At 42.1% G+C, this 115,561-nt stretch overlaps 2 protein-coding genes and 1 long non-coding RNA gene across 6 annotated transcripts; 1 reads left to right on the forward strand and 2 right to left on the reverse strand.

Moving 5' to 3' along the window:
* The first annotated feature begins 3,194 nt into the window (after nucleotides 1–3,194).
* Nucleotides 3,195–13,437, forward strand: LOC130181008 (uncharacterized). Of its 3 annotated transcripts, none has more exons than XR_008829504.1 (4): nucleotides 3,195–3,320; nucleotides 9,138–9,316; nucleotides 11,490–11,596; nucleotides 11,692–13,437. It is a non-coding gene; the product is annotated as an uncharacterized LOC130181008 (long non-coding RNA). The 3 variants fall into 3 exon arrangements; XR_008829502.1 differs by having other exon boundaries at nucleotides 3,196–3,356; XR_008829503.1 differs by lacking the exon at nucleotides 9,138–9,316 and having other exon boundaries at nucleotides 3,225–3,356.
* Nucleotides 13,438–18,563: 5,126 nt separating this feature from the next.
* On the reverse strand, nucleotides 18,564–66,924 carry fbxw4 (F-box and WD repeat domain containing 4). Its single transcript, XM_056396352.1, has 9 exons — nucleotides 66,574–66,924; nucleotides 64,660–64,755; nucleotides 64,268–64,453; nucleotides 63,184–63,316; nucleotides 62,871–62,956; nucleotides 38,154–38,219; nucleotides 23,039–23,179; nucleotides 20,174–20,315; nucleotides 18,564–20,068 (listed from the first exon to the last, which is right to left on the reverse strand). Exons 1-9 carry the CDS (start codon nucleotides 66,756–66,758, stop codon nucleotides 19,934–19,936), a joined length of 1,170 nt encoding a protein of 389 aa, XP_056252327.1. The 5' UTR covers nucleotides 66,759–66,924; the 3' UTR covers nucleotides 18,564–19,933.
* An 11,644-nt stretch (nucleotides 66,925–78,568) lies between these two features.
* On the reverse strand, nucleotides 78,569–85,661 carry fgf8a (fibroblast growth factor 8a). 2 transcript variants are annotated; one of them, XM_056396379.1, is made up of 5 exons: nucleotides 84,912–85,661; nucleotides 84,781–84,817; nucleotides 83,801–83,948; nucleotides 81,552–81,658; nucleotides 78,569–79,762 (listed from the first exon to the last, which is right to left on the reverse strand). In XM_056396379.1, exons 1-5 carry the CDS (start codon nucleotides 84,941–84,943, stop codon nucleotides 79,478–79,480), a joined length of 609 nt encoding a protein of 202 aa, XP_056252354.1. In that variant the 5' UTR covers nucleotides 84,944–85,661; the 3' UTR covers nucleotides 78,569–79,477. The 2 variants fall into 2 exon arrangements, with proteins under 2 accessions (XP_056252354.1, XP_056252353.1); XM_056396378.1 differs by having other exon boundaries at nucleotides 83,801–83,981; nucleotides 84,912–85,659.
* Nucleotides 85,662–115,561: the final 29,900 nt, after the last annotated feature.

Below are 115,561 nucleotides of genomic sequence, written 5' to 3' on the forward strand. Positions count from 1 at the left end.
TAGGAACATGTGAACAGCAAACTAATGTAATTAGAAATTATGGTCAATGTTCATTTTATCTCATTACATTGCTATATATTGCGTTATTTGGCCTTCTTATTTTCACATAATCTTCCTAACACATGAGCTCCAATGAAGTTTTGCTAGAAGGTCAGAACCAGTAACCAGGGGTACCTCAAAGACTGTATGTATCTGCACCCTGTAATAATCACTAATTACCTTGATCTGCACAGATCACATATTTACAATGTTAAAAAATAACATTACCAGACCTCCCCAGTAATTCTATTCTCCAGAGTGACCTTAACTTAAATCCGGCATCTTCTCATACAGCTGACCTTCATGGAAAAGTTAGACACAGGCTTTGATGTATCGTACCCATTTGACCTTCACTTCCCCTTTTCCCTGAAAAACAACCAATGGCTAAAATGAAGAAAACTGAAAAAATGATGAATGAAAATGATTGAGAAAAATTACCATAATTAATTATAACATCTTTTAGGACAAATGTAAACAAATTGTAACAAATGTGACAAATTATATGTTATGATAGAAGTAGGAAAACAGTGATTATAGAAAATTCCTGGTAAATCTGTACATTCACTTCATGCTGAATATGTATATTAGAGGGTTAAAGTGTATATCCCCAGAAAGAAACGCGCCTTTTAAGATCTGCACATTACCTGCCAAGATCTGCCAACTGACGAATATAAAACATTACATTGATATACTGTTTATTGTATATACTGTTTTCCCACATTTACCACATTTATATTTAAAATATAGAGTATATTGTAGACATAAAACATGTGGGTCTGCTGCTAAACAAACGTGTGCAGTACTGAACTGACAACAACAGCAACCAGAAAAACAACTTACATTTCGGGTCCTGCCACAATTTTTGAGTATAGGAAGGAATCCCTGTTCTTGTGGAACTCACAGTCTGAAAATAAGAGTCGGTCCATTTCAGTTACGCAAATAAGGCAAGTAGTAAATTCAATAAAACAATTGAATGAGTAAATAATATCATGAACATAAAAAAAATGATTGAAACACCATGTCACAATCAAACACAATCAAGCCAAAATGTCAGAGGTCTATATTGGGAATGGGGAATGATAATGTGAATGTGAATCAAGTAAAAAAAAAATCCTTGTTAGATTGGTAACTGTGTGATTACAGAAATTGGAACTATAACATGTTACATGAATCAGTTACACTAGAAAGTAATGTGAAAATCAAGGCAACAAGTGTTTGGCTGAGTTTCCAACACTAGTTTATCATTAGCTAGTCAGAGGGATTGACATGTTAGTAGTTAATCAGTATAGGGCCAGATACTACATCAATATCTAATTCGTCATGGTGTTTTTGTATTTTGAAGTTTGTTTAAAATGATTCAAATCAGAATTGATGTTATCACTTTTAATTAACTTTCAATTTTGTTTCCTATAGGCAAGTGACACCATACTTTCAAAGAAAAGCCGTGAGTCGACAGTCCTATAAGTTCAAAAAGATTTTTTTTGTAGCACTACACACAAAACAAAGCAAGGTTCTTATAGGCATAATTAAATATGAAATTTAATATGAACAAATAAGCCAGGGCCCTATCTCTGTGAATGAAGATGGACACTCACAGGCTCAGGCTTTACTGCGCTACAATTAGAATCTAGACATGGTCTGAGCATGCAGAGGTGCAGGCTCCAGTTTGTACTGCACCAGCAGATTTTTTTAGACACACCTTGCAGGTGATATTCATTATCATGAGGTCTTACCTGTGTGTTTTTTTTGGACAGTGCAGCTTGGTGAGGGGCAGTGGGGGGGTTGATGTAGAGGGTCCAAGAGGATTTTGCCATGACAGCTGCTGGGTCTAGTTTACACTTGTGCAAAACAGAATAAACAATGGATAAACTGGTTAGGAAATTGTGACAACCCCACCTCACTTGTGCCATGTGGGAGAGACAAAAGGGAAACTCTGCTCCCGGCGCTCCATGCACTTTCTCTTTGATTTTACTTTTACCATCCAACACTTCACTTGACATTTCATCATTCGTGCCTGCACTCTTGCACTACTGATTTACTGACTGGCACACTTTTTAATGACTGTGACATTTATATTTGTCTGTGTCGTCACTTGTCTTTTTTTGTGTGTCCCCTTTCCATTACTTGTCATGATTTCTGTGTTGGTCATGACAACATTGTTCTATATTATTTAAAGGTGACAAGCTTTTTTTTTTAAAGATGGTAGGAAAAAGGACAGTTAAGGGCTCTATCTTACACCCGGTGCAAAGCGGCACAAAGCAGCACAAAGTGCAACACAGTTGTCATTTTCCCATCCAATGCCCACGTTGTTTAAATATCAAATACATTTGCGCCCATCTGTGCACCCATGGGCGTGATGGTCTTAAAATGAGGTGTGGTCAGGCACATTGTTGGCTTGAGACAGTGGAAAGTGACTGCTCTGAAGTCAATGGCGCAGTATTTCACTGTTATTTAAAGGGTGCATTGTCAAGAGAGTAATATGCACCTCCATAGGCGGGCTCACAACACGCCTATACTCTGCCTGTTACGCAAAATGCTAAAAAGGATACGATGCAGCACACCGGAGGTTGGAGCATTATTTGTGACATATTGTGTGTTGCACAACATTGCCATGACGCACGAGGCTCTGCAGAGAAGCTTCTCTCTTACTACCTGGTAAATCCTCCACAGTGTTTCCCAATCATCACCGAAATGTTGCCCCAACACAAGTACAGATCCACACTTCTCATCATATAGATATAAATATTTCTAACGTTGTGATTTGTGCCGTTACTTCACTGTAGATCTGTGAGCAGCACATTGATTCGCTCAGAAATGCAGATGGAGCTCTGATTGGTTTATTGTATGTTACACATGGTTAAAAAAAAACCAATGTGACATGGACAGGGCCTGAATATATTTGCCCCATGTGCTTCGGACCATCTGCTTTGGATCATTGAAAGAGAGACCTGAATGTCTTGCAGTGTCATGGCCAAAATATTCACAAAGTAAAATAATTTTAATGCCCTTTTCACAATGCATTCAAACTCGCATGAACCTTGTATGAACCATGGTAAAGGGCCCCTTGATTATTCTCTGTTCTATGTTCAGGCTGCACCATCCACATGGAAAGGGCAAGTACAAAAGGCCGTATATAAGCGATGTTTAACGAGAGCGCGCGCCGGAGATTTAGAGCGGGCGCGTGCTGGACACCTGCAGCGGGCACGCGCAGGAACGAAGCGACCGGAGAGTGGAGAGTGGGCAGGGGAGAGACTGATGTCTGCCGTCCAGAGACTACATTAGTGAGTTACTATTGTGTGCGTGCGTCCTTCAGACCTGTAAGTCGTATCATTTATGTTATCTGTTAATTTAATACTGTTGTTGTTGTTGTAGTTGATAATTCATGCAACTTGATGGCAGCGTTGGTGATTTAGCTTTAGTTAGCATACTTTGCTAGACTCTGCACCTGCTAGCTAGAATGCTCATGGTTGTTGATTTACATACTAGTGGTTGTCTAAATGCTCCGTGTTTGTATTATTGAGTGCATTGTTCACATGCCAAGTAGTTACACTGCATTAAGATTATGGAATTAATAGTGGTTTAAGATGTAGTGTGTATATATGTAGGCTATATATGATGCTCTATGCATTGTGTATGATAGCTTGAACAATGTTATTGCTTTCTCAGAACCATACACACAAAACACGCTCATGTTTCTTACTGTTGCTCAAGCTCATTAAAAGTCTTGAAAGGAGAGAAGTCTTCTGTCCCTGTTCTAACAGACACACCTGGGCGAAGTTTAGAATCAGAACCAAACTCTGCAATATCGTTCATCTTTAGGGTGTCACAGATGAAGATATGGTAAAATTGATTTGGCTTATACAATGTTTGGTCATCATATGTATGCAATGGTATCTGATACAAAACATTTGGAAAAAAAAAATTCTCACAGTACTGTTCCAATGCAACTAAAGACCCAGTTCAGTCTTGTGCATGCAACATGGACTTTATAGCAAAATTTGCAGACTCCCATTTCATTATCCTCAGCAATAAGAGGCTCAAAATAAGAGGCAGGGGTTTTCCCTCCAAAAAGAAGTTTGTCTTGAGATACTCACACTTGCAACTTAGGTTCATTTTGGCTGCGTCCTTATGGAATACAATTATAATATAACTGTGATGCAGTTGAAAAATAAAAACTTTTATTTACTTTGGAAATGCTATTTAAACTCTGCCCTCACCAGCTTTCTGGTGACCTTTCAATTCCAATGGCAGTTTAAGTTGCTGCTACTGACTCATCCAGAGAGGTGAGCTGCAGAGGAGGGCTGGAAACACGCGTGTAAATGTCCAACCGAGGCACTGATCATAGTCACCTGGCCAAAACCCCTTTTTATTTTCTGATCGTTTTGACCCGTATTTTTTCAGTCTATCATCAAAGCGATTATGAGCTGCTCATTTCTGGCAGAATGGAAGATGATAATGAAAATATTTGCGGTGAAATTATCAGAATATTGCAAAATATATATTTTTTTATTCTTCTATAGTTGAAATACACACACACAAGTGAATGAAAGAATATTGTTACCCTGACACAACAAATTACACCCCCCCTACAAAAAACATCCGACGTTATCGGTTCCGAGAGAATAGATTTCGTATTCGTTATTGCAACATGAAAGTTTTCTTTCGCATTCACCAACTCCGTTTCTGATTAAGACATTTGTCTATGATGCATTTTCGCTTTTCTCTACGCAGAAGTTCATCTGCATCTCTCTCCCTCACGGGGCAGCGCTCTCACACACCTTGGAGCACCCTGCAGCGCGCGCGCGCACACACACACACACGCACGCCCTGCTCTTAGTGTATGGAGATAACTCAACGTTTTGAAGTGTGGTTCAGTCTTTTTCATTTAAGGACAGAAACACGAGCGACCTCTGAAAACATCCAACATCACATAGGGACGGAGAAATGCACAGCTGTCGACCGACGAGCTCGCAGCTCATCCGTCGTTGCGTCAGGTGTGGGTTGCGTGCTGCAGCCTGGAGCCCGAGTTAACAGTCAACTAGATTAGCCTATACCAAAATGGGTTAATGATGATAATCGGAACTGTCGTTCAATTTCAGGTCGGTGGTGGTGTTGGGGGGTTTCGTGTATAACGGAAATAACATAGACACAACGCTTTTGTTTTGAAATAACTTTTTTTATATCCAGTTTTTTTCCAAAGTCAATGAAAAAATCGTGTTGAATAATCGGGATCTCAATATCGATCAAAATTATCGAGACGATTATTTTTGCCATAATCGAGCAGGTCTAGAAGTAAGTGAAATGAGCGCAGACCTCCAAGCGAGTGATCATTGTGAACGGACAGAAGAAATCCTCAGAGCTAACGTCAGACTGACACATATTTGTATGATGTTTGTGGTTATTAAACTAACATGAAGACATGTCATGTGCACAAAACAGATGATTTGGAGGAGTTGCCGGTAGTAATGATAATAATAATAATAATAATAATAATAATAATAATAATGAAAACTTTGTTTTTTACTTTAATATAAATATTGTACCTCAATATTTGTACCTCAATATTTTAAGCTGTATAAAGGTTTCATGTTTCATTTGTACTAAAATAATTACTGTAGATTGTCTACAGTTTTGTACATGAGGCCCAAGGGGTTGTAGATGTTACTCTAATTTGATTTCTCATCTTTAAAGCATTAGAAAGTCATTCCAGTAGGGCTAAGATTATTGTACAGTGTCTAAAATATAATAATAATTGTAAATTAAACTAAAAAAGAAGAAATAAACAAGCACACATAAACATTCTGTAGACTAACCTTTTAAGAGGCTCTCATATAAATTTTGCATTGCCTTGAGTGTGGCACTTCTGCTTCCACGCCACTGAGAAACTCACAGGACACGCCCTGCTTTTTTCCATGGCTAAACAAAAAGAAATGGTTGTAAACTCGCCATCTTGAATTTTTTCTTTTAAATTTTTTTCGTCAATAGACGAAAAACAAACCTTTTTATTGAGAATCAAAGCTTAGAAGGAGGAGGAAAATACATGTTTTTGAATAGTCTATTTTTGTCAGAATAGCGCCACCAAGAAGCCAAAGGACTTCACAGACCTCCTTGATATTGTACATACATTACAATATGTATGAACGGAAATTGTACTAGACATGTGTTGTACATTGTACATTGTACAACACATGTCTAGTTTGGTGCAAATCATAGAGTTCACAAACAAATCACTTACAGTTTCCCATGTGTTTTTCTTCTTCCTTTTCTTCTTCTTCTTCTTCTTCTTCCTCAGTTTGGCTTATGAATGATAAAAATCAGATATTAGAAGATGTTGGTCCCTATTTTGCCACACAGTAAATCTTGTGAGAATCATGTATGTGATATGTAGCTGGGTTGTAATGTGTGCAAGTTGACAGGTCCAACAGTATTGCGGTAGAGAAGATCTGCAGCTTACCAGAATGCGGGCAGCATCCACCAACTTCGATGTGTTCCCTCCTTTTTTGAGTTTTCAACCCATTCTTTTTTGGCCTTTTCCTTTTCCTTCTCTATTTTCTTTTTCATGGGTTGTTGGGCCCCACAGAGTTTGCATATCTTGCATTGCTTCCAGCATCCCAGCTGAAAGGGAAAAACTACATGAATAGATTGAAGAAAAAGCTAAATTAGTGTTTCAATTATTACAATTATTAACCATTTCCTTTTTTTGGAATGTACAGTGGGCTAATTAAATGCGCTGTTAGGAACAGAGGTGTACCATAACACTTTTTGCTGACTAGGACTGGCCCTCTCATGGTCATAGTTGGTCTTGATCGTAATTGATCAACAGTTTGTTAGTTGATTACTTGCTCTTTATGTTTGTTTTTCCATATTCAATTCATTCTTTCCTAAAAAAAAAAAACTATGGGCATAATGTATTTGTGGTGAGCACTAGATTCAAAGATGTATTCCGACATGAATGCCTGATTGCTTGGTTCTGTTCGAGGTTTCTTCTTGTTAAAAAGGGGTGTTTCATCCCACTGTTGCCAAGTGTTGCTCATTGTGGGAACTGTCTGGTTTCTCTCTATAGCGTTTTCAGGTCTTGACCTCAGTCTTGAGATAATGTATGATATGATTTGGCATTATACAAATACAACTGAATTGAATTGAACCACATCAGGACCGTTGGGGGACTAACATTGTCTTGTTGGTATCCAGAGTTTTTATGTTGTAAAAATGTGGCAGAAACAACTGTATTCACACATCCAATGAAATGTTTAAGGCTACAAATGGAAGCTTTGGCTATACTACATTAGCTACATGTATGCTAATGTAAACTTATGACTATGGTTGATGCCTTTATTAGGGGTGTTGCAATATACGGTTACTCTTATACTATTGACTAATATTTAATAATACACATACGATAATATGGTGATGGCTTGTAGATCTTTTGCTTATCAGTTCATCATGTTGCCTTTTCACTGTCCATTAAGTGTAACTGGTCTTTTTGTACAGTTATGGTCACAGACTCTCTCCACCTCCCTACACTTGTATCTGAGTCTTATTAGTTGGCCAATAAAGGGACTAAATTGTCAAACAGCATTATTATGATGATGATGATGATTATTATCACTCTTTTTCAAATTTTTTACACCCATCATTATAATGTCATTATGTGAAGTCTTTTAGACACAATAATCACGTTGTAAAATCTGACAGCGCTAGCCACAAGTTACATTAAATCAACTCCACAATCCCACGACCAGACAGACGCAGCCACTACAAACTGGGTCAATGGTCTTCTCCGTAGATTGTATATATGGTCTTGTGTGGTTCACTTCCCTCCACTCTTGGGGCGGTTGCACCATCCGCTGGGGTATTTGGTCCGGCGCTCTGGCTTGGTGGCAGAAGATGTTGTGTGCGTGGACACGGATCATCTCAATGTCCTTTTTAAAAATGTATTTAAATTCACAAAATCAATTTACAAGAAAAGATAGGGAATGAATTTACAGAAAAGAATAACATTCAATAAACGATGGTGGAAATGACAGTAGACTTTAGTAGAGTAAAAAACAAACATTTTGAAAAAAATTTAAAAACAAAAGAAATATTGGAATGTAAATAAAAAACAAGGCGAGGAGACACAAAGCAAATGGAAACAAATATTAAAAAAGCAAGGATCGAGAAATAGACTTATACATTTTAGTGGCTTTTCTATTCATTTTCTCCATGAACTTTATGATTTCAAAAAATTGGTAAAATTGTAAATAAAAACATTATAAGAGGGAGTACTGCCATTCCACTTGCAAGAATGAATATATAATAGCTTATTTACCCAAAAGATCACCTCAATGTCCGCTGCTCAACATCCAAACCCCCACGCTTCCTTTCCCAGAGAGTTATTTCCCTCATAACGTATGTCAGTAAGGAAGCAGAACCATAACAATAAGAGTAAAACATAAGAGTTGCCTAAATGGACATTTAAAGAAAACCTAAACAAACACGGAGACAGTGAAGAAAAAATTACTTCCTGGCAGAAGCTACTTGAGTGACATGACAGAGTCCATATCATCCACCGGCAACAGTAGAAACCTCCTGGCTCACCAGTTACATGGGTTATATACGTAATATAGTGTATTACTTTTTGTAGGTATAAGTACGAGCGGTGAGTGAGAACAGCCTGTACAGTGGCTAGAGAGATACCAAGTGGAGACAACAAGAGCTGTGATTGGTCAGCTTGGGCTGCTTGTGTTTTATCCTACAAGTCTCTGATGATGGTGGAGATCAGGCTGAAGAAACACTGCTCTCTGTCAGTGTGAACAGAAACCCTTTGTACAGCAGTAGACTGACATACATGACAGAGTTGACTGCCACGACCTTGTCTGTAGTGATATGAAATCAGTTTGCCAAACATCAAGTTAAGTTCCCTCCACCCCTCCTCCACTTTCCCTCCACCTCTCTTGGCTTGACGTTCTCCTCTCCTCAGGGCCGGCCCTTTGAACCTTTCAGCCCAGTTTGAGGGAACAAAAGCAAACAAATCACATTGTCCTTCCAGGAATTTTGGCTTGTTCATGCCTTTCATGACCTCTTCTTTAGGCACCTCTCTGCCTCTCCTCATTCAGGGTTCCCAAGAAAGTCAATGGTTCCTTACATCCCAGTTTGACAAGTCAGGAGGATACACGCTAATCCCCTTAATCTGGCCTTTCTCCCGCACGCAGCCACAGGGAGAGGGGGACCACAGAGAGTAATCCTGTCGGAGAAACAATAGGATTAAGGGCCCAACCCTGTGAGTGACAATCAGGTAGGCTATCCACTGACTGATCTGCAAAGCAGGAGTCCCGACCACTCTCTCTTCAGTGTGACTTTATTTTTGTTTGGCAGGCCCGAGAGGGATGGGGGTGAGGCAGGGGAGGAACGGGTGGGTTGTGATGGGAGGGAGGATATTTCTTTGAGGGGCTGCTGGAGGTCTGACAGGCCTGTGGTCCCCTGAGCACCAGGGTCCCAGGAATGACTGACAGGTGAGGGGTAAGAGCTAGGAGGGTTTGTTGTGGAGGGCTATGGGGGTGGGGGTGGCACTGATACAGTTGATTTTTATTCGCATTTCTCTAGAGATATTTTGAGGAATATGAGTGTGTGTATGTCTTCATGGGACAAAAGGTGCTGGGACACCCTTTTTCCACCATGGCAGTGGTAGAACGGATAAATGTATTTTCCTACTTAAGTCGGCTTTAAAGGATAAGACTGGTGTTACATGTACATTATATAGCTATCGCAATCGGACACACACACACACACATAGTCATTTAATCCCATGTTTAAATAAAAACTACTGATGAGCACAGCATTATAAACACAACACAAATATATAGTTTCATGTTTAAAAAGGGCGCAGTTAGCTGCAGGTATGCTACTCAAACAGGAGGATATAGTGCATTTGTGCTCTTTCACAACATATATATATATATATATATATATATATATATATATATATATATATATATATATATATATGAAAATGTAACTTCAAGACATCTGAAAACATCTATTTCAACTATTTTAAGTATTTACACGTGCTTTCAAAAGAACAAAAATTCCATAAGCAATACAAAGTGAAAAAATTAACTACATGTGCATAAGAAGTCTTTTTAGACATCTTACATGCAAAGTCCTCAGCTCCATGGAGTCAGAGTACAGATCCTCCGGGTCAAATATTCCTCCAATGCAAGTGAAAGTTCTTCAGTCACATTTTTACTTAAAGGAGTACTTGATTTTAAAATATTTCAGTATTCAAAAGTACATTTTTATGTCAACACATTGTTGTATTGTTCCACATTTACAGAACCATATGACTCTGAAACAACCTGCTGACTGACTGACTGACTGACTGACTGACTGACTGGAGAACCTGTAGAATAAAAAGAATAGAATAGAATATGTAGACTATGATATGAATAGAAATTGACATAAAAGCACAATTGAATCAACAAAAGGAGCCGTTGTTGTCTACATATTTCTTTTTCAAAAAATTATTATTATTATTTAGCAAACATTTGAGACTTAATGAATCTTTATTTCTAAACCTTCAAACACAGACCTCAGATCAGACCATGGTCTCTGCTGAAGAATCTTCTGCCTCATCTTTATCTAATGTTGCCGCTGACACTGACAGGTTCACACATGACTGACAGTGGTGGAGTTGGTTGTGATTGGTTTTTCTCCTGTAATGAACACAGTGTATGGTCTATCACATTTTTCAAGATTAAAGAAAATGAATTCACTGACTAAAAGCTGTGCTTCAAAGTAAGAGTTCTTCAAACGAATGTAGTGGAGTCAAAAGAACAATGTTTGTCTTTTAAGTGTAGTGGAGTAAAAGTCAGGGGTTTCCAAAAATAGAAAGAAAATATATTACAGTTTAAGTACAGTACTCAAGTTAATGTACTTTGTTACTGTTCACCCCTATAAACTAATGAATTATCAGAATTATCATTGCTTTCATTTTTGTCTTCCGACTAAACCATCCACTGATATAATCTCAGCACTAATACACAAAAGCCTGGGCAAAGTTACAGGGGAAATAAACACCTTGCTCAGACACACACCTGAACTAAACCAAGTTTAATTCAAAGGTGTATATTGGTCATCAAATCTAAGCATTGTTTTATTGTCTCCTGTTTTTAGACCCTAAACTGTTACGTCTGAATCATTTTACTACAGTGAAGTACAGATACTGGAAGAATATACTTCAGTACAGTACTCAAGTAAATGTACTTTGTTACTGTCCACCCCTGCTTGCATGAGATAGAAAAATCTATCTATCTATCTATCTATCTGGTTATTGTGGCAGCAAAAAATAATATACAGCAAAAGAAACATTAACTAGAAATGAAAATGGAGAAAATAGTTTGTATCTAAATGATACAACTGATGTTGCAATACTGAAGTATAAATGTATCTGTGGCTGTTCCTTTCAACAGTGAAGCCTCTGCTGCTGTGATCAATATCTGAACTTCACCTTATGAACACCAGATGGCCCCATTGGCACAAATATGTGTTGAGCAGGACTCAGCAGGTCTGTTCTCAGGTCAGAGAAAAGACAGGCTGCTCATTGCACCAACACTTCTGTTCAGAAACCATGCAAACCCTCTGATATCCAGTCGTCTGTCTCTGCCACTGCAGCAGGCCGGAGCCAGCCCCAGGCCTCAGAGCTAAAGGAAACAAGCCTCACATCCAGTGAAAAGAGAAGCTGCCCACTCCATTCAGCTCCAGTGAACGTGGCCAAAGAAAACAGCGCTTGATTCTTTACATCTCCTCACGTTACCATGATGGTCTTGTTAAGTGCTGGGGGTAAATTACAGGTTAGCCATTGTGTGAAAGGGAATGAGTCACAGGATGGTGGATTTCCATGTGTGACAGGTGCCTGCAGTGGTTACTCTGTGTTTGTTCAGACTACAACTCTGAGCTGACACTGGAAATTCCCACTGCGGGCTCACCTTCAGAGGTGAGGGTCAACCAAGTGCTGGCTAAAGGGGTTCCTTACACTCACCCTCCTGAATGTTTTCAACTTTTTTTGTAGGGCAGAAGAAGATGGAGAATATCTTCTACTCATTACTCATTCAGAGTGAGATGAGAAGATGATTACTTAGTTTAGCATACAGACTGGAAGCATTGGGAAACAGCTTGCCTGTGTCCACAGTTCAATATACAGTACACCTACCAACACCTCACCGCTCACTGATGAACATGTAAAACATACAAATGATCATTTGTAGTTTAAGGGAAATTCAGCTTTGTTATAGCTGCAGTGAGGTTGCCATATTTGGTTCCACTGGCTGTACAGAGACCAAAACCAGACTTTGCTCACTCACCATTTCTTACAACCTGTACTGCAGCCAGTGACGAACTGCTGTTCATCAAGAAACTGTTAGTAAGTTGCAAGTACACCAAAAACCACAAACTGTGATTTTTAAAAAAAGATTACATTTCTATCTGTTTGTGTACAGATTAAATGAGGGAAACATCAGTGAGCTTTAGCGGTGTTGGTAGCGTGCAAACGACGTCTGCAGGTCTTTGTCCAAAACACAGTTGTTAATACACAATGTTAGCCAATCTATACCGGTTACCTATAGACTGCAGAATTGATTTTGGGCCCACGTTATATTTCTGAATTACAGTGTCCACTGACCATGGTGAAATCATTGAGGTCTACTGACCAAGGCCTTCTGGCTGTTCCGAGATCTCGGCTTAAACCAAAGGGGACCATGCTTTTGCAGTTGTGGACCCATCTTCCCCTGGTTACAAGGAACGCTGAGTCAGTCGACAGTTTTAAGAAGCTGTTATACTCAGCTGTATTATATGCACTTAATCCTCTAATGTGATTGTCCTCTGTGTAGCTTTTATTGTTTTTAGATTATAACCTGTTTCTTTCTTTTTTCTTCAGTGTTTTCACTATACAGCACCTTGTACCTCTGATTTCCATATTAAGGTTTTGAAGTTTTATTAAGGTTTTCTAACAGTTTTGAAGACATAGATCAGATGATGTGATCCTGCTGATAGAGACACCAGATCAAACACTTTTCTGTGTTGCTCTAGAGGACAAACCAGATATTTTCTCGTCCAATTTGGAAGATCTGTTATAACCTGATGTTATCATCTGCTGTAGCCTAGATTATTATAATATCATATTATTGTTGCAAATAGTATTCCATTTGGGTTCAGTTGTTGTGAAGTGGCCCATCAAACTATTAAAAACAAGAACCAACAAAAAATATGAGTAGTCTTGTAATGTTGTTAGTTTAATGTTACCTGCCCAGGGACTACGGATGTAAATAGGCATTTTTGCTACAATCTGGCATGTTTGTATTATGTACTTTGTGCTGATGTTCATTCACTTGCTTTGTCCCTATCAATAAATAAATAAATACATTTGTATCCCCTCCTGTTTTATTTGTGGCGAGGCTGAAGCATATAAGACTCCTGTCACCCATTAAATATTTGTTGTTTGGGGCTAATTCAGGTTCTTACTTAGGTGAGGGATGACATCATTACCACGATATTTAGGGTATTCTACTCTATACTATTATACTACTACTATTTTTTATTAAAAGGTGCTGAATTACCTGGATGGCAAAGTGTGTGTGTTCTCTCCAGCATCTGGGGACTGGGGACTGGTAACTTCTTTGAAGAACTCAGGAACTTGACCTCCATTTCAACCTTAGGAGCCAGGGGCTTGTTCTTGGGCCACAGTTCCTGAACAGCCAAAAGCTCCCGGCTTTGTGGGTACTATTTTCTAATTGCCTATGAAAAACAAACTTACAGAAAGTCGAGGACAGCGGCTCCAGAGTTCATGTTTAATCACAGACCTGCAGTTAACACTTGTTAACACTGTTTACCTTACCCTCACTATGGTTGTCAAACATTAAGAGTTGGTGCTACATGCAATGATATATTTGTGATGCTTGTTCATGTACCTAATAAAGATGTATGTAGTCCAACATGTCATAAATGAAAAAAACCTGAGTTTCATTTATTTGAGCTTGTAAAGGTTCAAGAATAAAAGCCAACTTGAAACTGACACATTAGATGTGTGTTTTGTATTTCAAAGTTCAAAGGTTAGGTAATATGCTGAACGATGTTCCAGTGAACATAAAATAATCAACATGGAAAAGAGAGGAGCAGCACCAGCATCGGTCTTTTAAAAGCCAGACTTGTTTGAAGTGTGTGGATGAACAGTGGCATTTTTCACAGGCCTGACACTCGACAGCGGCTTTGTGCCTCATGATGTAGCACCCTCTGAAATGGATGATGTCACCCAAGACGTGGGTATCGGGGATAAGAGGGCAAGGCAGGAGGCTTTTTTCTCCTACAATGGTCTAAGCTCCCAAACCCTGAGTGACACTACAGAGGAGGAAGGACATGTGCAGACAAGAACACACATCGCTCACGACCACTGACTGATACTGATACCCAGACGTCTACTATCAGCCACCCACTGTCATCCACCTCCGACTACAGTTCACCTGATCACAGGTTCATTTTAAAAGTGATACCTTTGGTTTCCTACAGAGGAGTAGCCTATAGAAAAACTCACCTGTAGGACTACAGTCTATAGAGCTATTAGGTATTTCAAAACCAAAATATTTCTCTCCTGCGTTTCGGCACGTTTTAGTGTCGTATAAAAGAACAACATTTGTGTGTGTGTGTGTGTGTGTGTGTGTGTGTGCAGGTTCAATCCGGTGATTCTGTAAAATGCATCGTGTGTGTGGATGAGGAGCAGTGTGTGCAGGAGTGCACTTCATTTTGTTACAAGAACCTTTGACTAAGATAAGACTAATAAGATCAAATAGGGCAAATCATCAACATGGCTAAAGTAATGATATCAGCAGCTTGATGTTTTGAAGTTTAAAGGAATACAGCTGTCACCTGTTATCATCATACCACTGTAACCTTAGCTATTGTACACATTTGGGTTATTTCAATTCTAAGTTTAACGTATGAATTTATGTTGTTTATAAGGTGGTGCAATATTATTTGAGTTTATTATAAAATAATAAATATTACTTAATATATTCTATTTTATAATAATTTCATTATCAGTCGTGGCACTTTATTATGTATATCTATATTTTGTAGGTGTAACATTTAAGTTACCTTTAGTGCGGAGCCCTTTCGTTCCCACCTGCCATCGTTTACAGTGGGACAGGTGTGACGGTCTTTTAGGTTGCAGAATACTGCTGAGCAAGAAATCTCTGGTTACACCATCAATAGATCATATTTTGCTCTTGTATCACCTCCTGCAAGCGTTACACCCTGCAACTTGTTTTCTGTTCATGAAATTTGTTAAGAAAATAGAAGGAAATCTTCCTGTTGACTCTAGTTTTTGTAACTAATGCAATCTTCTCCTTCAGTATGAGAAACCGAGAGTGTTTCTGGGGTCTACTGTCCCTCCCATGAAAACAAAATCAAACGTTTATTTTTCAGTAACAAAAAAATACAGCTCCCATCAAAATTGAGTGAGCGTGAGTACTTACATCATCATAAGTGAGTTTCACATTCATGATATTCACTAACACTTTCTGCTAAAGTCAAATTTCCAGCTTTGGGGCTGTCCGCAGTCTGAAAACATATATTATCCTGCTGTTATTACAGAGATGTTTAAATGGCAGAGGCGCCTCCACTTGTGCAGGGACTGACCTCCGCTGTTAAGTCGTGACATTTAGCCCACAACGGTCTAGAACTAAAAGGGATATACACAGAAATATTGAATAAACAAGAAAGTTAGTATCTTTAAATGAGACAGGAAAGCTCTTCCTCGTTCTTTGCGTCGTTCCAAATGTCGATGGGATTCTAAATGAGGTTTTTCTTACTTTTGGAACAGAACCCAGAAGTTCTGGTTTTACTTTGGCCTTTTGTTGCCAGTCAGTGAGTGAGAAAGAAGTCAACTTAGATTTTAAACAATAGATATCCTCTTTAAGCATTTTACCTCACACCAGTGTGCGAACTATATCATGGTGTCCGGGGGAGCTCCCTGTTCCTTTTCTGTTGCTGTAAATGCTAATGTTGTTCAGGCAGTACACTGACAGGCTTTATGTTTCCTTCCTGAGGCTGGACTCAAACCACATTCATAATTTTTTACTGAAATTTTGTCTTCAAATTATTCTAACTACTGATTGTATTTAACAAAATCCTCCACCCAGAAAAACTGGTGTGAGGTCTTCTTGTTGTGGAGACCGCCCCCATCCCCAGACTCTATGATTAATTCAACCGTAAGGGGTCCCTGGGGGCCACATCTCCTGCATGGGTGTGCAATGTCTGTACGCACCCTGGCCATTCCTCTTATGAGGCTCTGGCATATTAGTTAATGGACAGCATATGATCTAATATATGCAGGGAGGGCCATGGCTTGGACTCAGAGTGGACACCCAGGGACATGTGTGGCTGGTAGACCAGCACACAAACACAAATTCACACGCAGCCTTACTACTGCATGTCTCTGTATGCTTCTCCTGCTTAAGTTGTAAATGTGATTTATACTCTGTGTGAACTGCTCGCTGTGTCTGTTCAGATTAACCTTGTTCACTTATACGTTCAGATATGTTATTGTTATGTTTCTGATCAGCCTGGATCCAGATCTCTACTGCTGCTACCTGTAGCTTGTTCCAGGCAGCTTAAACTACCTGGAAGAGGTCAAGTCAACTTGCAGGGTGGATTTTTTTCATCAGAATGTGATCTCGGTGTTCGGACAGGCTGAGATCCAATCACAATGTGGGCCTGACCACCTCCAATCGCATTCCAGTTCAAATGCATTCTGCTATAGAACGTGGATTGGACCAATACATCCATTTTGCGCGTCTTTAGCTGTTTAAAATTGGGTGCTAGCGCTTCATCAGTTTCTGTTGGGAAACCCTACATAGGCCTAGGCAAAACAATTCCCCACTTAAAGTACCTTGTATGATTTAGGCTGAAGAAAAAAGCTTTTATACACCATAGTTCAAAAATACCAGCACAAACTGATCCACCCTGCACAAATACTAAATCACAGTTGCGTGTTGGACACATAGTCGGTACGTAGCCCAAACGTACCCACTAGAAGGGTGTTTTCTCTCATCTTAAGTCGTACAAATGCCATGTATTAATGCAGAAACTGAACGAGACGTATTGGTCAAATATGTGTTTTACCTTATCCACATAACGTACGTTTTGCTATTGCTACGTAGCCAGCGTTAGCATTAACAGCTGTTTGCTTACCAGTCTTGGCAAAAGGTTCAGCCATCGTTGTGTTTACAGTGCAAGAGGATATAATACATCCTCTGAGCAGGGCTACTTCTTGAGGGCAGCCTTCTTGGTATCAGGAAGTGACGAGAAGGGCTGACCTGGACTGGAGCTAGCTGGTTAGCATGCTAACTTAGGTAGAGGAAAAGAAGTAATAGAAATAGAAGAAAAACAAGAGGGTTGCTTTTCACCTCTGGAGACAGCTGTTGGTGAGTAAAGGAATGAAGTTTGATGCTGAACTCACAGTGTTTCTTCTAAGCTGGTAAGTAAACAGCTGTTGATACTAATGTTAGCGATATAGCATTAGCAAAACTCACAAACAGCTCCTTTAATGCCAAGTATAAATGCCATACAATTGACCACCCAACCACACACACCTACAGCATTCACACTGCATACTTCACACACCACTGGTCCTGTTCTTGTGTGTGAAACACCAGGTGCACTGTATGTGTGGTTTGATAATCCAGATGTGTGATCATGTAGACGTGCTCTCTGTCCATCAAGTGGATCCTCACATTGTACGGAGTGGATTTGGGGGGTCAAACACTTCAATCCCCTCTGTTGTGTGATCTCAGGTGCAAGGGTCAAATGTATGTAAACCCAAACAGTGTGTTTCCACAGCAATGAGATGGGTTTGTCAAGAGGCTAATGTGCCTTAATCCCTTCAAAGGCTTCGGCTGGATCTAGAGACCCACTCCACAGCGCTGTGGACGGAGGAGCTGCGAGTTCCTCACTGGGACTTATTCACTGCAGAGAGTGTGTGCACATGATTCTTACGCGTTGAGCATTTGTGCTCACAGTGCCTCAAGCTAATGGATTAGCCCTTTACCTGCAGGCTTCGGCATGCTTCTCATGTCCGGCTCACTTTCACAGGGTGTTAACAGTTTCTCTCTGTTTATAGTCAACATCATTACAGGTGAAAATGCTGCTCAGAATCACATTGATATTTGTAATAAAACAATCTCAAACTATAGTTTTTGAAGGGAATAAAAGGTCGGAATTTATCGGGAATATTGCGAATAAACACCAGGATGAGAAAAACAGATGAATGTAACTCTTACTGAGAGGTCGACTGAAGTCACACAAGCCAGTGGAGCAGCAGTATCATGGATGTGACAGTTGAACTCGGGGGCTGCGGTTGAAAAGGCAAAATAATCTTCTTCTCTAACCACTTTCCCTTCGCTTCGATAGAAAACGCCATGAGGTCAAGGAAAGATGTGAAGGACTTAGGAAAAGACAACCATGGTGCGGTGAATCCCACTGCACTTACACTAGGATCTTTTCAAATTAATTTTATTTAGAACACACGGACGATAAATACTCATTTCCTAACCACAAAAACAAAGCAAACAGGATTGAAATGTTGAAATTAGATAGCATGAAAGAAAAATACAAATAGAGAAAGTTGAGACAATAAAGACGCCAGAATAAATTATATTCAGACATAGGTATATAGAGATTCCTGGCATAGGCTTTTGACATTTTTTTTTACATTTGTTTAGATGAGAAAATTCATTTTTAGTGCTTTACAAATTGGGATGAGACTTAGTGAAACAACATTTATGTATAGACTGTAGTATTTTGTTATCATGATGATATTGTTAAATATAAATTAAATCTGCTTGTTCCTCATGACGACTCCTGACTGGATTTAAAGAGAATAAATCTATATTTATGGATTTGGGTTTCAGTGGATCAGACAAGGATTTCCATCAGTTCTGGACTGAGTGGGGAAGATAAGATAAGATAAACCTTTATTTATCCCACACTGGGGAAATTCACTTCAAACGAGGTAGAAGAAAAACAAGTTATAATAGTATAAAGTAGAAAAATAACAAATCAACCATAAATAAGAAGGTATGTACATTATAAGTACTTGCATTTGTAAAGATATTTACATAATGTGCAAACAGAAAAATAAGTAATAGCATTCACACTAAAACAAAAAAGAAGTATTGAAAATAATGAAATATATTGCACAGAGCTTTTGCATCCTCACATTGTACAACAAACTCGATCCTACATCGTTTTTGTGGGACAGCATTTCTCCTTTCCTTTCCTAAAGGAAGGTCCAGTGTTTCCTCTGCTAAAGGAGATAAGATAGGAAGCATTGAAGCTCCTTTCCTCCTCATGTAGAGAAGTGGAGCAGCTGTGATCATGGTGCTGCTCAGAGACTTCAGCTCATTTCATCAGTTTCAACCTTCATAAGAAAAAGAAAAACCTTTTTCAACCGCAGCCCTGAATCTTCATATTTTGCTGCTGCTGATGTCATAGTGATGTCATCAGGGTTACAAATTTATAACAGGAAGTCTGTGTTACAAAAAGTATTTCAAAAGACATGGGCCACTGCTATCCAAGATGCTATCCAGTTGCACATGGGAAATGTCGGATCCAGACACCAGGGACCAGAAATCAGGATCTCTCTGCCTCTGCTGCTTTGATTTAGATTGTTCTCCTTTCTCTCATGTGTCCTACAACTTTATGGTACTGCCCCTTTAAACACAAAGCTTCAGTTCTTCCAAACCCAGAGCAGCGAACAAAACGAAGCAACATCAGTTCATTTTAAAATGTGAAAACTTTTATTGTGAAAATAGACACCTTTATTAAACTGATAAATTTGAGCTGTGTGTGTGTGTGTGTGTGTGTATCATCTGATATAGACGGGGTTCTGTCTGAAGTCCAGTGAGTGCAGGGCGGTGGCCAGGGCTGCGTACAGGCGAGTGCTGCTGAACCTCAGGCAGTACACCGGGCTGCTCACTGGGTCTGTGCTCAGCTGGAAGAACTGCACAACAAACAAAACATAAAATCACATTATAACGTCGTTACATTATTGCTCCACATGTGAAGCACTCTACCCGACTCTCACTGTACATATCACAGTGTGTACCTGCAGGCATTCAGTCTGCCGTTTGTCCCAGAGTCGTACGACACCGTAGTACGAGGAGCCGCTGGCGATCATGTGATTTCCGTCCGTCTGGATGCAGTACAGAGCGCTGTCATGAGGCTCCTCCCACTCCATCGCACACTTCCTGTTGGGAGAGTTTACACACGTGCCCAGATAAACATGATGTTGGTTTTGTTTGTTTTTTGCTGCAGCAGGAACAATAATGTCTGACTGCTGGATGTTGAATCTGAAGTGAAACAGTTCAGGAGAGATTACACCTGTGTGTGTTTGGAGACAACGCTGAAACTCTATCTCTTTTTCACAGGAAAACCCTTTAACAAGGGTGAACAAGGAGATGTCTGTGTGTGTGTGTGTGTGTGTGTGTAAATTGGTGAACTGTATAGCAAGGACTTTTGGGGCTTTGTACTGTGTTTGTATTTTTCACTTCCAGGATACAATGACAATAACTGACCTCCCCCATAAAAGCTTGCTAAATTTAGAGTGTACATTTGTATGTATTATTTGTGTGTGTATGTGTGGGAGAGAGAGAGAGTGAGAGGGAGAGAGAGAGCCTCCAGACATCTCTGCTGCCCCACTGTCTGCCCCTGGTGTCTCTCCATCACTTATTGATGAGGCTGCTCTAATGGAGGATCGATGTCTATTGGCAGAAAATACTTATCCCCAAAATACTTCCCCTCACCCTTAACCACAGCCACCTCCACCCAGCCTCCTAGAGACACACATACACACACACACACACACACACACACGCACATGCATATGCACATGCTCACGATTCATGATATTAATGAGGATATTGTCTGATATAACTATGATAATTAAACTGTGTGGCACTGCAATGCAATACATGAGGCGAAGCTCAGTTGGAAGCATTTGTTCAGACATAACTTCATAGAGTCACAGTGCAATTCAGCTGAAATCAATAAATGAGAATATTGAATCAATAATTCTAACATTTTCTCAATAGAGTTTTCATTAGCTCTATCACAACCACATAGTAAATTAGACTAAAATCCTGATATAAAATGACGTATATTAAGAAAGCGGATTTCACTATATCACCCCCTCCAACTGTTCATATTGAAAAGACAAAGACTTCATAATCAAACTGATCATTAGATCTGTTCAGCACCATGGGACCACACAGAATCCGCATTTCTTTTTTGTCTATTACAGTGCATTTGTCTTTGGCGGTGAGCCCCACCTCCAGACAACCTGAACCTCCTGGATGACCCTGGGAGCCTTTTGAGGTTGGTTAGGTTTGACCATATGAATTATTGATATCTAAAGAGGGACCCCCCTCTGCCAACCTTCACCCCAACCCAACCCTTTTCAAAGTCCCAAGAGCGATCTGCCAATCACATCTGATTTGTCTTACTTGACTGATCCCCCTGAAATCCAGCCCAAAACCCCACCAACCCCTGCTGTCCTAAATAAATGCTGCCCTCCCCAATCATGTTGGGGACCCTGTCGGCATATACTGGAGTGAGGGCTGCTGCATTAATATGGACACCACAGAGAGCTGCTGGTTAGGTCACACTGCTGGAGAGAAAAGAGTTTACACCACAAAGACAATACTGAGGGAACTACAGACAGGGTTCATACACTTTACACACTGCACATAACAGCAGAACATGGTACACTTCAACTGAAACAACTAAAACACAGCTGTAAAATACTACGCAGCATGATACTATCTGCTGCTATCCGTGCTTCCTCTTTGGATTCAGCGTCTGACATGAACATTGTTCCGGTGGCAGAGCAGAGGTGCACTGAAGCAGGTGTCCTGGCTGTGGTGAGAGAGGGCTGGAAGATGTTTTGGACACCGCAGCATCATGGTCATGTGACAGTATGGAGGTGCTCAGGAGGCATTCTCATCAGATGCCCAAACCACCTCAGCAGGCCATATTTCACAATTTGGAGCCTCAAATCACTGCCACTTCTCAAACTACATGAATTACTAGACAGAGATTACTTTTAAAAGATAAGAGAAGCCAATATGAGTATGTGCTTTATGTGTATTCTGTGAGTTGGACTCAGGTGGAGGAACTTTGCAGCTGTAGGTTCACGGTCTGACCCTTTCTTCATGATTTCTGTGATCATTATTTAGTCAGATTCAGTTCAGACTTGTCAGATGCTTCAACTCCATGTGTCGTTTCACATTCATTACTGACGTCTCCGTTTATTCAGACCCGGTGGTGAGATTTTTATTGTTGTAACCTGCACTGATTTGTTCATAAGTCATCTGATTGGCTGACTGTTTTCAGGTAAAACACTCAGAAGAGAAACCAAATCCTGAAAGGTTGGATGGTGGGTCCAGGTGGGCGGGGCTTGGTGACTGCTTTGTTGTGACATCACAAGGTGACAGAAGTCCTGACAGCTGGTTTTAAGGCTCAGTTTCTGAATACAGGCTGTGTGCATTTCTCTGTGGACTGAGGCTTTGATACTTTCACAGTATTAATATAAAACCTAGACCTAATCTATAATCAAAGAACATAAGAATATCTACCATCACACTTTATGGACTTTTATGATATTTATACCTGTTTACATTGTTCTTCAGAAAATCTGAAAAGAACACAGTGTGTAAGTCTCTATCGGTCTGATGTAAACCCCAGGGGGAAGACTGTGTCCTCAAAGGTGACTACAGCTGGTCTCAAGAAGTGGTAAAACTCTGAAGCACTCTAGGTGTCACTATTTAACCAAAAGATCCAACATTAACTGACAGAGTATTTGGAGCAATGGTTAAAATAGATTAATTGCTGCACACTTACAGAAAGTAATGTGTACTAATGGCCGCATGTTAAAATCCTACAGAGCACTGACTGTAGGGAGGCGGTGGCGTACCGTGGGCTGAGTCGGAGGTCCCACAGTCGAATGAAGGTATCGTAGCCGCAGGTGAAGAGCTGGAATGGAGACTCAAACACCATGTCCAACACACCGGCCCCGCGGCGAAACTCTGAACCCAGACTGCTCACACACTCCGACCTGATGAGAACATGAGAAGAGACGTTTGTGTTATCATTGTCCGACAAACACCTGAACTCATCACATATGAAATGTTGAGAACAAAAGAATAAATGTGACTAAATTATTTTCAGAAATGAACAGTTTTCTCGATGAAGATATTTGCACATCCAAATGTCTTTGGTCCAGATGTTTTGGAAAGTGTCACTTCAGTCTTGAAAAGAAGAGGATCCTTCACCCTGCTCTTGTTCAGCATCACAATTTATTGATCATCCTAACGTTTCGATCGCTCTAGACCTTCATCAGAAGTATTTTAAACACGTCTTACAACCACGATCTTAAACAGATAATGCTCCACGCATCTTGTGCGCCCAGGTGTGTGACAATTAATCTCTCATGGGACTGTCTTGGACAGTGAACTAAATAAGTGGGGAAATATATATCTATAGAAATCAACCATTCAAATTCAATCACATAAAGCAAAATGTTTATTATTTCTAAATTGTATTTCATTCCAACTTATTATTCGGGCTTTATTTAAAATTCATTTCCCTTAGTCTTCAGTATATTTGCCCCACCTGTTGAATATCTCTAAGCTAAACCTAAACATCGTAACAGTTTAATTGGTGAGGCTGGTTGTGGGTGATAGAACAAACAAACATGAGGTAAAATGATGGACTGCTGAGGGTTATACGGCCCTGACCTGATGACTGGCAGCCTCCCTGTGTGTCCTGCTCTCTGTCACAGTCAATGAAAAAAACATGAGTATGGCAACTGAACAGAACAGTCCCATAATGACATATGGCTGACCTTGCTCTTTTTGTTACACTAACTACAAAGAATGCCTACATGTTAATTTGGGTTATACAATTAAATTGTGATATGAAACCAGTCCCACGTCAACCCGGCGTTGGGTTCCAGTGGCAGCAGACTGAGCAAGGTCGCTCAGACGTCCCTCGCCCCAGCAGTGTTCTCCAGCTCCTGCTGCACGACCCCCAGGTCCATGTCAGATAAGATACAGTATATAATCTCTCCTGTGTGTTCTGGGTCTACCCTGGGGTCTCCTAGCACTTGGACATGCCTGGAAAACCTCAGAACGGAGGTGCCCAGGAAGCTTCCTGATCAGGTGCCCAAACTACCTCAACTGGTTCCTTTCCCCTTGAAAGAGCGGCGACTGAGCTCCTCGGCCCGTTTACAAGGGTGAATCCAGCCACCTTACGAAGGAAACTCATTTCCTCCACTCATTCACTCGTCACTACCCAAAGCTCGTGACCACCAAAACTGATAAACCAATTTACCGTTCTTCACCACGATGGTCCGGTACAACACCCAGATCACAGGGTTGTTCCTGGCCGAAAATTAGGCGGTGGTGGTATTAACTACGCCTACATTCAGTCCTGACACATTAACCGTATCTCGTCAGTAACATGAATTAACATCTTTTCCCATATTAGAAGAACTAATGATGTCTGCACTGTTTCACCTGTCCTCGAGATTCTTCTCCTCACGAACTCTCTTTTTAAAATAATCTGTGATTTGAGACATTTCTGCAAAAAAAATAAAACATACACGATGGGAAGTTACATTAATTTAGGGAAACTTTTCAAGAAGCTGGGTGTGCTTGGGTGTAAAAGGGATAATATTTAACTTGTTTGAACAGCCGTTTTGTTGCTAGGCAACATCTAGTGGTTGTAGTAATGATGACAGGAGCAAAGGGAAAAGTGCGGTGACGTAGTATAAAGAGAGACAGAGTCCACGTCAGGAGGAGGTTGTGGTGGATGGATGAATGTGACACAGGAGAGCGCTGCTCCATTCCCATGTGAAAGTAGCAGTTTATGTTGTTTCTATTATCCATGACCGTTCAACAAAGTTAACCATGTTGTTATTAATGATATGACAACAAACATTGTCTAATGTTGAGGAAGTAGTTATTTTACCCCACACCACGGTCAATTCCTAAACCTAACCAAGTCGTTTTTGAGCCTGAACCTAACAACTCTCCAAGGTCTCCAAACTGGACACTCTCCAACCCCCAGCATCGACTTGAGGCCTGTGCATTAAAAACATAAAGAGAACCAGAGACAAACACAACCCTGACAGAAGACAACACCCAGTGAAAACCTGCATCTGATCAGCCTTCCAGTATTGTGGTAAATGAAGGTTGCTACTGTGGAACTTGTGTGAAGTATAAACACAACTCATGTTATAGTTTGACTGAAAATTACTACTTTGTCACTTAATCAAGTGAATTAATCAGCACATATTAATTAGAACAAATATTCATGTGGGACTGACCAATATGGATTTAATTCTCTATCACGCTGCTGTTTTATACCCTGCTATCTATTCAGTGTTATATTGCACCTTTTCTGGAAAATCAAATGGGAATCTGTTTTCGGATAAAATGGAAATGTTTGTTTTTGTCTAATAATTCACAAGTAACTACCACATTGATACAAATTCACATCATGTCACAGTAATCATATACTAACCCACACCTGTTATCATCACATGCTTCCACCTGTTCCAGCGCACAAATATATGAAAATACAAATGAAACTATCATATACATATCATTTAACATGCCAACAGAAGTATCATTTTGTCATGTATGATTGTTTTTTTAGTTACAGCATCTCAATTTATATTTTCCATCTTCAACAAAGATTTGTTCACTTGAAATCGACACTGGAGTTTCGTCTGTGTCACTGAGTCTGGATTGTGTGGGACTCTGGACACATGAATTGTGCGCATGGACAAGTGATAAATAAAGTTCGTCTGGGTTGAAGTGGTGCGCCCTGTGTGTGTGTGTGTGTGTGTGTGTGTGTGTGTGCAGCTGCATGCAGCACCATGCTCTTGTGATCACAGCTCTGTGCCGCTTGCTCCTCGCCTCTTGATTATTGGAGAATAACTTGCACTCAGCAGGGCGGATTATTGCAGAATAACTGTCTCTTTGTTGCCATTTAATACCCTCCATGACCGTGACTCTGTGCGACTCTCGCACGTTTGATACCTGCCCCGTAGCAACCATTTAAAGGAGTCCGCTGGCCTTGGCGACAGAGCAGCCCTGTGCTTCGACTCGTGCCCCCTCCCTCGCCCTGGAGCTCAATCCGCAGACTCGGGCTGGTAATCCCCAAGCCTTACCCCAGGGGTCCTTCTTATTGGACCAGGGCTTTCCCCACAGGACGCCTTATTGGGTGAGAGCTCTCTCATTGCCAGGATCTCATGACTAAGCCCGGGCCAATGGGGAGTCTGTGATGAGGCTGAGTTTGTGTCTGTGTGGGGTAGTGACCCCTCATTTTCCCCTTACCACTAAAACCAAGGAGCTTAGCACATGCCACACAAAAAGAAACTCATTCAAGCCAAAGGGATGCGAGCCTGTTCATTCATAACTAAATAATGATGTCTCCATCACAGCACTACCACTCCAACTGAAAAGAGATCATCAATTCATAACCCCGGCCCCTGAAATCCTTCAAACAACAAGATTACAATCTAACACTGTTTTTTTTCTTGCTTTAAAAAAAATGTAACAAACAACCAAATGTGAGAGGAAAATAAAAGCTGGGCTTCCATAAAATGGACCTGACATCTGTGCAGGGATCTTAAAGCCAGTAATAGCACCATGCGATGAGCTGGTGCACAGTGCAAAACAGCAGGGATTCTCAAATTGGTAGGTCACTGGCTTTTATGGGCCGCGTGTGATTACAGGATGGAGGTGTAAGCGTATAATCTGTCAGAATGACTGTATCTGTTAGTGAGCCGCGGCACAATGTTCTGATCTGACCATCCTTCCCAGAGCACCTCTGGGTCCATTATGTTAAATACCTAAGTCTGGCCTGGAGAATGCCTGACTGAAAGGTGTCACATGGGAAAGACATAGCTGACTGGCTGAGTCATAACCATCAGGATACACCGTCATAGACTGTGAGCTTCAAAAAAATCACAGGGTGTCAGACACCGTTGATCATCAATCTCAAATCAGTGGAATTGTAGTAATGACATGCTGCAAGTGGATGACATCATAAGAAGGGCTGTGTATCTCATTAACAATAATTCTTGCTGTAAAGTTATTAACCTCAAACATCAACATGGTCAATAAGAAAAAAAGATGCCAGTGTGCTTGTAATGTTCCATCTGTATTAAAAGACTAAACTACTCATTGTCTTAAGTGGTCTGTTTTAATGAAATGATATAGAACATGAGCGGCTTCTGTTTATACTCAAAACTGTATTTGGAATAAATCAGGTGTTGTTCTATGTTGTTGAAATTGTCATCAACTCTCATTATAAAGACTAAAACGATACATTTGTCCATCTCTCAGCTCCATGCACATTGATTTTTACTGAAGATGTTTATCTTATCTATAGTCAGTTCACCGCCAAGATGGTGACGGTGGAGCAGCTCACTCCGAGCTTCAAAACCTCTCTTTAGAAACGTGCGGGTGACGTCACAGTGGCTACATCTATCTTTATTTACGGTGTAGGGTCAAAACTTTGCACTTTACATTTTTATTTTGCACATGCTAAGATGTACATTAATGAGAGCGTATCAGGCTTATTTATCAGGGCGTAGCATAGCATACGGAGCTAACGTCCTGGACAGAACAGTCTGGGATGAAAACACATGTACTGCTACATCTCTAGTTATTAGGTATAGTTGTTCATATTCTGTACATTAAGCATCATAAAGTTAAACTATGAACTTCAGACATTAACCAAATGTGTTTCCTTTCACGTGCATCATCTGTGTTCTGTGGACAGAAGCAGTTGTTATCCTGATCCATCACAGCGAATAAATGAATATATTCTTTCTAATAGAGACATCTGACACAACAAACTTGAGTCCACTGACATGTTTATCCAGTTCATTACAATTCTTATTTTTTAACAATTCTGGCCATCATTTCCACCAGTGATAAGAATATTGTACCCACCAAGTTCACTGGTGAGATGAGGAAACACAGCACGTTGATAAAATGGAGTCTGAAGGGGCAAGAAACACGAGCGGCCAGACGATCTTATAAGTTGGAAACTTTTAGTCAACTTATTTGGAAGAGACGACAACGCATTCACACAGTAAAGCCTTTTGTCCAAAGAGACATACAAGTGAGGGACATCACAGTAGGAGACGTTGGTGTAAGTACTAAGTACTACATCTATTCAATAAGTGTAAGGAAACCAGGTAAAGAAGTGGGGTGAGTGCTAGTGAGGCAGCTGTTTTTTTTATTAGAAGAGTAATCCACACACTGTTAAATATTTCCCATGATAATAAATGCAACATTTCTGTGAGACAGCTCATCAGACCTGAACTGCTTGTCTCCTCTCTCCAGCCTCATGATACAGGACGGCTGATGTGAGGCTCAGTGAAGACAGGGAGCCAGTCAAGTGACCAGAGGAGAGGAGTGGTGTGAGAGACCATCCTGGACCAGCTGCAGAAGTCAGGTGCAGCAGGACGCTGGTCCAGGTGGGAGATGACACGCACCTGGGCGAGGACCTGGACTGCCTCTCTAGTGAGGAGAGAGTGTCTACAGCCAAACTGTCCATAAACGTCCCTCACAGTTTACAGACCGGCTTCATGCCTCAACTTTGACCTACTGCCTTTACTGTAGATGTGTGCACCGTTGAGCAATGAGGGATTCTTAGTTACATTTCAGACGCTCTCATTTAACCTATGAACTGCTGGTTTCTAACCAATGTTGAGTAATTTCAATTCCTGTCCACTCAACATAATTTTGTTTTTAACAAAAGTCAAATAACAATGAAGATAATTCATTGAAAAACAGAAAAGTTTGACTGATTAAACTATAATAAAAGGTTCATAATAAAGAACCTACTGCAGCAGAAGTCAGTTCACCCTTCATTAGTGAGATTCCATATTTTTATTTTGTTAATATTCTGTGTGTCTGCTTTTATTTTGTTCTGTCATTCTTCACAGATGTTTCTTTCCAGCTGCTCTTTGATGGAGGGCTGTTGTTGCTCGACCTTCTGCTTTGAATACTCCAGAGGTGTTCTATTGATTCAATTCAGCATCTGGGTAAAGAGACTTGCATTCATAGAGTCATCTTCCTCACACCTTTTGCTCTAATGCAGCCGTACATCAGTGAGCTCCCACTTCCATGTTTCACCGTCGGCACCATGCAGTCACTGTGGTGGTCCTGAGCAGGTCCACACCCAACATGCTGGACTCTATCTGATCCAAACAATGTGCTTCAAACATTCATCAGGCTTCTTTTCATGCTCTTTATCAAAGTCTAATCTTGCGGTTTGTGAGCAGTGGTTTTCTTCTTGGCCGTCGTCCATAGAGTTGGGCTTCATGCGCTGTCCTTCTCACTGTCCCCTCAGTCACTGAAACACCAGCTTCCAAAGATAATCCTTGTGCAAGATCAGAAACACTTGCATGTTTGTTTTTCAATGCAAGATTGTGTAAATAGTAAATTGTGCATGGCGTAACTTTTCGAGGCCGCCACTGCGCCTTGTGTTGCTGGCAGCACGGCTCCTCCTATAACCTCCTGACCGCTGCTGCAGCTGTGTTTCACTTTATATCCAGTAGCCAACAGATGCTGTTGTACACCTTCATCAAGTCTCACAGTGTGCTTTCTTTCTTGTTATGACCTGGTTCATGCTGATGGCCTTATGGCCTTTTGTTGCATTGAGGTTGGACTTTGAGGTTTGCACCTGTTTGTTTTTAATTAAACATAAGATCTAACACTCACACTTAAACATAAAATAATATAAAAATTATAATATGGTTCAACTTTGAATCATGTAATTTTAGTGATGTTGCACAGGGATAAACAGAAATAACTTAACTACAAAAGCAGGTTCCAGGTTGTAACACTGACCCCACCCTAATGACAATGACTCTTTGAGCCTCGTGGAAAAATGGAAATCGTTGTTTTTGCAGAGAAATATTTTTACTTCTTGAGAATGAAGCAGTTTGAGGTGCAGTGTGGCAGCTACTTTGTGAGATGGGTAGACTGGTGGTCCTAGGGGGCACAGACTTAGTGATTGTTATGAGGGGGCCACTGGCTGTGTGACACACAGGGTCTAAGTCCTAATTTAAGCCTGTCTGGTCTCACTGCAGGAGTCAGGTTGGCTTTAGGGGCCACACACACACAAATTGTGAAAGGAATCATTAATGAATTGACAATGTTGAAAAAAAAAATAGAAGAAGCTAAGGGCATTATCCTTTAGTGTGGGGACAGCTAAAGAAAAGCAGTGTGTGTGTGTTTTTGTGACAGAAGTGGTTGGAGGCTCTTGTAAAGTTAAGTCTAAGCTCTAAACAGGAGCCTGGGGACGCACTGGGAAACGGGCCCTCTCGTCAAAAGCCATCAGACAGGTAGAGAAAAGGAACCCTGCTGAGGTTTTTACTGGCTAAAACAAACAGAGGGGAGCCACGCAACCTGCTGCACGTCCACCCGCTTTCACCCCACACCTCTGAGCTCGCTGCAGCGCTACTGCAGCAGGAATGTGAGCCTTCCTGGCAGACACAGTTAGAGAGGAGGGGGAGCTGGCTGCTGGGACCCATCAACAATGACCACCTTCAAAATGTCACATACACGTGTGCACTGCAAAGACAATACAGCTGCAATTTGTATAACAGAGCGTCCAGCCCAATGCAGACATTTAACCCCGCTCCTTTCAGTGTCAGGAATGTCAGGAATTCTCGCCTGGCCATTTGATTGTAAAAAAAAAAAAAAAAAAGGAGGGCTCCCTTTCTGAAGGAACAGAGGGGAATCTTGGGAGTTGGGAGTGATGGTCAGGGTCCTTTCTCTTTGATGCTTTTTTCCCCCCTCTGTGTTTAGCCATGAGCGGAGACAGTGTGAAAAGTTGGGGTGCTGGTCTGATGGCGCCACTTGTGTGGGATCCCCCTCTATATGGCTGATCATAAGATGCCTTTGTGCCACCGAGAGGGGGGAAAAAAAAAGACAGAATTAATCGCAACGGAGGGAAAAAGAGAAAGTGTTAAATGAAATTAAAATCAAACCCCCAAGACCTCAGTGGGAGCTGCCCCCCTCCCCTCCCCTCCCCCCTCCCATTCTTTTTAGGTGTTACCATATGAGGTTTTTAACCTGCAGTTCGCCTGTTGGTGCCGAGGGGAAGGAAATGATTCTACAAATGCAGAATAATCACAGATGCTATTTTATGAACCAATATTGTGATTTTGATCTACACTGTGATTATTTGGAAAAGGCCTGCGCTGGTTGTCCACATAGTGATTTGAGGAACAGCATTCAAATTTCTTAAAGAAGGTTAAGTACAATGACCCTGATAGCCAAATAGTGTGTCCCTGTGTGTTTCCCATAGTGCCGTTCTGCACAGTTGGGGCGTTGCAGAGATAACTTCTGGGGGTTAGGGCGTGAGGTGAGAGGGAACACATCATTTTTCAATAATAATGAACCCACACTGTTCTCTCTCTTGCAGACTGTTTCTGATACAGTGACAATAGAAAATCATCATTAACCTTTTAAATAGTCACCTTTGTGGAAAAATGAAAACAAATGAAATCAAAACTTTTTTATATAAATATCCAGCTTTAGTTTCTCTTTTTGCTTCATGACAAGTAACATTTTCAGTTCTCCTTCTGCCTTTTTTGTGCAATTGTATAAAATGTATTTACAGCATGTTTGTACTATGATATGATTAGATTATTCTATGTAGAGCCCGACCGATTTAATCGGTCGATATCGATATCGGCCTATCACAGATTATCGGTATCGGTGCATATATTCTCTGATATGCACTGATATGAATACTTTTATTAATAAGCAATAATGCAGTGGAAATGCTCGATTCAAGTCAAGTTATATAGGCAGCATTTTATGTATATTTGAGCCTTTGTTTTCATTCAAGTTAAAAAAAAAAAAAAAGTATATATATAAAATATATATATATACATATTTGTTCTTATGTGTTTTATTTATAGTTATTTATTTCTATAGTTATTTTATTTAATTCCCAGTTAAATTTACCGCTTCAGTGCAATGATGTCATTTTGGTAAATAAAGTTTATTGTTAAACTGTAAAATATCCTGCTTTCATTACGTCTTTTTCACAAGTGTTATTTATATATATATATATATATATATATATATATATATATATATATATGTATGTATACATATAAATATATATATATATATATATATACATATATATATATATATAATATATATATATATATATATATATATATATATATATATATATGTATGTATATATACATATATTGGCCAATATATCGATATCAGAATTATTGTACAACCTAATATCAGCATTGGCCCTAAAAATCCAATATGGGTCGGGTTAGATGATTTTATGGTTTTCTCTTCATGGAATAAAGAAGGAATCAGTGACGTAAAAAAAGCTCCAGAGCTGTCTGCTGTACTATAGATACTGCTCTTCTAAAAGAAACTTATATACTACAGCAGGATATAAACAAATCAGACGATGCTGACTTTAAGGTAGAATCACACTCTTCAGCCAACAACAGAACAAAAGGAGAGATTATTTTGTTTTGTTAATGTTACCAGAAAAGGCAGCCAGTGACTGTTATATGGACGTGGACAGACTATAGCATACTATGTTTAGTATAGATGTATGCAGAGATTGATGATTTGCACGAGGATAAAAGAATACTTCTGATGTATCATATCCACCCTAGAAAATGTATCTTAAAAAAAAAAAAAAAAAAAAAAAAAGTTAATTAAAAACAAAAAAGAAAAACTAGAATAACATTGTTGGAAAACTTTGTACTTCTACACTGGGGAACATTTGCTCACTCTTCTCTGCAGAATTGTTGCTCTCTACTGTTCATCCACAGATTTTCGATCAGATTTAGCTCAAAGCTCTGACTCGGCCACTCAAGGACTTTACCTTCTTATCCTTAAGCCACGTGCAGAAAGCTGAACCACCTTCCCACCTCCTGCTGTCGAGCAGAGGCAGCGTGTTTTCCTCTAGAATCATGGCCGTATTCATTCTCTCGTCAATGAAGAGAAACACCCCCACAACATAATGTCGTCACCACCAGGCTTCACAGTAGGTGTGTTAGTAAATGGGCCTCTGAGTCAGGATTATTTTGCCACACTCACACTTTGTTGTTTTTGATTCTAGATATGATGATACAGAGTCGAGTCTCTTACTCGAGGGGTGTAAATAGAACAGACTTAAGAGTTAGTGTTTCTAACTACAACTAAATATGTTTTAAAACTAAAGTTGATCTTACAGCTGGTGGAGTCCATGGTTGTTAGCAGTTAACAGCTGATCTGAAAACTGCGCCTACTTTGAAAATGTGCTCAAATTCAAACATGTCAAAAATAACATTTCTCCTTTGATCTGATTTGAGAACAGTGACCTCTGTCTGTCCCTCCAGCTGTGAACATCTCTGACAGTGCCGCCACTATTTTCCTCAGACAGGAAGTGACTGCTGGAACCCTTCCTGGAAGCCTGCGGTCTCCTCCCTGTGATCTACCTGTTGTTTGGTGCTGCAGGTGTAACAGTGTCTTGTTGTTGATGATGATGATGTTTTGGCTCAGATGGGGCTCGAATCAAAGGGACGTGCGGTTGTGCTAATGCACAGGGTGTGAAGATGATGCTGGTGACTGGGGGCAGACAGTGTGTGTGTGTGTGTGTGGGAGGAGAAGCTCTATGCAGTGTGTGAAGGGATTACTGGAACTGAGGGTGTGTTTACAAGTCGTACATACAAGTTATTTTTCCTTTCATATATTTGAAATATTCATTTCAAATGAAAGGACGTTAGCAGAGCTGGATGTGTTTTTCCATTTTAGACACCAGTGTTCATCCGACTTCCTGTCAACAGCTTGTAACCCCTTGTTTGACCCCAAACACAAAGCAGCTCCATAAAGAAATGCTTTTCTCACTGTCTGTGGAGATTGTCAGTCATCCAACAGACAGGAGCACTAACGAACCAAGTGACATCAACGGCCTTGATAACGAAAGAGGAATAAATACCTGGGTCTCCTCACCGGTCTGTGAGACCTGAGGAAGCCTCTTCAAGTATCTACAACTAAAAAACAAGTAATGGGAAAGACGAGAATTTCAAAGAAACTTGAATGTGGCAAACACACTGAGGTGGTTTGTAGCGACTTCCGGACACAAGCTAAAAGTCGCTGGGAGGCTGAGGTCAGGTCTGGTTTCATTCGTCTGACACGCTACCAAAAAGATTCGCTGCCAGTCCAAAATGATGTCAGCAAAAGGATCAAATTATTATATCGTGCACAAAGTTATCATCAAAATATCCACAGCGGTCAAAAGAAAGTGGCGGTCAACAAAAAATACAAGGACACCCCCCCCCCCCCCCCCCAATCACCACGACCGCACAAAAATAAATGACATTAATAACTGATATCAAAAAACACTAATGAATAACATTATATAAACCACAGAATCCATTCCTTTCTGAAAATCATTCCTCACCACCAGGCTTCACCGTAGGTGTGTTAGTAAATGGGCGCTCACACTTGTCTATGTACGTACTGTGTTCAGGTGTCTGTATACTTTAGCCGTGCAGTCTATATACCATAATGCTGAAAACGGCCAGACAGACACCTCCCTCTGGTAAACCTCTCACCTCCTTCAGTGTTTAGTAGAAAAGATGGAGGAGAGATAGTGTCTGGATGTGACAGCAGGCTGTACACAGATCAGCCACAACATTAAAAGCCAGCAACTGTTTTTATTCTTGTGGCTGTATATACACACACACACACACACACACACACACACACACACACAGGTTTTAATGTTACAGTAACAGTAAACAAGAACAATGTGCCCTGATCACCCTCAGCCTCACCCTGCACCCACCTGCCTGTACAGCCATGCTCAGCCTGGTATGCTGCTCTCAGCTGTTTATCAGATGGAAAATCACAGCAGGGGACTGTGTGTGTGTGCGTGTGTGTGTGTGTGTGTGTGTGAGACACTCTGAAGGTGCCTGTATTTATCGACCTGTGTGAGGATGATAACAGCAGACACTCCACCCTCAGCCTCTGAGGCTGGACCTGAGACCAAACATCAGCTGACATTGCTCTTCCTGACTCGTAATGATGCAGGACGGCTGATGTGATGGATGATCAGGCCTCAGCTGATTCAGAGCTCGGCTGCCGGACTGTCAACATGAGTCCTTTCAGACATCTGGAATCTGTGATAGTGTCTGTTACTGAAATGTCTTTCTGGCATTCAGACAGAGGTGTGTGTGTGTTTTCATTTTATGTCTACTCAGATGTGACAGGGGTGCTACAGAAACAGGCAGCTTATTAGTCAGCTGGTCCATAGAGGGAGGGCAGTCACAGCTGAGTATGAAGGAGGAAGAGTGTCCTCACTTCTCTCTCAGGATTGTGGATTTTAGACATTTTTAAAAACGCCCACCGAAACAATCCAATATCTGTTTAAATGTGCGCTTCATGTAGAATACTTTCAGCAGGTTGTCTTCCCGTGAAAACAGCACTACATTTTTTAAAACTGCTGAACTTCTGTTTTCTTTACGCACAAGCGCACCTATGGAGTACACTGTATCACGCCGCATCCGCAGGTCAGCTGAGTGAATTTAAAAGTTGTGTGCACCAGCTTCAACAACTGAGCATTTGTATATGTGTGTTTGTGTGTGTGTGTGTGTGTGTGTGTGTGTATTGTTGATACACGTAACCCAGACTCTTGTAGCTATGAACTAGCTAACAACAACTTGTATGAAAGATATCTGCATAGACACAATAAACCTGATTTAAGTTGGAAGACTTTGACCACCATGCAGGCTGCTGTCACAAAAATAAATGAAGTAAAAAAAAAAAAAGCTCTCTCACCTCAAACTTCTCAAACTTTCCGTGTCTGTCACAGGGAGCTACTTCCTCTCATGTGGAAAAAGGACGACACTGAGCACAGAGTGAAGCAGGTGATTCGTACCTTGTCCCTGAATGGAACAAGGCCTCCCCTACATTTTTTGAATCATTGTGTTTAAGCTACTATTATTGCTAGTATTTGAAAAAGAGGGTAAATATGAGAAAGTCTCAGGTGGAAGATGTTTACTTTTCCAATATTTAATGCAGCTCTCTTTAAAAAAATTTACTGTGAGATGTTTGAGGCAAATATTTAAAGTCAGCTCTGTTGAACTCTCTTCAGCTGATCTTAAGGTATTTTTGCTCTGGTCACAACAGCACAACATATTCTTCACTTTATAAATACATTTCCATGTGAGGGAGGGGCAGGTTTCCACGTCTGCCCAGGGAGAAAATGAAATCACTCGGGCTTTAGAGGACACATGCATTCTCTAGGTAACCACGTCAATTTCCCTCCACACCTGCAAACTGCAGAATAACCTGCCCACTCATCCCGTCCCTCTCTCTCCCTGCGTGTCTCCTGTCGTCTCCCCTCCTCAGATTTCCAGGCCTTTTGGAAGCAGGAAGCAGCTTTGTGTTGTGTCGTGTCGGCCTGTTTTAATTGGCTCAGGTAAAGCTGGGAATTACAGCAGCCTTGTCAAAGATGTATCAGGTTTAAGCCTCGCCTTTCAAAGACAGGAATTTTCAGAGGCCCCTCATTCTGAGCTGCTCCCAGCTCAGGACTGGTGTGTTGTGTGCTTGGTTTGCTTTTTGGACAGATAAAGGGCCACACTGTTGCTGTCTTCATGCACTGATGCAGAACAAAAGCCATGTGGGAACATTAATCTAGTAAATTAGGTTTACAAGAGGACATTGTTTGGAAGTGGAACTTGTCCATAACTGATAATCACAGTGTGTTTAACCCATAATGCACTGCACTCAGTAGAAGTGGAGCACAGTATATAGAATAAATAAATGCACATGCACCCAAAAGGATTTTCTAACACCATGAGCACTCACTCAAAATTCTGTGTGACCCAGAGTCACCTCACATCGTCTCAATTCAAACACACTGTTCACCCATGTCCCGTCAGCACAGAGCTAATCTGACTACTGTGACCTGTGGAAAACCTGTGGACCCACAGCGGCTGTGTGGTATATGCAGTGAGTATCAGTCAGTCAGTCAGTCAGTCAGTCAGTCAGTCCAGCTGCAGCACAGGAGCAAACTGCGTGAGGACAGGGTTACTAAAGGTCACAGAGCAGAGATAAAGTACAACCCTTCAGCTCAGCAGAATGTCCATGGTTTAGGTTTGATCGTTAATGACTGTGGTTCAGATCCTGTAGATCAGTGTCAGTGACAGACTTGTCTGGTAATTGGTCAATAACTCACAATTAAAATTACCACACAGTGAGGGTAATACTACAGCTACAATACTTGCCCCACAGATATGGCTGATGCTTTATAAAACACTGGATCCTTGATGAGTGCTGATGTTGGCTGATTTCAGAGTTGTTTCAAGTAATGAAACAACTTGTGGCCACAGTTCACTTCTTCTAATGGCGACCTCCAGCAGGATAATGCAGATGTGATGCAGTCATGTCGACATGGAGCAGAGTCTCAGAGGAAAGTTTCCAACCAAAGGGGGGAACTACCCACTACTTGCTGGGGTTCCTAATAAAGTGCTTGTTGAGTCTACTTGCTAGTAATACACATGAATGGGATTAAATGTAAATTTACACATGAAATCTTCTAGCATTTTTCATTCATGCCCGTCCAGACCATCAGCTAGCATCTCATGCCATGAGCAACCTGCGCTCCTGTCATGTGGATTAACCAGGTCAGCGCTCAAGCAGCAACAGGGAGGAGCTGCATCTCTGTTCACTGTAGATTAGATGCTGAGCACAGCTCGCAGCCAGGTAAACACATTTAGAAACAGAAACAGTGGTGAGTGTTTGTTTTTAAAACGCTGACTTTTTCATCTTTCAGTAAGGATGTTGTTCAGTGTGGCAAACTATCTCTTTAATGTTATTCGAAGAAAGCTCTGCTGAACCTCGTCTTTGTGTGCATGCACTGCGCCGAACCTCTAACCAAGAAGCATGTCCAGCAAACAATATTCTGTTCAGGTGTTACAACAGACAGTGATGCAGAGCAGCTTTCTCACTCACCGCTCAACATCCCAGATGCGAAGAGGGGAGAAGTTCTCGCAGCACGCCGTCCCTGTTACAAAGGAGCTGCAGAGAGAGAGAGAGAGAGAGAGAGAGAGAGAGAGAGAGATGGTGAAACGTCTCACAAGAACTAATTAAACCATCTGAAATAAGATTCTCCAATGAAACCTAAAGCAGCGGAATAAACATGTTATCAACCAGACCTTATCATTTATATCTCAGATAGATGATATCGACCAAAAAGGATTCATCGATCACACAAACCCAGTCCTGTGTATGTACGAATAAAATCAGATATATGTTCATGCAGGCAGAACAGACACATACAGAGGTGTCACTTTTGGTTTTAACTGCCACATTTAGCACCAGTCAGTCAACCATCACCACCGACATGACCTGACCCGGCCGACTCTTAACTTCACGTCTTCTTTCCAGAAGTTTGTTGGTAACATCTGATTGGACCGCTGCACACTGGGGCTCCAAGAAGTAATCATGCGCAATTAATCGAAATCTCAGCATGGCCCAGTGCAATATCCAAATCACACGAGATGTGATTGTTTTGATGAAAGTAAAATCTGTCAGATTGTTGAGCATCGTTAGCACCATTAGCGCTGTGGTGCTACGGAGAGGCCCAGACTACAAATCATATTCTCCAGAGGTTATATACAGTATGATTTTATTTGCATTATCTTGCAGTCCTTGTATTTAGTAATTATATGATTATTTTCTCAATTATTTGGGGATTTTTTTTCCAAACAGATTTGTCCATATGACGGACAGAATCACTGCCCTACATTCAAAACATTGCTCCAACACTTCATAGATCTGCTGAATTGAAATATTTATTCAGGATTACTGTGACCAGTAAAACTTCTTTTTTTTTTTTTAAATATTCCCTCTGACAGTTTTTGATTTATCAAGTCCCACCAAGTATTCAGTGTTCTGACTTCATAAACAAAGATGAGTATAAAGATAGATAGAGACAGTAGATCCACAGCAGCCTGTCGGTCTCTGTGCAAACTGTTGTTAATGACAAATAAGTGTTGTCAGAAAAGACCGATCCAGCAGGGATCCTCTGCTGTCACTCAGCTTCACTCACAAACCCTCGTCCCTGCCTCCATCCACCACACATTGTTTCCCAGCAGAAGAAAAGAGTAGAGAACTACAACACTCATGATCCTTTGATTGGAGTGGCAGATTGGAATTAGCAGCCTAGGTATGCACAGTGAATGCCACGCATGTGGAGAGGTGTGGGAGTGGTGAAAGGAGAGGGGAGGAGCGCTGTGGGAGAGGGCTGACGGGGTGTGTTTGCCTGTTAGAAGCTATGTAGAGGGTTGGGTGGTGACCAGGGGTGCTGGTGGTAGGGGGCTTCTGTTGGGTAGGGCCGGAGTCTCAGGGCTTAGTGCTCTCCTACAGGGTTGATGGACAGGGGGGAGGGCCCACCTTTTACAAACAGAGAGGTAGTTACTGACAAATGCTGCTGGCTGGATGAGAGTGCTGGAGATGGAGACACAGAAACTGATGCATTATCACGAGGGAGGAGGGAAAAGGTCCCCTTCAAAGATACACACTGAAATGCAGTTTGACGATGAAAAAAACTCCAGTATGATTCCCCACACTGATCTCCCTCATCACTTCACATCATCTATACGTCAAGCCATATGGGTAGAATTCCTGCAGGTCGGGTTTTACACACTGACACCTCTGAAGACACTGAACATGGTTGCGGAGGGGCCTCGGTGGCTCACCTGGTAGAGTGCATACCACTTAGGCTTAGTCATCCCCTCGCTCTCCAAAACCTTCCTGTCACTCTCTCACTTGTCCCAACCAGATTAAAGGCAAAAATCTGCCCAGAAAATAACTAAAAGAACAAAACAAAAAATACACTAGTTGTCTGTAACTTCCACCACAGACACACGAGAAGAGGTCACAGTGTATATTACCTCATTTCAAAATAAAATAAAATTCATTCACTGTGCTCCAAAGTAAGAGTTCTTCATACAAATGTGGTGGCGTCAAAAGAACAATATTTGTCTTTTAAGTGTAGTGGAGTAAAAGTCAGGGAAAGAAGAAAATATACTACAGTATAAGTACAGTACACAAGTTAATGTACTTTGTTACTATTCACCCCTGTAAACTAATTGATCATCAGAATTGCTTTCATTTTTGTCTTCCGACTAAACCATCCACTGATATAATCTCAGCACTAATACACAAAAGCCTGGGCAAAGTTACAGGGGGAATAAACACCTTGCTCAGACACACACCTGAACTAAACCAAGTTTAATTCAAAGGTGTATATTGGTCATCAAATCAAAGCATTGTTTTATTGTCTTGTCCATATGACAACAGTGTTTGTGGTGTATTATCTGTATCTCCTGTTTTTACACTGTTAAGTCTGAATCATTTTGTTACTCTTCAGGTTATAGAAGAAAAACTGACATCACTGCTAACAAGTCATTTTGCAGATAGACCAGATGTCCTCCTGTAGATGTGGATGGGTATAAGAAAATTCCGCAGATAGTTTCAAGGACTGACTGTATGTATATACAAACCAGAAACCACATTTATGTTGACCCCGAGGTTAACTCCCTGCCTGTAAACCACAGTGAAGGGAAGGAAGCTATTAGCTCCAGCTGTGGTGGAGCAGAGGTTAGGAGCCCCGTCAGAATCCGACACGAGTCTGAGCCTTCACTTCTCAAACAAGACATCCAGTGCTGCCGTCCTGTCGTCACATCACACCTTCTCTCTTCTGTGTGTGCACACTGAGGCGAAGCTGAACACTGACAGTGAACTGCATTAGAAAGTTTAAAAAGTAACAATATGTTAATGTATTATTGTAAACAAAATTAGGTTCTCCTAATTTGGAAAAGGGTTTGAATCACAGATGCTTTCTATTTTGTTCAGAGCACCATGTTGATGATGATAATATACTTCATCAGAATGTAAAATGTAGTTTCAGCTACCAGCGGGGGGGTGTCTAATATCTGATTGGATCCAAAGCTCCGGAGCTGCTACAGCAAGATGGTTTTGTCGCCACTTTAAAAAGCCCTGTGTAATTAATGTGATCATTATTATTATGATGTTCTCCAGGTTTGGCCACGTACAGACTGTCCTGACCTCTGCTCCGTAAAGATTTTGTTTGATTTTATTTCTATACCTGTATAAAATTGCTAAAATGGAAACAGGCACAAGAAATGAGGCGAGAGAGAGAGAGAGAGAGAGAGAGAGAGAGAGAGAGAGAGAGAGAGAGAGACAGAGAGAGAGAGAGATAGAGATAGAGAGATAGAGGTCCCTGGTCAGAAACCAGGAGATGTTGTGATTCAGGGTCAGCACCTTTGGGCCACCAGGTTGCCCCCGATTGATAAAGGCTGGCGGGGCCTGAAAGAAAGATCTACCGACGCTACTCAGCACAGAAGAAAGTGCTGCATGAAGTCATTTAATCTGTGTTTCCATTTTCATTTGCTGTTCTTCTAAAAAAAAACAAAAAAAATGCCAAGACTGACCAATCAATCAATAATGCTGTTAAGGAGAGTGCTCTTTTTCGTAAACATGCAAATACATCATCTATTACAGAGTCTCTAATTACAGATGTTGCATTAATATGATAAAACCTTTATTAGACATCTGATGGTAGAGAGCTGACTGGAAACAAGGGAGGAAAGCAGCAAAGGTCTCAGGTCAGACCAGAGCAGCGATGCCACATTTATTAATGGCCACGAGGCAGTAAACCCAATAACCAATTTCATAATGTGTTATTTTCTAGATAAAGTCATGAACTAGTTGCTTGAATTTGTCCAAACTCCAGCAAAGTAGCAAAACTAATGTCACATTTTCTGCACATTTTCAATCCAAAGTGTGGCTTCTGGAGTTATTAATATGTAATACCTCACCAAAGTCCTTAATAACATACTGACTGTAAATTGAAATTGAATTGATGCAGCAGGGCTCAGGACGGGTTCTCTGTGAGGGAGACAGGACTGTTACGTAAACGGCCACGCAGCCGTCCAGACAGAACCAGACAGAGCTGTGACTGAGGGACGCTGCTGGCATCAACACGCACATGTGCTGCCAAGGGGAGTGGTGATGAGTGGTGATGGGATATGTGTGTGTGTGTGTGAGTGTGTGTGTTGGGGGGTTAAAAGGGTGGCAGGACAGGACAGAGCTGGTGGGGGCGGGGGTGGAGGGTAAGGGTGGTGGTGGTGGTGGTGGTGGTGTGTGTGTGTGTGTGTGTGTGTGTGTGGGGGGGGGGGGGTCGAGGACGTCTAAGTGAGGCATAGAGGCAGCTGTCAGGCCTGTTAAGCAGTGCAGCCCATTGGCAGACCCCCAGTAATTAGTGTTGGGTAAACTCATTTATGGCCCAAATGGGTCGGGCAGGGCCAGGACCAGTATGCGTGGTGGGTGACCTCTGACCCGTTGACACAGGATACAATAGGGTTACGGTCACACTCACTATCTGGACCCTATTACTCTCCATTACTCACATTACTCACCCCTCACTGGGCCGTGGCGCTGGTGGAGGCAGGGCGGGGGACACCGGCCATACAATGAAATAACGACTACCCCCTTGTCTCCCCCAGCTCTCTCACCCCTCTGAAGCGCCAACCAGGCCTGATCTGGGGTCAGAGCTTGCACTGATATTATAGCTGCTAAGGTCAGAGCCTCTCTCGCCTAATGTGGGGCAGATATCCCCCCTAAACACACACACACTCACATACATACACACACATACACACACAAAGCCATATCTCTGACCAAACGGAGTCACCCTCCTCTCCCCTGATCTGTGCCTCCCCCCTCACTCCGCCTCTCATCATTAGCAGCATGCTGGGCCTCTGCTGCCGTTTGGGTAACCTCATCAGCTGGCTGTATCATCTAAGGGCCTATGTGGCAGGGTCACACAAACTGACTGAGTCCTCAGTGGGAACCCAGCCCCACACAGACACACACACATACACACAGATATGAAAAAACACATCTACACACATTCACAACACTCTCTCATGCGTGCAAACACACATTCAGAAGCATAGACATGGGCAGCAACAATAACACACACACACACTCACACACACATACAAAGTGTGAGAGCCCCTGCTGGGAGTTGAGTCCAACAGTACCAACATTGTTAGCTCCAAATCAACACTCTGACCGCACAGGGAGCACCACGCTTTCCCAAGACCACCACCAACACACTGCTTCTGTCCAGACCGTCACCAGTCCCTGATCCCAGTACACACCAGCAACACACCAACAACACAATAACAACACACCAACAACACACCAGCAACACACCAACAACACACCGACACCACAATAACAATATATAAACAATACACTGACAACCTATTAACAACAGACCAGCAACACACCAACAACACACCAACACCACAACAACAACACATAAACAATACACTGACAACACACCAACAACACACCGAGAACATATTAACAACACACCGACAACACACCAACAACACACTAACACCACATGGAGAAAACACCAACAACACATTAACAACACACAAACAATACGCCGACAACATATTAACAACACACCAACAACACACCAACAACACACCAACAACATATTAACAACACACCAACAACCCACCAACAACACACCAACAACACACCAACAACACACCAACAACACAACAACAACATAATAACAACACACAAACAATACGCAGACAACATTTTAAAAACACATAGACAACACACGAACAACATAATAACAACACACAAACCACACAACAACAACACACAGACCACACACCAACAACACACAAACAACATATTAACAACACACAAACCACACACCAACCACACAAACAACACATCAACAACATATTAACAACACACAAACCACACCAACCACACAAACAACACATCAACAACACACCAACAACATACAAACAACACACTGACAACATATTAACAACACACCAACAACATACAAACAACACACTGACAACATATTAACAACATATAGACTACACACCGACAACACACTGACAACATATTAACAACAAATATACAACATATTAACAACACACAAACGACACACCAACAACATCTTCTAGAGGACAGAAACCCTAACAACAACATGTCTGTCAGGAAAACAATAGATTGACTCATGATGGCTTTCCAATGCAGTATCATTCACGACTTGGACCGAGGCTGGATTACCAACTAATCAAGATGGGCGACTTTCCAGTAGATTCTAGACCACCAGGGGCCCTAAAACCCCCACATTCAGTCTGTATCATTTAGGTCTACATAATTTGATTAACCTTAAATTTGTGCTCTGAGCACTGGTTGGTGTCTGGCTGCCTGGGAAAATAATGAAACCACCATGTATATTGGGGGCCAATAGGCACTTGAATCAGAATTGTCAATGTCCTTGTATACTTATGTAAAGGGAAGATTTCAGTTTTTGCTTTGTAATAAATGTACAAAAATGTCTAGAAACAAGTTTCCCCTTTCTCATTATGGCTTGGTGAGTGTAGATTGAACTGAGCACAGTTCCATTCATTCAAAATTAAATCTACAACACAATAAAGGGAAGCGGTCTGAACACTTTCTGAAGCTACTGTAGAACTTGTTTCCCAGTTGGTGGCAACGCGTCAGATATTTTGGGCTGTGGCTCAGGAGGTAGAGCAGGTTGTCCATTAATCAGAAGGTCAGTGATTCCATCCAGTCCACATGTCGAGGTGTCCTTGGGCAAGATACTGTACCCCAATTTGCTCCTGATGTGTCATCGGTGTGTGTGTGTGTGCGATAGAAAAGTACTGAAGGAAGAGTAAAAAAAAAAGTGTTATGAATGTGTGTGTGAATGGGCAGGGTTTTTCCTGCATACAGAATTGCGATGCGGCCGCCTCCGCCAAATTTCTTGCTGCCTCTGCCTCCCAACAAAATTCTAGTGGGCCTACTTGTTTTCTCGGTACTCGGTGGATTTGACGTTTGTAACTGCAATTGTGGCTGTACATCAATACGGCAATGTAGTGGCGCTGTATCGTAATCCATGCATCAGGGAGAGCATTCCAAAATTGCTAAAGAAGAAGAATACGAACGTCCTGGATTTTCTGCCTGCGGAGGGAGCAGGTGACCTGATTTTGCTGCTATTCAAACAAGTGAAGATTATCTCTTTTACATCCAAGCACACCCTGCTTCTTGTTACATCCTACTGTCACCTGCTCAGCATCATTTTCACCACATCTACACACAGCCCTTCCAGCTGTTGACTACTGCAGAAGTTCTGAACAGCACTTCATTAACCACCCAGAAAAAAAAAAAGAAAATATCAAAAATTCTTTAGGTCAATACTGAATTTTGCACCACGAAAATGAAAACTACTTTATACTGAAGCAACAGTTCCCATGACAACTATCAATTTTGAGTTCTGTGGATTATCCTGAGAAACAAGGACACAAAAGCACTGTCAAATATACAGTGAAGTCCACCCCACTTTCAGTTTTGACAAGCACAAATTAAACTGAATTTACCCCAGCAGTTTTGGGGTTGTGGGACATATGTATAAAACCAAAACTGTCTGCATGGCCGGATATCACTAGGGTTGAGGTATGAAGCCTTTTTTGTGTTTTGGGTGAACTACTCATTAAATGCCCAAATCTCTATCCTCTTCCTACGCAGTGATTTAGGACACAGTTGTAAATGTATCTTTTTGTTGAACTGCTCTGTACCCAACGTTTAGCTTTTTACACCACAGAAAACTAGGAACAAAAATGACTTTGGCTTTACTGAAACAAATATAGTTGAAGCGATGGTGGAATGGGAGGTGACAGAACAGCCCAGCCCCCCATCCTCACACGTTTGCTAACCTTTTTAGCTAAAGATAAAAACTAAAATCAAGACTAATGACTATTTTGCAATTAACAGGTTAACTATTTAGTATATTAAGTGTAAAAAGTAATAAATGTGGATCCAAGTTTGCAAAGTGACAACAACTCAAAATTTTACTTTACAATGGTGTAGCAGGATTACCGACATCTCCACTGTTGGTACCATGTCAAGAAACATTTGGTATTTTTGCTTGATAAATGACAAATGACCATTAATTTAAATTCAGTTTTGCTGATTGATGGACTACTCAATTAAACTAATTAACTAACTGTGTTAACCCATGTTGAAGAGAGAGAAAAGAGAGAGAAAAAGGACAGTATGTAACTTAATAAGTAATAAGTACACATATTTAATAATTATCGTATTGCTTGTATGTATTTTAATATTCTGTAAACTGCTTTGGCAGTAACGTCTTTTTGTTAATGCCAATAAAGCTACTTGAATTTGAATTAGAAGACGGACAGAAGCCCATTCATGCTTTCATAGATTCGTCCTGTGGGCGTGGCCTGATCTGTGGCTCTGCGATTATGAATTCCAGGTTGAGCCTGTGTAAAATTGTGCTTGTGTCCCCAATCACATCTTTAATTATAATTACATTATAATAATATACTTTTTTTTTTTTTTTTTAACAGGAAGCTGATCGTCTACTCTGCAGCTAATTAGTTGCAGACAAAACAAGGAACAACAAACAGTTGAAGCGTTAAAATACAGACTGTAACTGAAGAACAGCTGCTAGCAAAGACAACAAGGTCAATAACACTTGTAACCCATTATCATGTTGTATTCACCACTGCTAGTCCAGGCAGATAAGACCCAATCAGTGAGCGAGTGTGGGTGTCTACGTCATCGTTTGCAAAGGTCTCAGTTTCTGTCCGTCCGACTGCAACTCAACCCCAGAGTTTTCAAACTACAACGGGTCCAACAGAGTTTCCAAAAGTCTTGAAAACATAAAAAAGGAAACATAAAAAAAATGGTGTGTTTTAAAACTAAAACGTATTAGTCTGGATGAAGCCTGAGTGACAAATGATTTAAATGCATGTCTTTCATGATGGCCATTTAGAATTTTTAGAATGAGATCATACCAAACAAAGAAAAAGTCTTCTATTAAGAGAACATAATACAAACACAAAAAGTAAGTCAGTATTTATCTCTTAATATTTACTCTCTGACCCGAGGTCCAATTACATATAAATGCAAGAGAACAGCCCACATCCCCACTCTGGGAATGTGGAGGCATTTGGCTCTGGACTCCAGGGGCGGTTTAGCTCTGCCCTGTCACCCCCCACCCCCCCACCCCTAACTCCCGTCAGAAAGAGGGTTGTTAATTTGTTGCGCTTGACCCCAGGCTTTGTGTCTGACGTGTATCTAGTTTGTAAAAAGTGCTTTTATCTGCTTTCTAAATATGTCTGAGCTCAAAGGGTTATGATGCTTTTATATCGGTCAGGGAGGGAAACAATGGCCAGAGGGTGCAAGTGCTGAACCCCGCTGACACACACACACACACACACGCACACACGCACACACGCACACACACAATCTCTCTCCCTCTCTTTCACTCCCAGCCTCCTCTCCCTTGCTCCCTCTAGTCTTTTCTTATACACTGATATGCATGGGCAAACATATGCATGCACACAAACATGCACTATCTCTCTCACAAATTCACACTGCTATGCATGAGCACACACACACACACACACACGCCTGGACCCAGTACTCCTATCCCCACCCCCCACCCCCCTTGTGGCCCTTTTGGCTTCTGTTTGTGTCTCCTGTGTGGAGGGTCACCAGGACATTCCTCAGCCGGCCCCTCGGCTCTGTTCAGCCGCCTGGAACAGGCCGGGACCCAACACAACCGTCCCCAGTGGACGCACACACCAGACGCAACAACACGCTAACGTCAGCTAGCTGATTCATGGGAGTCACGTTCGGTCTCAGCGACCTTTCAAATGCAATGATAATGTACTTGTGAGTTACAGATGTGACTGTAAATGCTGAGACGCAGTGAGACCGCTCATCCCCGTCACCATTATGTTTCTGTACGACTAAACTGCAAACGCACATACATTTACAGCCAGATTACATTTTCTGTTAACACTGACACTGAATGAATCAGTAATGTATCTGTTCTATATCTGTTTTCCACCAAACTCTCTGATCTTGCAGCACAACATCCACTTGTGACTCCAACATTATTAAACTTTCTCTGGTTCTCTTCAGACTCTCATGGCTCTTGGTGAAGGGTGAGGGAAAGAGCCTTTTCTGTTTTAATACAGAAAAAGTTCCCAGTGAATTTGGACACAACCTGATTATTTACATTTAACCAAAACCACCATCTTTCTCTCAAAGTAACCAAAGAGCTTTTGTTGCTGAAACCATAGATGGGACTGTGAATGTGAACCCGGTCTCTGCTGTGACTGTCGTGCACTTTGTTCCTCCACCATCCACCACCACCACCAGCTCCTGGTGACTCTGCTGCTGTTAATAAATAAATGAATGAATTTGCCTCTGAACATAATCCAGCCTGTTTCCTGCAAAATGTTTTTTGCTGTTGCAGTTTAGTTGTACTGAAATGTCAATTGTAGAAGGCAGAGTTAAACCAGTCAGTTACACTGCAGCATGGATCTAAAGTTTTGCTAACATTAACCACCATAAACTACTGCTCTAATACCAGGCTCCGTTATGGATCCAGTTCACACTTAAAGTCTGGATTGACTTCTACCTTTACAAGCTCCAACCCTCATCAGCTTCACCTCTTCTCTTAAATGTTGATGTCATTCTAACTGCATTAGAGATTACACACTGTTAAAATGATTTTAAATTATCTGGTAACTTCTTGCATTCAACACTTAAAGGACACTTTGAACCATCTAGTGGGACACTTTGACGAACCCATCTCTATATCATCAGACGCTGTGAGGCTTTAACAGCTGATCTACACCAGACTGACAGAGCATTTATCAGCAAGAACAGATTCACATGCAGATATCCTCAATTCATTGGTGAAAATATTCACTTAGTATACATGCCCCTGCCTCATGGAAGACATCTATCTTCAATTTTTAGATTTGACGGGTTATAATTAAAGAGATAAGATTTCAAATTCACATCAACAGTGAATTGTAGAAAAAACTTTCTCTAATGTGATGTTTGTCTTACACGTGGTCAAACGGGAACCATCACTCACACTGCTATTCTGACCCAGACATCATGACATGTCAGAATATAGGGAAATCATATGTTAAATGACTTGACAAATATATATTAAATTCATATTTTAGATCAGCATTTATTTTATTTATTTATCATTTACCGTGTTTAATCTTAAATTTTTATTTTTCAGTGTTGATGCTATAAAAGACAAAAAAAAAAGTATTTTGCAGTTTTCAAGAAATCATCTGCACATCTTTGATATTTTTACTTGATAACATCAAATGGCTAATTAATCCGTCATTAAATAAATAAATAATCCTAAATCATTAATTACATGATGGATAAGTGGACGCTTTGATTGATTGATGGATGATCCTGATTAATGGATATCTAGAGATGACTTGTTACAAACATTGTGTTAAGACCTTCCTCAGGAGCTGACACGCTTCACTGCCCTGAGCTATTTCCCCATGAAGACCGGAGCACAGCAGAACTATGTGGGGTTACTGCTTTTCAACAAGCAGCTCAATAAATGGAGGCTAAAAGAAAAACAAACACAAAGACCATTTGAAACAATGAAAATGAGAAAAACAGCCTTTTCTGAACGGATCCTCAATAATTCGGTGACATTTCGGAGGGAGTTGGTGAAAGGAGGTCTCTGTGACAAGTGTGTGTGTAGTCGGGGTCGCTGGGGAGCGCGACTGACAAGTTTTAAATTGGGATCCACTAGAAGCAGAGCTTCAGTGATCACAGAGCTTTCTCCTGCTAAAATGTGGTGGGAGTGACGCTCATTAGGATAATGTGCTGTATGAATAACACGGCCGCCACTACACAGCACACACTCCCACGCTGTTAGGGCTCCATCCACACATGTTCACCTTAACACTCTGGGGATAATTCATCATTCAAAATGTAAAAAACCTAGCTCAACTAAATAAACATATAAAGAAATGGAAGTCTGTCAGTAACCAAGACAACCAATCAGCTGCAGCTTCAACAAACTTCAAAACATCCTGAACAAATAATCTATGAGAAACTCTGACAATATCACCGTGCATATAAATGTGTAATTTTACAAAAAAAACGTGTTGTCTAAATTGAATCGTAATAAAATATGGAAACACTCTGAGTTTATCTCCTTTTTTTAATAAACAAAAGCAACCAACTATATTTAATATCTGTTTTTTAACACTATATAATCTATCTGTAAGCAGATTTAAGGTGTTTAAGTGTTGTTAAGAATAAAATACCTCAGAAGACATATTCTATATTAATATAGCTTTGTCTTATGTTGTCATTCATTACCTGTTTAATCACCAGCTTCCAAAAATATAATAATAAACACTTAAATCTCTGCTTAAAGATGAGTTTTGTCTCATGTAATAAATAACTTGAATATCCACTTGATTATACTGTTACTATATCGTTTCATATACTGAGACTGAAAAAATATTATTGTTAATATTTAGATTAGAGCTGCAGCTAAGGATTATTTTCATTCTCAGTCAATCTGGCCAATTATTTTTATGATTAATCAACTAATCATGTGGTCCAAAAAATGTCAAAACACCTAAAACAGTTTCCAAGAGCAGAGGGTGAAATAAAGTGAAAAAATCCTCAACAAATGAACTGATAATGATCAATTTGTTATAAATTTGACATATAGGTATATTTATGTGATATATAGATATATGTGTTATATTAAGAGTTTAATAAGCAACACTAGAGAGCATTAAAACTAGAAAGTCTAACTAATCTGACCTTAATGACCAGAAACAATATTTTCCCTCTCTTAAGGGTTTTCGCTCTGTAGGCTTTACTGCATTATCTGTGTATTTTGGTGTGACATGTTGTAGATGTACAGCTCAAGACAAAAAAACTTCTCTAGCTCGTGTTGTTCTGCTGGTTTTAGTTGTTGTGAACGTTTGGAAAGACTTGGACTGTTGTTTGTCTGCAGTTGTGTTTGTCTGACATCAGGCAAAGTGTGTCAAGCCAGATGCAGGAAAACACTCTTCCTGGCTAAACCTGAGACCTGAGAACACCTGTATGAGGCCAGCATGTAATGAGAGGTCTTTATGTGCAGTGTGTGTGTGTGTGTGTGTGTGTGTGTGTGTTTGCTGAAAGTTTCTGTGTGTGTGTGTGTTTATGTGTGTAGTATGGAGCAGTGTGTCTGCAAGGTGTGTCTTTCTTCAAGGGAATGTCTGCCTGTAATGCGTGTCTGCATGAAGCTATCTGTGTGTGAGGAATGTAAGGTGTGTGTGTGTGTGTGTGTGTGTGTGTGTGTGTGTGTGTGTGTGTGTAATGAGGGGGTTCAGAGGGAGCTGTGATTATTCTCGCCTCCTGTGGTGCGGGTCCTCTGGCTCTGTGGGCCCCAGGGAAAGCGCCCTGTATTTAGCGTGTGGGAACGCACATTCTGCCCCCTTATCGCTGCATTGTTGCAGCCTCGCTCTTTTCTTCTCTTTTTTTAACTAATTGAATTCTTGACTCCTGAGCCACAGGGACGGCTCGGGAGAGACCAAAGAGAAAGACATGAATTTCGGGTTTTTTCTTGCGGTTGAGTGGGGCAGAGCAGTGGGGGTGAAATTGGAGTGTGTGAGGTTGGGTGGTGGCGGCGGCGACGGTGGGGGTGCAGTCAGAGAGGGCTGGCTCTGGCTGGCTGGGTGGCTGCTGTGCCGTCACCCTGTACTTTCATACCGGAGGTCAAAGGTCGTCCTCCCCCGGCGGTGGTGAGAAAGTGGCGAATTGGGGATGGTTTATCCAACAATCATGTTCTTCTTTTGGAAACTTTCAAAAGCGCTTTTGGCCCCTGCAACATCTTTGTAGTTGTGCTTGAGGAATTCTAGACAAAACAATTCTCACCCCTCCCTGTTCTCACCTCTCTTCAGGGTAGCTTCTCCCTTCACTGGCTTCTGCCCAGCCCCCCTTCCCTACACTACTGGTCAGTGTAGCGTACCCCCGACGCCAAACCCCACCCCAGCTCCACGTCAGGATACCCACCTAGTCTGGCAGGAAATTGGCACCAATGTGCAAACATTACAGGATCTGTGCTGCTCGACACGAGCGTCTGTCAAAGTAACAGAAAAATTCCTGCTTTTTTTTCATGTCACTGATTTTTCAGACTCACTAAACCACTGATCTTTTTGTTGAGCTGAAAACTTTCCTCATGAGACGTGAATACACGCTTACAGGACAGATGCTTTTTACCAAGACATTATGCAAAACACATGAATTGCAGCTGGGCCCATTAATATCTGTAGTCTTAAGGCTGCGGCACAGCTGCTGGACCGGGTCGTCCACTGACTGCAGGGTTGGCGGTTCGATCGCCGGCTCCTCCTGTCAAAGTGTGCTTGGGCAGGACACTGATGGCAGCTCTGTCACCACTGCTTTTTAAACGCTTTTCTACAGAGCAGTCCATTTACCATTATGTGTTAAGATCTACTCACCTAGCATACAGTGGCTACATGAGCAGGCCTGCAGCTTGCGGTGCAGCTGATGTGTGACATGTTGGGATCACGGCGTTGACGCCGATATCACATGAGGACCAGAGGAGTTGTGATTGGTCATGGGCTGTGTTTACCTCCCGTGTGTTTCCAGCTTTCAGGCGAATAAGCACAGTGTATTCCCCTTCATTTTGCTTTGAGACATTCACTGGTCTCACACACCATGTCCTCCTCTGACGCTGTTGCCTTTTTTTCTTAGTAACAAAGACGAAGCTGTTGATTCTGACAAAGTCAATTCTAGCGCGACTCTTCTGCTGCAGCATCTTGCAAGGAGGAGATGTAAGTCGATGCTATAAATCAAAGTCACGCCTCACACGTCAGTGGCGGCACTGCTGTCACATAGGCTGTAGTTTACACTTTAATTTACACTCTTTACATTGACCATAAATCCAACTGTAGTTAATTAGAAAATTAGAGTGATGCAAAATTTTGCATCCCTCATAGTAAATTTGCAACAGGCTTGTAACTATCATCCTCAGGGTCATTGGGCCACATCTGAGGGAAAAAGTGTTTATACTTGTTTCGGTGTTTTACTTGAGAATTTTACCAAAATACTGAAACAGTCTTTATATCTATATATTTATAAATATTGATATTGTATTTATTAGTGTATATTTGGTATATTTTTGTTGTATATTTCCATAGATGCTTATTCTATAGTTGTTTATTTTTCTGCTGTGGTAAATGAATTTCCCAGTTGTGGGATAAATAAAGTTAATCTAATCTAATCTAATCTAATCTAATCTAATCTAATCTAATCTAATATCAGTTTTACACTGTGTTGCACATTTACTCCACTACATTTATCTGACAGCTGTAGCTACTATTTACTCTACAGATCAGGATTTGACCAAACATGTGACCTGACTTACATAATAATGCATTAGTAATAATTCATCAAAAATAAAACACTTATCAACATGACATTCTTTGATCCTTTTTGCTGGTAATACATTGACTTCAGTGCGAGTTTGAATGCAGGATTACTATCTATGTTTTATGATTTAGCCATAGTTATTTTATCACCGTGACATTCAGGAAGGCAGAACAAGACGTGTATTTAATCTCTCTGTGTAGTGAACCTCATGGGGGTCTGTATGTTAATCTGACTCGAGTTGCGTTTAAGTGATACAGAAATGTTACAGGTCTGACTTCATCAGATCTGTAACAGGTCTGACTTCATCAGATCTGTAACCAGTGATTCAGGCAAATTATTCAGATGTGACACGACCGTTTGGGAGCATGTCTGAAAGAGGCTTTATGTGTTAGTCAGTCAGTTAAACAAAAAGAAATATGATGATAAACAATGTTATGATGATTAAAACACTGAAATGAAATTGAAAGCCAGACTTCAGAGACTGTATTGTGTATTTTTCACTCTTGTTTTCCATGAGTTTAGATGTTAATCTCGCAGCGTTCATACAGCCAGAAGCCAAACTGAGTTCACTGTCAACTGAAGGCATTACTTTGTTAATACAATGCACTGTAAACCCCACACTCCTCCACTTTTACCTGGTGCTTTAGAAATGAATCTGCACACAGATGATCAGAAACCTAGATATTGTTATGATCATATACACAAGATTATGAATAATCAGGTTCCATATGCTCCATGTAAATACCAGGCTACGTGTCAAAACTGGAAGACTTGGCTACTTTTGCTGATGAGGGATGATGCGGAGCCATTAAAGCCGCATTAACAGGGAAATACACCATGGATACAGACTGGCAATCTGGAGGAAAAAGTTCATGAGAGATCTCCCAGACTTCACATCCACAGAGGATAACCAGCCGAGCGATGAGCTCAAAGCCTGGCCCAAGAAACCTTCTCAGCCGTGACCTGCCGCTGCACATCTGCAGCTGCCCAGCCCACACCTCAGCCTGTCGGGTCTTGTTTGAATGAGAGCGGTGTCTGCAGGAAACACCTTAGTCAATTATTAGCTAACCACCTGCCTCACTTCCTAATGCCAGGACCCGTACACACAAGGAACACAGCAGGAGAGAGAGAATGGTGAGAGGGAGAAAACACGATGTAAAAAAAAAAAAGCAGGAGACTCATCACTAATAGAATATACCGCAAATTCTTAAATTAAAGCTGATCCAAATCATGGTCGAGTCTCAAATAGTAGCAACCACAAACAAATGAAGGCCAGGTAAACAGGGTCAGTGATGTGCTGTAATGGTTCACATGGTAAATTCCATATAGTGTCCATTATATCAGCACTCTCGGGGATACGTCATCCAGGGGATCCACCTGCACTGATCTGGAGAGTTGGCTGATCATATTTTTCTGCCATGAGGCCTCCGACGGGAAAATAAGTTGTCACATCAGAAGATGGTTGGAGCTGCCTAGGAGTCTGAGCAGCATCACACTCTATGGGCACAACACCGAGCTTCAACTGCCACTCAGATCACAGGAAAAGGACCTTGACGAGATTTAGCAAGGTTTGCAGTCAACCGACCTGAAGGCGGCCCAAGCTGGAATCAAAGTGAGGACTGGGAGAAAGTGGCGTGCGGTGGAAGTCGTTACACAGAGTAGAGGGTGCGCCAAAGCGAAGTGATGTGGTTGGAGACTCAAGACAGAGCGGGACTTAAATGTTTTCCAACTTTCCCGAGTGATGCTACCAAAAGGAAGGAGAGGGGGAGGTGAGATCAACAAGGGTGGAGGTCATGTAGGATGTTGACAGTGGGGCAGAGGAGCTATCTGGTCATGGTGGGACAAAGTGTTGGAGAACAAGGCAACATGGGCCTAGCTGTGGAAAGCTAAGGCCAATCGCATCAAGTTCCTTGTCCAGGCAGTCTATGGTTAACATCAGTGGTGATACCACTAGTGCCATGATCTAGTCCTAACGGATATTGGAGAAACAGGACAGACCATCACCTTCCTTAAAGTGCGGGCCAGGACCCTCAGCTCTGACATCTGCAGGAACCGTGGCCTCCGCAAAAAACCCAGCATCTTTAGACAAGATATGGTTCTCATGTCTGAATGGTCAAGGCAAGTCATCATGCTGGAGCTTACAGTCCTCTGGAAAGATCGCTTGGATGATGCCTTCAAGAGGAAGCTCACCAAGTTTAAGGGGAGAATGTAGGCAAAGTGGCTGGAGGGCTTGGTAGCGTGATCCTCGGCCAGAGCCTACAATACATCATCAACGCAGAAAGAAGGAGAAGCGCCATCCACAGGGAGAACACTGGGATGTCTGTGGCTCATAAGAGGAGAATCATGGGGCAAGTAGCTCGCTAGCCTTCTGGACACAAGAGGTCTGCTAACCCTGGGTCACCTGCAGGAAACACCCAATGATTCCACAGAGATCAATGAGGATGTGTCCAGAAGATTCAGCAGGTAAATTTACTCATTCATCATTCACCATCTTTGGATTGTGTGTCGAAGCTTGAGCTCCTGGATGAAACCCTCACTGATTGGAAGTAATTATCGAATAAAGTAAGATAGAGAAAAGTGTTCCTAGCAGAATGATGAGCATGATGCATCTCTGTTGTTGCACTGATGGAACTGGTGCTGTGGAAATGTCCATCATAATGAATGTAACAAGACAACAGGTAAACATTTGTGTAATTGTAGATTACCTTCTCAGATACAGTGGCCCTGAGAGCTCAACACTCTGCAACTTAAGAAAACACATGAGCTGCAAATACTCATAACACAACGGAGGAGTTTCCAGGAGACACTAAAAAGTACTTAGATCCCACTGACCAACAAAAAGTATGTTTAGCTATTTCTTTTTTTTTCCAACATGCAAAACAAAACGTGGTAGACTGCAATTGTTTTAGTTATTTAGTTAACGACTCATTTTGGTTTATTTCATTGAAAACTAAAAGTCAGTAGATCGGGCTGAAACGAAATATTCTTATTGTGAAAATGGCCAAGAATTATGAATGAAAAAGAAAATCATTGCTTTTTCTGGCCTGGTGTCACTGTCTGTCAACACTGTGGTCAAGGCAACCTGTGAAAACCATGTACAGTGGGGATTTACCCACAGGGGGACAAAGGCAGACAGAGGAGACACAGATAACAGTGTGAGAAAAACCTATCTGACCCTGTTTTACCCCGCTACCTCCTGTAGAGCCTCGTCATATTTCACTGAGCCTGTCCAGTATGAGCTGCATCAGAGGTCACACAGTGTGAACACACAATATGGTGTGGAAAAAAAGGAACATGAGTGTGGAAAGCAATCTGAATAAGGAAAAAAAAAAAAAGCCAAGGTCCACGGCCACTGATGGGATCGATTTCTTTTCCGAGGCGGCAGGGAGCAGGGACGGGGGCAGCCGTCCTGCAATAGCCTTGGCATTTCACCGCAGCCACAATAATGCTCGCTAACAGACCTTGAGCTGATATCCAGTGGAACAACAGAAACACAAGGATGGAAACAGGTGGGATGAGATGTGTGTGTACAGTACGGGTGTGTTGGATCTAGTAGTGTTAAGTTTACAGACACAAATTGATTTCCCTCCAGTTGGATGATGATATACTGTATGTAATTAACCCCATTTGCTGTGCATCAGTCATCACCTCCAGCACATACTGGATGCACTGAACAGATGAAAGAAGCAGTCAGGCTACAACAGCAGGGATGTGTTGATCTGGGGACTGATGTGTTGCTTTGCTGGAGAGCCAAAGCTCATTGACACTCTTGTGGCTCCGGAGGAGCTCATATTTGAGAAAGGAACCCCAGTGATGTCATCGGGGTTCCCCGCTTGGGCGTGGAGACTACAAACTGGGGGTGCACAGTTCAAAATATGCAGGTGTTTACGAGGCAACAGTGGTCTAACGACAGACACCAAGCATCAAGCTGCTCTATAGTAAATGTAGGATCCACTTTCCACCAGCTCCCTCTCCTCTCTCCTGCTCTGTGGTGCAGTCACCCTTCACCCTCTTCACTCTGATCAAACCGTTTAAACATCTCACAAAATCTGTCACAGTGACACAAACAAGACAGTGAGTTACCATGTCACACATCTGGGAAGAGAGGCAGAGAGTCAGAGAGTCTCCTGACCTGAAACCAACGCAGCCAGAGACCTGGGTTCAGCTAACGCCGGGATCACACTGCCTGCATGTGCGTGGCGGCTGCGTCACTGAAATGCTGACGCTCGCACACGTGTGTGTTCACACCGGCTGTGTGACTGCTGCACTCCTTAGATAATCAGCAGGCTATCTGAATGTTGGATTTCTTTTCATCATAAATGAATTTCACTTACTTGACCAAACTGAACTTCCCTCTTTTATGTGAAAAAAGGAAGTAGAACATTACAGATATCAACCTGAAAGTGTGGTTCACTGTGAAACAAAAGACGTGTGATTTTAATATTTGAAAAATGTATTCAGTGTCCTACATGTTCACACAGATAAGTCTTCTTCAATTTAAGCATTACCATGGATCTGGGGTGTTTATATGAGAGGTTATGACTGTGTTTACAAGCTTGAAAAAACTTGGGATATTCATGTTGATCAGGTTGTTCTTATCCATTTTGTTTTATATCTTATTATCATGTACAGTAGTAGAGTTAGTAGTAGAACTTCCAACTGCGTTTGCATGTAACCTGAACTTGAACGAGCTGTGTGTGTGTGTGTGTGTGTGTGTGTGTGTGTGTGTGTGTGTGTGTGTGTGTGTTGTACTGTAGCTCATGCACACGAGTGTCAGGGATCAGGAGCTTGCACATCAAGCTTGTACACAGCCTCACACCCACCCTGCTGTGGCTCAGTGTGGAAACTGATCCTGTATGAAACACTCATAACATTTACAGATCATGAGTGTAACGCGAGTATTGATAAATCCTACAGTGAGCATGTAATTACTTTTGACTGCATCACCATCATATCATAGAACAGTGGTCTACACCCACTTCTTGTGTTGCTGTACGTCACTTTCTCAACAGTGTGGTTCAGTGTGGTTTGTTCCTTATTCCCTCTGTGACTCTGAACTTAAACAACTGAGGTGAAAAAAACCTCAGGAACCAGCTGGAGGGGAGACTTACTGGGTGTGCAGAGCAGAGGTGGGTTTAATAGGTATATCAGTGAGTTGACACCTGGTTTCCAGAAGAGTTTTAATTAACCAGGCCGCTGGTCAGCGAGAGGTAGCGAGCAGGTTTCCATTATGAGGGGGCAGCGGGCTGAGGCGCAGTCTGCTATTTCAGCCAGCAAATTGGAGAATTAATGATGTGGATAATCTGCCTGTTCCTCTCAGATCTGAGAGACGCTCCGAGGCCTGGGCCAGACAGACAAGGCCACCATGCATGTACGCTGATATACTGGATTTCTTATTTTCTTAGGGGCAACAGCTACAGATTTAGAGCAAAAAAGAGGATATTTTATGTGCTCCTGATTTATTTACAAGGCGCAAGGACCAAGCTGTGACTGGACTAAAACTGGGCTTTAAGGATTTAAATGGGCTTAGAGTTCATTTTAATAATATGCTTTTAGGAATGAATGTTGTTAATGTTTTCAAAAAGCAGTTCCTAGTTTCAAAGAAGCGCAGAATCAAAGCAATTCAGTCCGTATTGGACGACTGCGGGAAGTAGCATGCGCTCTACTGAAAAGAAGCCCGACTGTACTTTAAACATTTACCATGACCATGATCTCCTCCTAAATGTAACTGAACAGCACATAATAACCATGATAAGGAAAGACACCAGCATCCAGTGTTAGGTGTGAGGTTATGCATCAGTGTTCTGTCTGCTGATGGGATTGATAAAACAAAACTGTGTGAAGGTTTAAAACAGCTCGTATTTCTGATCATATTTCCATAAACACAATGTGTTTTCAATAAGCTCTAAATAATACTGTAAATGCATCTGCTGAAGGAGAGACAGCTTGAAACAGCTGAGAAAATCTCATTCGCAGGCTGAGTCTCAGGCTCCGTCCACACTACTATGTTTTCATTTATAGTGGCATATTACCTGAAAACACATATATACATGACCATTCAGGAACACTGAGCATGAGCAAGCCGCCGTAAACGGGAAGCAGATTTTCTACTGTGCAGCTGATTAGTTGCAAGACAGCTGCAGTGTTCAAATACAGACTGTAAGTGAACAACAGCTGCTAGCAAAGGCAACAAGGTCAGTAACACTTGTAATTCATTATCATGTTGTATTGACCACTGCGTGTCCAGGCTGATAAGACCCAATCTGGTCGCTACACACTCGCACTCAGAGACAGAGTGTAACTCCGTGTGGAGTCACAGTCGTGGCTGTGGAGGGTCTCTTCATTAAGGAGGAGGGGATAAATACAACGGCAAGCTTTGGGACGACATCATCTTTCTCTGATGGAAACAGGAAATTCATTGCTACCCAAAAGATTTCAGAAAGATCTTGTGATTAAATCAATATTTATCTAAAATATAATCTTACACACAGCACTGACAAAGATGAAGGTGTGTGGGCAATGACATCGCCCTCATCACATTCATGGCACAGTGAGCTTGTGGAAGGAAAATTATTAATTGTATAAAAATTCACTCACATGCTTCTTTGGCCGCATTTCATTTTTGCAGAACATGTTTTCGTTTGCTGTCTTAATCTAATTATATCTTTATTTTTTCCTTTGATCAAGTCAAATAAAAACACACATTTTTTCTTGGGTACACAGCGTGATGTTCATTGCAAAATACAACGTAACGTTTAATTTCATCATGTGTGTGTGAAAATAGTCAAATGTCTGTTTCAGGTAGTTTATGACTTGTCCTTTTGAAATAAACACACAGAACTCACGTTAGTAGGTATATGCATTTCATCCATCCCTCACTCAGAGCGATGCTGCACTCGTCTGGGACTGTGGTTTGTAAGTCTGCATCGATGCAGACTCAGTGTTGGAGGCTTTATAACCCTCTCCCACTTCAGGGATATTAGTTTGGAACGACACTCAATGTGCGGACCCGTCACACGAATGCGCAAACGGAGTGAGAGTGGGTAGGGGGGGGGTGTAGGGGCTGGATCCGAATTGGATGATGGTGTCTTCGTTTCCAAAGGTGTCCATTTGTCCCCGTCCACACTACAACACAACCCAAGAGTTTTCAAACTAAAGCTCAGTTTTAGGAGCTCGAAAGTTGTTTGGAGTTGTTTGGACGCCAGGTGTTAATGAAGCAAAAGAGAAATGGGTTTTAAAACTAAAACAGTGTGTATGTAGCCTCGCACTGTTGATGTGGGCAGGTTTGTTGGGATTCAGGGGACAACGAAGGTACTTGCTGCAAAAACAAGCACCTGACAGCTATTTTAAACCATGTTAACTCCATGAGAAGCTCTTTGTGTTTCAGAGAGTTTTCTGACAAGATATTGGTACATCAGAGCTGCAGCAGTATAAAGCAGATAATGACAAGAGCAACCAGTTTCACCGGTTAGTTAGGCCACGTAAAGATGTCAACAGAATCCCTGCTGAGACCACTCTCTCTAACAGGTGATAATCTCACAAACTGCACTAAAAAAAAGATGAATAAATGTAACAGAAGCAGTGTCCTGCTATGCAGAAAACCAAGGAGCTAGCATTAACGACTGTACTTTGTTTTAATGAATCCAGGGCAGGCAGTTATTTAGTGAGATGGGAAACCCCCCCCGGACCTGTGATGTTTCCACCCTGCGGCCAGATGGACGATCACCTGCCTCTCTGCTGGACGAGCAGGTGCTGAAGTCAGGATACTGTTACAGTGCTCTGCATCTGCCTGCCTGCATGTCATCAATGCTGTGAGCGAGGGTGTGTGAGTGTGCCTTATTAAGTGTCTGAAAGTAAACATGGCTGAGAAATCAAAGGCGCTTCTCAGCCACCACTACAAAGAATCTGGTTCCGCTCTCTCAAGTCCACTTCAGTCCCTTCATGGATACTCCAATCTTTACTATTTTCTATATATATATAAACTATGTTACAAAGTCAACAAAACTAAAATAGAAAAATCAAAATTCAAACACTAAGTCAAAACTTAGTATATGTCTGGACCATGTATGGTCAATGTGCAAAATTAAGGACGTAGCTGAAACCTGTTGGAGCTGCTGTAAACAACTACTTTCAATGTAAAGTAGCTGAAGTCTGCGCAAAAAGTAGCTAAATGTCGCTACATGACATACTATGCTAATTAATCACGACAACAGAACAAGTTTGAAACAGTGAAACGTGGCCTATTAAGACTACATGTTATCCAGCAGTCACTTCAGGCCATTTGCGGGGCAGTACTGGTGACTCTCTGCTATGGGAAGTAGCTAACATGTGTCCAAAAAGTCACTACATTTAACACTGGGTGCTTTTAAAAAAAAAAAAAAAGCTGCTAAAGGTGTAGGAAAGGTCTAGTGACAGGGGAGCTCAGTTGGAAACACTGTCTGTGAACCCACCTTGATTACGCAAAGAGACTGTTTGTGCCAAATCATTTTGACAGAGCAAGAGCCAATAGGGAAACTGTAAATTCAACACTCAGTCATGTGGTATTTGGCTGACCAATGGTGTCACTTCATCGCTCAGTCAGTCAGTCAGTGACATGTGATTCTAAGGCTCGCCACACTGTTGCGATCCAGGCAAAAACACTAAGGGATATGAGTGTGCTCGTAATGCAAGTGATGGAAATCTGAACAAGATAGCCCCAAAATAAACGAAACGAATAAAGACACACCTGCCACCAGCAGAGGATATTATTATGAACTATAACAACCTTGAAAGAAAAAAGAGAAGAGGATCTACATCAAACAGCAAACTGCTATTTACAACATCATCTAGAAACTTTTAGAAACTACTAGTTGATTTCAAGAAGAGATCCGTTAGACTCAGTGTTTGATAGATCAGATCACACACTTTTGCCTCGCGGTAACTGATCAGAGAATCATGGCGCAATGTTAGAAAAGAAGGAAACAAACCTGTCTGTTTACAAACAGCTCAACCAGTCAGTGTTCAGCTTTACCTTCCCCTCAACCTAACCTTAGCCCTAACCCCAGCCACAGAGGTCAACATCATGCTCCGCTTGGTTTGATAATCACCATCTGGACATGTAAACCTAATGTCTGTGTCAAGTTGAGATAGAAAATGACCATGAGCTGGTGTCATATCTTACAGTCAGTGTCTGTGTCGTTAACATCAAAGACTGATTAGAGAGATCCTCTGAAGATCTTACCACGTCCACTAGCACTCTTACCGAGGGAAACCCTATTTAACTGTGCCATCAATCACCGCCACATTTGTCAACCTCTTTGTTAGTGATTCTGAGCAAAGTCTTACCTCAGTGCTGGACTGATGGCAACAGACCACACTCTGTCGTACATGGGGATTGTGTCTTTGGGGCAGTTGGAAGTCGAGGTCCAAATCTAGAGACATAAAAGTCCCCAGTAAGCACAATTTATAATGCATGCATACACAGACAAACTATGATATATACATGACACACTGACATGAGTGAAGCTCATGATGAACTGAGTCTGAGGTGAAATATAAGATTGTAAACGAGGTTTACATCCCAATTCACGTGTGGATTACGAACACCACTGGTGCTGTGCATCACTTTACTATATGTGAATGGTAAAGGTGTTCTGACCCGCGTTGTTCGGTCCCTGGATCCGCTGATGATGAGTCCATCTTTAGAGTCCAGGCAGTTGACTTCCTGGTTATGTCCTGATAACTCCACCGACACGTCACTGGTCCTGCTGTGGACCAGGATCTTGCCATCGCTGACAGACGGAAAGGAACCTGATGTTAATATATCCATACATGTACGGAACTGTGCGGAAGTTTTGGGGACTAAAAGTAAAGTCAGGAAGCTTTCATCAGTTATGCCATGAAAAGTTTGTATTTATCAGTGAACGTCATCCAAAGTGCAGCAAAGAGAAAAAAAATCAGATCAGTATTTGCTGTGATTTTGTGTATTCGCTCCCTCTGCCTTTAAATCAGCCCCAGTTCTCCTCAGTACACCTGCACACAGGTTTTCAGGTACTTGACAGATAGGTTGTTCCAGTATCTTGGAGAACTTAATTGCAGGTGTATTTGCTATTTCAACAACGTGGGAGCTGCATGGGAAAATGACAACTGCGTTGCTCTGAAACTAGCAAAGACACTTGCGTTGCACTTTGCAGGGGATGTAACCGCTCTGATCCGTCTGCTAGTCTCTGGTTCTGGTCTCAGACTCCTCCTCTGAGTCTGGGTCTGACTGAGGCTCAAACATGAGACTGAGTCTCTCTGATGTTTCCTCCTCTAACCATCTTGATACTCTCTGCTCTTTCACTTGTCCACCTGGAGACAGCAGGTGGTGGGCGGGGCTAAAGGCCTGATCCACATTTCTCAATCAGGAAGTAAGAGGAGATGAGCTTCAGACCCAGTTTTTATGTGTGAAAACATGTTGAACTAAATATGAATCATAGCAGAGGAGTTTTAGAGTTTAAAAGAAGTCTGCACGAACTTTAACTTTAACAAAAAAATTGCAGTTGCTGCACATTACTTGTCATGTGAACAGGGACCTTAGTACACGTGTTTAAAACACCAAATGTAAAATCTTTAAACCGCTAAAGTTGCATCAATGACAAAGTCATAAAACATTCCTTAACATAAAGAAACAAATGACTAAGAGCATGTTGTGTTGTCAGATTAAGTCAGGAGGAGAACAGAGAGAACATGAGCTACTGTACCTTCCACCACTGATCAGGTGAGAGTCCGTCAGAACAAAGTGACACACGTCTCCATTATGGCCTGAGTAGATTTCAAATGGGTTACGCTGGAGTCTCCCTGAGTCTTGGCGCAAATGGTACGCTCCAATATCAGCAGCCTGAGACAGAAACAGTACATCCCCATCCAGCTGCAACCATGGCAACAGTCTGAAGACAAGACATAAAGGAAATTTACAAAATTGAAGACAAGAAGTTGGATATCAATATCATGCCTGTGTGTGGAGCAAGAGCCAGGATGTTAGTGGTTAGCCTAGCTTAGCATACAGACTGGAAGCAGAGGTCCCAAAGGAGTAAAAAAGGTCTGTGGAAGCGTTTGAGTCTTTAAGCAGTGCATTAGTCAGTGACTCACTTACTTTGTTTTCCATTTGAGAAGAATCGCCCTTTTGCAGACCCCATCCCTCCAGTTCTGAGCTATCTTCACTCTCTCCTTCAGCGGGATATGAGGATATCTGCAGCAGAGACAGAGACATCTGAGCGTCAGTCTTTCCACCACTGCTGATTTTATACCCTGATTATAATGAAAAGGCTTATTTGACCCTTTGAACCCATCCAATGAGTTCACAGGTACAGGACAAACTGGAACTGTTCAACTTTTTTAGACAATTCTTTCTCAGTATTTGTTTTATTCCATAACGTGAACAACACAAACAAATAAACAAAGTCACAGCACATCATCTGATGGCAGGTGGAACCAAAGACACACCATAACCACAAACACGTCCTACTGCACATAGTGGGATGAAAATATTATAAGATCAAATCTCACTTATACTATACTTACATACAAGTATGCATATGTGTGTAAATGACAATAAACTATTTTTTAATTGAGTGAAGCCGTAACCTCTCTGCGCCCTTTGACCCACACACCAGTGGCACAGGGGACAAATTAGCAGCTGGATCAAGAGATTCAGACACATCCCATGAAACAGGTTCAAATTGAAAGTGACCGTGCATCAGACAGTGTCTTTGTCGTAGAGACAGGAAATCGAAGGGGGGGGCCAGGTCATATGTATGTTCAGATACTGATGCCGTCGACGGCAGAGGAAGCAGCTTGAAGCTGTCTCACTGTGAGGATCTACAGCTGCTGTTACACTGTCACCTGCTTCTGTGAGGAGACTGCTGAACTGGAACAGGGGCCTAAAGCTAAAGCTGCTAGTGCGGCTGTTGAGCACTCTTAAAGCTAATTACAGTTTATAACAACTCAGATCTTATTTTCAGTGTTTTCACCATCATTTTTACTGGTAATGACAACATAATAATTACAATGTGCCGTGGTAGTCCAGGGGTTAAGGTACCATGACTCCAGTGTCCCCACTTTGTATCCAGCTGCAGGCCCCTGATGTAGGTCTCCTCTATCTCCTTATCTACTAGCATCTCTCCTCTATCAGCTGTCTAATGAAGTAATTAAACAAAACCTTCATGCTCTCTAGTTACCTGCTGACATCTGGTCCGACAGTCAGACCATCAGACAGGTTGGTAACAAAACCAGCTGTTTATCTTGGTGATTTAAACCCAAAATCAAACTGAAATGTGTCTGTTTACAATGTTCATCAGGATTTATGGTGAATTATTTTAATGTTTGCCTTTATTTTCTCTTCCTAATAAGTCTGACTACCATGGAGACCTGCCCAGGGGCCCCACAACCCCCAGGGCCCCAAAAGCCCCAGGTTTACACTACATATTTTGGATCTACATAATCTGACTAATCACACATTTGTTAGAAATGCATTCAACTGATGTTCATTCTCAACAACGATGGGTCCTCCATCCTCCCTCCTCTTATAGAGGGACTCTAGATGTGTCAACATTTAGGTTTAAGACCTGAACTGTTGTAGTTTATATTGTGGTCCTTGTTTTGATGTACAGTTGCAACGTTTTATTAAATTACTTTTTTGGGGGGAATTTTAAACTTAAAGTATTAATGTGTATCAACATAACTGCCAATTAATTTTCTTTTAATTATCTAACCAATTAACACAATAATTATTTCAGCTCTTCTGGGTGCCGGAGGGAAATAATGATACTGCCATGTACAGAGGGGGCTCACAGGGGCCAAACAACACATCCTTAACCCGGGGTCCCTGAGGAGTTAATCCAGCCATGCTGCTGCTAGAGACCGTGAGCCACGGTTGTCAGCCAGCAGTGACCGAGCCACAGGTGCAGCAGCCGGTGGAGACAGAGCCGGTCAGTGACGGTGACATGCTAACGCTGACAGGCTAAAGCTGAGCTAACACACGTAGCTGCTCTCAGGTCTGCCATCTTACATGTCCGTCCCGTCCCGCCTGATCCCCGTGTTCAGAAACTCTCTGGCGATCCTCCTCCACACAGCGTCCCGGTTCACGAAGCGACACAGGCTTCTACAGACCTGAGAGAGACGGCTCAGAGACCTGTAGTCCAGATAAGACAGGATGTGATAGAGGACATCCTCCGGCAGCTGGAGGAGGAGCATGGTGTGGCCGCTGCTCCCGCCTCACACTCTCCGTGCCCTGGGCTCGGTGTGTTCAAGTCCCGCAGGTGCTCCTCGGTGAATTCGGGAGTTAAACCTGGTAAAGAGAGCACCATGTTTCAGAGAGCAGCAGCGCAGAGGAAACACGAAGCCATTCCTGTTGTCAGCTGACAGCTGATGACGACAGCGATACGTCACTGCGTGCGACGACGTATAATGATTGACTTTACTCAAAAATATTTGCAATAAAATTTGCCTCTACATGATTGTAACGACAATGTAACTGATAATATACCTGTTGAAGATTCTGTTAAGTATTTGGGAATATTTATAACGAAAAATCATACAGCTAGACAACATCCAAAGTCCTCAAACAGACGAAAAAAGACCAAGACCAGTTTTAATATTTGGCCTCTATCCTGGGCAGAGTTCTCCTCTCAAAAGCACAGGGCCTATCTCACTTTGTATATCCATCTTTATCTTTGTTTGTAAATGATTCAACAATTTAAGACGTAAATTATTTTTTTGGTTTGCTGATACTGTTAATACCTTTAAGGTTAATTAGTTAAAAGATGTCTTACAAATCCTGATTAACTGTGGTATTTAATCCCAAATCATATTCTTGACAAAATTGGAGGTATCCCCTTTGTTTGCCATGTAATTACTTAACGAACAGATTGCCAATCAAATTATAGAAATTCCATCAGCAGGCTCTTCTGGCTAGGCTTGGAAGCATATTTTTTTTATTAAGATCTGTGGACAAAATCCCAATTAACCAACAGAGAAGATCTTCCAGCTTGGAGTTAAATATTATACTGTATTATATTTCCTTATTATCTGGAATAATGAGGGTCTATTATACCAAAACAAACCAATGTTTTATTAATCATGGTTTGACACAGGAATTTGGTTGTCATATCCAGAATACCCTCAGACATTTGGTGTAGCAGATTGTTGATGCAGTTCCCACTGGTTCTCTGCTGCTTCATTGTGAAAGTAATGTAAGATAGAATGAAAAAGTAGCTCTGAACATTTTATTGGAGATATTGATATTCAGATCTGTGTATAAATGCTTTGAACCAAATTACATTTCCTGCAGAAAAAATTGTGTGGTCTTACATTTTCATTTTCCATTTATTCATTTTATCCAGAGCAACTTAAAAATGAGGGACACCACTTAAGCTTCAGTGCAGTAGGAGAGCTTGGTGTAAGTAAGTACCACATCTTTTCAATAAGTGAAAGATTAGGTAAAGAGGTGCACATTAAGTGAAAAGTAAGTCTTGTTTACTGGGTGATACACAGTGCAAAATGCAGCAACATAAACAATGCGTTAGTGATAAAGATAAAGAAGAATACTTCAATATCATCAAATCTACCCACTAATAACAAAAAGAAAAGAAGCAGTAAAGAAAAGGCTGTTACCACACTGAGCGATTTCAGGTCTACTTTCCATTTCATTTCCTTGCCCGGCTGGATGCCTCATTTCTATTGGCCGCGCGGCTGTTCATCACGGTGTCCAGCCACTGCGCTCGCGCTACCTCGCACCTATTGGAAATAATGTGTTTCAGAGCAAAGTGGTGCCATTGCCGCGTTCTGACTGAAAGCCGCGTAAGGCTACGCCCACACTACTACATTTTCATTAAAACAAAAGCAATCTCCATCTGGCACCGTATCAGAAATGATCTCTGTCCATACTGACACACCTGAAAACACATATCACATGACCATTCACATTACACTCAGCATATGCGTGCAGGTAGAAACATGAAGCAGATTGTCTACCATGCAGCTGGGTGGTTGTAGAGAATGCTGCAAACCGGGAACAGTAAAGACAGGTATAGCAGAATTTAACTGAACAACAGCTGCTAGCAAAGACTACAAGGTCAGTAACACTTGTACTTCATTATTCATGTTGTATTCACCACCAACAGTCTTGATTAGATCAAATCAGGAGGCGAACGTGTGCATCTACATCATAGTTTCCAAAGATACTTTGTGAGTATCTAGACTTATTAGCATTAGTTATAATCTAGGATGAAACACCACTTCTATGAATTGGATATATCTTCTTCATAGAATGAATTATTTATTTCATTATCAGAAGCAACCATCAGCTCCCAGTTTAAAGGATTGTATTATCATTAAGCGCAACAAACAAATAACTTTTTCCAGTGCTTTCAGCTGCACTCATTGTCTTGCTTAGTAGCAATAGTTAATCAACAGTAATGCTAAAAAGCTGAGTTTTCTTCAATCCTCTAAGGAGACCATGCAATATGGTCAAAAGGTCCAGAAGAAGCTAGTAGGAGGACCTTAAAATGAACAAAGACTTTCTATTTATACTCGCTGGTTGTTGTCACTAAATTCCTGTTTCATTTTTTTTTTGCACGAGAGTGTGTGATAATCCAGTGAATCATTGCCATCAGACAATGACACAAGGTTTTGTTTGATCCACACACATGCATGGCTGAATACTACGTGCAGACATTGTGCAGCAGAATGAAAGTGGAGAGCGGCCCAGCACGGCCCTGAGGCCTGTTTAGCCACTAAAACTGCCAAGGTTGTGTCACGGTCAAATGACTACCAAAAGTTGATTGACCTTATGACATTTTATGAGGCGCTTAACCGTTTAGCATCAGTAGCATCAATTTGTGCTCATTCACATCATGAGGGTCCTGAAGCCTTCAGTTACGAGTGGCATCCCTGCAGCTCTTTGATCAGCTGAGCACAACCGCACATAATTGAAATATGCAGATCGTTTTTCTTTCTTAAAGACATGTCCCCTCGTTGAAAGCTGTGTGCTCTAAAAGGCCATGTCTCTAACACTGGGCCGTCGAAAAAAATCATTTATGGTTGGTTTTCCAGCTGAACTGTCATGGCTAAAAAGGAAATGAAGAGGTTGGGAGGAGGGATATGGGGAGTGGAGGGGACATTTGGGGGGTTGTGGTGGGGGTGTTTCAAGAGAGCTATGGGAGGGAGGGAGGTCTTCCCTTTTGATCTTTTTAGGGCAGCAAAGAGGGAGGGGGCTCTGCCTGAGCTGGCAAACACATTTAGCTGGTAATTGTTCAGATCAGACTGACAATCAGTCTTGGAAATGCACGGACAAACAAAAGTTTACAGCTCCAATTGGAAAAGTCAACAGGTCTCGCATAAGGCCCGTACATAAACAATGAAACTGTCGAGCTGGAGCTTCACTTTGATCAGTTGTTTGCGTTTCAATTATCCAGCCTGCTTCGACCGCTGGCTTTGTTAACACTGCTGAATGGGGGCTTGGATTTAATGGGCTGCCTGTCATTTTTGATAGAGAATCCATCCACCTTACTGCCTCTGCTCTCAGTGCATCTGAACATCCAAGTGTTTGGACACATTCAGACGGACGTTTGCCCTGAGTTAAAAACAATGCATGGGGCTGCAGCGTTGGTTGGTTGTGCTGTTTCATGTGCCGGAGTCAGACTGAAATATCATCTGGGAAGACCAGTTGAAGGAACAGGCCCGCATGCATGTGGCCAACCCAGCACTGTGCCGGATGACACGCAATGCAGTGTTGTTTTGGATAACTTTACAATTACATGTGTGAGGAAGGTCATAGACATAAACCTACAAGAACGATTATAAGATTAGTCTTCATGACAGTGTCTCTGTCTCTTCAAAACTCTGAGGCTGGCTATGGAACATCGTACTTTGTGAGTGCAAGCTGAAATGTGTCTGTAGTTTAAAATGAGGTCAGTATCAAAGGGCTTGTGTAATATAAAATAAAGAGTTTTTTTGTTGAAGTGCTCCCTGTATGTCTGCATTGTTGGTGACGGTAGTGTTGGGGGCAGCAACACAGAGTGCAATACAAATTTCCCTTTGGGGACAATAAAGAATCTTATGTTGTTCAGGATTTTAGAAATACTGAGGTTAGAACACAAGTCCAAAAGTTTTCTCTCTCTGCATGATGGTCACATTGCATTCCACACTCATGATGGATAACATTTCTGTTGGAAAAAAGAAAATTCTTTTTTCTAAATGTACTTTTTTTTTTTTTTGCCTGAAAAAGAGCCATGTGTAAACTTCCTCTCAGGTTGTTAAAACCTAAGAAAGTCTAAGAAAAATACAAAGGAAATTGCTTTGCTGTATTTTTATATTTCACATTTCCCAAACCAAGGTATTTTCTTACAAGTATTGTCCCCTAATTGTTAGTGTCTTAGGATAAAAGTAAATGAGTAATGTAATGTAATGTATTATAAAAAGCATGACACTAAAACTCTGCTACCAACACAAAAATGATTCAAATGGCAGCTCCAGAGACATCACTGTGCTGCATGAGGAAACCTCTGAACATAGCTGAGAATATATTCAGATATTTATTAATTAAAAATTACCAACATTGGCTGCACACATACATTTTTACATTTTACACACACTGTAAGTGTGTATGAGAAATAGTCATACAGAGTAGTCGACAGCAAAGTGGATCACAGGCATAAAAACCAAACACACAATGACATGACAACAAATAAACAGAAAGAATAAGAAAATAAACACAGTGAATAATAGGAAGAAAAAAAATGGAACAAACAATGAAAAAGAAACATGATTTTGAGTATTTAGGGATTATTAATTCAGATAAAAAATACAAATGTCCAATATTGAAAAAAAACATTTACTCAACAGTTACTCAGATTCAGTGGGTCACACTTAATTTCAAACTATAAATGTTAATTTAAAGAATATAATATCTTTATATTTGAAGACTGAGTCCGAGCTCATATAATAATCAATGGCAAATTCTATTATAGAAAAAACCTTCAGATTGTTACATGACATTTTCCCCCCGACGCCTCACTCTTTTCTCCCAGTGTGCAGCACATGGAGGTCAGTCCAGAGGGAAAACCCTCATCTCACACAGCGTTTCAGAGCAAATACAAGTGGCTGGAGGTTGTAAGTGCTTTTTGATGGGGGCAGCTTCTATGTCGGCTTGTGGCATTCTGGGCTGCTTAGGGAGGCAGGGTCGCGTTCTCTGGTCACCCCTGCTATTCTACAACCTCCACGGGGGGGTGGAGGCAGGGGTTAAATTGCTCCCTAAGCAAATGAAGATGGTCGCTCTGTTTGTTTATCTTGGGTTAAGGATGATGGTTGTGGCTCAATAAAATGGATGAAAGTGATGTTACCCCCGTTTTTTCTGCACTGGAATTGCTCCACATTTGCATGGCAGCATTGGCGACACAGAAGGTGTGACTTTTCCCACAAGCCAGTTCTTCTCTGGGGGTTCACTTTGCAGACACTGGAGGCAGTGGTGGGGGCTGTAATGGAGAGGGCAAACTAATTCATTCACAAAGTCTACTTGTGTTCCGGAGGGTCTGCAAATCCTGGATTTGAGAAGCAACATTGAAAACTCATGGATTCACTTTATTACTATGAAAACTGCATTTCATCAGTATTTTTCTATTGCTGTCAGGTTTCATCACAAAGCTCCGGCTTTAATTGATTGATCTGGTGTCTGCAAGCTTCTATTGGAAGTCCTCCGGGACAAATCCCTCTGTTAATCCAATGTGGAAGGAGTTAAGCAGATTAATGTCAAGTATTGTCAAGAGCATTTAATTCAGTGCTATAGGTTAGACGACCTCTCATAGGTCAGGATTAATTAGTGAAAGAACTCAATTTTTCAGCTGTGTCTTCTCACAGTGTGTCTATGTAGAAAACATTTCAGCAGCATTTCTCTCCTGTTTTAATCTATTCTGCTTTTACTCCTGCTAAACGCCCGTTAACACGACCCAAAGCGTAACTTTACACTTCAAGTAGAGGTGTGCAAAAAAAATCGTTTCACATCAGAATCACGGTTATATCTCTACCGATTCAAAATCTATTCATAAATTCCCCAAAAAATCGATTCATATTTTTCAGTCTCATAACCGCCCTGGTTTACATTCTTTCTTGACATTAGTTTAGCTCGCCAGTCTACAGGCACCGTGTTGGGTTCTGCCCAGATACTCCTTTGGCAAGAAGAAAGTGCAGTGTGAGCGATGGAAAACATAGAGGAAAAAGTAATTCAACCTGCCCTGTCTTCATTGAAGACACATTTCAGATTTTATAACCTCGGGGGGAAGAAGCAGCTCGCTGTTATCTGCAGCTTTATATATATTTTTAAGAGCTTGAAGATCTGATTAACACTAAAGTATATGTCATGTAGAGAGCTGATCAAAACAAATGAAATGCTCAAAGTTGTTATAATGACATTTAAGGTGTATCGATTGATTTCCAAACATCAGCCATGCATTGAGTAACATGCAAGGAAACCTTCCAACCTAAAAGTTGCCGGTAGCTGCCGGTAGCTGCCGGTAGCTGCCGGTAGCCTCTGAGCTGAGCTTTTTTTATCTCAGATCGATTTCGAATTGAATCCTGAGCCCAAGAATAGAATCGAACAGTGCGATTTTTCCTGCTATATCCTCTGTTTACATGCGTATATGTAAAAGTAATATGTGTATTTGGGATCTGAATTTTCCCAAAACATGGGTGACACACAACTCCCTGTGCCTGAATGCCTCCTGTGTGACACATATTCCTGGGAAGCCTGTTTTTTTCTGTATTTTTTTTTCTTTCTCTGGTGTTACTGGACATCTGGATACACCAAACTGTTGATAGGTGCATAAGCACAGACAAAAATCAGAGCTTTCCCCTCCAGTTTCCAGTCACTTGTACCCGCTCTGCCCCAAAATTAGCAGGTATAAGCAGGTTTTTTAAACATGGGTAAACCCACTTAAAAAAGGCGATTGACCTTTGACTCACTGCCAGTCGAGTTTGCCAGAGAGGACTCGTACAAGTGCAAGGAGAAATGCTATTACGTGCACTTACTGAGCACACCGATGCAGACGCAGGGGAGAAAGAGTTAGCTGTTAGCTGTTGTGCAAACTTGTAAAAGGGATCTGTAGTGTCTCATTTCTGGCTTGGTGCCGGCTTGTATAGTTCAAAGCCTCCTGTGACAATTGTATGTTTTTAAAACTTATTTCGGGGCTGCTGCTCACTCTTTCATCCCAGGGCGCAGCGTAAGGGACAATAACTAGTGTGTTCACCTGGGTGTTGTGTTTACATCACTGCTGATCGGAACAGGAGCCGATAAACACCTGTGACTACTGCAGAGTCATTTGACCCAGGTGTGAATGCAGATTGTTCCTTTGTCCATTGCCCACAAAAGCCTGATGTTAGTGGGTCTCAGTTGGTTTTTTGACCAGTGGGAAAGGGGCTATAGAGGGGAGAACCCCAACACAGCCGGGGGCTTATGAGCATCATAATATATCTAGAATCGCTCATAGTCTGGCCTCTACCCTGGAACCAATTTGCCTTGGGAGACCCTACCAGAGGCTAATGCCCCTGACAACACAGCTCCCAGAATCACTGTGACTGGTTTTTAAAACTGGTGCTGATGTACAGCAGCATGTTTGTAGGACAGCAAATATTTGTACTTGGATATCCAGTAGCAGTTTGTGGCTAATAACCACAGACATAAGAACGCTCTCACAGACAAATTTGTGTGAAGTTTCTGGGCTCCAGCTCCTCAGAACTCCAGCAACAAATGTTCTCTTGAAAGAACTTTATGGCCGACTTTCAGTCAGCAGTGCTGGAACTATTTGCTCTCCTGCTGGCAAACAAACACACAAACTAACACAGAGAAACTGACCCACTCATACACAAGTCACTCACACACACACACACACACACACACACACACACACACATATACACATATACACATATACACACACACACACACACACACACACACACACACACACACACACACACACTCACACACACACACACACATACACACACATACACACACACACACGCACACACACACACACACATACACACACACACACACACACACACACACAGGGATTCAGTAGAGGTTTCCTCAACTGAACTGCTGTTTCTTAGACTATTATTTAGTTCAGGTTCAAGTATCGTGATGTAATTTGATCAAAAAGTGTCATATTGTTATATCAGAGGTGGATGACATTAAGTGGCCTGTATCAGACCCATACATTGGCAAAGCAATATGGTGATCTGACTCCCTTTCACACAAACATACCTACAAAGACACACACACTGGTGCATGTTGGGATTGTCCAATCAAATGAAACGCCAGGGTGCTAAAAGGCGGGAGATGAAAGAAAAACAGTGGAGATACTGAGAGTTACAGAACCTGAAGGAAGCTAAAGCCTAAAAACAAACACATTGGTATCATCACCACAACAGCACAGCGCTCTGACACTGACATGCTGCTATCTGCTAAAAAGGAAGGAGGGGTGGGGGGGATCTTCATGACTTCAAATGACCTTGTTATCCCTGTTGGGATCTGTCTAAGAATACCCTCCCTGTTAGCTTTCCCTGGTCAGGTTTCATGTGGGGAGAAACCACAGCGGCCGCAGCGTTTCCTCTCGGTTCAGTTAAGAGCTGCTGGTGTAAGAAGGTTAAAACCAACACCAGAGAAGAGGAAAGTTTGTTTCTCAACAAACCTCAAAGAAACAAATAAGCGAAAAGTCAAATGGTTCCTATAGATAATGTACTAGACAGATGAGGTATACATTGGGTTGTGGCATCAGTAACGTGGGTCAGGTTCAGACTTGAACTGCTACTGGTTCTGGGTCTGTGCTCAAGTTTTTGGTTGGAGGTGTGTCAGACATGAGCAACACCTGCTCCATCCTCAGGCAAAAAACAACAAGTTACTGACTGGTTTGACCTGTAGGCTTTACCCTGAATTAGGCAGCTCCAGACTGTTTCACTACAGGCCGTTTTATGAACATTCATAGGTGTCTATGTTCATAAACATGCTAACATTTGCTCTTAGGTCCGTATAATTCCACAGACAGTTGTGGACATGGACAGACGATAACATTTCTGTCACATGGTCCCACGTGGCCACAGGATTGTGGAAAGTAAAACTGAAGTGTCTATCAGCCACTGAGACGGTCTGGCTGAGGTGGTTTTAGTTGAGGGCTCTGTCCACAGTGAAACACCTTAATTACAGAAACACAGTTCATCTCTTCTTCTTTGTCCAAAACTTCATAACAACCATCATCTGGTGAGGAGTGAGACAGATAATTTAGAAAAAGAGCCATGAGAAATTAGAAATTTAGTCTTGATGGAAAGGTGAAAATTGTGTTTATACATTTAAGTGTCATGAAGTGCATGCACCCACAGGTCAAGTAGCTGTACAACAGCACCCTATCTTTAAAGATCCAATATTTTACATTTCTCCAGTGTTTTATTTGAAGTGCTGACCCATAAGAAGATATATTTGTGGTTTTAAGAACCAAAAACCATCTCAATGTAGTTTTACAGGCTTCTCTCTGGAACTCTAGTAACTACAGTTCAGTGAGCCAATCAGAAGACTGGAGGCTCTGAGCCTCTCTTCTGATTGGCTGACTAGTTTCTGAGTGATCAGATAAAAATATAGCAATTTTCAGGTAAACAAAATCATGAAAGGCTGGAGGGTGAGTCCAGGTGTGCGGGGCTTGGGCATGGCTGAGGGCAGTGACTGCTTTGTTGTGACATCACAAAGTTACAGAAGTCCTGCAGCTGGTTTTAAGGCTCAGTTTCTGAATACAGGCTGAGTGCATTTTTCTGTGGACTGAGGCTTTGATACTTTCACAGTATTCATATAGAACCTAGACCTGCTTTATAATCACACAACACATGGACATCTACCTTTATACTATATGGGACCTTTAAAATCCATAAGCTGCGAAAAAGTAGAAAATAGTTGAAAATGGTTATGAAAACAAGTTTAAAATTGTCTCCCAACCAGAGTCCTGGAACCTTCAGCCCTAAAACCCCCAAATCTCAACAGAAGGGAGCAACTGGATTCAATTAGGCTTTTGTCTGACCTGATACGACAGTGTAAGAGCCACAGCCCAGTCTGTCTTAGAGCTTGCTGTTGGGATAGATAGTGGGTGAAGTAGGGGTACGGTGTTATGGGGATGCACAATGGCTGTTGGAATAAATGCTTCATTTATGAGACTCCCAGCTAATTTGATGTTTAGGTTTTTGGGGTGTTCGGTATTAATTAGGCATCAGACCCATCAAGACCTTGCACACTACAAATGAAATTCTGTTCCCCTCCATTGTACTGACAGATCTCCAAACCTGGACAGATAAAACTAAAACCTTCTGAGTGATATCACTAGAGGGAAGACAGAACACATGTTGTAAGTGGATTTGACCTTTAATTAAAGGTTTTCCAAGTGAACAAGCAGAGAGCAAGTCTTCGACTTCTAAATCTAACTGGAGGACGAGCATGAGCAAACTTTCAGTGCTAACCACAGTTTCTGCTGGCGGCTCACCATGAGTCTGTTTGGCTCCTGTTTCCTCTGCTCCACTTGTTGCCGGCTGGCTCGGTCTACTTCAGTTTCAGCTACAATATTTACAGTTTGAGGACAAATGCTCAACATGTAAATACCAACATATACAGCTAGTGCCACTGTCTTCTATTGCAGCTTCTGCCTAGCATGGTTAACATTAGGTTACCAATAGTTCAGCTGTTGACTTCACTTTAGGAGGCGCAAATATTTTCCTAAACAGTTTAGGATGGTATAAATGTGTGACCTGCTCCCTCCTATAGGCTACATCCACACTACTATTTTTTCATTTTGAAACGCACCTCTTTTGCTACATTTCCTCCTCCCGTCCACACCGAGCACCGAAAACAGAGAGTTTTGGAAATGATGACGTAGTAGTCACCCCCAGTCGCTCCGATTGGGTCTTATCAGCCTCGACTACCATTGGTGAAAGCAACATGGATAACGAATTACAAGTGTTTTTGCTAGCAGCTGCATTTTAACACTGCAACAGTCTTTGCTGTCGCTTTTTCGTTGCTTTTTCGACTTTAGCGTTGTGTTAGTATGGATGAAGATCGTTTTCTTTTGAAAACGCCATTTTAGAATGAAAACGTAGTGGTGTGGACGTAGCCTTAGTATTTTGGGAGGGATTAGCTTAGCATAAAGACTGAAAGCAGAAGCAAACAGCTAGCCTGGCTCTGGCTCTGCAGCTGACTTGTTGTATCTTATTTCTTTAACCTTTGCACACACACAAACCAACGTCAAACCAACAGGTTGTAGTTTTAGAGGGCGTTATACGCTGGAACTATTTCTTGTCCAACAATAGCTGGTGTAGTGACTTAAATGTTGTCATTGAAGTTAAGTTGCCAGGTTTGATACGGAGACCAAAACCTGAAATAACAACCGTATCTGGCAACCTGCGCATGTGACGTGCGTGTAAGTGCTGTGTGGATGGATGTTGTTTGCGAGAAATGGTTTCGTAACTGGAACATACAGTGTATATTATGAATATGTACTTTCCACTTTTTCTTGTGAATGTCCCTCAACAGTTTGTAATATATTATACAAAATCTCCATTTAATACTTGATGTGCGCAGACTATTAATTTGTGCCTGTGAATGAGTGTGTGCACACAAATGAATAGAACATAACATTGAATTTGTGCTAAATGCAAGCAGCTCATTTGGATGAGACTGTTCGACAACAGTCAGTGTTTATATCAGATTTTGCTGCTACAAATGTGGTGTTGGTGTCACAGAGACATGCTGTTAAAACAGTATTAGTTCATGCAGTGTTTTGCACACAATAATCTAAGAGCATGAAATAAGTGAACTGTGTGCACAAATGAGTTTCTTATTTCAGGCTGGGTACAGGTTCTATCAGACTAGCACTAAGCTAAAATGTATTTACACACAGCTAAGTGTGTGTGCATAGAGCCTGGTCAGCTTCTGTGTGTGTTTTCAGCTTTTCACAGATGGATCCAAAGCGAGCATGTACCAAACAAGAGTTTAATATCAGTATTCTAATGTACATTTATTACACATTTTAAATAAATATTCCATCCTTAAAATTATTTTACACATCCTCAAATAAAAATATATTTATATATGTATAAAAACACACATTCAGGGGACGACAAGAACACAAGTAGACGTGGGGGGGTCGTGGGCGTGTCGAGGGGGTTCCTTACACTTCAATGCATTTTGTACACGTCAACATTACAGTCAGAACAGGAAACCTGTGATTATCAAATGTAGCTGCCACATTGTTCCATCGGACACTGTTAAAGCTCAGTTTGCTTTCAACTGTGTGAGAAAGATAGAGAACGAGCCCAGTCAGGACGCAGCGTCTTTACCGTCATCACCGCACGCTTATGCAACGTTCACTGACCCCGGCGCTCTCCAACGCAGTGTGTGACAGTATGTCTCTCTGAACGCAGCGTTCCCTGGCAGTGCGGTTAATCAGGGCCCTTCAAGTCTCCTTGAGCAGCAGGCGAGAGTCCAAAAAATGACTCAACTGGTCAAAATTACATAAAAAAAACAACACAACGCACTCTACTAAGATATCCCCGATAAGTCAGACAATGAGTTATGTGCATCTAAAAACAAACTTTTCTTTTTTTCTTTTTTCTTTTTTTTTGTTTTTGTTTTTTTAACACAGGTCAGTACTAAAAGTCTGGATTACAAAAATAGATTTCTCACATTTTTTGCCTATGTACAGATTTTTTTTTTACTTTGAGAAAAATAGAAAACGAACTACATATTAAGATATAGTAATGCTCAGTATAAAAATGTCTCTAGAGGTTTTGTGTGGAGAGCAGAGGAGTATGTCGGCTGCTGTTCAGTCAGTCAGTCTGTCAGTTTCTCTTCTTTCTCTCTGTCTTTTCTATCTTCCTCCTCCTCCTCAGCGCTCTGACGAGTACCGTGTGCGTTTAGTCCTTTGACTGAAGGGGTAGTGGATGAAGTCGAAAGGCCGGTGGTGGCTCGGGTGGGCGGGCTGCTGTCCCTTCGGCAACCTCTTCATGAAATGGACCTCGCGCTGGTGCTGGCGCGTCCGCGAGCCTTTCCGTGGCCGCCCACGGCGGGTGAAGGCCATGTACCAGCCCTCGTAGCGGGCGTTCCTCAGCGCTGTGTAGTTGTTCTCCAGGACGATCTCAGTGAAGATACAGTCGCGGCCTTGTCCATTTTTCTGCAGAAACACACACACACACACACACACAGAAAAACAGTTAGTGGGAATGTTCAGAGAAGAGTCCTCGATGAAGATTTACAGATGGGAAATATCAGACGTATAAAGGCTTCCCTGTGCAGCCTGTCCCCTGCACGCACACACACTCACACAGCCCTCCCCACATACATGCAGCATATGCTACAGTCATTACAGATCAGAGAGAGGGGGATGACAGTAAGCGATGACTCTTCTCCCCCTTTCAGCAAACATCCAGCAGCCCTCGTGGGTCAGTAGCTGCAGGACGGATCCTCCAGCCATAAAGCCTTAATCAACCCCCGAGGGTCACTTTCACTCCGGCTTTGATTTCCTGTTGCATTTGTGCTTAAATTTAACCAACCAGGTCTGACTGAACTGAATAATAATCGACAGATCTCTAAACACATGTCACCAGTCCGCTGCTGCGGCTCAGGGGAGAGACAGTAAATAACAAGGTGAAGTGTGACATGTAGTCTATGATATGATAGAGTAAAAAACCGTTTCCATTAGTGATGAAGTGTACAGTAAGGTCAGCTGAAACAGCAGAGACTGGACCTGGACTCTCAGTGATAGCCTACTGTAACAAGCTCCTACCTTTTTGGACAAAATAGTGTGTTAAAAATAGTCATGATCCACCCGAAGTGCACACATACATCCAAAAGACACACTTTCTGTTCATTTTCTCACCCCTCAACACACACACACACACACACACACACACACACACACACACACAGGGGCAGGCTGTAACTGGGCCGGTAGCTCAGGGCAGATGGTGTACGAGGCAGGGTGCTGGGTGGGTGGAGTGGAGTGTGTGTGTGTCTGTTTGGTGCATGTGTGTGTGCGGGGGGTGGGGGGTGTACCAGCTCTTTTTATTAGCAGTCATAGTGAGAGAGGGGCACTGACATAGCCTCAGCCTGACACACACATCTACAGTCACATAACTCCTATGTGTATATGGCTAAACGCTGTTGTAAATGGCTTCTCATTATCCAGCTGGTCATCTTCTTTAACAAACACACCTCTAAGGTTAAACCAGTGCAACATGGTAATGATACAGTATAATAGGCTGAGACTATCAAGCACAGTCAGAGCTGCCACTGGATTTTAAAACATGTTCTGCAGATTGGAATTATTCTTTAATTTTCTTATTGTCAGTAAATCACATATAAACACTCAAACCAACAATGTGCGAGTGTCTGTGGCTCTCAGCTCTGAGCCCATTGGTTCCTACTGCTTCACCTCACAAAGACATAGTTTCAATTAACAAACACTCACTAATTTCCTAAAACAGTTACACAGACAGGAGGAAATAGTGGATTTGTTGGGGACTATTTTCAGCAATGGACTAATACATGTTGAGTACTGAGCTACGTCAGGGTTTGGATTCATTGTTAGTTTTAGTCTTTGAATGGAATTTGTTGACATTAAAAAAAATATAGAAGCGGAATGTTTTGTAGCTTGGGTTTTTAGGTGAGGACTCATGTGTTCATGTGCTGTGCAGTGATATGTAGCTGCACACAGTCTCTCATCATCCACCACTTCTCTGATTCATGTGGTCATACAGAAAGTAGTCCCAGCAAATTTCAATACCATAGATTTACTGTCAGTTTGACCTTCCGTCAACACAAACCTCCTCGACTTGGCTGCAAATCATTCTACATTACTTTTCTCTTTTATTTTATTTTTAATTTTTTTTTTTACAAATAGTCTCGGCTACAATGAGCTCGCCTGAACTTTTGCCCCTGCTGAGGTGAACTCTTCTCCTCACCTTGCCGATGAGCTTCCCCCTCTTGTTCATGCAGATGTAGAAGCCCGTCTCAGCCCCCTTGATGCGCACTCGGCTCCCGAATGTGTCCGTCTCCACGATGAGTTTGGCTAAAGAAAACAAGCAGGAATGGTTCTGTTAGCCAGACAGCTGAGCGCAGGAGGCAGGAGACCTCTTTTTCTTTCGCTGGTATCTTCAAACATTCAAACCTAAATGGATGACTTAACAGCGCACACATGTACATAAAAGCATCAACAACACACGCAAATGCTTGAGTGTGTTTCCAAGCATGCATACTCTCCTCACACACACACACACACACACACACATACACTAAAACCTGTGGGACCATTCCTGGGGATTCATGCTCGCTGAAATTCTTGCAAAATGATAAAACCACGTGTCTCTTGATTCTTTGAAAGCTAAAGAGGCGATCCTGGCAGGCCCATCAAGAACTCCTTTTCAAATAAATCTGCATTGACCTCACACATAAAGCTCCACATTCATCTCCGTATACCCCGCGAGGTAGTGAAAGACACAGGAAACACGCAGCGTTCACGGAGCACAGCTTTATGGAGCTTTGTGCATTTTTCTACCATCGTTTCGAACAAGATGAAAAACGAAACGAGGGTGGATTTAATTATTTCGGAACTTGTGCTGAATGACAGACAGTAGCTGAAGGTCATTTCCGGTGTGTTTGCACTGCAGTGGTCCTTTTATTTTATTTTTTTTAGATCCTCATTGATACTGATTCAGAACATTAAAAGCCAATAGCAGATGACGCTCTATAAATTCCGTCTAAATCCCCATTGTCTCATAAAAATGGCTCCATGGCGATGGCCTCCCCGGGGTTAGCGGGGTCACTGATGATGGCAGCGACCTTCTACACCCAGCCACTGACTAACCACCACACATCTGAGAGCTACAGTTGTGGTTCAGAATCAGCAGCTACAGCAGAGTCTGAGTCACACACACACACACACACACACACACACACACACACACACACACACACACACACACACACACAGACATTTGCTCTCTCATTTCATACAAAATGACTTCAGGTGAATAGCTTGCACACTCTTGGGTTTACACACGTGCAGGCAATTACATCCTGCAACAACCACACAGCAGCTCCCTGCAGCCAACGCGCAGCTAACACTCAGCTATCTACACATATTTCAACAGATGAGTCCACGTTCAGTTCAGTGTGAAACACAACAAAGACCTGCAGACCAGAGGAGCTGCAGACTCGGACGATGCCTGCTTGGTTGTGAGGCTGGACGGAGCGGGGTTGAAGCTGGGGGTGGAGGGGAGAGAATTAGAAGCTATGCAGGAAATATTCGGGAGGCAGAAGTTAAGATGGACTTCTAATGGCTCTTCCAGACCGGCGGGGATCTCTGGAGGATCACCTCCAGCACCATCTACAATCCGCCGGACGCTTTCTCTGAGACTCGAGCCTCTTTCCCTCCAACACCACAGCTGCAGCCTGAGATCACAGACGGCGCAGAGACCCGTCAGCCGCTCGGTGAGCAGCTAAAAGCCTCAACAACACTCCTAACTATTTAAAACCGCGGAAATCTGATTCAATTTTGAATGAATGACAATCCATTCAACAAATTCTGCAAATGCTAATCTCCTTTAGAAATGCCTCCTCTTATTGTAGGCCGAGCCTACGTGATTTACACAAGAAATAAAAACATTAAAATTACACATGTGCCTTTTATTCTGTAGATATTTCTCTTTAAATGCTCCAGGTCCTCAGATATTTCACTGTTTTAATCGCTTTAAAAATTTTGGCCTTGAGCCATGTTGAGAAAAAATGCGAATAATTTCAGCCAAAGAATTTTAGAATGAGACCAGAAATTAAATTAATCCAGGAAATTATTAGTGAAAATTGATGGAATAAAAACAAATTTTCTTTTAAATAAAATAAAATAGAATAAATTTGCAGACCAATGGGGAAATAATGTGATGAAGACAGAATTTAAAAAAAAATAATTGCACGGCGAAATTATAATCGATGCAGGTCGCAGGGACATGGAGATGCAGAGCAAATGAACTTACGGTGAACTAAATCCACATTCCTCTTTGTGCATCGCACTGGAATTATCTGAAAACTACAGTTCCAAAAATGAAAAAAAAAAAAAAAAGAAAAGAAAATGAATCAAACTTTCCTGGAACAGTGAGAAGACCTCGGCGGGTTTCAGAGCACGATATAACACATTTACAGAGGGAGTTTGTCTTACCGTGCACGTCTCCATCGTCGGCCATGGCGTTGATCTTCTTGTTGGGCAGGACCTGAACGTGCTTGCCGCTGGTCCGGCTGTACAGCTGGTAGATCCGGATCAACCTGCGGCTCACGCGGTCCGTCACTTTGCTCTGCTCGCTTACATGCTGCGTGAAATTAGGCGGGGACTGATTGGTTACCTGTCAGAAATTAGATGTCATCATCATCATCATCAGTACGTGTACATTTAACTTTTTGTTTGTTTCATATTTAATTTTTTTTTGTACTGACATTAAACTTCAGTCGGTGACAGAGAGGCCTGAGCTGTGTGTGTTCAGGTCTCTGTAGAAAACGACTGAAGCAGCTAAACACCGGGGGGGGGGGGGGGGCGACTCTCTAACGCAATAACAGCTTGTTGTTGTGTTTTCCCGAGTGACAAGTGTAAGAGGATCCAGGAAGAGCTGCGGCCAAATGAAATGAACAGCTTCCAGAGAGACGCGCGGTGTGATTACAGGTTGCGCGGACAGGAGAATGTGAGCAGGGAGAGGAGCTCGACCTCTCGCAGTCTCGCATTTTTTATTTCTCCCCGCCGCGCTCCGCCGTGATGGAATGACCGCCGCTGACGGAAAACATTGGCCCCCTCTGCTTCCCTGAACCCCATGACATTATTCACAAGACTCGCAAGCATTTCCCCCTGCCCCGATGCCCCGTCTGTGCCCGCGCGTCCTGTGCCAGGGCCGGTATGTTCATCAGCAACCTGCCAGCAGGCCGTGCGCCCCCGCTGCCCGGCGCACCGTGGGAGCCATCCGATATTGTTGTATCACATAATGTTATGATGATCCCTCACCTTTCCTGTTATTGCCCTGTGCATCACGCGCTTCCACTGCCATATGTTTTACAGATTTTTTTTTTTTTGTAGCTAATCTTTATTTTATCACCCAAAAGGAGCATTGCAAAAAAAATATTTCTGTGAAAAAAGAAATGAAAGCAGTGACATACCTGAGTGTAGTAGCAGAATGCAAATAGGTGTAGAAACCTGCAAAAAGAAGAAGAATAACATGCATTAAGTAACTTGGAAGCGGAGTGGAGGAGCATTAAGAGAGTGGGAGTGAAGGAGGGAGAGCACTCACAGATAGCTGAGTCTGGATGGGATGGGTTGCATGTTGGATGCAGGTGAAAAAAAAAGCTCTTCCAGTAAATTCTGACCGGAGCAGCGAAGTCCAGCTGATCTCGTTTGAATTAAAAAAAAAAAAAAATCAAAATAATCAAAGAATCGAGTCCAAAGATTTCAGAGAAATCCACAAAAAGGTCAGAGGTGCTGACAGAGAGGCTCACGCACGCACCGCGGATGCGTTCTTCACCAAACCAATGTCCATCACTGCTCCGCAGAAATATCTGTCTGATAATGAATGATATTCTAGCATGAGGACACGGACTGGCCGCTCCTGTCAGAAGGCTGCAGGGTCTAAGTGCACTTGCAGAAGCTGAGCTGTGCGTTGAAGTTTGGAGAAAAGCGCTGCAGGATACTCTTCTTTAGATTTTTACAAATAAGTTGTTCCGGGGCTGTCAGACTGTCCCCTGCTTTGTAATCCTCTGCGGCCCTCAGGTGTGTGTGTGTGTGTGTGTGTATATGTGTGTGTGTGTGTGTGTGTGTGTGTGTGATCCAGGAGGCTCGGGCTGGCTCGGGTTCCTCAGTGTTCGATGCTGCTGCTGCTCCGCTCGGCTGTGGCAGGACTGCAGGCAGGACGCTCCTTCTCTTCTCCTCTCTCTGCTCCCATCCCACACACACCGCTCCCGTGTCAAGCCTCTGCTCTTCGCTCGGCGCTCACAACACACCCCCGGTTAAAATGGCAGGCTGATCTGCTAAGAACAAGCCCCCTTTTTCTGCAGAACAAAAGCGGACACCCCCTCGGCCCCCACTCCACCCCCCCCCCCCACACACACACACCCCCCACACCCCCCTCCTTGATTTAAAACATCTCTTTACCTGAGGAGCGGTCCACACTTGGTATGGGGGGGGGGGAAGAGAGAGAGGCGAGGAGGAGCCTGGGCTGCCCCAAGCTCGCGCCGCCACCGCAACTCTAAAAAAGAATAACAGTGAAAATGTAAAAATGACCGCGTCTCATTTGAGTGCATAAAGCAGTAACCTGATGACCCCCCCCCACCCCCCCCCACCCCCCCCGCGGACCCTCCTCTCTATCTGCACATTAATACTCCAGTTTCTCCACTTCAGGACTTTTCCAGTTTGGTGAAGCTGGAGCTGCAGCAGCTTTGTGTATTGACAGAGCAAAGTGTGAGACATATTAAAAGGATTACAGGCGATTAGCGTTTTTAAAACACCCCCCCCCCCCCCACCACCTCCCTTCATTTGATAAAGAGAGCGGCCTCAGAAGCCGCCGCTGCAGAAACGAGCAGACTCTTAAAGACGCATTCACGGGTTCATCCGAAGTAATACATGAAAATCTGGAGGAGGATGACAGAAACATCAGTTCATTAACAGCCGTCAATGGACCTCGTTTTGTTTCTGCCATGAGACATTAATTATCTGCAAACCGCGCCCTTTTATGACAGAACGCGACCATTATCAGTTAGACTTTATTGATTGATCTGACCATTAATTAGAGCGCTGAGTATCGGCCACAACAGGGACACAGAAACTCAGCAGTCTGATTAATAATGAACACAAGGTGTTTAGTGAAGGTGAAGCGGCCCGTTGAGAACGTCACCCTGCTCCCTCTGTAGTGGAAACGCAGAGGACGGACCGGACCTCAGGGCCCGGGCAGGACCAGACCACCACAGAGGCCTCTTGCTTTCTTTGAGGTGACTTTAAATGCAGCAGATTTATGAATCCACCATGTTCAGGTTGGCTGCGGCACATGTTGATAAGACATCAGAGAAGATGGGTTGAGCGTCTGCGTGTCATAAAGGGGTTGAGCCACCAGTGGGCGCTGCAGGAAGGGGAGGGGGGAGGGTGAGGGATGGTAGTGGGTGGATAACTAGGTGTAGGTTGAGTCAGTTGCCCCCAATGTCCTTGATGGTGTAATATGACAGTACTAAAGACAGAGCGGAGCGGAGCTGTGAGTGGAGCCCTGCTCTGTCTGCATCATCACGCTGCAGTCACTTCATCTGTTATCTGCTGCTCTGACACAATTCTTGTTGTCACATGGTTTGTTTTCCTGTTTCCTTCCCTCCCTCCCATTAGCATCTCCTGCTCTGTGTGTGTGTGTGTGTGTGTGTGTGTGTGTGTGTGTGTTGGTCACAGAGTGTACAGTTAAACATACAACCCCCATGTGAGACATGAAGTGGGTCAGTGTGTGTGCGATGATGTACATAAAAGTGTTTGACTGAATACTGTAATAAAAGCTACTACTACTACTTGTGTGTGTGTATGTGTGTGTGTGTGTGTGTGTGTGTGTGTGTGTGTGTGAGATGAGCGGCAGGTAGCTGCCACTCTGTACCCCGGCTCAGGGTCTGGCTGCCCTCCCCTTAACCCCAGGAGCCCTGCATCCATCAGCAGCCCTGCAGGGGGCAAACACCCTTCCCCCTCTGCTCCTTCTCTCCCTCTCTCCCTCTCTGTTCCTCCACTCATGACCAAAGCTCCACCAGTGTCGCCTTAGGAAAAAAACACATTCTACACTGAAAATAAAACAGGTTCATATTTGACAATATTAATGTTAAAATGTCTGTAAAAACATTCGGGCCGTCACGGGACACTTAAAGTTGTAGCTTCACTAAATGAAGCATATACCTTTAACCTGCCGGTGTTTTGTATGTTTTTGGCCACTTACTACCAACTATATATATTATACATTAAGTAACATTTTTCATTTGGCAGCGACTGCTATAAAAATAATCTGTTAGCATATTGAAACCTCAGGTAGACCGGGACTGGCTGTAAACATCATATCTGTTTTTGGCGTTTACAGGGTCACATGATGCTTGTGTAGTTATGCAGTGGTAAAGTGGAGGCTGATCTGAACAGTCTGCACTGCAGTACCAATAATAATAATGTAACTGATGCAAAAGCCAGAGAATCAAGGTGTTAGCACAGAGATTGGGAAATTAGAATTTTATGCGCCACACAATTGGAATAACATGCAAAAAAGATTCAAATTAGGTGGCTCAGTTCCTTTTGATGTTTTTGAATCTCTGTTAGCTGACCCGTGGAGTCACAACCTTTATGGTCATATATTGCTTTTATGGGACTCATGTCCTATATTGTATGTTTTATTGCTTTTATATAGGGCTTTTGTTGTTTTTATACATTACAGTGTATATTGCTAATCATTCAAAATAGTTTTACATTTCTCATAGTGTATATTTTGTTTAATAAAAGTGCACTTGCTCTTAATCGAGGCAAACTGACTTTCACACTGTGTGAAATGACATGAAACTGACGGGAAGATTTACATTACAACACACTTTGACATGTCTGCCTCCATCCCAATGCATTCATTGAAGGTGAATGGAATTTGGTAAGTGATGCTCACAGAGCTGAAAAATCCCCAGGGCTCACTGACAGCTGTTTTCAGTGGAACTGTTCCTTCTGTAGAAGATGGTCCCGATGAAGTTCCACGTTTCTCTCCTTCTAACAAATATCATCCTCCTTTTTCCCCTCCTCTAACTTCCCTTTCTTCACCTCACCACCTTGGTTACACCTCTCTCTCCCTCCGTCGTTCCTGCTCTGCAGCCATCTGCCACCTCCCCCTCCTCCCTCTGCTCTTCCTCCTCCCTCCATCCTTCCACTCTCTGCTCCCTTCTTCTCTTTGAGCTGAGGTGGATCGTGCCTCAGTGCGATTCAAATGAGCGATAGTTGCTATGATTTCCCACCAGTTAGTGTCTAAAGTCAAAGTGTGTCTTCCTGTGCTGAAGGACCACAGTGTGTAGACATGGGGAGCCCACTGTCAGTCTCTAGTTACAGGCATTCAAACCTATCACCGAGAGTAAAGCCCTTATTTACAATGATGTCGAGCAACTAAAAATACCACTTAAAAAAAGGTCATTAAATTAAAACAAACGAGTCACTTAAAACTGGTACAAACAGAAGTTAAAAGGTCAGAGATGAAACGTTGCACCTGCTCCGTGGTTCTTCGTCCTGACCGAACAAAGCCAGGCAGTTAGAGCAAGGTAACGTTACTGCAGCTCAGTTAAAGTTACAGAGCACCGCACCGTCCTCAAGCTCCTGCACGATCCGATCTCCTCCACCCAGACTCATCAGTCAAACCCACTGTCTGTCCCTCGCACCCCGTTTAAAAACTTGTGGTGATGGAGCTTTTGAGGTCGCAGCACTGTAAAGCACTTTGTGACTTTTCTCTACAAAAAGTATTATATAAATAATTTTTTCTTGTACTTTTCAAAGAGCAACATCTCCTCCCTCACGACTCTCTGGTGTTTCTGAATGTTGTTGTCTGGCTGGTCATTCACTCATCTGAGTCTCCTTCAGCTGTTACCATGCACACTGCTTACTAAAGATGAAACAGTCATAAAGCATGACACTTAAGGTTGAATCTCTCCTTAGCTGAGGGAGTTACTTAAGTGTGTTGCTCAGAAACTCTTAAAAGGTTCATTTTCTTCATTTTTTTCCCTCCCTTTGGTTGCTCAGGTCTTATGTGCAATAGTTTAACTAACTTTAGTGATTCATTAATTATAGAACTAAGATAAGGAGTAAACATGAAATACTCAAGTGAACATTTTAAGGAAACCTTAAGGAGAAGACTTAAGGGTGTTTTGTGCAACTGTCTTTATTTGAAGGAAATCTTAACTCAAAGTTAAAGGAAAATCTTAACTTAAGGTGTTTGGTGCAACGGGCCCCTGATAAGAAATGATTTGTTAATGAGTAGTTCCTGAATAACCCTGAATCTAGGATAATAAACTATATTATCATTAGGTGATGTGTCGATGAGTATCTCTGAATAACGAGCCCTTTCTTCTTAAGTAGTTTCTGATTAACTCTGAACCAGCCACTGAAACCAGTAATCACTCATTCTTTATTAATTACTTCATCATTAGTCACTCATTTTTTGTCATCTTACATCACACATATACATTAATATTTACACTCGTCACGTCATATTCTGTAGTATTAGTGACGCCAACACAAGTAACACACCAAGTCAATCAGCTGTTGATCCAACACAGACACAACTCAGCATCAGGCTCTGGGCCCAGACTCAAACCAACACTGGTGCAAATCTGACTTTGTGAACTTTTTCTGTGGGTGACTGTGTCTCGTTGATAATACATACTGTCACTGTCAGCTGACTTCACCTGGTGAATTGTGTTCAGGTAAGTTCTGTTGTTCCGCTCTGCCCCAAAAACAGTTACAGAGATCCAAATAATAGACGGAGCTGAGCCAGAAGTCTCAAGTAACTCTGTGGTTCTCCACTCACTTTCTCAGGCCCCAGTCATTAGGTGTGTGTGCCTTCAACTGTTTATCCATCTGGATGGAGAGAGAGCGAGAGAGAGAGAGAGAGAGAGAGAGAGAGAGAGCCTGGCATCTATGAATTTACAGACATTTCCAGTCTGAAATCCAGGGCGTCTTTGATTGCCCTGCTGGGTTTGACCAAATATACCCTCCTTCAAGGAACACATGCTCGTAATACCCATTCCATATGAGCACTTAAACCCAGCGCAGAGGTTTCAGCAGCAACCCCCGTTTGGATCTGCTCTGACGCCTGGATGTGTTCAACACTTGTCAGACACTGAAGCCATGTTTGCAGGAGATGAGTCTGCGGAGCATCTCCAGCGTCCTGAGTGTTCAGCTGCCTGGGGCGAAGGAGTGTTGTGATTGATCTGCAACTGGGCAGTCAAATCTAAAATAAATGGATATTAATTCATTTCAAACAATGTTACACAAGTCTAAGGACTTACATGCAGATTTTGCTGGATGTCAGTTTAATCCACTGACCGGCTTGTGCTGGAGAAAGCAGAATCATGGATTCACTGTTGGTGTGTAAACTCGTATTTCACGTTCACGTAAAAAGTATATTGTTTTGGACACTGAGAAAGAGCTGCAGTGAGAGAGAGACAGGAAAGTTGAAGAGAGGGAGGGGATGACATGCAGCTAAGGACCTCAGGCTGGACTTGAACCTTCATGGTATGCACTCCACCAGATGAGCCGCCCGGGCTCTTCAAAGAAGGTATATTGTTAATAATATCAGCAGCATCTCTTCTGTTGTTGTCTGTTCGAAATGACAGTTCAGTGGTACAGGAAGGTTGTTCAAAGTTCAGGTTGTGGGGAAACCTGAGCTGCAGATTGTGAAGTTCCCGCTGTGGATCTGTTCCATAAACGTTCAGGACCGTCAGGACCGTCAGCAGTCATGTCTTTGCACAATTGCAAATGAATGATAAAGTGACATGAGAGGTTAGAAAGCTGCAGAGAACAATAGTTAAGTCAATTTCTCGTCTAAGAAATGTCAACTAATGAACTAATGATGAACATATTGTAACTATTATTCTACAGTAATGATGAAACGGGTCACTTGTTAATGTTGAAGTGTTTCCAGTCTGTAGGTGTCATCTAGTTCCAGGCAGGAGGGTTGAGGACCACCACAGTGACTCTGACACACACTCATCTAACGACACACACAGACCTGCACACTGGCCTCAAATGGACGCTGTCCTGTGACACACTGACACACACACACACACACACACACACAGACACACACACACACCTACACACACACACACACACACACACACACACACACACACACACAGACACACACACACACACACACACACACACACACACGCATACACACAGTTTACCTGGACTGACTCTGACCTGGTGGCACAGGGTCATGTTGAAGCAGAGGTCAGCTCAGAGTCTCCACAGCCTCACATGTGTTTCATGACTTGAGCTGTTACTGTGAAGTAAGTCACAGTGAAGCAGATGACCATGTCTCTGCTTCTCTGACATGGACCACACAAACTTTAGCTTCACACAAACTGGCAGAAACAAATATTATATTTCATCTCTGAGACTAAACTTTATTTTTCAAAACGAATTATAACATATATGAAAACCCTATGGACAACAGAGCCAGCAGTGAATTACCAAAAGGCTTACTGAGATCAGACTGTTCTCCTCGGGACGATGGCGCACATTTATGGTGCAAGGTAAGGGACAACATTAAGACTACTGAGAAGTCGGCAGAGGCTAAAGACAGCATCAGCCAATGATAAGCCGGCGCTGGTAACTAAGAGAATAGCTGTATTTCTTTCTTATCACTCTCCTAGGCTAACAACTAGCGTACCAAAGCTAGCTCAACGGACATGGAAACATGGCCCATACTGTTCACGGTGCTGTTTCAACACTTATAAAAGGTTTGACTTGAACGACTTTATGGACTCTCTCACATATAAACAAAATGTTGACATTACAGAAGTTGTAGGTGCGGTTTCATACAGAAGAGATATTCACTATGACACAATCTGTACAGTACAGCGTCAATGAGATGATGAGCATTATTAGCCCTTAAATGCAAACTCATATACCTCAGGCTGCTAACCACCAAGCACTTATGTAAACCACATTAAACCATATATTCAAATCATATTGATTGTGACCTTTTAGGAACATTTTGTTAAAAATAACACAAAATATGTTTTTGTCATTTATGAAATTGTACAATTATTTATTGATGTAATGAAAACTTTTTTTTTTCCGCCCCAAATTCATCAACAGTTCTCAGTGTAGACTGATCCCTCTGCTCTGCACTAAACCTGTAACCAAGGTAACAACAAGCCATTAAAAAAGGCTTCTCCATCACTGTCTGTATTTATTCATTGTAACACTGAGAGTTCAGTGAGACAACAGAGCTTTTACTTTGAAAATCAAGTGCCCTGTTTCTATATCCTATTTTAAGGTAGTGTAGGTATGCCAGTGTTTAGCCAAGGAATACCAGTTGTTAGCCTAGCATTGCTAATGACCAGCAAAGCAGAGGGTGATAAGGAAGAGATTCCACCGGCCTCTCGTTTAGCTGGTTTCAGCAGGGATGTAGCCTCCGCTGGATTTCTTCACCCAGTGCAATACACAGTGACCGGCTGATCAATTCAGGAGCCGGACTGTGATCGGCTGAGATGACCACTGGTCTCAGCAGGCACAGGAACCTTACATGTGTACAAAGAGATGTTGTTTAAACTGACCACATGTTTGATATCTAAATGGTTGGACTTTCTTGCCTGAATAATATCAAAAGTTAACAAAGACTTAGTTTCAGAACAGGTCTGATGGGCAGGCAGAAGTATCTGTATTTTGCTTCTTATTCCCATGCAGCCCATCACTCCCTCAGGTGTCGTGGAGCGCTCCCAATGTAGCAGTCCTTATTGCTTATGTTTGCCCTGTTTGTATGTGTTTTAGTATTTGTTGCATTTTTAGATTTGGAGTGTGTTTCCCTTCATGTTTGTGCTTTTCCTCTTGCATGTGCCTTGTCCTTCGAGCCCACAGTGTTCACTGTCTGTTACCTGATTTCTGCCGTTGATCTCCATGTGAAGCGCTTACATGCAACACAAATAACATGCATTTCTGTGAAATTGTACTGCACAATTTAACTTGAGCTATCGTGTCCGTGTGTGTGTTGTAGCGTGGTCTGTGTATACGCATGTCAGTGATCAGTGATCGTGCAGGGCCTCATGGCTAAGGGTGAGAGTGCTGCCTCTGGATTTTCTCCAGTCCATGTTCTCTGCCTTCACTTCAGTCCGCTGGACGTCGCTGGTCTGCTTTTCACATCCACGCTCTGCTAACACCGTCCACGACACACACACACACACACACAGAGGTGAGGCAGTAAAAATACCTGGCAACCTGCCGCTGCGGAGAATTAGCTGAGCCCAATGAACGTCTGAGAACGATGCAGCGAGCAGACTCTGGGCACATGCACACTCACACATGCTTACATGCTCACACACACTTACATACATGTGACATGTTCAAGTACATACGTGGGAAAGAATGAACATGCATATTCAAAGACACTCAAAAATTATAATTATGTACAGTAACATTAACAGACTCAAAAAACTACTGTGTAATATACCACTACACCTCAACATGTACACATACATGTAAGTGCATATACATTAAAAACACTATCTGAGACCTAATCGACCACTGCATCCGCAGATATTCAATATTCCATTAGAACACACACACATCCTCATAAATACTCTTTAATATACAACGAAAAACATAAACACACACACATAACACCCCTCGCCACCCTCCTCCACATACACGCACACACACACACAGGCGTGGGCGAGGTGGTAAGGAAGACGTGTGTAAACCAGCGTGGGAAACTGTGGAGCTGTGTGGGTTTAAGGCGGAAGCTGCTCAGTTCCCACTGATGGACTCATGGTGTGACGAGTGTGTGTGTGTGTGTGTGTGTGTGTGTGTGTGTGTGTGTGAAGTGGGGTCTATCCAATTGATTAGAATCCCAACTGGTCCTAAATTTGCCCACTCTACCGCTACATGTGTGTGTAGCGTGTTGTGCAGAGAGAGAGGGGTGGATGTGTGTTGTTCCTGATCAAACACACACCTCTGTGAGTCAAATTGATTCACTGTCTCTTTGTAGGAGCAGGACACTGATAATTGGGTTTCAGATGAATTCTGTTAGCTGCAACTCAACACCTCACTGTGTGTCCTCTGTGTATGAAATCTGATTACAGCGTGGTCAGGAGAGAGGACAAATCAAGCATCATAACACCTGTGTGTGTGTGACGTCACTGACACATGGTGGCTTCCCTGTGTTCATGTAAAGGTTGACCAGAGTCTGCAGTCACACAGGTAACAGCTTATCAGCGAGGAGGAGGGAGGCGCAGCAGGTCCAGGAGTTACAGGTGACACTTAGGAGTCGTCTGCCTTCAATGTGACACGGGAATCTGAATATTACCATGTGCCATTTCCTGTGCATAAGATTTAAGGACAACTACAAACCAAACATCCAAGATAAAGTGAAAGAAATTCTCCAGATCTAGACGTTTGTTCACCCTGTGAGTTGGCTGTGTTGAAAAGTTTTCTACGCTTTTAGTTGGACTGGATTTGACAGGCATCTCTGAGAAAGTTGATAGTAGCATCTTAGAAGAAACTGTGGTCAAATAATAAACTGGGGCTCAGATAATTAGGTCCCAAATAAAGACATGGACAAAAAAGAACTTGCACATGACAAACCTCCTGAACCCCAGTGAAAGAGGAGTTAAGGACAAGCAAAACATTTTGTTACATAGTATTTATTTGGTGAAATACACCCGTAAAAACCTTAAAACCACATAACCCCCTTTATGTTTAGGACTGTTGAAAAATAACCACAGAAACCTCTATGATCATGTGCACAACCAACTTTTCGATTAATATATTCTGCAGTTCCTACTGCAACCCAATAGGTGCGTTGGAGACTGACTCACTGAAAACGCTTCAGTCTCATGAAAAGTCTTCCATCTTCACTCTCCACTAATATCTCCATCAGTGTCTGTTCCTTTCTCCTCCCCTGAGGCCTCATAGTTGCGTCCGCACCAAAACGTGGGAATTTGCGTTCCTCCGCGCCAGCTACCATGGAATACATGTATGCATGTTTCTAATGGTTATAGTTGATTGGCGACATTTAGAGACAATGCAGTATAACATTAGGAATCGGTTTACAAGTCTGTCAGACACGTGAAAACAATTATTCTTCTGAGTTGCACAGCATAGGCACATGGGCCACAGTGTAAACAGTAACACACATGTATGCAATTAAATAAGTGGACATAAAAGCATGTGCAAAATGATGCAATACATGCCCTAACAGCAATGGCAGCTTTGACCTGATTAGAGGACATAGCCAATGGCAGCATTAGAAGGGAACGTGTATTTAGAGACCAAGCAGATTTCTTGGCCGATCTTGATGACTGACTTATCAACAACGATTTCCTAGAGAGTGGCATATTTCCTATTCCCTTACGTGCTGACCACTCTGGGTTTGTTGGCAACAGGGGGATTTCAAAGGGAACTGGCAGACTGGTCCAGACTGTGCCAGTCATCCTTGAACCGTATACGATGTGGTTGACCAGGCTAACATTTAAGTGCAATTTCTTTGCTATAAAGGTTCCATCAGAGGATGAATTTCTTTGTTAATAAAAAGCGTTTTCATTGGATGAACATGCAAATAATATTTGATGCACAAATGTCACTGAGTAATATTGTGGCAAGGTGGCCCATGTTTCATTAATGCTAATAAACAGCATGGTTGGGAACTACAAACTGGCAGGGTGCACAGTGGATGGCTTCCTGGTGAGCACAGTGGCGATCGTACATTCTCAGACCAAGGTTCCAGCTTCCTGTGTATACACCACATTTCAGTATTCTAACCAAGGCTTTGTACATGATCCCTGGCTTTGACATGACCCAGTTTTAACATGTAGCTAGATAACAATAATGGGCCATGAATAGATCCTTGAGGAATGCCACAGGTAATATTTCCATAGTGAAACAAGACGTTCCCAATTTATACAGTGGAGAGTCACTCAGGTAAGACTTGAACCAGTGTAGATCAAGTCCCAGTCTCAGCCATCCAGTGTTTCAGTTGATCAATTAACATGCAATTTCTGTACTATGATACTTTCAAAAACCAGACCGAAACTTTCATAAACTGTTCATAAAGGATATCAGCTGCAAATGTGTTTTGATATGATTCTAAAATTATCAAGATTGTCAGCAGTAAGATTTTATTTTTTTCAGCTGGGGCTGAACAACAGTTGATTTAAAAAAAAAAAAAAAGAAAAGAGGAACAACCCCTGAAGAGAAAGACTTGATAAATAATAAGAGGAGGAAATTTTCATGCTATTCGTTGTCCTTCATATGTCTGACTGAGCTATCAGTTATAAAATAATTCACTTACCTGTGTATTTACTATTATAGCGTGCATTTTATAGCACTTTTTACTTTTTTAAAAACGTATTTTCTTCCTCTTTAGTAACTGAGTTTGCATGGTTCAATAAAGTTCAGATCTAAACCTGATATGAACTAAAAACCTGTGATATCACACTGTGCAGTAAAATAAATTGAGATGGTGAGATTTGGACTCTAATCCTGCCAATTTTCTGAACAAAAAAGGACAGAAATGATTCAACACTCAATGTAAGAGACTTCAGGGAGGGTGATGAATAAGAGCGTTTATGCTCTTACATGGTTCTTGTGCAGTTTGAGTGGATGGAAGGACAAAATGCAGAGAAAGCATCAGTTTTATTTTTGTAATGAATATCAGAACAAAAAGTAAGCATTTTAATCTCTGACTTCTGATAGTGATGTCTCATTATTTTTTACTTATTGAAAAACTGAGAGAGAAACCTAATATGGCCGTGTGCCATGACAATGACATTAGTGAGCACAGAGGGTAACATCAGGCGGCCGCAGTCTTCACATTCCTGAGAGGACGACCACCAAATGGGCCTGATGCTGAGTGGAGCAGCATGTGTGACATCTCTGACAGACACACCACACACCACACACACACACACACACACACACACACATGGACCAACACAAATATGTGCATGTGCACTCAGCTCTTCTGTCTTTCAGTTGGCTTGGTTCTTAAAGAATGTCAGCAATTTGTGTTTGGAGTTTTAGTGCTCTGTGACGGTCCAGATCTGACATCCCAAACCAGAGGTGTCAGGACACCCAAAGTGGTGGTTTAGAGCTTCAAGTCTCTAATCATCCTTTAAATGAGATTTGTATCATTTTAAAAGGTCAAAAAACTGTGACCTGGAGCAGCCTTTCGCTTTTCATATTGAAAACAGAAAACAACTGGTCTGTGTCACCTGTGAGGAGCATTGCAGAGAAAGGTACTGAGACAGAAAGTGAGAGCTGAATGAAGAGGCAGGTTAGGGTTAAGTGGAATGAGTGAGAGACAGAGGGAGGGAGGGAGGGAGAGATCAGGCAGCGAGCAGGAGGGAAATAAATTGAAAAAGCAGAGAGTAATACGGGGTCTTGTAGGAATTTTTTCAAAAAGGAAAAGAAAAAAGTGGGGCTGGTGGAAAAGGGAGACACGGCATCGTGTTCAGAGCTGTTGTGTTTCTTTCGGTCCCCTTCTTCAAAGGGACGCTGGGCCCTGATGACTTTACCATATGCTGCTCTGGGGGTTAGAGCTGGAGCACAGCTCTGCACAGCACCATCAGGAGCTGGAGCTGCAGGACGGGGGCTGAGCAGGCAGGTCCAGCATGGCACTCCAGGTGAACCTGCAGACAACACGCAGCATGTTGACGGGCTGCCTGCTGATGACAGAGAGACCCAACAACTGCCGCTCCACTGAACTGAGAGAGTGTTTCAGAATGAAGAGGTGACAAGGTGTGATGATGCAATGGGCTTTGAAACTCTGCAGCCGTGGTACTTTGCGATGACTTGAAATTCACAGTGTAGACTGGTTCACTGGCAACGGAGCTTAAACACAAAATAACTTTTCTTTTGAATGATTGTTGAATATACTGGTTGCTACCTGTTATATAACATCCACCACATATTAAATCATTCAAAACTCATTCATAGATTAGCTTTAAAGTTTACTTTTGTGTAAGGAAATAGGAGCTATAACAATATTAGATACAGGCTGGTGACAAATCAAAGGAAAAACCTAAATAAAGTGTTTTAGTAAGGTGTTGAGCCGGAACAGCTTCACTGCTCCTTTGCATTGATTCTTCTAGTGTCTGAACTCTACTGGAGGATGAACTCCATTCTTCCTAAGGATATTCCCTCATTTGGTGTCTTGATGATGGTGGTGGAGAGTGCAGTCCAAAATCTCCCATAGCAGTTCAACTGGGTTGAGATCTGGTGACTGTGAAGACCTCAGCATATGATTCACATCATTTTCATACTCATCACACCATCAGTGACCCCTGGTGTCCTGTGGATGGGGACATTGTGGTCTTGATTCTCCATCTGTTCCTATTATTCATATTTTTCACAACAGGATAAAACCATCTTCCCTCTGCAGCAGGTGAGTGACAGCTGAGCACATTGCTTGGACGCACACTGTCACCTTCTGTAGTGCACTACTGAGTGCAGAATGTCATACCTTATACACTGCCTGAGCAATCACGTACACTAGGTATGTGCGAGCCGGTGTAAACAGGAAGCAGATTGTCTACTCTGAAGTTGATTAGTCGCACAAAATACTATGAACGAGGAACAGCAAAGACAGCTGCAGTGTTAGAATGCAGAATTTAACTGAACAACAGCTGCTAGCAGAGACAACAAGGGCAGTAACACTTGTATTTCATTATTATGTTGCTTTTACCCCTTGTAGTCGAGGCTGATGAGAGCCAATCAGGGAGCGACCGTGGGTGTCTATGTCATCGTTTTCAAAGGTCTGTGTTTGGGTGGGAGGCACAAAAAAATAACGTAGCGAAAGAAATGAGTTTTAAAACAGATATATAGTATTTTGGATGTAGCCTCGGTGCTGTGTTCATCTTGTATTATAGAACAGAGGGTGCAAGCTGGTGTCTTTCTTTAATGCCTCCAAACTGTGAAAACTCACAGCAGGAGAAATCCCTGTGACCTCACCTGAGCTAACCAACAACCTGCACAGTGATATGCTCCAAACCTCCTGTTTGGCTGTTGGAACTCAACAGATATAACCAAGTATTTTGTTCAAACAGATTTTGCACCAATGAAATTACAAAACAGACATCATGTCACAACCAGCAGGAGTTTTTTTGTAAACAAAGTTTCTGGTTAAATCGGGGGGGGGGGGGGGGGGGGGGGGGTTGAACAAACAATAATTTGACTCCATCCCAGGCCATCCTCATGCAAACCATCATTTTTGCCGGCTAACCCCAGTTGTTGATGTAACAGGTATCAGTAACAGTTATAGATTTGGTCGCTACATCTGGGAGGAAAATTATTCAAATCACAAAATATTCAAATTTGTGAAGAAAATGCTCAATAATGACAATAATAATATATTTCGCAATTGCATGGAGAAAGTTTGCTACGTGTGCCGCCACAGTCACAGCAGAAATATTTAAATATCTATATTTACATAGATTTATAATCATATTATGTCTACAAGTTAACAGAACATTAGGTGAAGGGCAGTAGTTTTCCACTCTCTCTCTCTCTCTCTCTCTCTCTCTCTCGTTCTGCTTTCTGGTTACTAGTCTTCACTCTGTCTGTCACTGGTTTAAATTCACTATTACTCACCAAAACACAGCTTGTGAATCCTTGAGGTTTAACAAATGTGTTTCCTTCCTCATAAAACATTTGCCAAGTCAACAGTTTACATCCATTTACATCCAGCTTGCGGTCTTCTTCTTCTTCCCTCCCTCTTCTGGCTTATTGCTGTGTATTGATATGACTTGTTTAACAAGAACTAAATTAATAGAAATGTTGATGACGATGATGACTTTACAATATCCTGCATAGACTTGACCTTTGATCCCTGAGTGGTGGTGTGACCCACAGGAAACTGAGGTGTAATTTTGGTGCTAAAACCATCAGAAGGACGTTTCTGCCTCCAAACATACAGTATTTTCAGTCATTTTCCTCTTGCCTTGCATAGGCTCCTGCGTGGCCAGTCCGTATTTAGGCAGAACTAGAGCAACAGAGGAATGCTCCTTGGCGGGACTGATGCCTGAAGGGTGTGGGAAGTTCACAGGGTGGGAGGACGACAGTTTAACGGGGCGAGACAAGGCTGTCAATCGGACGCATTATCTCCGCTCCTCCCCTGTTGGCGGGCCACTCACCCCTGGGTGGTGACAGAGGAGGTCGCTCATATCTGAGAAAGGCTGATAACCCTGAGAACCCACACAGCAGAGACCCTCAAGTCCAAGCCGATGGACTGACAGCACATTCACTGCTCCACACACACCTTCTCATCTTTCTCTTCTTCTCAGTGTGGGAGTTCTCAGACTCAACAGTAGTCTGGCTCATATACCAGCCTCTATTGTTTTAAAAGGTCCAGGCAGGTATTTCATATTTTGAAGGTGCTGAGACTCCAACCACTCTGAGCATTACACACATGCATTTTAAAGTGGTGGATTCAACACCAGACACAGTTCGATTCAATTCAGCAAAAGTGTAGATTACAGTATATATTCAGTGACAATATTCTTTTTTTTCACATCAAATGCTATTGCCTTTTGAATAAGTTCACTCCTAAAATATGTGTGCATGGCAACTACAGTACAGTTAGAGTAAGAGTGAGGTAACTAAAACACATCCATCCACCACCTTGACTTCCACACCTCACATGTGGTCTCACTGAGAAAAAGGAGTGTGTGAGTGCAGTGCTATTGTTGGTCTGAATTTCATTACATAATGACATTATGGCTAATAAACCTCACCATGCTTGCTTGGTAATTGTGAGCATGTTAGCATGTCGACATTAACATTGAAATCAAGGCACCTCTGTTCTTAAGACTCTTTGTGTGTATCAGGGTTAGTCATGGTGCAAAATACATCATTTGTGTGATTCATGTAGATGCAATGACCTTTGTGAATGAGGGTGGGGGGTGGGATGTTACTTAGCCTGAGTTGTTTTGATTTAGCGAACGCTAGCCATCACAATTTGGATGTAACGTTCAGTGTTAACATTATTTTCATGGAGTTAGCTAAAGTTAGCTAGCATACTTGCTATCCAATTTCCACTTGTGTAATGTTAATTAAATTAGGGCTCCAGGACCTTATTGTTAACAACATTACCATTTTGCCAAAGTACCACCTTAATGTTAACGTTAGCCCCTGACGGTCATTTTCATTAAGCTATGATAACATTAGCAAGGCTAATAGTGTCACCACAACATAATGAACCGATTTGCTTTTGGATTTGTTTTAAATCATGAGACTAACCTATGCCATCATATTTAAGACCTGTCCTTTAACTGACCATAGACCCCTGTGCACTGAGCTAAGGTAAACACACCCTGATCCTATCATAATGGACATACAGAGACGGAGGTGGTCCTGATCATCACGATGAAATATTGGTCAGTGTTAAGTTAAATGAGGTTTGGTTGACTAAGTGGGACTGAGTCTGTCTTCACTCAGGTCATTTGTTCTAATTTGGACAGTGAACTCTTGTCATGTTGTAGGACCCTCTGCTTGTGTCTGTGCTTATCAGCTGACTGAAATAGTTACCAGGGTTAACAAGGAGCTCAGTGTGACACCTGGCCTGTGTGACCTCGTAGCCAGCGCACTGACAGACTGTGTGCTGCACGTTCTGGGATATTGATCAGTCAGTATCATTCACCTCTGATACGACTGAGTTAACCACATCATCTAAAATCATCAACAGTATCAGTGTCCAGTGATGGTATTTGTACTGTAATAACACATTTTAAAGTACTAAGACAAAATAGAAGCAGCTTTAACATGAAATGTTTTACCTTTATCTTTGGTCATTGGATTTTAAAGTGAATCACAATGCAGGAAAATAATTCAATATATTTACTCAAGGAAAAGTACAAGTACCTCAAATTTGTACTTCAGCACAGTACTTGAGTATTTTCTTTTCTTGTTTCTTTATACTTGTACTCGACATTTCAGAGGGAAATATAGTACTTTTTACTGGTTTAGATTTTGGTTACTTTTCAAATTAAGATTTGACTTACAAAAGACATGAAGAGCTTTTCCTTTTGATTATTCCAGTAATTACAATTAGAAAACTGCTGGTTGACAAAACAAGACATTTGAATGTGTCAGTTTGGATTATGAGTAACTGTGATGTGCAATTCTCCCTATTTTCAGGATTAATCAAGAACTGAATCACCAGACTCATCTATGATGTAGATAATCATTAGATGCAGCCTGATATAAAATAGTTTAAATTAGCTCCAACTCAACCAGCTGCACTAGTAAAATGCTGTTTACATATTAATGCATCAATAATAGTAATAATCAATGATATAATATATAATAGTATAACACTGACAGGGAAGATTCTTCTGTAAACATCCACTTTTTCCTTTGGTACATTTTCCTGGTTCAACTGACAAACGTTTACTAAAGTAACATTTTCTGTGCAGGACTGTTACTGGAGATATTTATTATTTTCATTATATAATATAGTATTTTAATACAGTGTTTCTACAGTGTGGTATTAGTAGTTTTACTTACAGTACAGTTTTGATGGTCATGCCTCCATTTGTTTGTTAATTTGTTGTTGCAGAGATAAATGGGTTGGTCAGGGGTTGGTATGGCTGTTGTCCTCTCAGTGTGTGTGTGTGTGTGTGTGTGTGTGTGTGTGTGTGTGTGTGTGTGTGTGTGTGTTGGGGGTGGGAGCGGGCTGTACCAGTTGATACATCTGATGTGAGACGAGTTGGCTCTCTGACAGGAACTGTCACTAGAATAGCAGGGGGGTCCTTATCAATCAACCCCCTCCGCCAGCTGCCAATCAAAAGTCTTTACCATGGCAACCAGGGTCCTGTTATCTACACAGCTGTCAGCTCTCTCTCTCTCTCTCTCCCTCTCTCTCCGAGTTTGGACCTGAACGGGACGAAACATCAGACTCAGAGCAGAATCAGACGGATCTGAGCGGAGCTCCAGGGACCAGATGCAGGCTGTGATGGGACGACGTCCCTCTGTCTCAGTGTGTCTCCTCTTTTAAACTGCACGGCTGTTCTTGGTTTAATGTGTGTCTACATTTGAAGAATGACTAATGGGGGATTGAAAAACACCATAGCGGGGTAGAAAGTCTGCTGTGTCCATAAAACAAAATGTGACAAAGAGCAATGGAGACAGACTCACTGAATAAAATCGTGTGACCTAAACATCACTCGTCACTTCCAGTGAAGGGACGAACACACCAGATGTGTGTGGAGACTGGAACCTTCCTCACATTAATACACAAATATATTGTTTTTCTCACGGTTTTCCATCACCTCATCTCGTTGTGTTTTGGTTTAATGGCTCCCACTGGAGAATAAGCTCCACCAGCTTTTAATCTCCATCAACCAGTCACCTCACATTCACACAGCAGCAGTGGATGTTACTCTGTCTTCTAGGAATGATGTTCATATACAACTAAACTATCTTGATCTCTGGCTGGATCATATTCACATTTTTCCTTTCTTTTCTTTTTTGGATGAGTAAATGAAGCACTACGTGTATTATCAGCAGCAGAGGCAGGAGGAGCTGGTTGTGGTGTCCCACCAGAGACCAGGTTCACATGCAAATAAAGTTTATTGAATTGAATTGAATTGAACAAACATTGATTCATATTTTATTTGAATGATTTAATAGAAATTTGGTTCAAATACTCTAAGTATAGACTGTGTGTGATCCTTTGAGATGTTTTCCATCCACAGGGACAGAAATATTCACAGTATGGACATAGACTGTGTTCATCACTGATGGTTGCATCAATCAGTTTGCCTGTATATAAAGCTGTTGGGTCTTTATCGGCTCTCAACAGCTTCATATGACAAAACAAACAAGCTAATGAGCTCCTTACAGTCTCATCATTCACTGCGTGGAGAGTTTTCATGAGCATTCAGGTTCTAAATGCTGCTTCAGACCAAGAATAAATCTGGAGCAAATAACAAAGAACTAATGTAAAAGGAAATGATCTGTAAACATCAGAATCAAACTCTGACTGCATCCGCTTCACCAATGAATGACTGACAGAGGGAAAGACAAAAAGGTGGAGAAATATGGTCCCCTGTTTCTCTTTCCTCTTTTCTTATTCTTTTCTGTCATCAACACACACACACACATTGACACACACTCACACACACACTGCGCTACAGTCACAGAGGGAGCAAGGCAACCTGTGGCCTTTGTTTAACAGCAGCAGAATGAATATGTAAAGAAGAGCTCATAAATAGAGAGCTGAAAAACCCCCAGCTGAGGCTGCTCTGGGCCGGCCTCCAGCCACACACACACACACACACACACACACACACACACACACACACACACACACACGCTCTCTCACACACACACACACACACATACACTGGTCCTTTCAGGCGAAGACAAGCAGCACTCAATCAAAGGTCTGTAAGGGAAATAGTTGTTAACAGATCAATCACCTGTAGGATGAGACCAACAGAGGAACAATCCATCTATGGCTGAAGCTGTATGCTAATGAGAGAAGTCACTGCATCACTGCTAACACACACACACACACACACACACAGAGGGAGAGAGAGAGAGAGAGAGAGAGAGAGTTTTGGAATGACTGTCACTAAGCTTCATAGATTTCTGCTGTTAATTCTTCACCTCCTCTGATTTGCAGTATCACACTTGTTTAAAGGAGCAGTCTGTTAGGAAACACATCGGGCAACATGTGAGAAGCACTAATATGGACACTTTCGTTCTGAAGGGCACAAACGAGTGATTCAAGGGAATGAACTCATTTCCTCAGATTTACATGAAGCTGTCTAAACGTTAAAACACTGTTTTCATGTGACAACAATTAGCGTCTCCAGGTGTTCATAGTAGAGAGCTCCGTCCACAGAGAGACACCTGAACATAAGAACAGCTCATCTCCTCTGGAGTGAGACAGACAGCTGCTGATAACATCTGTATTTCACAGTCAGGACAAAATCAGCATAAATCCAGGTTAATAACAACACCCTCACTGTCTTTTATTGCAGCTGAATTCACCATAGTTGTTTCTATCATCCGACAACTGAACAAAGACACTACATGTTAACCAGCAGTCATCCCCAAGCTGCTGCTCTGCAGAGGTGAAGTCACGCAGGTACAGTGACATTCAATAAGAGGGATTACAGGAGCAGTACGAGTGGACTGTCACTCAGCTCCGTCCCTCACTGAGCAGCTTACGGCATCATTTATTAAAGTCTCACTTAACTTTCACACGCACCGAAAACACCAAAGCTGCAGTTTTTTTTTAGACTCACACACTCACACACTCTGGAAGAACTCAGATTTGGGGAGAGAAACACAGTTTCAGTCTGGATCAGAGATAAATTTAACTGGTTTCATGTGAATTCTCTGAATTTTCTCTGCGGAATGTACAAAATTCACAGATGGTCCCGACCTGTCATACGAGTCACGTACAGACATCTGGGAAAGACATATTTATAACTCAGACAAAACTTACTGTGAAATTAATATTCTTTTCACCATACCATTGTCACAGTTTTCCAACTTACTGAGATGGTTTTTTTTTCTGAAATTATGATTTTATTTGCCATATTTTGGCAGCAGCAGTAGTCGTTAGATTCTCAGATCATCTCTGACACCTACAACAGGTTATAACACTGTCTCGTCTAATGTCTCTGTGACTGTCACATGACTTGCTCTCATATTAGTCACAGCTTTGCTTTTAGTTAGCATCCAATGTCGTGTTACTGTAAATCAACCCCTGTTTGCTGATTTCTGACAGCAGCACTTGAAACTCGGCAGCGTGAAATTCAGCTTTTTACTCTTTGCTAACATTTGTGTGAATGAAACGAACGGAGCAGAACAGTTTGATCTGAGTTTGTTCACAAACATTCAGCTCTTCATGAACAGATGGATTTCCTCAGGCCGAAAAAAAACATTTAAATGTGTGCAGTTAAGAGAGTTTGGCGAATCGAACAAACCACACAGAAAACCGTCAGAGAGCTTTAGGATAAGAATATGAAAATACTCTCACGTGAAGTCTGATGTCTGCTGTGAAACCCAGAGTCAGGTGAAGTAGTTCCAGTGAACGGCGTTGTTGCTGTGTTATGAGGATTGTCTGAAAGAGCAACTTCACACAGTCTGATAATCTGGTGACAACAAGCTTTTCCCCCACATCCTCTGCAGCTGTGATGCACTGTGGCACAGGCACACAGCTGGATGTGGTCACGGGACAACACACCTGGCCGTAAACAGCTGGGATCTTGGATGTGGTCAGAGGTTCAACCAACGTATACCTTTCAACCCATGGAGGCCTGTGAAGCTTCCTTCCGAAATGACTCTTTTTCAATGATGTAAACTGAACAAAGTCAAATCCAGTCATCTCCATGATACTGAGGTGGAGACACGTATCTCCAAACCTGGACTAATGAAACTACTGCATGGGCAGACTTCCCCGGAGAGATGTGAGAACATACTGTTTTCTGTTGCTGTAATTTGGGTGAGCTGAGCCTTTAACATGAGTGATAACATTTTGGTTAGTTGATTCATCTCTGTCAGTCTTGACTGGATGTATACATGTAAATACAGTGGGGTCCAAAAGTCTGAGACCACCTCTCCCATTCACATATAGGTCACAGAGTGACAGCACTGAAGAAAGCCACGAAACTCCTGTGAAATTTGGATCCTGTGCGAGGAGGAAGTGAGAGGACATGATGATTTATGCTGTGACTTGTGTCGCTGTGCGGAGCAGACTTTGTGCAGAATGGCCTGAATGAAAGAGAGAGGGAGGCGACACACAGAGCATAGCATACATAGCTGAAATAGCTGATGTTGACTTGTTTGTGTAGATGTATGTGTGTGTTTGTGTGTGTGTGTGTGGTCGTGTGTTTGTGTTGAGGTACAACCACTCTCTGCTGTTTGTCTCCAGTGTGTGGAGCTCCGCCAGTCTCTGTGGATTCTCCTTCTCCTCTGTCCTCCATCTCCCTCCACTGCTCCTGTGTCTCACTCTTCTTCCTCATCTCCTCCTCTGTCTCACTCTTCATCCTCATCTCCTCCTGTGTCTCACTCTTCTTCCTCATCTCCTCCTCTGTCTCACTCTTCATCCTCATCTTCTCCTCTGTCTCACTCTTCTCCCTCATCTCCTCCTCTGTCTCACTCTTCTCCCTCCACTCCTCCTGTGTCTCAGTCTTCTTCCTCATCTCCTCCTGTGTCTCACTCTTCTTCCTCATCTCCTCCTCTGTCTCACTCTTCATCCCCATCTTCTCCTCTGTCTCACTCTTCTCCCTCCACTCCTCCTGTGTCTCACTCTTCTTCCTCATCTCCTCCTGTGTCTCACTCTTCTTCCTCATCTCCTCCTCTGTCTCACTCTTCATCCCCATCTTCTCCTCTGTCTCACTCTTCTTCCTCATCTCCTCCTCTGTCTCACTCTTCTTCCTCATCTCCTCCTGTGTCTCACTCTTCTTCCTCATCTCCTCCTGTGTCTCACTCTTCTTCCTCATCTCCTCCTCTGTCTCACTCTTCTCCCTCCACTCCTCCTGTGTCTCACTCTTCTTCCTCATCTCCTGCTCTGAGTCTCACTCTTCATCCTCATCTTCTCCTCTGTCTCACTCTTCTTCCTCATCTCCTCCTCTGAGTCTCACTCTTCATCCTCATCTTCTCCTCTGAGTCTCACTCTTCATCCTCATCTCCTCCTGTGTCTCACTCTTCTTCCTCATCTCCTCCTCTGTCTCACTCTTCTTCCTCATCTCCTCCTCTGTCTCACTCTTCTTCCTCATCTTCTCCTCTGAGTCTCACTCTTCTCCCTCCACTCCTCCTGTGTCTCACTCTTCATCCTCATCTCCTCCTCTGTCAAAATCCATTCTTACACCAGAGGCCGATATATTCTGCCTTTTAGTCCCTAATACGGCTCAAGCTCTAAAAACACTGAACACATTTCCCATGATGCAACAAACATAATCATCTTTGTGCTACACCATTTGTCTACTCTGCAGTTGGTGCAGAAAATACTACGAACGATGAACAAATGAGGAACAGCAATGAAGAAAAGTAAGACCAGAGGTTTCTTAGCAACAGCTGCTTGCAAAGACAACATTATTCATGTTGCTTTCACCACTGGCAGTCAAGGATGACACCAAAGCTAATGCTATTTGTTTTCGTCCAGAAAAGAGTCACGTGACAGGAGTCACCAGAGTTTGCAAACTCAAACAGGGCCAGCAGCGTTTCCAGAAGACTCAAAAACTCAAAAGTAGTGTAGAAAGACGTAAATGTAGCAGAAGTGATGCACAGGATGTTGTTTTAGGGTCTTGCTAACTCCAGAGTAGTGTGGATGCCAGGCATAAAGGTGATGTGTTTATACTAACTAACGTTAGTGTGAATGTAGCCATGGCTTTAAATATTTGTTATTTAAAGCTGTGTAGTTCTCCTTATGACAATTAAGCTTAACTTTATATGTAAAATAGCCTATAATAGAACTGATAACATTTCTCTGACATCTCAAATATCCACAGTATGAAAGCACCACTTGGTTTTCAGCAATCATTTTTATGATAATTGTGAGGATCAACAAAAACATTTCACAGATGATATTTGAATGAAAATGTAAAACTCCTCCTGCAGCATATTTTCTCTCCCTCATCTCTCCATTCATACCCCCCCCCCCCCCCCCCCCCCCCCCCCCCCACTCCCACCCGTTGCCACCAGTTATTATTGTGGCCAGCTAGCCACTGCTGATGCTGTAATCATCATAGCTGTGGTGGCCCGCTCATTACACCAGGGCTGTGCTGTGATTTGGACAAATTGCGATGAGATGTCTTCGCTTCTCCACGGGTGAAAAACACTGGTTGGGACACATGGAGCTGGATCAGGAATAAAGAACGTGGACTGGAGAGGGAAGAGTGAAAGATGGAGAATGCAATGTCTTTTTAAATTCCACGTCTTGTGACTGTGAAGTCATACAGATATGGTGAGTCACACAGTCTCAGTGAAAAGATGCTGAATACATTATTACTGCTCTTTCATGCGTGCCCCTGCAACATGTTTAAGAGTCTGTGTGTCACATGTCACATGTGGACATTTCTTGAAGTTAAAGATGCTAAAGATGGAGGCTAATGTGACGTTATTTAAGTCTGGTCAAAAGTTCTTTCAGCCTATAATTATGATATAATTACGGTTCTTGATATTCAGTAGCAAACTAGATAACCTGGACAACTAGTGTCGCCACCTTGACTTTTGAATGTCAGCTAGGCTGATGTGCTAATTCTGTATTATAGATTCATGGGAAAATTAGCCAAATATCGTCTGGACATTAACAAAGGCGTCGGCTATCAATCAGCAATCACTCTGACCATCGCTGATCACTGTGATCATTGTCTGATGGTAGGCCACAAGCCTAAACTACATATATTGTAGAAAAGACATAAGACTAAAGCATGCAGTTTTCCTCTTCTTCCCATTTTCCTGCTTTACATGAGCGCTACGTTAGCATGGCCACTTTGCTTTATTGTGTGATACTTGACACTTTGGCACGAGCACTGGTCTTCATTTCCCCACCTGTCATAACCTCTGAGTTAACTGACAGGATTATTGTTGATTATTTATGGGCTATTATTTTAATTTTATTTTTTCTTTGGACAGTTGTGTATTTTCCCGTCTGCTTCAGTAACTGACAAAAAAAACAAAGGTGCTAAGACTGATTTGCAGGAAGGAGCAGAGTTTCTCCCTGAATTTGCATGAAAACAAAACAAAACAAACAAACAAAATAGCATATGCATATAGATGAAATATCTGCATGTCTGCTCTCAGCACGTCTGAGGTTTTGTTTATTGCTGATAAGACTTGCTGGTCTTTCATTGAAGCAGTTGTGAAGACACAACACATCTGCAAGTGCATACTGACTCAACCAGTCTGCTGGATGATCCTACCTCCCTACACTGCTCAAGGATTGATGTTACAAGTGGTGGATCGGTTTGGAAAGAAACGCTTGTACTTTAATTTACAGGTCTTTCTTGTGTATCTCCATTGAGAACCTTTCTCTGCTGTTGACATTTTCTTCTCAAACTAACAAGCCAACACTGGCAGATGTTCTACGGTTCCCTATATTGTGGCCTCAGTGACAAAGGGGCCTGAAGCTACGGCCAAGTCTGATGTTCTCAACACTGTGAGCCACTCATCTGTATTCTGTATTCTGCTGGGTGTTTGCTTTCCTCATCTGATGTTACACATTTTTCACGGGCTACATAGTTGGATGGAACAAGTGTTGAGTTTATGACAGACTCCAGGGCTAAAAGTTGACTGAGGTCAACCTCGCAGATCTGTAGCCGTATCTTCCGGGGCAGGTCCAGGTCCAGAATGTGGCCTCTGCTGAAATCACAGGTTACAGATGGTCAGTTTGCGCTGGGCTCTACGTGGACGGGCTCCACCCAACAAGGTTGGACACACCTCTGACCACAGCTCCACTGGCCAAGCACGGTCAGACCTAGGCGTTATCACCTTGGCCTCAGTCCTGGACAAACCAAATGTTAGTGTGAAATGATGCACAACCTGTAAGAGTTCATGTTTGACTCCTATAAATCTGGAAATCTTTCCTGACCAACTTCTTGTGTTAATGTTGTCTTGAACTGTACAGGTACTCTAAGGATTGTGTTTCAGGAGTTAAGCTGTCATCCACTTCCTCTCAATTTGGTTTGACTGCTACCCATCTGCCTCAGTTAGTGGTTTCCCCTTTCCCAGTATGACATGCATGGATCTGTAATATATTGGAGTTTACTGAGTCTGTTGTCCCATGAAGTTTTAACAGTGCATCAGTGTGAGTCCTACATGTCATAACAACTGTCTCCTCCTTATTTATTATATCTACTTACACTATCTTCTAATGTTCTCTTCCCAAATTTCTAGCATTAATTACTCCTGCCGAAAAAATATCTATGTCATTCAGACCCCTGTTGACTCTTGCTCACCACCTGACTGGCCTCAGTCTGTCAGGCTGGTGACCTTTAACCTTCAACAGTCTTGGGCTTTAAGGAAATGTTATCAATTAATAGCCACTAAAAACAGAAATATTAAATACAACAATACCACATTGTTATTTCTCGATCTACTATCCATTTAATAAACATTTGTGTTATTGAAAGTGTCAATGTAAGTTTGAACAAGGATTTGTCAGACTTAGAACACATGTTTTTATGACTTTGACTCTCTATAGGAGAGACTGTCCTCCATAGGTCGTCAGTGCAGCAGCTTGTCAGAAACCACAGTAATGTTTTATGGTAGTTATGGCAGGAGCCAGGTGACATAGTATAAAAGACGACAAAGTCTATGTTAGGAAGTGGTTGTGGTGGATGGATGACTTTCACACATGAGACCGCTCCACAACCATAACTGTGTCCAACCGGTTGAGGCAGTCGGCCGCCTACCCTGAGTCTGGTTCTGTTGGAGGTTTCTCCTGTTAGAGGGAGTTTTTCCTCCCCCCTGTGACCACGTGCAGTACATTGTGTGAACTGTTGGGTTTCCTCTCTATAATATTGTCAGGTGTTGGCCTTATCCTGTAAAGAAAATATAAATGCACTGCATTTATATAGAGCTTTTCTGCTGTCTTACTGACCACTCAAAGCGCTTTACACTACTAGTCACATTCGCCCATTCACACACACATTCATACAGGGTTTGCTATGTACACAGTGCATCTATATCACACACACTCACAAGTACCTTTAGATAATGTATGTTATGATTGGGCGCAATACAAATAAAATGAATTGAATTTTTATTGTAACCATGATGACGGCGTTCCTGTAACCTTCAGGAAGTAGTTATTTTAACCCTAACCACAAACTTTTCCCAAACCTAACCAAGTAGTTTTTGAGCCCAAACCTAACCAAACTGTGGCCTTCTATGAGCTGAACCACGTGTTATATTGTTACTATGACAACAAAGGGTCTGGTAGGCCTGCCGCCGTAGGGGTGGAACCTATGGGCTGTATCAGAGAATTGGGACAAACAACCTATGTGGTCGGTTAAGTTGGAGGACTTGCCGCTATAGAAAGAAGCTGAGAGCGTCACACTGTCAGCTCTGTTTCAGCTGCACTGCAGATGTGATGTCCTGATGTGTAATTATGTCGTCATCGTGTAGCCGGGAATATAAAAAAAATCACCGCCAAACAACACAGTGAACAAAGTGAGCAGCAGGCTGACGTTAAACACTACAATGAATGAATCCTAACTGCGCAGAAACCTTCCCACCATCCAATCAGCACAGCACAGTGACAACTTAGTCCATTCTGGACAATTAGCTCAAACGTGCACTTGTAGTAACCTAACCACTATTAACACCCAATCAAACCAAAGAGCTGACTGTATTTTTACACCCAGGCTCAAGTCACAGCTCAGCTAATCATAGCAGCATCTGGAAAAGCTGCTATTGTTGTGTTTCATGTATTAGTGACCGTAAAGAGCCTTCATAGGGCCCAATAGACCCTCTGTGGGATCCCAGGGACTAAACACAGGGGCCACAACTGGGAAACAGTTGTATTGTTATGCGTAGAGGCAGACACTCAGGTCTGCCCTTTGAGCGCTGTTGGGGGATCCACCGTTACAGGTAGTTGTGAAGTGTCGCTACTTGTTGAGATGAGGGCCCAGTACACAATGAAGTGCTGCAGGGTACAATGACTTCAAATAGGTTTCAAGGTAAACTCCCTCTGCACAATAGAAGGGCCCGGGCCCATCAGGTCACAGACACTGAGGGCCACGTTGCGTATTGAGCTGTGTATTGGTGATTTGTTGCTTTCAGGGTTTTGAGAGTCGTAAATGAACAGAGTAATAACATGTCTGTGCCACATTTTCCAGTGAAAGGACGGTGAATGGAGGAGGGCCAGGGTGTTGGTGTTGTGTGACCCCGTTGTGATTAAACCTGCACAGCACCCCGGCCCAGTCTGGGGGTCTGGACAGGCCAACGGTCTGAGTGAACTTTAAAAGATGAGCTGTTATTACCACATGTCCTGCTTCCACCTGCTGCTTTACTCCACTCCTGTGTCATGAGGCAACAAGCAGCTTTGAATACATCACTAGTGTCCTCTAGTGGCAGTTTCTGACAAATGCAGGAACACAAATCAACAATATCACTACATCGCTGCACTTATACACGAAGCACAAAGTGAAAACATGTTTTCAGATTAGGATCCAAAAGAGAGTGCATGTGCAAGAACAAGCACAATGATTACTGATAAATGCACTGATAAATAATAATGGATGAACAGACAAATCAAGTGAAGCAGTGTCATCACTGATGTGTTCAGGATTTAAAGGGAATGTTAAAGGGAATTTTTCCTCTTCACTGTCGCCAAGCGCTGCTCATGGTGGGAACTGTTGGTTTCTCTTTATAATATTGTGAAGTCTTAACCTTACCCTGTGATGTTTGTTTTAATTTGGCGCTATATGAATAAAGATTGAATTGAAGAAATTGAATATGTTAGTGGGAGAAAGTCATATAGAATATCACCAGTCTTATCTTTTCAGTAGTAAGACCATTTAATAGTTTTATCCTGAACTGTCACAGCTGCTGGACCCTCCATCAGAGGCGGACTGCTGGACAATACTGTTTCAACTGAAAGAGCACTTGTAAAACACTGTAAAAATGTGTAATGAATGAACTGGGGTTATGAGAAGTTAGATTATTATTCAGGATTGAGTCAGGAGCTGTGGCAGAATCAATGTCAGAAGCTTTGTTTGAAACTGAGTAGATTTTGGCCACAAGTAACTGATGAATAATTTAATGTTTTTGTTTAATTGTATACTTTATATTACTATATTTTTTGCAGTTTTTCTTTCTTTCTACTGCCACTTTGCTGCTGTAACACTTCAAATGTATCCACTGTGAGACTAATGAAGGAATGTCTTATCTTATCTTATCTATGTTATAATAACAATAATAATAATCTTAATTGTCCGTAGATGTGGAAGTTTGGCTTTGGCTTCACAGACACATCAGAAAAAAACACATCACTGTAGCTCACAAACAATAAATACAGCAATAAATTAACATGTACAGAACAGACAACAATAACAGACATGATTCCAGTGTGAATGATGCTTATGAGTTCAACAAAGTTACTGCATTTGGTATAAAGGATTTTTTGTTTTAATTATGTTTATGCTGCATATATTCTTATTCCGACTGCATTCACATCTAGTGTTTTTTAGAGATGACTTAAGTGGCTGGAAATGTTTTCATATTTTGTTTAATGTGGTAAAACATGGTAAATGACAAATGAATGTGCAAAGCAAATACTGATGTGTGGTGCTGCTGCGTTTGTGGAATATATCACACTCATTCTTTTTCATTGCTAATTGAAACCTTATCGTGTTAACATTGTGTTTCACTGTATTTCCTGTATGAAAAATCACCAGGCTGCAGCAAAAAGACCAAACATGTCCCTGAATGACATGAGTGAAGTTAGGATACTATTAAATGGTTAATGATTAACCTTTCACCCTGACAATAGCCTTACATTTCCACTTCCACTTACAAACACACACAGACACACACGGACACACACACACACACACAGACACAGACACACACAAAGACACACTGCTCATTCACATCAAAGCCAACAGGTGGAAAAACACCGTAACACACACACATTGAGGAATGAAAGGCTGCAATCAACATGTGACTGTCTTTAATGATGTGGGAGAATAAACGTGAGCAGTGGAGCAGAAACCAGCTCAGCTCTGGAAACATCTCAGATGCTTATTGGCCAGCCACGTTAGCATACCAGCAACCGTGGCCATGTCTGTTGCCCCAGGGCAAGGCAGTGGTGATTAGCATTTAAAACAGGCCCAGGACTCCCACACTACCCCCACCCACCCCCAGCTCTGGAAGAGTGATGTATGCTGGGATTTTCGGCTGGTCCACCTCTGATATGATGATATGATATAAGGGTCTGATCTCTGAGCTGTCACGCGAGGATAGAAGGTGGAAACAGCTGAGCAGCTCAGGGTTGTCCAACAGAAGAACTGACCCAGGTCCAACTTAGCTGTTAGCAACAGTTTCATTTTTGATCTGAAATGCAGACACGGACAAGGAGACAGAGGTTTAAAGGCAGTTTTATTGAAGACTTGTGGAGTAGCGGAGGCTGGATTGTGAGAGGAGCAGGGCAGGCAGATGTGAACCTGTGCCACAGGCAGACAAAGGTTTAGTTGGGTTCGGGTCAACACAGGAAAGAACAAGGAACTA

This window comes from Seriola aureovittata, chromosome 14, assembly GCF_021018895.1.
Source record: "Seriola aureovittata isolate HTS-2021-v1 ecotype China chromosome 14, ASM2101889v1, whole genome shotgun sequence".
In the NCBI taxonomy this organism is placed as follows: Eukaryota; Metazoa; Chordata; class Actinopteri; order Carangiformes; family Carangidae; genus Seriola; species Seriola aureovittata.

Bases quoted from the DNA above. Each gene is read 5' to 3' on its own strand.
- fbxw4 (XM_056396352.1), bottom strand. From the start codon at position 66,758: ATGCTCCTCCTCCAGCTGCCGGAGGATGTCCTCTATCACATCCTGTCT. The intron at 23,180-38,153 runs GTGAGTGAGAAA...TGTTCTCATCAG, and splicing joins CGCATCTGGGATGTTGAGCG to GTCGGAGTGTGTGAGCAGTC. The intron at 20,316-23,038 runs GTACGCCACCGC...CTCTCCCAACAG, and splicing joins GACCTCCGACTCAGCCCACG to GAAGTGTGCGATGGAGTGGG.
- fgf8a (XM_056396378.1), bottom strand. From the start codon at position 84,943: ATGCAACCCATCCCATCCAGACTCAGCTATCT. The intron at 84,818-84,911 runs GTGAGTGCTCTC...TTCTTTTTGCAG, and splicing joins CCATCCAGACTCAGCTATCT to GTTTCTACACCTATTTGCAT. The intron at 81,659-83,800 runs GTAAGACAAACT...TGTTTTCTTTAG, and splicing joins CGACGATGGAGACGTGCACG to CCAAACTCATCGTGGAGACG.